The 144,179-nt window shown below is 38.4% G+C and overlaps 1 protein-coding gene across 1 annotated transcript; it reads right to left on the reverse strand.

Moving 5' to 3' along the window:
• Positions 1 to 14,193: 14,193 nt before the first annotated feature.
• SH3BGRL2 (SH3 domain binding glutamate rich protein like 2) lies at positions 14,194 to 94,370 on the reverse strand. Its single transcript, XM_041747384.1, has 5 exons — positions 94,278 to 94,370; positions 76,449 to 76,931; positions 38,493 to 38,678; positions 22,441 to 22,521; positions 14,194 to 19,013 (listed from the first exon to the last, which is right to left on the reverse strand). The coding sequence occupies exons 1-5, from the start codon at positions 94,368 to 94,370 to the stop codon at positions 19,002 to 19,004; spliced, it is 855 nt and encodes a 284-aa protein (XP_041603318.1). The 3' UTR covers positions 14,194 to 19,001.
• Positions 94,371 to 144,179: the final 49,809 nt, after the last annotated feature.

A 144,179-nucleotide genomic window follows, 5' to 3' on the forward strand; every position in this document is an offset into this window, starting at 1 on the left:
TTCATTGAAATAAGCACATTACACACAAATACACATACACATGTGACAATCAAATTGCCGGTTTATGAATTGGAAATTGGAAAATAACTGCTAAGTAATCCAGAATATTGTGTTTTCTGACCTGTACATCTTTTCTTAGAAATTGGACAGTCTACTTGGAAAGCCAAATTATTTCTGGAGGTTGCATAAGGAAAATTAGAATTGGAATGAAGGAATCAGATCATTTTAATATGGTGTCCTCTTCTATGTGGCTTGAAGGAAGCGCCCAACCAAGTGGACAGTTAGATTACTGGTCCCCTGGATAAATCAAATCTGTAGTCTGTCTGGGTACAATCTTTGAGCTCAGATTGAAAGTGCTTTAAAGAAAAACAAAGAAATACACAATAGGGGCCATATATGACCAACAAAACTTAAGATATTTACTACTTGGCCCTTTACAGAAAAAGGATACTGAGCCCTGAGCTAGATAGTGACTTCCTTGACAGAAGGTATTCTCTGTTTTTCCTAGAACAGTGTTTACAAATTGCATGGCACAACCCAATAGAGGACTGTGAAACTAAGTTACTGGGTAGAAACCAGTATGTCATGGGCACGGTTGTGTCCTCTAAAATTCGCTTGTTGAAGTCCTGATCCCCAGTATCTCAGAATGTGATTGTATTTAGAGACAGGACCTTTAGAGAGGTAATTAAGGTAATATGAGGCTATGAGGGTGGGTCCCAATCCAGTAGGTTTGGGGTCCTTTAAGAAAAGGAAATTTGGATACAAACAAATACAGAAGAAAGACCATGTGAAGACACAGGGAGAAGATAGTCATCTATAAGCTAGGGACAAAGGCCTCAGAAGAAACCAAACTTGCTGAAACCTCATTCTGAGACTTTCAGACTTTCAGCCTCAGAATCGTGAGAAAACAAATTTTTGTGGTTCAAGCCACCCAGTCTGCAATACTTTGTTATGGCAGTCCTGGCAAACTAACACAGGAATTTTAGAAATATGCAGTGGACTGAATGGAAAATGTCAGGGAGCACTGTATATTGAAAGAGTAAATATTTTTCATATAGTTGTATTATAATTACATGATATGTACATGTTAGGGGATTGACATGTGATGTATTTCTCGACGTGGCTCAGGGTCAAAAAGCTTGAGAGCTACTGCCTTAGAATGTAGTAGGCGCTCAATGTGTTTGCTAAAGAATAACTTGCATCATCCTGTCAGGATCCCATCTGGGGCTCACTGAGATTTCTGCTCTTTATCTGTCTTTCTCTGTAAGGGCTTCTCTCTCTCTCTTCACTTTATTTCTGGTATCATATTGTGATCAATTAGGGTATGATCTTCTTTTATACTGTCATGTCCCTAACTCTACCTTAAATCAAATTCTGTTATTCACAAAGTCTTACTACTCGATTTGTGTGGCTTCTGATCATTTTCAGAACATTTCCAAACGACTAATTTCACTCATTTTTGGGGGCGTAGCAGATATCTGTTATTTTCATCTGACCACCATGACAAGTGACAATAGCCCCCCCCCAACTTTTCTTTTGGGGAACCACCTCTCCATATTCCATGTGGTTCTGGTAGGCTATTCTGTAGGGTGGATATGTGATCCAGACTGGCCAAGGTCTTCCCTGAAATTTGATATATAGTTATTAGTTTTAAGGACCATGGAGCTGTTTTTCCTTCAGCATGGAAAACACTCTGGGAAATGAAGCCAGACACAGGCTCAAGCAGAGAGCTGGAGAGAAAGAGCCCTGGCAACATGGCTGGAGTCCCAAGATCCAGCTGTGCCTAATGTGTTAACTTCAGTCCTCAAATCAGTATTCTGTTATCACTGCTTGAATTTAACAAGATGGGTTGGTCCTATTTGCTTCACATCCAAATTATCTTTGGGCCGTAGATGGCTACAAGTGCCAGTTATGTGGGCTGATAATAAATACCAGGTTACCCAATGAGGAGCACTGGTGTGATGATAAAGGTAGGTTTAGGAAAAAATGATAGCATCTGGATACAGGACTGGGTGAATTCAATTATTTAGACTGTGCAAGTGGAAAAGAGACGTGTTACCTGGGAAAGGTGACAATAAACAAATGCTGTAAAATGAATGAAGACCCCATATGGGAGGTCCCCCTGTATGGCCAACGACTGAACTAAACCAATTAGCAGGCAATTTAAAAACCTTTCAGATTTATGATGTTTTGTTTGGAGGAAGAAATTATTGTATGTAATGACTGAGTAAAAATAAAGACTCCTACAAAGATAGTAATTACTCTGTCATTTTTAGTTTTACTTTAAAAAAAAAACATAAAAATCATGGAAACAAAAGTACAGCTTCAGAATTAAGTTTTTGTGAATTATGCTAGAATAGAAGGTAAGATTAGATACAGCTAGTAACTTACATGTCTGTGAGGATGTCCCATTCACTTATATGGAAGCCTTCCTGTGGGCTTTGCTTCTTGAGTAGAACAGATCCCCAAAGCATACATCTTTTGAAGACACTAAAAAAATTACATGATAAAAACATCTCTGTAGCTCATGGACTGTGAACATTAAGAAAGTACAATAACGTGAAGCCTACCCAGTTTCTAATGCACTAAAAAAATTACACCTAGAGAAATACAGCTAGGTAACGGCGGGTCTAGTGCATGGAGAACTTCCAACACACTGTGTAGCGAGGACAGCCAGCTGAGAAGTTATTAGTGATGCAAGACAATAGGCAGGGCTAACCCCATACGCTTCACGAGACAGAGCAAAACTGAAGACACTCTTAATGACCATCGTTTAAAATAGAGTCACCCCTGTCTTTATCACTTATTTCCAACTTTCTTCTTTGTTTTCCTTCTGTAAAAATCTCTATAGGACCTCTAATGCCTCTGATCTCCATTTTCTCAATTTTCTTTTTTCTGGGCTCCCTGTGCTTCAGTTGGCTCTTATAAGATTTTGGCTGAAGCATTCTCCTTTTCAAGTGGCTTGCTTGCTGCCATAAGAGTCCTTAAAATCACACCTGCTACTACAAGTCCACACACTCCAACTTGGAATTTTTCTTTAGTGACTTTCTCTATGCATTCATGGTCTTATTCCATTTCTATCCACTCCCTCTCAATTTCTCAGTTCTGTCTCACATTTTGGGGGCCTATAAATTACTAAGGAGCTCACCCCAAAACTAGGATGTCACATCCAAAGGATGTGTTTTAGTGTTTGTTTGACCTTTCTTTGAGACTCTTCTCTCTCTCAGTTTCCCATACAATATTTTCCACTGGTTTTCCTACTTCTCAGGTGGTCATTCATTTTCTGTTCTCCAGGACTTCCTGAACTATCTTAGCCCAGCAACACTGCTGTCCAATGGTGAATTTCACCACCTGGGTGTTTCGCCTGCATCTCAAGCTCAGTGTCCAAAACCAGCCTCGTTATTTCCCCTATTTTAGTTAATTGCACCCATCAGCCAAAACAGAAAATATGGATGTCACTCTTCACTCTTCCCTCTCCTCAACAGCTAATCAGACATCTCTATGGCCATGATCCTTGTTCCAATCCTTATCAACCCTGAATTAACTTTCTAACTGGTCTCTACCTCTATTCTTCCCCAGATCACCATGGTTCACAACCCGTCTTCTCCTCTCACTGCAACTCTGTGATTTTATACAAATGTGAACCTAATTCTTGGACACTCTTGCTTTAAATCTTTCAATATCCTCCATGATCTATAGCATGCTTATCAAACCTCAGTGTGACTCTGAATAAGTAGGGGCTTGTTAAAACGTGATTTTGACCAGGGTTGGGGTGTGGTAGTCTCCATGTGTTGCTCCTGCTCCTTGGACCACATTTTAAATAGTAAGAGTTCCAGACTTATGTCCAAGTCCCATAGCCTATTATAGTCTGCTACCTCCTTAATGTTATAACTGCAATTCCTGATATCGGGGAAACACCTATGATGCCTCAGTCACTCCAAACTTTCATTCCACCTTGATCCACTGACCCTCATGGATTTCTAGCCACATTTCTCACTTCTTTTGTAGGCCAATGCAAGAAGCACCAGCTGGGGATTCGTCTATATTCAAAGGATAAAAATCTAATAAAATTTCCATAATAGCAGGGAAATACATGTTTTACAAGCTCTTTAGTGTGAAATGGTTCAATAATATCACATTTGTTTCACATTTCTTAACAATTCACCTTTGGGTCTTTACCATGGCAATCTTCTCTTCTTAATGAAAATCTCACTAAAATTTTCATGAGGCCAGCGGTAAGAGAACAGAACTATATTAAGAATCTTATGAAAAATATATTATACATCTTTCTCTAGATATTGTCTTTTAATATTTTCATTGGATTATCAATTGCTTATCTTCATTCTAGCTTTATGGCTCCTTTTTCTTTTATTATTAGAAGTGGCTAATAAAAAGGTAGATTAAAATACATTTGGCTGTTTTATCAGAGTTGAACATAATTTCTTATACCACAGACACTGGGAAGTAATGTTTATGTGAGAAAAGATCGGCCTCCTTTTTCTCTGAGCCCAGAACACATATTATTATAGGAAGAACAATCTCTCATAAGGTAGTTGAGTGATTAGGTTCAGCCTCATCTCCTGCCACCTCCAGCAGCACAACCTGACATCTTATTAATCATGGAAACTGCTGAGCTATTTCACACATTTCTGAACTTTTGCATATGCTATTTGCTTTGCTTCAAACTCCCTTTCTCACCCCCATAGCTGACGCTCCCTGATCTTCCAGAGCTAGGTCACATGGCACCTGGATTAGGAAGCCTGAACTGATTGCCTCAGCTGAGCTAAGGCTGTTACCTTCATAACCACTGTTTTTCCTGGTGAAAAATCTTTTTTTTTTTTTTTTCACAATCCCCATCTCCACCCTGTTAAAGGCAGGGACATTATGTCTCCCAGGCCTGGATGGCACAGTGTTCACCTATAAGGTGCTTGTGGTAGACACAATAATGCCCTCCTCCCAAAGATGTCCACATCCTAATCCCTTGAGCCTGTGAATGTGTTGCTTTACAATGGCAAAGGGAATTTGCAGATGGCATTAATGATCTTGAAATGGAGAGTTTATCCCAGATTATTTTGAGTGGGCCCAATGTAATCACATGGATCCTTTTAAGGGAGAAGTGGCTAAATCAAAGGAGATGTCAAATGAAAGCAGAAGCCAAGTGGTGCAGCCCTGAGCTAAGACATGCAGGCAGCTTATAGAAACTGGAAAAGGCAAAGAAATGAATTTTCTCCTAGAACCAGCAGAAAGAAACACATCCCTGCCAACACCTTGATTTTAGCCTGTAAGAATCCATTTTGGACTTCTGACCTCCTGAAGCCCACCATACATTTATGCTATTTTAAGCCACTGAGTTTGGGTAATTTGCAGTAACAGAGCGGTAGGAAACTAATACAGTGCTCAGTTAATGTTCTTCTACATAATGCATGAATTAAAAATGTCTCAGGGTCATCTTCTCTGTTCTTGTGTTTTTTCTCTCTGCTCTTTCTCCCTGAGCTGTGAGAGAAGCTGCAGGCAATGGCTCTAGTTCTGCTGGTCCAGCTGCATCAGGGCTGGCGAGGAGGTCAGAGCCTTCCCACTATATCGCTCCAGCAAAACACAGAGTCACATTTAATATTTTCTATCACCTATTGGTGCGAGACCCCGTGGTTGGTGCTGTAGGAAATCTTATTTGGTCTGTAGTTTACTTTTAAATTCCCTGCCACTCTTTGAGAATGAGCATGGCAATAAGGAAATTCAAACACAACGCGTCTGGCTTGGCGATCAGCTCCTGCGCCCCACCGGCAGCTCCCCAGGCCCCCTGCCTGCCCCAAAGGTGCAGGAACGCCTACCTCCTTTGACAACACCTGTATCCTGACCCACTTGGGTAACTTTCTGAAATACTGCAGTTTCTCCTGCCCCAGATCTTCATTTCCAATTTAACATTCATAAATACATACTGAAAAAGATTTTTGAAAAGGTAAATTTCCTTTTCGCCATTATCCTCACAGGTCTTTTTAATCACTGCGGTGACAAGTGAAATGTGTAACTGGTACTCAGCTGTCCGGCCTCTAGGTGTCGCCACCAGCCAAGTCCTGTTGAAGGGTGCCTGGCCCTGTATATATACATGCTGGGCATGTAGTATTTTTTTTTTTTTTAAAGATTATCCAGCCGGGGGGGATGTGGGGGGGGGGGGGAGTATATATATAGTTTTTCACCTGTTACATATATGTGTATTTATTCCATTCCAGCTCTACTGTTCTTTGCAAAATTCAAACTAAGAGAAGAAATGATATATGTAGCTACTTTTAATTTTATTCTTTTGTTCTATTTTCCACATCAGCACTGCAACAGGGTGGATTTTGTTTGACTCTCAGAATATTCACTAAAGATGCACCCAGGTCCATAAACTTACAAAACAATCATTTTTCTTGCACAACACCATTTTAATGTTTTCCTTTCCTTTAGATTTGCATGCAGTTTTGGAGGGAATTAGGTTGATTTGATTTTCAAAGCAAGTGGAAAAGCAGCAAACATTGGAGAGTGGATGCATTTAGAGTTCTGGAAATACTCCAAAAGTTCACTGATATTTGGTTCTTCCCCATTTGGAAATTTTACAACTTATAAGTATGTGGTATTTTAAAATTTGAAATAAGAATGCTGAGTGGGGGATCCCTGGGTGGCGCAGCGGTTTGGTGCCTGCCTTTGGCCCAGGGCGCGATCCTGGAGACCCGGGATCGAGTCCCACGTCGGGCTCCCTGCATGGAGCCTGCTTCTCCCTCTGCCTGTGTCTCTGCCTCTCTCTCTCTCTCTCTCTCTCTCTCTCTCTGTGTGTGTGTGTGTGACTATCATAAATAAATAAAAAATTAAAAAAAAAAAAGAATGCTGAGTGGGAGAATTCAGAAGGATTCAGAAAGATTGAAACCCTGCCCTCCAGGACTGCTCCTTTCTGATTGTACAGGTTTCTCCATATTGCCAAATCCAGAAGAGTTGTCTGTTTTGACTTCAAAACATAGGACGGACTTCTACAAAAATCATCAGTTCAGTTCTTCCACTTTTTTCCTTTATGCTAGAATTGCCTCCTCTGTGTGTCCCTATTTGTGCCATGGCACTGCCGCCACTTTTGCTATTCAACTTGTCACTCTCTCCCTATGTTTCCTATTTCTGACTTTGTAATTACTGCAGCTTACTTCTGATGGCTGCTATAGGTTAAATTTCATAGGCTAGAGCAAGACTTGAATGGAATAACTGGAAAGAACACTCTGTTTAAAGGTATTTCTTGCCTCTTTTTCCTTTAAGCTAAGATTTAGTAGAACTAAAAATTGAGACAAATCTCCACTAAGATATATATGTATGGATGTGTATACACACACACGTGTGCAGATACGCACACACGTGCACACAAATGTGTGCGTGCAAACACAAACGCAGACGTGTGCACACACCCACAAACACACACGTGTGTGCAGATACATGTGTGCACACACACAAACGCGCACACATACGTGTGCACACGCTCACATGCACACACACACGCACACATATAAAGAAATGAGAGCTTTCCACATCTTGCATTTAACATCTATACATTTTCTGAAAGCTTTGAATATAACCAAAGCTACTGGTAGGCAAAGAACTTTGACTATAATGAAGGTTATTGTAAGACAAGAGAACATGCTGTTTTTATCACCCGCCCACGTGCTCTCCCCAAGAAAAATACCGAACAGCAGTGAGCTCATTTAAGGGCTATATCTAGTTACTGCTAAACTCGCAGAATTGTCAGGCTTCTAAAGGCAACTGGTATTGATTTCTGGCTTTAGGGCTAAAATTGATAAGGAGCCCAGGAAGGCCAGGGTTTTTCCTTGAACAGAGAAACAACCCAGAGGTCACGTTAGGGACTGAATTTGCTGTGCTAGTTAAGGTTTTGTTTTTGTTTTTAAGTACGATATATTAAAAAGTATCAGTCACATTGGAAGAACGGGTAGTTCTATAATGAGTGATTATCAGATTTTGCTCTGTTTTTATTGCAAGCTAGCAGTGACCCTTCCATTTGCCTATTAGAGAAATGGAGTGTTTTGCTAACTAAAACCTCTGTGAGATAGTAGCCTCAAACCTTGCCGGCATGTGTATTGATGGATGACAAACTCTGGGTTTGTGGAGGAAGAGTAATGAATTCCTGGAACCAAGACTAATGTTACTACTGATTTACAGACACCTATAAAATCTGTACCATAGAATTAAAAGGGCGCAGAGTCTGTGAAGGCTCCTTTCCACTGCAGAAGTCCTTTCCCAGGGTGGGCTCGGTGGCAGCACAATCACGTCAACGCTGTAAACTCCAATATGACAGAGCCACACTGGAAGCTACTTTTATTCTCCCAATCAAGTCCAGAACGATGTTGGCACTCTGAATATCTATTTGTTATCTTGATTTAGTAAACATATCTCGATGTCACACAAAACCCTCCAATACTAGTGAGAAAATCAAGACAGAAAACGGGCAAACCAAGCTTCCCAGTAGCAAGGCTAGATAGAGAGAGGCACAGGTAAGGAATGGAGTAGTGTGGATTAGTTGTCTTTTGAAGCCAATGACTTCCTCAGCAAAATTAATTTTTTTCCACTTCAGGCTCACTTAAAAGTTAATAAAGGAAGACTATCTGGCAGGATCATCTATCTCTTCATCTACCCACCCGCTTAATCACTTAGCCACCATGAACTGAGAGTCTGGGAATGCACATAATTATTGGATTTAATTGGATCTGGCACATTCTATTTCCTAATAACCTTCTGTCTTGTCTTCCATTAGAGGTAAGATCTTTTAGGGTGAGTGAGTAGGTCAGACTTTACAGAGAAGTTTTTCAATTTTCTGTTTGCCACAGGAGTAAATTAAAAGCAAAAAGATTCAGAGCCAATAGCTATGTCCTTTGTTCTTGGTATTTATTGTTGAGCAATTTGAGAAATTCTAGTGCAAGGCTAAGAGCAATGCTCTATAAATAGGTTGGTGCATATCCTCTGATAACTGATTATATGACGAGGCATTTCTAGAAGCTTTAAATATTTATTTCAGCATCATATGAGCTTTTTCCTTTAAATATTTCATCTTCAACCTAAGTAAGGATGACTAGAAGTCATGGTTACATCCTAAAATTTCCATCTTTCTGTAACATTGTGTATGTGACATGATGCTCACCAGGTTAGTCAACAAGTGAGTTGCCAACTTCCCACAATAAAGTTTTGGATACCTGACAGCAACACATCGGTATTGCTTTTATTTTTTCATTAATTTTTAAAGATTTTATTTATTTATTCATGAGAGAGAGAGAGAGAAGCAGAGACACAGGCAGAGGGAGAAGCAAGCTCCATGCAGGGAGCCTGATGTGGGACTCGATCCCGGAACTCCAGGATTACGCCCTGGGCCGAAGGCAGGTGCTAAAGTGCTGAGCCACCCAGGGATCCCGCGGTATTGCTTTTAGTGCAAATTTTCACTTGAACTGCCTAAACTTCACAAGACACTGATCATCCTCTTGCTTTTAATGAACATGGCTAATTCCCAATAAGAAGTCATTAAGAGAATTCATTGGCGATACATGCCAGTTATCAGTTTACCATGTCTCAGCTCCAAGTTCACCCTCTGGCACGTGTTCTGTAATCGTGGACGGAATTCCTTTTAGCAAGTCTCCCTCACATGAGTACGATGTCAAGATTTCTCAGTTGGAGGGAGGCTCTCCTGAGTGGCTGCCGCACACTGGGTCAGTGGTATGGATCTAATGGTGCTGCCTTCTCTTGGAGGCCCCGGGCACATGGTCCCCCAGAGACCTGGAGTTCTGGCCTGCCAGTAACCTCCCTGTAGCTTCCTTGACATAGACGCATGCTCTGTGTCTCCCATCTGCACTGGCAACTGGACTCTCTTTGTAGCACACGAGCCTGGCCGTGGCTCACTGGGTCCCAACTGCACTGGAGGTTGCTTCCTGTTGCACCATGACTGGGCAACCTGCGAACCTCTGTGCCATCAAGTGAGCTGCAACTCTAACTTCTCCAAAGAGCTCTGAAGGCCGCTTCCCTTCCAGGTCTGCCCTTCCTTGGGTATTGTCCCTTAGCCCCAGGGTAAAATACAGTTTTCTTACATCTGATAGTCACTCCTTTGTCAGTGTTTGGTAACCCTTTATATTTAACTTCCTGGGTAAATAACCATGTGGTGTTTACCTCGCGTTTGGTTACAGACTGATAAAAAACACATTTCACTTACACAACTAGTAGTTGTCAGCAGAAAGGACAGAAGGAGTAGAAGTTACTAGTGATACAGTAAGAAAAAACTAGACTTCTTAGTTCATGGTCATTTTTTAAATTATTAAGCAGACTGTTGAACACATACTAATAAACCATGTATTTTATTTGACTGTAGGGTCAGCTTTTATACATTGAGTGTACATAAATTAAAAAGACATACAAGTCATTCGACTCTCTTAATATAAAGTGGACCCAGATCAAATGGTAGAAAATAACACCAAGAAAAGCAGCTTCTAAAAAAAAAAAAAAGAAAAAAAAGAAAAGCAGCTTCTGAGCTACTAAGTAGTGAACACTATGCTCACAGGTTAAGTTACAGAGTATTACACTTTCATCAGCATCTTGCAAATGTAAGTATCAATACTGAGTATCAACAAACTCACATACTGGTTTTATTTTATTTTTTTTAAAGATTTTATTTATTTATTCATGAGAGACACAGAGAGGGAGAGAGAGGCAGAGACACAAGGTAGAAGGAGAAGCAGGCACCATGCAGGAAGCCCGACGTGGGACTTGATCCTGGGACTCCAGGGCGGAAGGCAGGTGCTAAACTGGTGAGCCACCCAGGCGTCCCATACATACTGGTTTTAATACAGAAGAGAAAATGGATCTGGTTTTTATAACATCATATTTGGGCTTAACTGGTGATTGGTGGTTATACCCTCACTGAATGGGAAAGTGCTAATCTCTTCTTTCTCAGATGTTTACAAGCTGGGGTACGAAAAAGAAAAAATATATATATATATACGACTTACCCGCACAGAGTTCTTGGGCTTTGGCTGGACAACTTATATGGTGACCCTTAGTTCTACCACAAATCATGCAAAGGATGCTCTTCCAATTAGCAAAAAATGTAAATTATAACTATATTGAAAATACTACTCCATAAAGGGCAATTTGCAATGAAAATGAAATAAAGTTTTCAGTAATGGTGAAAACACTGGGAAAAAAACAGATATTCACCATCATTTGAAATCTTTTCTCTGCTAAAATTACCCATTTTCAGCAAGATGGCCATCTCTTTAGGTAGACACCATTTCCACCCAAATTCCCCCATCACAACTTGTCATTTGCCTCCATGTCCATCTGATTCCAGCAGTACCTCTGTCCCCTCTCGCCGCAGATGTTACAGTTTATGTGTTGGGGTTCTAGAGGTCTGAATCCCTCCGGAATTGCTCAGAGGCAACTTGGTCTCTAAATGAGTCAATGATGGGGAACAGATTTCCTGTTGTCATTCAGAAACCACCCACAAGTCTGAATGCTGTAATCATTTCACTTGCCAGATACCTAACTGCTAAAATTCTATTTCCCCGGTCACCTCATGACTAGGATAGGAAACCTGTCAGGATTCAGTTTCTCATTTATGATTGTGATGGTGTAATAATAAATACTTATTAGGCATGTAAAATAGTGCAGCAAGGGAAGTTACAGGGGGAGGCATTCCTTCTGTCTGCCAATCTGGGGAGTAAAAATATTGCTGTTGTCATCACTTCTGCTACCCATACTAGTTGGTTAGGATGTGGCTAGGAGCAGATTGTTTACGGGTGGTTTGCCACTAAAGATAGGCAGGGGGAGAATAGAGGGTAAGTCTGGTCCAGGATAACAGACTCAATGCCAAATTACTGGTCTTTTGCCCTATCTATTGATCTGAGTCATCGATGAATCTAGTTATGGGCTGTCCCAGAGCCCAGAATCTGTATTTCAACTTAGTGATATATTATTAGTACATGGCATGAAATGGATTGATATGAAGAAAAATACTATCCCAATTTAACAGATTGGGATAATAGTATCAATAAGCTGAATCAAGTTAACCTGAGAAATGTTTATCTATAATTTACCTCAGACAGATTCTGTGGGGTTATTGCATCCATCCTGAAAGTATAAATCCAACAAAGGTGTGGCAGTTCATGAGAATGACAAATGAGCCCCCAAACAACATGCAAAACAGCTACATGAAACACAGATAGTTGGCTTCTGTTGACTTGCAAGGGCTATCATACAATCACTCTCATTTCAGGGAAAGGTTCCAAACAAAATAAACACACCACACACACACACACACACACACACACCAAAAAAACCATTATCCTACCTAAACAACTACTGTCACCATCAATTATTTTTTTAAAATTTTTATTTATTTATGATAGTCACACACAGAGAGGGGGGGGGCAGAGACACAGGCAGAGGGAGAAGCAGGCTCCATACACCGGGAGCCCAACGTGGGATTCGATCCCAGGTCTCCAAGATCACACCCTGGGCCAAAGGCAGGCGCCAAACTGCTGTGCCACCCATGGATCCCCACCATCAATTATTTTAATAACAAAACTAATGTAGCTTTCCCTCCCAGAAACTATTTTGCTAAGTAGTAGCAACAAGAAAATGGTTTAAAACCCTGGGCAAAAAAAGGAAGATATTTTTCCTTAATACTCACATTTTGTTTTAATATTTGGCAATGAGACTAGAAAGAAACTTTCAGAAAGACAATCATCCATATATTCTTATGAGTTCAAATGAGTTTTACAGATACAGACAACATTTTAGGAAATCTAGGATAAAATCCTGATATTGGTCACTGTTTTGCAGGTTTAGATGCATCTGTACGGCTCATTCAATTCTCTCTTTAAAAATAAAGAAAAAAACACAAAAAACTCCCACCATGACTGTTCACAGATGTGGACCAATTCAACAGGAGACATCAACTTTGTAAGACAATAATGGAACAAGAGGTTAGATACACAGAGAGATACCCCATATTATAGGACACACAGATTACTCTTTTTATCCCAGGAAAAAAAATCTCCCTCCTCACTACAAATGTGCTTCAGGCTAAAAGGACAAAAAGCAAAATGAGAAAAACATTTCTCTTGGCAGTTCTATTAGAAAATTATATTCCAAAACATGTTCACATTTCCTTTCATCTTGCAAATGAAAGAAGTATTTTGCCAAAACCCAAAAAAACTTTTAAAGGTTTTGTAAATCTTGTAAATTCTATTGTAAATTCAGGTAAAGAAGCTAGTAGAGAATAGTACCACCCGAGAGAACTGTAACACAAGCCCTATATGTAATTTAATATTTTATTGTGCTACATTTTAAGAAAAGGTGAAATAAGTTTTAATATTTAATCCAATATGTTCAAAATATGATCATTTAAAATGCAATCAATATACTTTACAACCTTTTTTTCATACTAAGTCTTGTAGTATGCCAGGGTCCTTAGTCTATTAAAAATGCTGTCTCCTGGCCCAGGAGCCTCAGAAGATAGGACTGCATTGTAGTTTCCCATTCTTATACCTACTGGTCAGTTTACACACATGAAAACATGCTAGAAGCACAGTACATGGGTTATATTCCCAGGTTACATATCTATCTCATTCAGCTTAAGGATTATTTAATTACAAGTATAGATTTGAAACAATCTTTTAAATGAACTTCTTTGATGTCCTTAATAAGTGTAACATCATTTTGGCCTAATGTAAGTCTATCATGTTGGTAAACTAAGGAAATGTGCATCTATAAACATGTAGTCTACATAAAGATTTCCTTTTGATAAAATTTTGTAGCAGAAAACCAAATATGACATTAATTTCCTACCAAATAACTAGAATTGATGAGCCTTAAAATAGCTTCAAGGAAAGAAACCTCCTAGAGCACAGAGGGGTTTCCTTTTTTTTTTTTTTTAAAGATTTTATTTATTTATTCATGAGAGACACAGAGAGAGAGAGGCAGAGACACAGGCAGAGGGAGAAGCAGGCTCCATGCAGAGCGCTCGATGTGGGACTTGATGCCTGGTATCCAGGATCACGCCCTGGGCTGAAGGCGGGGCTAAACGGCTGAGCCACCTGGGCTGCCCCAGAGAGGGGTTTCCAAAGTACATCTTCTCTTGGCTAATATGCTGACAAGTTGAAAATTAGCACACAAGAACACACAATATATGCATTTAACTTTATTTTCTCCAAATAGAAGAAAATTTCACATGCCTTTCATACTTCTGGAAATTGCTTCAGAAGATTTTTCTATTCTAAATATAGTTTCTCTTTACTTTAATAGTTAAATAAGCATTAACCAATAAAAGGTAAGTATAAAGAACTTATAAAAACTAATAATTAAAAACAAAACACAATAGGAAAAAAGGTAAGAGACATGAAGAAGAATTTCCAAATTCCTACTTAGGAATTATCATAATAAAACATGTTCAACTTATTAGTAATCAAATATGTACAACGTGTAACCACAAAGAGAGATCATTTTACATTTTTCAGCTTGGCAAAAATTCTAGGATTCTACACCAGTGAAAGTGTAGGTTGGTACCACGACTTTGGAAAACAATTTGGCCTTATCTATTAGAGTTGATAATGTGCTTTATTGTATGACATAGCAATTCTATTCAAGGCATACATCCAGTCTTGGGTATGTGCACCAGAAGTCTTAATATAAAAGAATGTTCATAGCAACACTGTCTTTTTCTATTTCAAAGAAAGATGCAGTTCAATATCTAATAACAGGAGAAGGGAAAAACTGTGAGATAGTCATATAATGAAGTGTAGTACTTAGCAGTGAAAATAAAACAGGTTGCTTAAAAATGATAATGCCCAACTGCAAAGAACATCGAGTAAATGACAGAAGATACAGTTTAATGCCATTTATTATTGTTTAAAGATACATATGATAAAGGACAGAAAGGCTATGATCAAGAGAGTTCAGGAGAGGGGCTCCTGCTCTCAAACGGGTGAGACAGGGCCAGAGGACAGCACACAGCGCCTCGGAGGAAAGGCAATGAGCTGGTGACAGGCACACGGGGGTTTATCACTCTTTATATTTTAGTGTGTGTGTGTATGTGTATGTGTGTATGCATATATATTCCACTGCATGAAATAATTTTTAAAATTGGCAGGGTTGTAACAAACAAAGAAGGTTATACATAATGTTTCAGCGAGTGCCACAAACTGACCTCGGCTCCATCATTCACCACTCAGCAGTAACCGCTGCTCCTGATTCTGTTTTGTCCTCCTTCCAGGTGGAGACTACTGTCCTGCTCAGAAAGAACCCACTGCATGCTAGGGGCTCAACACATGCTGATTGAAAGGATGACCAAACCAACCTGACCTACATTTCTAGAAGAACTAAGAAAACTGAAAATCGGGGTTATAAGTGGGCAGTGATTACCTGGCTTATTTGGTTTCACAATTTAGCACATTTCCTCCAAACTTACAGCCTGTTTTCCTCCTTCACCCTCCCTCTGTCTTGGTGTTTAAGGTCTGAAATAGTTCAGTGATGAGATCAGCCTCAGACTGCCTTCAGAAATGTTTCCTCCTGCTTTCAGAGAGGGCTGCATCTAAGGGGGGCCATGCCATTTAACGGTGGCAGCTACACTGTACTTGGTTTTCTACACCCAATTAAGGGAACAAATCCAGCATTCCATGGCTTCAGTGTACTCAGGAAACCACAATTGTTCAACTGTTGGAACCAACCAAGGGAATAAGAGATTTAATGGCATCCTTGATCATGGTCACTGTCTGAGGGGTCTGTGATCACCTCCCAACACACATACACACAGAACCGCATACACGTATGTTTCCTCGAACAGTCAAATGATCTGTCGCAGTTTTAGAACTAATCTGCGGCATTCAGGTATGAGATTCATGGGAGTAGAAGTATGGCATCCCAACTAAACAGGAAGGTTTCAACCAAACACAGAACTAAACTTAGAAAAGGTATAAGAAATGGTAGGGAACAAATACTCCATTTTCAAAATATGTGTTTTCTGGAATGTATTTCTGTTTAATGCTGAATATAAAATCTGAGATTTCACCAGTGCCTGTAGAGACAAACGCATACACACTGATATCTAAAAACAATGATTATGCAGATCAAAGTGGGCACGGACACTTCAGAAACACTGTTAAATGAAAAGCATTTCTAGAAAAAGCAAAACCTTATAGAGCAAAATCAAGTTTAAAAAAAAACAGAAAGAAGCTTTGGTACCTTTCAATAACAGAGACCAAAAACAAGTTTAGCTCATTTTAAAATATATGTAATACAAAAACAGCCAGGTATTTAAAGGAATGTATAAAACAGAAATAAATCTAAAATATGTATAAGAATCTGAGAGAGAGAAAAAAATCTTCCTTTTCTCCTCTTTGATTTTAATAGAACACCAGAATTTGGAAAAATAAGTATTTCCCCAACTAAATTTTCTTTTGGTCTGCATATACCTAACAGGATGGCACTCTATATTTTATCTAATTTTAAAATGGCATAATTTTATTTTTAGCAGCACATATCCTTTGTCCCAGTAAGCCTACTACAGGAAATAAAAATTGTCTTGAAATGCCTTTGATATAACATCTACATCTGCAACTCTCACCTATTACTTTCCTAGGTTTTTAAGACCCTGCATATTCAAATCTAAAGGCATCTAGTTAAAGAAGGGAACAAGAAATCATTACATGTTTGTTTTGGTAAAACATTACACGTAAAGAGACAATATTCTCTGAACACAATGTGGTCCCAGAGGGCAATATGTCAGTACTCTGCAGAACCTGGGTATTGTAGTAAATGCCACATAATGTGCTTCTACCTCACTCATAACAAGTACAGTACTAGCCAGGGCTGGTCTCTCCTATTTCCATGCTGATTTAAAAAAGAAAAAAAAAAGTAAGGTGAGCAATAGACGATGTGTAACTGGTAGCAATTTAGCAATACCATCCATCTAGTATGTTTAGGAGAACCATTCTGGGCCTACTATAACCACAGGAATTCAAAAGTTTTAAGATGAACAAATCTGAGTAGCTATCTTTGTCTAGCAAGTATCATATCAATCCCACAACCCCAGGATTTAAATTGCAAGGCCCCAGTCTTACCAAGTTGGTTCTTGGAGCTCATTGACAAGAGCAGACTAAATATAAGTTAGATCACTGTAGAATTAAAGTTTTTAAAATTGTTGTATCTCAAAACGAAATTCTGAGTCTTATCAGAAGACTCATTTACTCAAACACAATATCCAGTTCAAAAAAAAAAAGTTTCCTGGATAGTCCCTGGGATTTATCAAATGGAATTTGACCTGGATTTCATTTAATGCCAACTGAGCAGTAATACCCATGATTTCACAACAGCTTTCTTTGGAGAGAAAATTGTGGATCATGTCTTTGTTCCAGTCAAGTAGAAATCTGTGACATGCTCTTCTTCTGGTTGTAGTCCTGGGCTGCAAATCTCAGGCTGGGATTTCAACTTTAGCATTTGACAAGTCCTTTAGAGTGGTCCACATTTAGTTGAGGGTGAGAGAACACAGGTGACAGGGCTTTAATTCTTACCTTCTTTCAATTTCTTACATCCTGCTTAGAATCTGAATGATAGGTCCCACATCAGGGTGCTGAGAATAGCAGAATATTCTGGGCAACCCTCTAAGAATTTATCCTGTTCAAGACTGTTTATGTTTGGCAACTAAAAACTCTCAAGACTGTAAGCAGGGATAAGGATGGAGAAAAGTAGCCTCTGCCCTAATGAAGTAGACATATTCAGTATCCACTCCAAAGAGTGGAGATTCTACATGCCAAGTACAATTCAGAGCTATTCTCTGACACCGCCTTTCTCACTAGACTGCTCTGAAAGCTCACTGGTATCCATATATGGAATGAGAACACGTATCTACATTACTCTGAAAAACCTGGGACTGTACATTGGCCAGAAATATGAGCAGTTAGATGTCCAGTGAAAAGCAACAGAGGAAAAAAAATGAAATTGTACCCCATTATTAGTATCTTTTAGTGTGGGTTCAAAAATATATCTAACTAAAGATCTTCCTTTCTCAAAAAAATATAATTCATTCACAAAATAGAACAAGCAGCTGTTAGTTAGGGAAGCTGCATTTAAAAATATGTTACTTGTGCATAAATACGTTGCTAGAGCTGAAAATCCCTTTAGAGAGGAGTTGGATCATCTCCCTATAAATTTGCTATCTAATTAGTACACCTCCTAAAATATACCTTTTAAGCTGTCTTCTACATTTAAATGAAATTTTTCCTTTGCAAGAGATAAAGAAGCCTATATTTTTGAAAATACCACCTATTTTTAATCTTGTAACTTGGTCCTGATCACACATTGTTGCAACAGTGGTTTTTTTTTTTTTTTAAAACATCTGTATGACTTTGGGGGATTTATGGAAAGAAGAGTGTCCTCTGCCAAAGGTGGTTAGAACATCTTTTTCTATAGGTGCTATTACAAAGCACTGGAATAGTAATGTATGTGACTTTTGCAGCAAAAATCTTTAGCCCTTTGTCAACCAGCATTGCTTTTTTTCTTTCTCATCAAAAATTTCTGATAGCCTGGCAAACTAATTTCAAGGATACAATCCAGGCAACTTAAAGAGAGGCAGGTCTGAGCAATACTGGCATCAACCACAACCTAGGGCAGATCCAACATTTTCTCTCCAATGGTGCCACCCACTTATCTTTCAGTCATTAAGGAAGCACACCTGTAACAGGTCAGAGTACCTCCAGGTGAATGAGGCAACTGCAGGCAATTCTGAAAATAAGAAAAAACACACCACAGTCCTGATTTGGTTTAAAGCAATCATGCAATCCCATTATACCCATGTCTTCCAAAAACACCTTTTCCATGGCAAGCAAAGTTACTGTTGATGCATGTGGCTTTAGTCACAGTGATGCATTAGGTAAGCAGGTGTGTGCTGAGTACCAGGGGGCGCTCCAAAATGCATCTCCGTAATCTTCCACTTGTCTTCTCTAAGGTTCTGCCTATTTATTAAAAAAAAAGGGGGGGGGGGGAGTCAGCTGTTGCATTGGATTGACAAGAAAATTTACCCTGGCAATAATATTTTAAATGTCAGGAACGGAGATGTTGGAAATCACAATAAATCACCCCCAGGTGATTGATGAGAGCAAATCTTAGGTTTTAGGATCAGCACAGATTTCAATCATACCTACTCAACTACAAAAGTGAAATATAAAAGTGAAAAAGAAGGCACATGTTTCCAATGACTGTTGAGACTCCTCTCAGAGGCATTGTTCCACTTGTACATAGGTGAGTGGGTTGTGTTTGGGTACTTCACTTGGGGCCTGTGCAGGGCAACCAGAGATGAAGAACAGCACTCATAGGGCCAAAACTCTTGGTAAATAAGCTGCAGGCCGATTCCCTAAGTGCCACCTCTGGCCCTCCCCACCAGGACAGCTCCATGTTTCAACCACAAAAGACACCTGCCATAGGGGGAGCTTCCGAGACATGCTCAAGCTAACTCTCGCTGATCAGTGTCCAGGATTTACCAGTTGTTACATATTTTGAATATCACCCCTGAATGGCAGGGATCCAAAAGCAGAAACTTCTACTCCAGGTCCTGCTTTGAATCTAATTAAACAACAAACTTGATGGTTTTCTACCTAAAAATTATTGGTGAAAAAGGGCTCCTTTTCTCTTAGGTACATACCACGGTGGGTTGGCTTCTACTGGCTCCAACTAGTCAAAGGAGGAAGTGCGCTCCCCCAGGGTTTCCATACCTTCCAATTTCTTCAGAAAAGTCAGAAGTCTGTATTTTAAATATTTGCAACTCATTTAAAATCTTTTCAAAGTTCTGCACGGGACAGATGCATCCAGAGCCAATGTGGCCTATAGGCCACCATTTTGTGACCTCTTACCTTCCTCTGTCCTGTCCATTTTTGAGAACTGCCCAGAGTCTACCTTATATCTGGGCCTGTTGGGTTTGTAAACATTCTTTTCCTACCATCTGTCTGCTCTCTCCCCACTGTGTAAGAGCAATTACAGATGCTAATGGTGTTTTTATATGTTCCTTGGCAGGCTTTCTAACCCTATTGTTTATATGTATGTATACTGCAGAGAGGGTGGCAAAGGAAAGGAGAAAAGGGAGCTTCCACCTTTTAGTACATTGCTCTGCCTAGCCCTTTTTTTTTTTTTTTTAAGATTTTATTTATTTATTCATGAGAGACACAGAGAGAGAGGCAGACATAGGCAGAGGGAGAAGCAGGCTCCATGCAGGGAGCCTGATGTGGGACTCAATCCTGGGACCCCAGGATCATGCCCTGAGCTGAAGGCAGGTGCTAAACTGCTAAGCCACCCAGGGATCCCCTGCCTAGACCTTTGAGTGTGGATGTGAACTGAGTGTATATTCCTCACAAGGTAATTAATTAATTAATTAATTAATAGGAAGGGAGAAAAGGCTAAATTGCTCTTAAACATATTTTAACCTCTCTCTATGCAGACGAAGTGTGAGCTGCTATTAACCCTTAAGGCACTGAATGATTCACAGGAGAGGGTCGCACAAACACTGCACCATGGTCTTCTATTTTGGTTCCATGTACTCCTGCTCATATGACTGATTCAGAAGCCTGAATATGGTGGGCTGAATGGGTGGGGTTGCCCAGAGCCTTTAAGTCCTTTGGAATGGTCTACTAAAATCAAGCCAATGTCAACAGTATCAGAAGACCAACTTTAATACTATGATCACAAGTCATGTGAAAATGTTATCTTATAGATAGCACAGGCTTCCTGAGAAACTTATGAGAGAATTTTTTTTAAAGATTTATTTATTCATTCATTCATTCATTCATTCATGAGAGATACACAGAGAGAGACAGAGAGATAGACGGAAGGAGAAGCAGGCTCCTTTGCAGGGAGCCTGATGCAGAACTTAATCCCAGGACTGTGATCACGGCCTGAGCTGAAGGCAGACACTCAACTGCTGAGCCACTCGGGCATCCCGAGAATAAATATTTTTAAAGAGTAAAAAAGTCAGCCCTCAGAGTCTCTAAGGAATCTGCATCTTCAGGGAAAAATGAGAACAAAGATGGCAAGCACACAGTATTTTTTTTTAAAGGTTTTTGCATAGATAATGATGTCCACTAGATTTATGCATCCTTTAGATTACTCCCACCCAAGTTTTTCCACTTCTTTGAAGATAAATCTGGATTGTTTAATATCTTTGGATGAAATATGTTATAAAAATACTACAATTTTCCTAACAAGCATTCCAATGTTCCATCTTTATAAAAATAGTTTTAAGAACTTTTAAATATTATATGTGTGGGTTTTGCCACTGTTTAAAACATATGCACAGAAACCACCCACAACCATCTGTGGACTTAGCAATGTAAAAACAAAGCAAGATTTCACATCAGCTATGAACTGCGGGTGCTGGTGTATAATTTATATTATTGATAGTCTTTGCTTTCCTCCCATAGGTGTTCCAGAAATGGTACAAATCTTGGGTGGCTTCAAAAGACCTATTACTTATAGACATCAAAGTTCCCAGTAATATACTTTCATTTTAATTCAGTGCTAAGAATAGGCACTTTAGAATTCAGTCTCAATTTGAAATATAGTCAAAACCTCAATTGCTTCGTATATAAAGATCACAAGGAAATGCGTCCAAAAAAGTTAATATGCTTATCTCTGGATGGTGGAATAATAGGTGATTTTTATTTTCAACTCTATACTTTTGTAAATGAAACTAGGCTCCTTTCATAATCAGAATAAAATAGTTATGTTTTAATGGGGGGAATAATCAAAATATTATTTAATAAAAAATGCTATTTTTTATTTTGAAAGTGAATTTACACACTTCACAAAGCTGTCATTATATATATATTTAAATATATATATATATAAAATACAGATTAGACTTCTGGTCTAAATATTAGAAAAGCTTGAGCCTTTTATGTTCCATCAATGACATATGACATAATAAAGTAGCTTCAAAAAACATTTTTGATTAGTTTTGGAATTGTAGTGTTTTTTTTCAAGGTTGACCATTTATTATTATAGGTCATCTCCCAAGTAAAGAAGTTAAATGTGCAAAAAACCTTAAAGATATGGCTTTGATTCTGTTATTTCAAAAAAAATAAAGTAATGTAAATTTGCACTTTAAAATAGAAAGCACTTACTACCTTAAATTCTTCTTGGAAGAAAGGGATATAGACTATAAATAAAATAAATTATAAAAATAAATTCTAATATGCAACAATTGAAAATTTGAGAAAAAAATAAACTGTGCTTCTTTGTGTGTTTTTATACTGGCCAGACCCCTGACTATGCATTTGAGAAAGTGAAATTTAAAAATTTAGGAGACTACACGATTCCTCTAACGCCTTCAAGCTCAATCCCTAGAGACAATTCAAGAAAAATAAATTTTAAAACTAGAAAAGATTTACCTACCTTTGATGCCAACCGTGATTTCAGGCCTAAGAATGAATAGACTGTGTTGCTTTCCTTTGCTTCAAAAAAACTGTCATAATCCTAGAAAAAAGAGGAGGAGAAAATAAACAAAAGCAAAAAATTAGTATTTGGTACTTTTGAAAAATTCTTTATAGAAAGGTAAAAAAAATATCATTGCTCCATCCAGGCCAGGGAAGAGCTACATAAATCTACTGGATTTGCTGTGCTTGAGCATAAAAATTTCTCTGAGTATGACGATGGGTGTAACATGTTTTTAATGCAAGGCCTGTGATAGGATTAAAATGTAAAACACTGACAACACAGGAGAAATCAGAACACATTCCTTTCCCTCCTGTGCGAAACACTAACATTTATTTGTGTGAAATCACTCAGATCTAAGATTTTATTTTATTCTAGTGCTTCAATATGAAAGGCTGACTCCCAATTCCATTCTTGATATTTTGTTATCTAGGGCTTTAAAAAAAAATCACTGGGTAAACAGAAAGCCATAAAGGTCTCCATGTGTCAGTGCAAGTGCTTCCATTCTGCTTTTGAAGTTTTCCACATTCTTTCAGACTGTGTCTTCAGAGAGAATAAAAAGATCAAATAAAACCTAGAGGAAACTATATTCTCTGTAACATTTATCTTTGCCTCAGACACAGAATCATTTTTCTCTTCCTACTTTCACAAGGGAAACCATCAAGGAATTCTGGTCAATACGTTCATCAATTGTTTCTTTCCAAAAGTTGCACATATATATAACTATATGGTTTCTAAGTTGATGTAAAGCTGTCTTAAAATTTGGTAGAAGTCCCTCTGATAACTTTATCTGAAGGATAAATGTAAGCAGACAGTGATCAGAATCATTTTTAGCCATTTGCTCTGTGCCAGGTGCCTTACAATCAGTACTTCATTTAATCCCCACCATAGACCACCTGGTTGGAGACTGGCTCAGAGCAAAGAAATATTTTGCCCAAGTTTGACAGGTAATCCGTGAAAGAGCTGAGATTCAGGGCCAATTCTCATTAACATTGAAATCAATGCTTTTTGTACTCTGATGCTTGTTGCCCAAGAGGAAACCAGGTATGGAGCATCCTGTATACTGGAGTCACTAAGCCCTAATGAATCCACTGCTGAGCTGAGCCAATAGCATCACAAGGACTTTTGAAACCTGTCTAGGAATCTAAATGAGAGTCCATGACTTGTAGAATGGAGATCTGTTTCTTGCAAAGGATGTCTCAATGATGAAAAAAAATCTTTGAATTATTTCACTCTGTATAGATTCTCTTGTTCAAATGCTTTGGCAAGTTGAGTCTCATGTGGTTTTGAAGGTAGCTTGATTTTAATTCATTATCATCTCAGCCTTACAACTTGCTGCTCCTTCCAGATTTCTGGTGGTAGCTCCCTCTGCAATTTGGGGTCAGGCCTAATACAGTTCACCACCAAAGAGAAGCCTTCCTTGATGTGCCAAGAAGGAGCAATCCATCTGAAAAGGAAGACTCAGCAAAAAACCTACTTCAAAAATGGCATTTTAAGCTAAAATCTGAAGGAGGAGAAGAGTTGACCAAGTAAAGGATTGGAACAGGGGCACTCAGGACAGGGAACAGCACTGATGAAGAGTGAAGCTGGCAGGTCTGACAAGGATGAGCACATGCCAGACTATGTAAAATCAAGAAAGAGATTTTGAATTTTATCTTAAGTACAAAAGGAAATCATGTATGGGCTCTGAGCAAGGGAGCTGAATGATCTAGTTTCCTTTCAGAAAATAGCTAAGTTAGGGGCGCCTAGATGGTTCAGTCGGTTAGGCATCCAAATCTTGATTTCAGCTCAGGTTGTGAACTCAAGGTCATCGGATTGAGCCCCATATTGTGCTACACACTCAGCAGGGCAGCAGAGAGTCTTGAGATTCTCTCCCTCAGTCCTTCTCCCCTCTCTCTCTCCAAATAAATGGATAAGGGATCCCTGGGTGGCGCAGCGGTTTGGCGCCTGCCTTTGGCCCAGGGCGCGATCCTGGAAACCCAAGATCGAATCCCACGTCGGGCTCCCGGTGCATGGAGCCTGCTTCTCCCTCTGCCTGTGTCTCTGCCTCTCTCTCTCTCTGTGACTATCATAAATAAATAAAAAAATAAATAAAAATAAAATAAATGGATAAAACCTTAAAGAAAAAAAGAAAGAAAATAGCTAAGTTAACTGTGTGGAGAATAGCTCAGAGTCAGGCCAGCAAGAAGGAAAGCAGGTAGTAAAGTGAGAAGAGTGTTGTTGGTAATCCGGGTAAGATGGTGGCAGCCTGAACCCGACCAATGAGAGTGGAGATAGAGAAAAGTGGACTGGAGATATTATGGAGGAAGAATTGATCATACTCAACCGTGGAATTAGGGGAGAGGGTTAAGGAGAATTAAGACTTAAAGCAGCTCTAAGCTTTGTGACTTGATAGGAAAGACCAGAGAAAAAGCAGATGTGAGAATAAGGCTAAAATGGAGTTTCAAAATGTTCAGTTTGAGCAACTGTATGAGACATTCAAGTGAAGAAGATACCAAATGGGCAGTTGGAGGTTTCTAGTGACTCTAGGATATTACAGATTTCATAGAATTTTATGGAAAATTTTTAATTTTTTATAAGAAAAACTATGTCATAAATAATACAGAACTTAGCAGAACTTAGGCAAAATCCCATGAACTGAAAATGTTGTTAAAATATTCTTTTTAACAAAGTTATTTCCAAACAGTTGAGTACCATTTCACTGATCCAGGTTCAAGAAATAATCCTGTTCAATGCATACTTTCTCTGCTTTTAACATCACTATGGCTGGGGGGCTTCTTATGTGAATATTGAATTAGATCCTACTAACAGTTTAGAAATTGTCACTTAAGGTAATTAACTCCTTTCAAAGTGACAAATAAAAGATTTGGTAATTAATTTTAAAAGTAGAATAATTTAAAGGAAATAATTTTTAAAAGTGAATGTTAGAATAGTACCTGACAAACACCAGGTTACCAATAGTTTTTGTCAAGGATGAACGAGTTGTGTTTGCAAATTAATGACTGATGTGTCATGTTTTAGGTAATCTCATGCTGGTAATATAATCTGAGTAAATCCTCCTCTACTATGGGTTTTTCAAAATTATATAAAAAATTATGTAAAAAATGTTTCCTGATAAAGTCTGATGAATCTCAAAGTGTAAAAGGTAAATTTTTTTTGTCATATTTAGACAAAGAGTAGGTGATTAATAATCTAAAATCTTGGATTTCTTAATAGTTAATACCTCCTTCCAGAGGTAATAAGTTAAATACTATGATTGAGATAATTTAAAATAGTATTAGGAATTTTAAAATCAAGTCCTATAAGGTATAAATTCTTATGGCCATAGACATTCCCCAATAAAAGAGAAAGGTCTGCTTTCTTAACAAATTAATTTCACTTATCAGCCTCTATTTTTAAAAATATATCAAGGTTGGTACTGCAAAAGTTAAAAGCACTGTATTTTAAAAACTCACTATTATAAAGTTTCTAAATAGGTTTGCCGAATTCCTTATAGTCAAAGACATTCTCTCTGAAGTGTCTATAAATACACATCTGCAAATTATACATTTCAGGACAATCAAACCTCTGTAACAATACCAAATAATAATCAGTTAATATTACCTGTGGAGAAGGGCACAAACATACAGAGCATAGTCAAGATAAAATTGCCCAGTTTCAGAAGCTGGTACATTTTTCTGACGTGAAAACAAAAGATGTTTTTGTGCTAACTGCTTATGAAAAGAGAAATTTCTGGACTATACAGGTATCAGTGTAACTGAGCACTATTACTAATGGAATATCTATCTAAATGCTGCAATTTTAAGAAAAATAAAAGAAGCTACACAGCTGTTAAGAAGAAAAAAAAAGCTTCTGTCACCTATACTTGCATTCAAGTGAAAACCAATGTTAGAAAATTTCTAAGCTCATGATAAAACCTACAACAGGTAAAGTGCACAATAGCCTCATTCTTCCACAGAGCTTACTTGCGTACATTACCCATACATACACCATGATTAGACTACTATGGACTAAACGAGCATTTGAGACAAAGACCTTAAAGTTCTTTGCCCTTTTAGTGTTCCCTAGGAGAACAGCAAGGAAAACCCACAGCAGCCACGCTGCAAAGCTGTATCGCTTCCCACACTAAGTCAATGACAATTAAGTGACAGAGCCATATTATTTCTACATGCCAAGGGCATATCCAAACAGGAGGCTATGGGGAATGAAAACAATACATGGCTTATATGGAAATGGTAGCAGCACTGATTTTAAATGAGCCAAAGCAAATTTGGCTTACCCAAAGGAAGAAAAAAAATTTTTTTTAATTCTTTCTACCAGAGTTACTGCTGCTGCAGCTGAAAATGGGCAGAGGCTCCTTCTTAAAAATTTTCAAGCCTGAGGGTAGCCTCTGAGCAGAATATCTTGATTTAGTGGTTAAGGACCATTAATGCTATGTTCTATTTTATAAAATCTTGACATAGAAGGAAAAAATAGTTGACAGTTCCAACCCTGTAGTGTATGTAAGATGTATTTGTCTGAAACAGCTTCATTCAGCAATTTTTATGCCAAACACCAAAAATATGGGCAAGCCCGAAGCTGAGGATTTTAAATTCCTAATTCATGCTTAACATTTCTGACCATGCTGGTTCAAGACAGTAGAGCAAGCAAGTACATCTACCCAAGCACCAACTGAAATTGAATGTAAAAAAATGTTTGTGTTAAACACAGGAAAAAGAACCGGCAATAACATTTTAAGAAATACCCAGAGGAGTTAAGTGAAGAGGCTACAATTAATTAAGAGAATCTCTTGGATATTGACATTTATGTCATTCTCTTTTAAGCTACAGGGATTTAGTAAAATAGGATAATGTACCATCCGCTATGACTGCTCACACAACTAAACAGCTCTATAGAGATTAGCATTTATATATTTATAACAAAATAAATATTAATATGTGTATATATTTTATTTTATAATAGTTATTACAGTTACAGGAGAATGTGACTTATAAACTTTAGCAATGGTGTGTGTGTGTGTGTGTGTGTGTGTGTATGAACATGGGGGAGAAATGAGAGAAACTATTAAAAATGCATATTTCTCTTAATCTTTCCTTCCTTTTTTTTTTTTTTTTAAAGATTTTATTTATTCATGAGAGACAGAGAGAGAGAGAGGCAGAGACACAAGCAAAGAGAGAAGCAGGCTCCATGCAGGGAGCCCAATGTGGGGCTCGATCCTGGATCTGGGATCACGCCCTGAGCCAAAGGCAGATGCTGAACCGCTGAGCCATCCAGGCATCCCTCTCTTCATTTTTCAAAGAAAAACGTGCTGTCTAAAGTTTTAAATCAAAGAATATAGGCACAGAATGGTGGTAATTAAGAAAACTATAAAGCAGAACCTGACAAGAGAGGCTATCTCTTGGGAGTCCAGGGGAGGACGCATAGAAAGCAGGGCAGAGTAAAGGGACCCTCCTTTATTTGACCCTCCTTTATTATCTTAATATTGAAAGTATTAACATGGCTTTAGTGTCTTAACAGTTTTGTTTTCTTTTCATTAACTCTAACTGCATAAGGCTCAGAAGGAGAAACATTTTAACCAAAAGAAAACCTTGAATATGCACCCTATTTAAGCCATACCATTAAACATGCAACTGGGGGAGCCTGAACCTGTCTGGATGAAGGTTTTCAATATTCACAGCACAGGCCATTGTTTTAATGAAAGACACGTCTCAGGGATTCATCACTGTAGAATATTGCTGCAAACATCTCAGTAAGGTGAAAATGGGAGATTAAACATTTATAGACAGAAGAATAAAAACTATGGTTATATAAAAGAGATAAAACTGCAAAGAATATCCAATTAAATTGTTATGCTTCTGGGCATACAGCTGATCAGCAAGCGATAAAGAGGAATTTATATCACCCCCTCCCCACCACCCTACTTTTTTCCTTTCCTTGTATCTGTGAGGATGTCATATAAGATTATTTACAGTAAAACATCTGAAGAAGATTCTCCTTGATTAGATAAGTTATCTTTTAGACAGAAAGCCCTGGAATACAGATCTTCTAATTCAAGTTAAGTTTCTTAAGAAAATTCTACCTGTGGGATAGGTGAACTTCTAGCAGAGGTGATCTTCCAAACAGATTTCATTGTAAAATTTAGAAGGATCAATAAGCTTCCTTTTGAGAAATTTTACTTTGACTTTTATTAATAAAATGGGAATGCAAATGCTCAGAGCTTCAACAAGGCAGGACCCCAAGAAAAGCTTAGCTACCTGGTCAGCTGAAAACATCTGTGTAACTATTTATCCATTCAAACAACTGATTTTTGCTAACTACTTGCTGGGTTTCTAGTATTATATAGATACTAAGATAAATATGCCACAGAGCCTGCTGAAGTGAACACAAGGAACCTCAGAGACTGGCTGAAGGGAAAGATGTGAAAAAAAAATTCTATGAGATCAAGGTCATAATAGGAATGAGGCCACAGGTTTGCTGGTCCTAGGGAAGGGGCAGTGATAACCAGAGCCCTCGTTGGAGAAAGCTCAATAACAAGGCCCGTCTGCCTTGATTTCTGAGATAGAAACAGGGTGGAATTACATAGATAAAAATTACAGGATGTGGTAACCAAGTGGGTATTGAGGTGAAGAAAATGAGTTAGGGTAACTTTTAGGGCTTTGCCTTATGTATCATGTAGATGAGATATAGTCATTAAGCCTACATCAACAACATCAATATTTTAGAAACAGAGCACAATCTCCTGTGAATAACATAAATTTCAACTTTAGCTTTCCTTTTTTTCTTTTCCCTATTGACTCCAACAATCAGAGTTCTAGTAACACAAAATTACTGCCAGTCAGGCTTCATCATAGGTCAAAAGTCTATCATTACATTCTATTCTGTTCTGCCAGAGGATATACTTCGTTTTTATGGCGGAGACTTGGGAAACAGCCAATCCTGTGTATGGTCCAAATGTGATCATAAGGAACCCCAGGAGGTGGAGGAAAAGTGAATGGACAATATATAACAGGAATAAATTATGGAGGGGCCTCTGAGCTAAGCAATGGTTTGACATTTTTAAATGGTCAACAAATAAAAAAAAGACAACCAAACCAAAAAGAAGATGTGGCAGAGAGAGCTGGTGGTCCAAAAAGACTAAAGTATTTACCAGGTAGCCCAACCCCTGATCTAGAACATTAGAAGATATATTTTGAGGCAGCCCCTATAAAAGTGAAATTTCTTTGAAGGCTTATTCAATCTTAAAAACTCATGAAGTCAGGCATCTTTCCCCATAATATATTAGTGTTTATTTTGCTTTTAAAAAATGTGTTTGCAATGTACTCAAAATCTTTAAGCCAAATGCTGCTCTGGGCAAGTGGGCAGTCTTTATGCTATGACTTTGCCCCCCACCCCACCCCAGCCCTAAGAAACTCAACTTTGGTTTTACCAGCAACCACATATAGTAATCAACTTGTTTTAACTTTTACTAGTTCTCATTTCACCAAGTGATTTTTTTCTTCACCTTGAACCCAGATTCTAAGGCCACCAGCCATAACTCTTCATATCTTGGTAACAGTATACCCCAAAATATTTTTGTTATTTGGTAGAAGACTCTTAAGGAAAGAAAGAAAAGTGGCTCCAAGGAAAAGAAAAAGGGTGGAATAGCTTAAATGAGAATGTACTTTATAAAATAACATTCAATTTAATGCATTCTTCAAAACAGCTTGCCAACTGAAAACTATCATTTCAAGTGACTGGAAACAAACTAAATAGCCCACAATGAGGGAATGATTAAATAAATTATAATAATCCACCCAAGGGAATAATATGCAGTGTCTAAAAAATAAGCTTACAATGACATGGAAACTATTTTTGTTAGAGAACAAAGCAGGGCAAAAAATGGTATATATAGTATGATTCAAAAACATGATTTTAAAAATTTAAATCAACTTGTAAGAAAAGAGAGTTTGCAGAGACCAAGTATTTGCAGCTGTATTTGAAAGGTAGTATTTATTGTTCCCCCTTCTCATTCTCATTTTTCAAATATTCTCCACTTCCATATTCATTTTAGTGCTGGGGAAAAAAGAAACAAAAATAATAATGTTGGATAACTAATTCAGTATGAAAATCTCTTTAAATATCTTTAACAACTTATTGAGATACTTTTGGCTGAAAATCATTTCTTATATTTATCTGTGGAAATGTATGTGTGTATACATACATATAGGTGTGTGTGTTCAAATTCAATATATTCAAATTCAAACATATGATTTTTTAAAAATAAAATCATATGTATACATCAGGGATTTGAAAACTGATAATTAAGGGAGTTGGTTCTGCATGCTTCAAAAAGATGCCCAAACACACTTAAAATTTATTGTCCCAAGACAATCTTCTCAAAAGACTTTCATAAATACTGCACTTAGAAACAATACAACTACATATATTTTGGTGTTCTGTGGTGTGCTTCTGAGCCTACACCAAAGGTTAGAAGACACTAACACATCTCCTTGTCTCCTTTGATGGGAAAGAAAGGAGAGGAGATGCCACAGGAAAAATTGCTAGTCAGTCAGCCTTTCTGTATCTCCTTAAGATTAATCTAACCCATCTCTAGACTACTTTTAGGCTCCAATTAACCAAGGTAATATGGGGAAAGGCAGTCAGAGTTGGCCCCCAAATCATTACTTAAATCAAAATAGTCAATAGCTTTAACATAAACTTATTTGACTAGCATTAGACCCAATGCTTAGGTTCAAATTTACCATTCTACAAGTATCACCCGAAAGTACCAAAATAGTAAATTCAACGGTTTTAAAATATAAACAACCTTAAAAGTTGCCCTATAGAAAATGATCAAAATGGTTATTTTTCTATAAAAATATTCTGCCATCTATCTTTCAGCAAGCTGTCCTCTCTTCCTTACAAGACAAGACTTACATGAGTAACTCCAGCCACACATTCTATCTCACCTCATCTATTCTCACAATCATCCAAAACCCAATTCTGAATACAGGCATTCTTAGTCAAACCTGCACCAACTTGTCTTCACTATCTAAATAGTCATACCTTTTCCCGTTTTGATGGTTAATCTACAAATTGGTTAATGTGAACCCAGTCAAATGAAATGAAGTTGCATTCCCATTCCTAACCACCATTTTTTTTTAAAATAAAAGAATTAAATTCAACAAAGTTACAGGACCAAAAAACAGCATATAAAAATCACCTGTGTCTCTATACACTAATGAACAAACAACTGGGAAAGGAAATTTAAAAATAATTCTTTTTACAATACCAAAAGAGTAAGATACTTAAGTACAAACCCTAACTAAGGAGGTTTAAGATTGTAGGTTAAAAACTACAAAACACTGCTGAAAGAAATGAACAGAGACACAAATCAATAGAAAGACATCCCATGTTCATGGATTGAAAGACTTAATATTGTTAAGACCTCAATATTACCCAAAGCTATCTAAAGATTAAACATAATCCCTATCAAAATCCCAAGTGTGTTTTTTGCAAAAATAAAAGAAAAAATATACTAAACTTTACATGGAATCTCAAGGGACCCCAAATAGCCAAAGAAGTTTGAAAAAGGACAAAGTTGGTGGCCTCTCATTTCCTGATTTCCAAACATATTACAAGCCACAGTAATCAAAACAGTGTGGTACTGGCATAAAGACAGACATATCAACCACTGTAGCTGAATAGAGTCCAAAAAAATAAACCCTCATGTATATGATCAAATGATCTTCAATAAATTTGCCTCAAAACTGCTCAATGGAGAGAAGGCTGTTTCTTCAATAAATAGTGCTAGGAAAAACTAGTTTTCCACATAGAAATGAATGAAGTTGAACCCTTATCTTATACCATATACAAAAATTAACTAAAAATGAATTAAAAACTAAATACAAGACCAAAAACTGTAAAATTTCTATAAGAAAACAGAGGGGAAAACTTCATGATACTGTATTTGGCAAGTAATGATTTCTTGGATAGGACTCCAAAAGCACAATCAACAAAAGCAAAAATAGACAAATGGGGCTACATCAAATTTTAAAACTTTGTTCATCAAAGAATATAATCAACAGTGAAAGACAACCTAAGAATGGGAGAAAATTGATTTGACCTTGATTTACAAAGGACTTGAATAGACTTTTCTTCAAAATGATATACAAATGGACATAAGTGTATGAAATGTTCAACGTCACTAATTATCAGAGAAATGCAAGTCAAAATCACAATGAGATACCACCTCACACCTATTAGGATGGCTACTCTCAAAACAAAACAAAACAAAACAAAAAAGAAAAGAACAAGTAGTGGTGGGACGTGGAGAAGTTGGAGTCCTTCTGCACTGCTGATGGGACTGTAAAATGGTAAAACCACTATGGAAAACAGTATGACAGTTCTTCAAAAAATAAAAAATAGAGCTACTTTATGATGCAGCAATCTCACTTCTACATATATATCTCAAACAACTGAAAGTGGAATCTCAAAGACATATTTGCAAACCCATGTTCAAAGCAGTATCATATTCATAATAGCCAAGAGGTGGAAGCAACCCAATCCATCAATGAATGAATGAATGGATTAAAAAATGTAGTACATATGTACAATGGAAGCCTTAAACAGAAATGAAATCTTGTCACATGCTTCAATGCTATAGGCTAAATGTTTGAATCTCCCTAAAATTCATATGTTGAAATCCTGATGCCCAAGGGCCTTTAGGAGGTGATCAGTCCATGAGGGTAGAGCCCTCAAGGACAGGATTAATGCCCTCATAAAAGAGGTCCCTTGTCCCTTTCACATGTAAGGACACTTCAGGAAGTTGGCAGTCAGCAATCCAGAAGAGTGTCTTCATCAGAACCAAACCATGCTGTCACTCTGACCTTAGACTTCCAGCTTCCAGAACTGAGAAATAAATTTCTGTTGTTTGCAAGATACTCAGTCTGTAGCATTTGTTATAGCAGCCTTAACGGACTAAGATATACAACATGGATGAATCTTGAGGACATTATGGGACATTATGCTAAGTGAAATAAGCTAGTCACAAAAGGACAAACATTGTTATGATTTCACCTCTAAGAAATATCTAACATAGTCAAATCCACAGGTAGAAAGCAGAATGGTTGTTATTAAGGTCAGGGGGGCAGGGGTGACAAATGGGAGTTGTTTAATGGGTACAGAGTTTCAGTTCTGCAAGATGAAAAAGTTCTGGATATTTGTTTCACAACAATGAATATACTTAACACTACTAAACTGTACACTTAAAAGTAAGATAGTAACTTTTACAACATATATTTTTATCACAATAAACATTTTTCAATAAAAAATAAGATAAAATAAAAATTTATTTTAAAAATTCAAATCTTTTCTCCTCCCCTGAATAGGAAGGGAGAAAAAAAAATGAAAAGGGTAAATATTTTCCTTTTGTACAGATGTGTGCATTTTCATTTCTGGTGCACTCCACACATGCCAGTTCCACAGAGAAAAGTTTAATCCTTCAACATGAGGATCCTGAGCTTTCCAAAATCTGAATCAGACACTATAAAACCCATGAGAAAAGCCTAGTAATTGGGATGTTCACCTTTAGATTACTCATTTCCAGAGAAGAATCTTGCTCATGTTAGGTAACTCCCAGGAAACTGCAAGAACAACGAGTCTGTGCAATTTGGGTTCTTGACTACAAAAAACTCAAATGGACATTAGCAACTTAACAGGAAAGGAATTTATGGCAGGATAGTGAGAAGCTCTGAATTCACATTAAACCTGGAGAACCAGTTTGTAAGAGGAATTTCTATGTCTGGGTGGCCAAGAACACACGCCAGGATCAGCCCATTAGGACGCCTGCCATGGCTATTCCTGAACCCAAGACCCCTGTCCAACTGATCCTATGTTGTTGCATTATCCCCTCAATGTTCAAATTCTGGAATGAAAAGAACTGATGGGACATGCCAAGGAGCTTCCATTCAGTGGGGAATTTTTCCCAACAGGCAGATTATTCAATACTAAAGGGCAGAGAGAGGGAAATTGTCTACACTGATTACCGAGTAGCTTATCAGCAATTTATGTCTCCCATGGCTAGCTCACCCAGTTTAAAATAAGTAGTAAGTTCCTAGCCACTTTCAGAAAATAGGAGAATCTTCATGCTTACTGGATCCTGTCACCAGCAATGTGACAGATCTCCACAAGTTATCAACCAGATAAGACCACTCAAAAACTATCACTAGGTAAAGCAAGGTACACCTGAGCAGGCAGGATGAATGAGAGACCACGGTTAGTTGCCCTCTAATGCTTCTGCTTTTGTCAAAGTCGAATTTACTTGACCATGATAAGAGCAAACACTGTCTTCAAAACTCCTGCTAGCACAAACTATAAAGACAGAGTGTGTACCGGCGCTTCTGTCACCATCCCCACAGGACTAACATTGCTCACACAGAGAAGATGCTATTTATCCACCATAGTTTAATCAATGCATAAGCCTCTAGCCAGCTCCTAGACAGTCTATCTGAAAAAGTTTCCATAAACTCTGTAGGGCAAAGATTCACAGAGATTTAGAAAGTCATAAAGAAGCAAGGATAAGGAATTAACTAATTCACATTACATTCTTTTATTCATTCAATACATTCCTGTATTCAGAGGGCTCTGAAGACTTCTACTTTTGTGATGATAGAGCAAAGATGTCTTTTCTTCCTTTATCTTGATAAATCAACAAAACAAGAATTAAAAAAAAAAAAACAAACAGAAACACTATTTAAAAAAAATAAAACTTGGAGAAATCTACAGTTCTGAACCACAACATATGCAGGAAGTGGGGAGAGAAATGGTGAAGGGCACTAGAGAGCAGAGGATGGTCAAACCTTGGTGTCTGAACACACTACAGGAGCCCCCAGGAAATGGCAGGATCTAGAGGCATCAGCTATTGTGAAGGTGGGTGGGGTAAGCAGACAAAGGCAGAAAACTGGGAGACTGTTTGAAAATCTACATAAGCAGCAGTTAGATTCCGAGGGTGCCTCACTGGTCAAGGAACTAGAAGGCACACTGTTAATAAATATGGCTTCTGGGAAGCAACAAACTCCTAAACACCAGCATGGAAGCGGGGGGGAGGGGGGTGAAAACAGGGCTATGGAGGGAAAATGTACATGACAGAGAATGAGATCCTCCAGCCCTCTCACCCTATATGTCCAGAACTCCAGGAGCCAGGCTGATATCCCCAAAGCAAGAGACTGCAGAGCCATTCTCTGGAAAAGTTAAACCATCATCTGAGAAAAGGCCTGTAGATTTTATTATCTGTATCTACAATGAGAATTTAACAGGCTACCCAACCAATCTACAGAGAAGTCCAGTGGGAAACAAATCTACACACCTATATTAGGACACACACAGCTTCTAACAAGCTTTCTAATGCCTTATCTCCTAAGCATAAGACAAGGATTACCAGACATCTGAGGAAAGCCCACCACATTTGAGAGAAAAGGCCAAAATAAACAAAGTGAAAAAAAGGGAATTAGTAGAACAGGGACAATATTTTAAGGGAAGAAAACCTCAAAGAAATATTTATTTATTTATTTATTTATTTATTCATTCATTTATTTATTCATTCATTCATTCATTCATTCATGAGAGACACAGAGAGAGAGGCAGAGACATAGGCAGAGGGAGAAGCAGGCTCCATGCAGGGAGCCTGATGTGGGACTCAATCCCAGAACTCCAGGATCATGCCCTGAGCCAAAGGCAGATTCTCAACCACTGAGCCACCCAAGCATCCCAAGAAATCATATTTAATATCTCCACTGAGCTAAGATCTTGTACTCATCTCATAAAAGCACATTATTCAAAAGAAAATATCAGAACATAAGAAAGGAAAATAAAAGGGGACATAATTCAATGAAAGAACTGAGGTTAAAGAAATCTTCCAGAAAGTAAAACAAAAAGTTAAAAAGGACAATACAAGAAAAAAAAGATAATATTAGAAAATTGGTGTAAGAAGTTCACTATCTGGGATGCCTGGGTGGTTCAGCGGTTGAGCGTCTGCCTTCAGCTCAGGGTGTGATCCTGGAGTCCTGGGATCAAGTCCTGCATCGGGCTCTGTGCATGGAGCCTTCTTCTCCCTCTGCATGTGTCTCTGCCTCTGTGTCTCATGAATAAATAAATAAAATCTTAAAAAAAAAAAGTTCACTATCTAAATTAATATATATTCCAGATAAAGAGAACAGGGGGGAAAAGCAGGGAGAAATTTTTCAAAGAAGAGAATATTAAAACATATTTAATAATCACATAATTCTTACATAATAGGGACCTACTGAGCACTCAACACAGTGAATGAAAAATAAATTACAATGGGACATGTGGGTGGCTCAGTAGCTGAGTATCTGCCTTTAGCTTAGGCGTGATCCTGGAGTTCAGAGATCAAGTCCCGCACTGGGCTTCCTGCACTGAGCCTGCTTCTCCTCCCTCTGCCTATGTCTCTGCCTCTCTCTGTGTGTCTCTCATGAATAAATAGATAAAATCTTAAAAAAAATCGATTGCATCATGGTAATTCACTAAAAAATTTTAGGATACACATGAGTAAGAGCTATTAAAAACTTGCAAAGAAGAAGCTGGTCAAAACATACAAAAGATCAAGGAAAACAGCATGACACTTTCTATTGCAAGCCCTAGAAACCAGATGATAATAAAGCAAAACCATCAAAATTCTTTCTAACCTACTAGAATTCTATACCCAGTTGAATTACCCCTTAATTACAAGACCAGAAAAAGGAATTGTCACACTGAAGAAGTCTGAGAGATACAAAACTGTTAGATTTTTAAGTCTTCTAAGCACTATTTGACTAGTAGTTTTGCTTTGTTTTGAAATGTACAGTTTATACAGTTTCAACTATACCTCGTTTTGGTTTTCAGATACAAGAGCACATTTTCTAGGCTTTGTAATCATGAATGGGATACACCTTCAGTTACCACATACTTTCTGTAATAAAATATGAAATCACAATCTAAAAAATTCCACATAAACAATAAGCTTTATGCTTAAAAAGCACCTTACAGTAATCGGGATCACGCCTAAGCTAAGTAAATATCCTGTGAAGTAAAACAGATATTAAAGATGAGAAAATTGATGCTTTAAGAGAAAAATGACTTTGGAAAGGTGTCAAAGCCAACATAAAGTCATACGAGAACTCCAATCTAAATCTAGGCCCATGTTCAAGGTTTTCCTCTTCTGACATGAATACAAGTGTGTGCACAATCTCTATGGGGTAGATGTCACAATATCTTCTTCTCTCTTATGCACATAGAAAATGTTTCCTTTCAAGATATCAAAAGTATTATTATTCCTTTTTTCCATTCCAATACAGCCCACCTATTTATTTCACCTTAAGCACCTCAGCACTATAGCCCTTTCCCCTTCTTCAGGCCATGCTTAAAGAACTATAGTACAGGTCTCAAAACAAACACTTAAACAGGGCATGATGAATGGAAAACCTTAACTACTCATTAGGAAGAAGTTTCTCAATTTTTTTTTCTTAACCCAATAAGAAGGAAAATAGATAATTAGACAAAAATGACTTTATCTTCTCATATGCTACACACAGGAGGAAGGCACCTAAGGTATTTTAGATGTTCATAATGATCCATCTGGCTCATTATCCTAAAAAAAGAAACTCTGGTTTATAATCAGCTACTAGCAGTTTTTTAAACAATAGAGGGGTAAAGATTCAAGGATACTCCCTTCCACTCTACCCCTAAAACATATTAATCAAAAAAAATCTGCTTTAAAATTTAGAACACAATAAACACACACATACACACCCCTTCCCACAACTTTCCTCAATCACAGAGACAGGTAGACCAACAGACACATACACACTCACATTCACACACGGTCTGTGTCCCTGGACTCATATACCTTCTATTAGACTGTGAATCTGAACAGCATAGGGTGCACAGGACACAGTCCTCACTGAAAAAAACCCAACTTCACTCTAGATATTCTGAATCACCCAAAGAAATAGCATGGTAACAATCTGGCTACTTACCCCACAGTATCGGTCACCATTAAATATCTGAGGTGGCAGAGGGTTGCCCTGAGCGGGCTTCTTTTCTGGGGGGATGTTTTTGTACATCCATTGTCTCTGTTCTTCTGACATTGTGATATCCACCTCCTCAAACTCTATCTTGTTGGCTTCCAGAAATCTAACCACATCCTGCTGCTTCTTCTTTATCTAAAGAGAAGACAAACAAATAAGGAGAAATGCTCATCTGAAACAATATGTAGATATTTCCAAATTGAACTAGATTTGGTTTCTCATTGTCAGAGGTCACTGACGAAAAAAAAAAAAAAAGAGGTAATTTTCCTAGGCACCATGCATCATCCCCTCACTGGATATCCAGCAGAAGTCTATGCAAGTCCTCACACGATGATTTCTTTACCTAGATAGACTCCCCAGAACTTTGGGGCACAACCTGGAAGGATGAGATTATGTATGAGGTGAGAACTCAGTTCTCAGTAGGCCATAAGCACTCTCTCTCCTACTTACAGAAGTTGACATTTACAGTTATGAAAGCTCCCTCTGCCAAAACCATTTGAAAACCATGTAGAGTCCATTTGAGATGTCGACATTTCACTGATTCCTGGGAGCAGCAACATTTTTATTCCCTCAGCAGTCTCTTTCAGATATTCCACAGCTGTAGCCACTGTCATGAAAGCATCCTTTCATCAATTCACAAGAGAAAAATGTTCTCCACTTCTAAGGTGAGAGTAAACAACAAGCACCATCTTACTTTGAACTCTATTCCTTAACCCTTTTTGCTCCTCTCAGCTTTATGTTCCCTTCTTTGGTCACTAGGGGTCAGGTATGCTCTTGAAGAGCTGCAAACACATCTGTAGGTTTTCAAAATCTTATGAATCTTCTTACTTAAGGGTACACACTAAATAATTCAGACAGGGTGACAATATTCAATATCTTAAACACAGCAGGTAAAACATTCAACAAACTTGCTTTTTCTAAACAATTCTGGGATGTGTACAGAGAACGAGCTTAAGTGGTGCAGTGAATTTTCTAATGGCCAGAGAAAAGAATCATTCTGAGAGGTCAAGCCACCAGAAAGACCTGTCATCTAGAAAATAAAATGCTTGAAGAACAAACTTTCATATACTGATTGCCTCTATCAATTTCCTCCAACTTCCTCCAAAAAGCCTCAATGACGTGTGCTCCTGAGATGGAAATATGTCGTACGTAGGAGCACAGAGATTTTGATCACTGGGTTGAAATTTATGAATGACTAACATGATTGTACAGTTAATACGGACAAAAAATACAAAGCTAGCAAAATAGGACATCTTAACACTCAGTGATATTAGAAAACAAGAAAACTACTGTATGGTTATAAATCCAAATTGATGCATTATCTCAGTTTCTTGAATTAAGCTATTTCTAATTTCTGAAAAAGTTAACTTTTTTCCCTCACTGGTACACAATTTCAGAAATGTAGTTATATAATTCTGAAACTCTGGCTTGCAAAAAAAGTATTATTCATCCTACTTAATTTCCCTTTATAACCATTTAAGGCAGATAAACAAGGTTGATGATGCTGAGGTAAAAAATGGTCACCTACTTTGATCAAGGTCCTATAATGTGTTCTTGTCAAGACAATCATGCCATTCTCCTACTTAAAATCCTTCTTTAGTGAATCCCCATTGCCCTTGGAAGAACACACAGATTTCTTAGCATAGGACAATGTCCTTCATGATTCAGTTCCTTTGACTATGAAAGCAATGTATTTGCATTTTTAAAAGTCTAGAAATTGTAACACAAGCAAACAAGAAGTTACTTACAATCCTCTCAAAATTGAATTAGAGGAAAATGTTGGCAAATTGAACTCCAATAAAAAAATTTAAAGGGTTTGGATTTAATATCCACATGTAGAGCTTTACATACTCAACACATTTCAAATGTTCATGAGAGTGATCAAAAATGAAACTGACATTGAACCTTAGTTTTCCATATAATGTATATACACATAACATCCATCCCACTTCTTTATCTCCCCCAAAATGTGAATAACCTGAAAACTCATATACTCCCAATACTAGGATAAATCAAAGACATAGCCCCACAGACACACATACACACACACAGAGCACTTATCGCTGGACTATAATCGTTTGTTGCTCAACTGATCCCTTCTTTCATAAGATATTCAACAAAAACAGCTGCATCTTGATCCTTTCACTCAAAAATATACCCCGTGTCCAGTCACTAAAAATTTTTTCAAAAGCATGAATTTTAATATCTGCTTAGCAATCTATCATGTACATATTTTCAGTTAACTACTACTCAATTGTTGGTATTTAGAATACTTGTAAATTTTCACCACTAGAAGTATCATGTAGTAAACACCTTTATTTAGAGATCTTTGACTGTATCTCTCAACACTATTTTAGGACAAAGCCCTATGAATGGAACTCAGATCAAAGGGTAGACACATTTCCCTAGCTCCTGATGGACCCATGCTAAACTGCTTTGCAAAAAGTCCATGTTGGGGTGCCTGGGTGGCCACCTACGCTCCTACGTACGACATATTTCCATCTCAGGAGCACACGTCATTGAGGCTTTTTGGAGGAAGTTGGAGGAAATTGATAGAGGCAATCAGTATATGAAAGTTTGTTCTTCAAGCATTTTATTTTCTAGATGACAGGTCTTTCTGGTGGCACCCAAAGCAGCTGCCTTTGGCTCAGGTCATGATCCCAGGGTCCTGGGAGTCCAATGCAGGCTCCCTGACCAATGGGGAGTATGCTTCTTCTCCCTTTGTCTGCCACTCGCCTGCTTGTGTGCTCAAATAAATAAATAAAATCTTAAAAAAAAAAAAAAGTCCACGTCAATTTACATTCTCATTAGCAATGTGTGAAAATATCCATGTCTCAACACCTCTCCCTCCTTACAGAAAATATTTGAAAGATGTATCACAGAATATTAAAATTCAAATGATGTGAGTGATGGATGTGTTAACTAACCTAACTGTGGTAATCCTTTCACGATATATCAAATCATTGGTTGTACACCTTACACTTAAACAATATTATATGTCAATTATATGTCAATAAAACTGAGGGAGAGAGAAAGTAATAAATTGGTTGCTGTTTTAAAAAATTCAAATGCATCATCACACACTAACAATGCTCAAGAAGCAATGGATAGTTACTAACAAAGAGGATAATTGGCAGTAAAGAGTAAAATGTAAATAATTATATCTGTTTTATTTATTTATTTTTAAGATTTTATTTATTTATTCATGAGAGGCAGAGACAGAGGCAGAGGGAGGAGCAGATTTCCTGCGGGGACCCCAATGCAGGACTCCATCCCAGGACCCTGGGATCACAACCTGAGCTAAAAACGCTCAACCACTGAGCCACCCAGGTGCCCCTATATCTGTTTTAAAAGCAGAAAGCAGGGGAGATAGGACCAGGTTTGTGTTACAAAGAGATAATTTTAAAACCACACAACTTCAAAAGAAAGAAAGGGGAGTTCTGTATGTACTGTTAACATTGCTATGAAAAGATCTCCAAGGTACATTAGTAAGTGGAAAAAAAAAAAAAACAAGGAACAGAACTATGCATAGACTGGGAACATTTTTAAAAGATAGAGAAAAAAAAGGAACATACTTGTACTCGCTTATGTTTATGTTAACAAATGAACTCTTGACGGTTATATAAAAAACTAACAGAAATAGCTGTCTAGGGGCTGCAGGAGTGGGAACTGGGTGACAGAGACAAAGTAGGAGCAAGAGTCTTTACCCTTTGCACATATGAACTTTAATCTTTTTCAAACAGTGTGAATATGTCAATATTCCAAAGATTGAATAGAAGAAAGTTATATTGAGAGAGAGAGCTTCACTTAAAAGAAACAATATATGGTCACAGAGAGGTGGTGTCTATAAATCAGGTTTTCCAACAGGATATGAAGCCCCAGGAGTCAGAGCATATTGTCACATGCTGGCCTCCATATTTATTCAAACTTGTAAGAAAAGCCAGATGATTAAAAAGAAGTTTTTCTTAAAAAGGAGCTAAGGCCACAGAAAATTAACTAATATTATAGCAAATCATTCAAATAAACGAAGGGCAGAAATTTCTATGACCCAACAATTGCACTGCTGGGGATTTACCCCAAAGATACAGATGGAGTGAAACGTCGGGACACCTGCACCCCGATGTTTCTAGCAGCAATGACCACGAGAGCCAAACTGTGGAAGGAGCCTCGGTGTCCCTCGAAAGATGAATGGATAAAGAAGATGTGGTCTATGTATACAATGGAATATTACTCAGCCATTAGAAACGACAAATACCCACCATTTGCTTCGACGTGGATGGAACTGGAGGGTATTACGCTGAGTGAAATAAGTCAATCGGAGAAGGACAAACATTATATGGTCTCATTCATTTGGGGAATATAAAAAATAGTGAAAGGGAATAAAGGGGAAAGGAGAAAAAAATGAGTGGGAAATATCAGAAGGGGAGACAGAACATGAGAGACTCCTAACTCTGGGAAACAAACAAGGGGTGGTAGAAAGGGAGGTGGGCGGGGGGTAGGGGTGACTGGGTGACGGGCACTGAGGGGGGCACTTGACGGGATGAGCCCTGGGTGTTATGCTATATGTTGGCAAATTGAACACCAATAAAAAATAAATTAAAAAAAAAAACAATTAGACAATCTGAAAAAAAAAATAAACAAAGGGCAGAAATTTAACCCAGAGAATCGGAAGTTTTCACGTGGATATCTGTGGCATTAGCATCAGGAAGGAAGACGAGTCACGAGCTGCTACCACTGGCTATTTTTCAGATCTGGTGAGGTGAACGTGGCCTGAACTGTGGGTGCCCACGCTTATGTGGGGAGGAGACAGGTCAGCCCAGGTGGCAGTGGCTGGGAGAAGAGCCAGCTGGCTGGGCAGGGGGGTCCTGGTAATAAAAAAAGATTCTCATGTGGCACAGGAAGCTTCCATGGGCGTGTGGCCATAAACCTAGAGTTCAACTAACAGTAACATCCCATTATTTTCTTGACACAAAGAGCTTCTCCTCCCCATATTTCACCTATCCCGAAACAAAACATACCTTAAAATCAACATCAAAAGACCTGTGAGGAGCAAGTGGAAGAGAATAACAATGTGGTGAGAGATCCTGCCTTCACCCATGTGTATCCAGCCATGATGGAAGGACCTATATAATTCAGGTAGGCTTTTGTTTTTGTAACACACTTAAAAGCCACAGCAGATAATGCTAGTTTTTTGTTTTGTTTTGTTTTTACTCAGTAGCCAATCTTTTTTTCTTAATAACAGAAGGCTGATTTTGCCTGGAAAAGCTGATGTGCTCCCCTACAAATCCCTGTTTTACCAGACTCCTCTGGAGCCAGGGGTCATCACATGACATGGTTTTGGCCAATGAGATAGAAGGCAGACGTTCTCCAGAAGGCTTGACTTAATGAATAAAAACACAAAGCCCATCATGTTCGCGCCCCCCCACCCCCCTACCCCTACCCCCACCCTCTCCCGCCATGAAACCCAGAAGTTGTGCCTGGAGGTGCAGAAACCATTTTGCAAATGTGAAAACAAACACCATACGCTAAGGATGGTCAAGCAGAAAGACAGGAGCTTGGGTCCTTGATGACATTTTACAGCTGCCACATCAGTCTTGTGCAGTCCACTCTAAACCTTTCTGTATTTGACAAATAAACCCTTAATTGCTTAAGCTACCCTCTCAAGTTTTTCTATAGCTCACACTCCAGTGCAGAGCTAACTGAAGAAATTCTTAACTATTTAAAATGTCTTCAGAAATACTGTAGTATGATGGATTGAAAAATAAAAGTATTACTGCATAGCAGCACCTAGAAATAAAGGCTGTAAGACATAAATTTAAGTGAAATGAATACTTGTCACTGAATAAACAGATGAATTTTCATTATTTTCTTCATAAAACGACCACAAAACAAGAAAAAGAAAAAAAAAAGTTGTTGGACCCAAAACAGGAAGATATCTACAAAAGGATGAGAGTTAGATTTTATTATTCAAACAAACATCATTACACATCACCCAAAGCAATTAAAAGGAACAGTTATTCCAAAATCTCTTAGGTTAGATCATGGGAAGGCAAACTATAGCCCACAGGCTAAATCTAGCTCATTAACAGTTTTTGTATGGCCCACAGACAAAAATGGGATATTTTTAAATGAGGATGGAAAAAAATAGTATTTCATGACATGTAAAAATCATATGAAATACAAATTTCAGTGTCCATAAAATTGCATTGGAAGATAGCTCCACCCACCTATTTCCATACAAGCCCTGGCTGCTCTGGCCCTATGATGGATGGCAGAGCTGAGGGCTGCAACAGAGGCACAGAGCTCCCAAAGCCTGAAGAAAGTCTGTCGTTTACAAAGTTTGTTAGCCCTGGGCTAGACCAAAGATCTCCATTTCTGGTTCAAAGTTCAATTTCTTAACGAGGCCTTCCTTGACAACCAGATTTTGCATTTTTACAGCCCCCCCCCCCCAATCCTTACTTCCCTTCAAGCCTTCATTTTTCACCACAGCACTTAAATCTGACATACTGTATGTTTTCCGCATTTATTTCTCTATCTCCCGATTATAAATTCCATAGGGCCAGGGATTTTGTTCTCTGCTCTCTGGGGAGTATCCCCAGAGCCTAGAAGCGTGTCTGGCATGTGGCAAACACTCACGACACAGTGTTAACTGATAGGATTTTCACACATGGAAGGGCTAGAAAGGCTTCCTCCTGACTCTCAGCAGTGTTGGTTCTCTCATCATTTAGGACAATCTACCTCGGAGAGTACTCTCTAACCACCTTAGCTGAAGTTCTATTATCTAAATTTATTAAAATTTTCTTTATCTGTGTACTTGACTTTATGCTCATCTCTCTCTAAAGTGTCAGTTCTGTAAGCACAGAGACTGGCAATGCAGGAGGCCCTCAGTAAATATTAACTGAATGGATGATTGAAGAATGATCACTTCAGCCCTGAACATCAAAGATTTCCAGGTGATGTTCTAGAGATCAAACTGAGTTAGTAATTTAATTTAGGAACAAATGTAATTGAAGTTCAGCCAAAAAGGATTGTAGATCAAATGCCAATATTTCTCAATTAATGCCAAAGCTGTATGATTTTAAAAAGCAGTATGTCTAGGACGCTACATGTAACTGTAAATTGCCTAAATAATTCAGAACAATCTATAGACCCTGAATGTGAAAAAGGCTTTGCTTCTAACATTGGCAATGATATGGAAGAAGAAAATTGTATGTAGCATTAATGAAATAGCATTAAATGAATGTTACTGTCAGTTAATTTTAAAAATTACAAGTGCATAATGTAGTTTTTTGTTTGGACCAAATGTTTTAATTAAATTGTTGATATATTTCCAAGTGGAAGACAACTGAGAACAAAGCAAATATACCAGTATTTCCCTGACTCTGCTTCCAATTGCTACCACAGCTTTCTGTCACCCCCACCCACTTCCCCCCATATCTCCAGAAGCTCTGAAGCAAGCTTTGGAGTAGCTGTCTTGGCCCTACACCAAATTCATATGTTGAAACCTATCCCCCCAAGGTGATGGTATGACAAGGTGGGGGCCTATGGAAGGGGATTAGTTTATGAGGACAGAGCCCTCGTGAATGGGATTAGTGTCCTTATGAAGGAGATCTGAGAGCTTCTCTGCCCCTTTCCACCATATGAGGGCATAGCAAGGAGTCTGCAGTCTGCAACCAGAGGGGGGCTTTTACCAGAACCTAACCATGCTGGCACTCTCATTTTAGACATCCAGCCTTCAAAACTAAGAAATAAATTTATCTTGTTTATAAGTTACTCAGTCAATTTTGTGGTATAGCAGCCCAAAGACCATGAGTATTTACCCTTTCAACTCCAAATGCCTGCAAGACCCAGCCCTGCCGAGGACCCCAATGCTTGCACCCAAGCCTGGTGACCCACCCCCACAGGCGCCCGGGCGATAAACTGTCTGTGCTGGTACTGCTGAATCGGCTGACCTGGCATGAACACTCAATGACCCATGAAAAACTTAGTGAAGATGTCTGTAGAGCTCTTTCACTGGCAACCTCCTGGCTCCAAGAGTCCCTAGGGATCGGAACAGAGGCCAGGCTAGATAAATGACACTGTACTTGAGTTAGATTTACCCCTAACTCTGTGGCACTTTTAAGTAAACTTGCACTCCTTCAGTCTCTCTTCTCCTAGGATTAGTTCTTTCCCAGAAGGCTGACAATTTATGTAATTAAGTAGCCCCTGTCAGAATCCTTCCATAGACTTCTAGACATGTCTAGTCATGTTTGAATTCCGGAGTATACACAGCTGATGCTGTACCTTTGGACCTTGGAAGTCATTAGCAAATAAAGAGAAATACTCAATTTGAAGACTTTTTTAAAATTGAGATTTAGTGTGCACAATTGTGGGAAAGCAAGTTTAAAGACATATGAAGTACAAATGGAAGACAACAGGGAAAATTAGGGGGAGGAAGGGGACTGTGTATTTTTCAGACAGACTCTCCAGAGTTTAACCCTGGCCCTGTCAGTTGGGTAGCCCTGAAGAAATTAGAAAGCTTCTCTCTCAACATTAGTTGCCAAATCTGTGAAATAGACCAAATATTTTTTTTTCTTAGATTCATTGAGAGGATTAAATACAAAAAGAACTAAGCAATAACAGGCACTTGCTCAATTGTTTCATTCATTTGAACATGAGCTTTTCTTTCTTTGCCCTAGATGGGATTCTCTGCAAAAAAAAATATAACATGACTTCTGGGTAGTACTTTCAAAGGCGTTAGGGATTCAATGGAACACTTCATTTCACTTACTTTCACACTTCAAGTACACAGTTTTCTTTTTTCCGACTTGAGGTAGATGTAGGACTCACTAGGACCTTTTATGAATCTCACATGGAGAAAGTCAAAGGCAGAGGAAAGAAAACAAAGTAAAAATTTTCTTATAACTTGACAAAACTTACAATGCAGGGGCTGGACTGAAGCATGAAGTAAAGGGCTCTAAGACAACTCCTTTCCACCACAAAAACAGGAAAGGCTCATGATCTTTACCTTGTCAAAGACCCTAGGAACTTCTTAGCAATTAAGCAGAATATCTCAAAGATGCATAATTTCACGGCAAATTCTTTACCTAACACCTCACTGTTAGACTCACCAGGCATTAGGCATCCCTGCAGCTTAGGCAGCCCTGAGACCCAGACCTGGCCCCTGAGGCATGAGCCCATGTCTGCTAAGTGGAGATTCTGGATGAGCCTTTGCTCTCCTGGTCAAGCAGATGTGGAGTCTGAAGCTAGGCCCTTTGTCCCAGCCCTTTGTCCCCCTTCCTGCTTGGAACCTCAGTGTGAGGGCTAGAGGTGTAGAGGCAGCTTTTCCGCGATGAGCCAGTAAGCATCAGGAAAAGGCCAAGAGAACCCTGGAAACACAGGCCCTGAACAAATCAGCCTGCAGACTTACTGAGAGACCAAAACGGCTGTTCTTTTAAGCTCATGTGTGCCAGGTTCTCCCTTTTCTGCAGGTGAACACATTCCCAACTAGAACATTCACCAATGTTTCATGGTTGGGGAGTATGGCAGGGTGGAGAATAAACCCCAACAAGCCATCTGCTAACTGTCAATGTTCTGATACTGGTTAACTAAACATGAGGTTACACGTAAAGTACTGTGTGTCTGGTGTCTACTGCACGTTATCTTACTAGAAAGCAAATACCAGGTTACCAAGCCAAAGATAACAATGAGAGAAGCTGTCTAGCAAGAGATTGAAACTTGAGTTTTAAGGAATCAGAGTGTCAGAAAGAGATGGATTATGAAATACAGAACAACTTTTGAAACAACCAGTATTACATGGTATAAGTTAAAGCAATACAATTTTAATGATGGAAGAAATCGTGCTTTTTCATCTGTGTATCATTAGCACAGTCCCTGCTACTTAACAGGCATGCAATATGTTTATATTAACCATATAAACACTACTGAGTTTGAATAAATACTTTTAACACATTTTCTTTTGAATCAGTCCAAATTTTTGGTCCTGTTTTCTTAACCAATTTGCATTGGTTTCTGTTTTCAATTTTTTAAGTCATCTTTGCAATTTAAGATTTATTTATTTATTTATTAAAGATTTTATTTATTTATTCATGAAAGACACAGAGAGAGACAGGCAGAGACACAGGCAGAGGGAGAAGCAGGCGCCACACAGGTTGCTCAACACGGAACTCGATCCCGGGACCCCAAGATCATGCCCTGAGCTAAAGTCAGATGCTCAACTGCTGAGCCACCCAGGTGTCTCAAGAATTTTTTATTTAAAAGAAAAACAAAAACACCCATGACCTCGTCATCCTGAGGCGATTACTTCTTATTTTATATTCCAAGGATACAACATTTAGAAACATACTTATGTAGTTGCCATAACATATACATTTGGGGTAGGATATTTTGGTTGAATTATAAATATTCTGTTTTTATAATCTTCAGAGTTATTGCATGCATAAATTCTTAAGTACTTAGAACATGATCCTACCACTGGAAATTTAAATATGTTCTAAAGATTTTTTTTTTTTAATTAAAAAAGAAAACTATTCCAAATGTGCTTTTGTCATGATGAGAAGTATATAAATAGTAGGCTACCTAACATACTAACATACACAGACTCTCTCACACACATACAGATATACACTCTCTTTTTTCGTAACTTATCCATTCAAGGTAAATATGATATTTTCTCAAATAACTTTTTACAGAATGGATTTTAGGAAATGTTTGATATTGTAACTGAAAACAATGCTTGTCATCTATAAAAACTGTCACTATGAAAACCTACAAATATAACTTTCTAATCTAAAAGCCTTTCAAATAGAAAATTTCAGAGTTTTTAAAATTTTCAGTGTAAAAATGTAAGATCCTTCAACTGGTTTTTAGGAATAACTCACTGACATCAGGAAGACAGTATAATTTTAACTATCAAAATTTAATAACTTTAGCATGACGAATAGGATCAGAGAAATTATTACCATTGTTCTTTAATTATAATGATTCTCACCCTCCATCTGCATCTATGCATTCTTGGGGAGTTACCTTTTCAACAATGAAAACTGTTAAAGCAGACCTGCAAATTGTAGTATTGATTGTTAGCTCACACTGTTTTCACTAAGAAAAACTGTTTTTGATGAGAAAGTTTTATCATTGAAAAATAAAATTAACAATACTGTTTGAACTGTATCCCATGACTTTTATTGCTATTTTGTGGACATTTTATGATGTACATCTTTCATTAGTATAGTAGTATATATATACACTATTTATTTAAAATATACACATATTGGGGATATATGCTCAAATAATTTTTTTAAAGACTTTATTTATTCATGAGAGAGAGAGAGAGAGAAGAGAAAGAGAGAGAGAGAGAGGCAGAGACACAGGGAGAAGCAGGCTCCATGCAGGGAGCTTGACGTGGACTTGATCCCGGATCTCCAGGATCAGGCCCTGGGCTGAAGGCGGCGCTAAACTACTGAACCACCCGGGCTGCAGTCAAAGAATTTTTAAATTATTATTAGGGCATGTAATCAAAAAACTCCATAGACTACTGCACTAAAAAACCTGTAGTGACCAGAAGAAACATGCATATGCATGCACATGAGACTAAAATGTTTAAGTCTTTATAATGCTTAAGTCTAAATGATTTCCAAACAAGAAGGCAAATCTCTGCTCCAAACATTTGAGAAATATTAGATTCTATTATTCTAATTTTTCAGTGCCCTTTTTCTTATACTAGGTTTTAAAAGGAAATTTGCAAATTCCTATCTTGCAAAACCAGCAAAAATGGAGGGAATAAAATCCCACCATATTTTCTAAAAGTATAGCTTAAATCTTGATATTCTTTGCCTGGAAGTATTCTAGCATGCTTGGGAGTAGAAAAGTTACCAGACGGATAAGGAAATCCTAAAAATCTAATCTGAGCTTCACTGTAAATATAGTAGCATATTAAATTGCTAATATATTTTCTATAAATTAACATAAATGAGACATGGTACTAAATGTAGAGTCAGAAAAGACAGGAACATTAGCATATACTTATAGCACTTGAATAAGGCAAATAGAGACATCTTAACATCTGGGCGATATCCTTTATAATCTGTTTTCTCTTCATATTGATACTTTTGCCCTTGAAGACATCACACACTTCTACAACTTCAACTATCACCTCTATGAAAATATATCTAAAAATTGCATTTCAAAATTGGCCTCTTTCACAAGGATCAATCCCATGGTTCCAAAGCCTTTCTGGAAACTTATGCTTAAATGTCCCAACATCACCTCAAACATCAACCAACGGCTAAAACAAAACAACAAAAACAATTTCACAAAGTCACGCCACCAATCTACCTCCTTCCCTTAACTTTCCTGTTCCTATTAACAAAACACCACTTTGTTGATGACTCAGTATGACAAGAGAACTGCCTACAAGTCCAAAACTTCATACTGTTACAAAAATAACCTACCTAAATGAAAAACCACACACTCTGTTATCAAACTAGATGAAGGGAGCCTCTCTGAGCTCAGTTTGGTAGCACTAAAAACAGGGACAGTGTAAAGAATAAAGGCAGTGGGGAAGAAGTCTGGCCACAGCAAGCTTGGCTCTGAGGTCTGTGAGGGTCACTGGTTCATCTGGCACTTTGTTCATGATGTTTGCAACATTGTGATAATGATGCCAATAACAGTGGCCTGATCCTCTTTTGGACCTCTTAGCTCTGAGTCATGTTCCAGTCCTGGGCAGGCAGAAAGGAATGGATTAATTTCACCGCAGATAAGTTCCTTTTTCTATCAAAGCCTCAGTTTCCCCATCTGTGAAGTATAGGTCATAATTCAGCTCAGAGGGCTAAGCTGAAAATTAAATGACATAATGCTCCCCAAGTTGTACCTGGTCCACTGAAAGAACTCCATACACGTTTTAGTTACTGTTATAATTTTTGTTCAAAGGCCACAAACCTCATCCTCTATTCTGTTCTTTTATTTATTTATTTATTTATTTATTTATTTATTTTATTTTTTTATTCTGTCATTCCTTGACTTACTCATTTGTTCATGCCACAAGGATATTTTGAAGGTCTGGCAAGTATCAGGCACTCTACCAGGCAAAAGGATAGACACTTGCTTCTGCCTTACTTCAGCTCATTTCCCAAATGAGCGGTGAGTTACAGGGGGTCAATATTCAAGCACTGACAGTGTCTGAACTATAAAACTTGATTTAAACACGGGATCCACTCTTTGGGACTGTACGTTTTAGTAATGGGTTTCCCTTTATTTATTTTTTTATTTTTATTTATTTATTCAGAGAGAGAGACACACACACACACAGGCAGAGGGAGAAGCAGGCTCCATGCAGGGAGCCTGATGTGGGACTCGATCTGGGGACTCCAGGATCACGCCCTGGGCCAAAGGCAGATGCTTAACCACTGAGCAACCCAGGCATCCCTGGGTTTCCCTTTAAATATGAACATAACACTTTCTCACTAGTAGAACATGTCCTGAGTATTTATCTCGCACGCAGGCTCATGCTCATGCCATGTTCCCATCCTGGCCTGGGCAGCGAGCTAAAGCGGAGCGAGAGGGAGGAGGAGGTAGACCTTTGTGCAGGGGCTCGTGGAACCGAAGGGGGCACAACAGGCAGGCCATGGGCGCTATTCACTGTTGGGTGTTCACAGGAATAACCTTTTTGACCTTCCCATCTCTGCTGCATACAGGAACTGAGAAAAGGAATGCCAAAGTTAAAACTACAAAGTGGCACAGGGAGAACAAGAGATTTCAGTCAAGGAAGGAGGAATTAACAAATGTCCCCACGGTATACCCTCAGACTTAAAGTCAGTACTGGTGTATTTATTTTAACACTGAGAGCCAATGTCAATTTAAACACCTTTTTTTTTTTTTTTTTAAATTGTGAGTTATAGTTGTCTCTCTTTTGGAATTACAGATCAAGAAGTTTGGATGTAATTAAATCTAATAATTTCATTTAGTTCCCTAACTGAAACTTAGGCAGGTGTCAGAGTCTACGGTCTATTGTTCTTGAGTTTAAAGAAATAATTCAGAACAGAGAGAGATTGCCACTGGCAGAACAATTCTTCCCATGAACTCAAATCTAACCACCACTAATGAAAACATTACCTGTACATATTTCTTGACTGGGAATAAATATTTTTCGAATAGCTTAGTCAACCCGTTTCACATTCCAGATCATAGGTTATTGAGACATTATTTGCTTCTAATTCTTGGCATAATTTTAAAAGATAGCTAAGTAGGACAATAGCAGAACTGAATTAAAAATTCAGTTAAAATTTAAAAAGTTAAAGGAGTCTATAAAATCTGCTATCTCAAGTTTAGTGACTTTATTTTTCAAAACCACGCTTACATGTTTAATCCCACATAATTATTTGTTCGTGTTAAAAACTAAACCAGTGTCTTTTCCAGCAGCCCCCTCTCTCCACAACTGCTCCATCAGGAGTCCAACAGCCAGATCTTCCTCCAGTTTCCCAGTAATCATGAAGTAATCTCCTCCTTTCTTTCCTTCAGCCACCAACTCCTGCAACTTCTACCCTTCCTATCTTGCCCATTTCTCCCCATTTCTGAAGTCTCTATTCTCTGCTGGTCACACAACCCAAAAATTTACTGTCCTACTCACTCCCTTCTAAAGGCAGACAAGAATGTCCTTCTCAAGCACATATCACTACCTTTTCAGAATTTTATAATTCCTCTTTGACTCTGAATAAACATTGTAGAAAGACAGCTACACAATCTTATGCTCTCACCTCTAGAGTCATGGAATCCTGGGGCACACTGGATCTCACATACCGCCATCCAGCCAGAGTACCTCAGCTCACATCCTAGGCCTGTTGAGAACTGAATGCAGCCTGATATCTCCTCTCTTCTCAACAAAACACTCCGTCATCTCTTTTCTCTAAATTACGCAAATTTACCTTCCTTGGCAAGACTTCTACACACCCCTGAGTCCAAACACCTTGTTACATCTTTGTTTTCCATCTTCTCAAACATCTTATACTTTTTGGAGAGGCACACACATATTAGTATACATACCAATGTTGGTTAGGGTTCTAGATGTTGTGGCACATCTCCCAAGAGAATTTTCTATATAGTATATAACTCAAATGTCATCCTATGTTGTCTCTGGGGCTTGTCAAAAAGGGGGAGGAATGGATGCTTAAGCTTTACTCATATATGGGGGGGAGGGGGCAGGGTGGCTCAGTCAGTTAAGTGTCTGCCTTCAGCTTAGGTCATGATCCCAGGATCCTGTGATTGAGACCCACATGGGGCTCCCTGCTCAGTGGGGAACCTGCTTCCCTCTCTCCCTCTGCTTGCTGCTGCTCCCCTGCTTATGTACGCTCTCTGTCAAAAACATAAATAAAATCTTTTTAAAAAAATTTACTCACATATTTGAAAACCAGAAAATTCAGAAGATCTTAGTAATGGTACCACCATCCAGTTACCTGTCCAATCCATAAACCTGAACTTCATTTTTGACTCTCTGATGATGCAATTAATCAAGCCATGTCCTTTCTGCTTTCAAAATTTTTCTTGAACCTACCCATGTTTCTCCATTTTCACTCCCACTAATGCATGCCAAGCCACAGTCTCTCATCTACAGCTTCCTGCGTCTTCTTCTAACCAGATTCCCCCAAACTGCTTTTCACAATGAAGCTAAAATAACTGTTTTATTAAACCACAAACCTAATGGCTTCATATCTCTGTTTAAAAACCTCTCAGTAACTTCCCACTATCCTTGAGATGAAAGAAAAAAATCCATGCCTGGGCCCACAAGGTCCACCTCTCCAGCCTCATGCCCTCCCCTACTCACCCTGCAGCAATGGCTCTCCACCCACAGGTATATCTGGATTACCTGGAGAGCTTATCAGACCAGACTATGGAAACAAGGTCAACCCCAAAGTTTCTCAGTAAGGCTTGGGTGGGGCTCAAGAATTTGCATTATACATCCATAGATTTGAGTATTATCTGGCCATAAAAATAAATGAAGTACTGATACATACCATGACATGGATAAACCTTAAAAACATGCTCAGTGAAAGAAGCTAGTCATAAAGGACCACATACTATATGATTCTCTTTATAAAAATGTCCAGAATAGGCCAATCTAGAGACAGAAAGTACAATAGTGGTTGCCTAGTGCTGGAGAGAAGAGGATGGGTACTGTTGGGGAATGGCTAAGGTGTGTGGGATTGGCATTTGAGGTCCCAACTTCTCAATGCCATCTCCTACCTCTCCTTTCCCTACATGTACTTCCTCCCCACAGAGACCTCTCCTTGTTTCCCTTGCCAGGAGTGCCCTTTTGCCTTCTTAATATTTAAGTCCTACTTTTCCTGCAATGCCCAATTTATTAGAACCCACATCTCATAGTTTCATCCTATGTCCAGAATATTCTCCACTTCCTCTGAACTTGCAGAGAATGTGCTACTCAAATTCATTTTGTATCTGAGAGCTAGTGGGTTTTGTCAAGTAGACAAGAATTTTAGACAGAATTTTAAATTCTGGAGGGCAGGGGACATACGCTATACCTTTTTGACTTTAAACGGCTTTGCATACTACATCAGCAAATGACGAAGCTGCAGAAACAATGAATGTGAAATTGCTGATGCCTGGACCATAGTCCTGACATCAATCATTTGTCCTACAATAATTATTCAATGGCCTGTCAATCTAGTCTTTTGACAAAATGGTAAAGCTGAGACACAGAGAGGTCATAAGTTACCCAAAATAATTCACTATGTAAATAGCAAGAGTCAGAGCTAGAACCCAGATCTCCCAACGAGCAGCCCAGCACCCACTTCTCCATTTCACCAAATGATTTACACTTAGGAGATAGAAAACCAAGAACTCTGGCCCCATTACATCATCCCAAGTGAAATTTATAAAGCCTTAAATGCCACATATTATTTTAAGCAATTACTTTCAAGATATTAGCAAGGAAACAGCCAATACTCAAGAATTAAGCATACCAAGAACCACACAACACATCATGAGCCACAGCCACAGAAAGAGAAGGGAGGAAAAAAAAAAAACCACAAACACTTCAGATATTGAAATTGTCAGATATAAAATATTTAGTAAGTCCAATGAAAGAAAAGTTAAGTGGCAGAGGGAATCTAAGCAAACTAACACTCTCCAAAGCTTCTAGAGAAGACATGAGCACAGGCCTATGGCCACTAGCTGAGCAGTCAGCCTCCATAATCTCTCATCAATGCCATCCATGGTCCAAATAAGACTCCATATTACAGGCAGAGGCACAGGCCATCGACACCATCATAAAACCACAAAGGGCACAGCTTTTCCACTCAACAGAAAATACAAAGGGGCCAAAATGTACCCTCCTTCATTTCTTTCAGGTATAGGTACAGGCACCACCAGATAATCACAAAAGTTACTTTGTGCCAAAGATAGGGGAGTGTTTATAAATCCCAAAAGGAAAGGATACCCATAATCTGACATGCAAGGTTTAAAATGTACAAATTAAAGTTTCAAGTGGCAATTAACCAGTTAAAATTATGATTCAAGGGCAAGTCATTAGAAAAGGTTTCTAACTGGAGACAGGCAGAAAACTGAAAGACAAAAACCACAGAGATAGGTTAAATGACATTAATATCCCCTTCTAAAAGTTACTCCCACCTCAAAAATACCACTGGATCTCCTCTCCCGACTCATAGGTCCATTCTTTTGTTTTTTTTTTTTTTTAAGATTTTATTTATTTATTGATGAGAGATACGGAGAGAGAAAGAGACAAAGACATACACAGAAGGAGAAGTAGGCTCCCCGTGGGTAGCCTGATGCAGGACTTGATTCCAGGACCCTGGGATCATGCCCTGAGCCAAAGCCAGATGCTCAACCATCGAGCCACCCAGGTGTCCCTCCTAGGTCAATTCTGCTCTAGTTGGAAGCTTTCCAGGCATTCATTCATTCATCCTGAAAAGATCTGAGAATGAGGCCTAAGATGTGTCAGGTACCCTGACTTCAATGTCCCATCTGAACCATACCTAGCCCATTGTACTTCCCCACCACGCACACTAAATTCAGTCCAGACACAGCCTTGATACTCCTCCAAGTATTAGTGGTAAAGGATTAGTTGCTGTTGTTCTCATTTTAATGTTCCAATCTGTCACAGACTGATACTTTCGGAAAATAAATTTCTAGAAAAACAAAATAATAAAGACATAAAAAAGAGAAGCCTAGGGGAGTCTGGCTGGCCCAGTCAGTGAAGCATGTGAATTGTAATCTCGGGGTTATGAGTTCAAGCCCCACGTTGGGCAGAGTTTACTTAAAAAAAAAGAAAAAGAAAAAAGAGAGAAGCCTAAAGCTTATTATTATCACATTTAAAAAAAAAAAAAACCCTCCAAACTTATAAAATTACTCTCAACTTGCAATAAAAGTTTCTAAATGTTTCCCTTCAATTGCAAGGCTAGTATCAGCAACACAGTTTGCTCCACAAGTCATACTCTGAGTAGCCCTACTCCAAGACTGACATGTAGAAACTGAGTTTTTACTTAAATGCTTTCTCCCAGCTGAAATCATCCCCATACTATCCACACTTCCTATACAGGTTCTATTTACTCTTCACGGCTTAGCCCCAAATCCACACTGTGCTCTACTATGCCTACCCAGTGGTTCTTAACTGGGAACAATTCTGTCCCCCCACCAGGGATATTTGTTAATGTCTGTAGGCAGTTTTGATTTGTACAGGTAGACAGTACTACTGGCATTCAAGTGGCCAGAGATGCTGCTAAACATCCTACGATGCACAGGAAAGCCATCCACAAAGTCAATAGTACCAGGGCTGAGAAACTCTAACTTATACCAACCGCTCCCTTCCCAAATCATCCCCTTTACCAAATTCCCATTATACTCAAAGTAACCACCAACCCAGCACAGAATGACACACAGCCTGGCACAGTTTCATATCTGCGACATTCCCCAGCTCAACCATAAATTCCTCTGAAAGATGAAGACCATGAGAGCATCACATCTGCATCCCCAATGGTATTCAGTAGATAGCTTCGGATGAGCTGCTCATCACATACCTGTCAGCTAATTTGTCTCCTTTCCCACCTGTTTGATGCAATGTAAATAGTTCTAACTAATTTCTCCATCAACACATCCATTAAACTACTTTTAGTTTGCATTTAAAAAAAAAAAAACTTGTTTGCATTAAAAAAAAAACAACAACAGGAGCACCTGACTGGTTCAATAAACACAACATGTAATTCTTGATCTCAGGGTCATGAGCCCAAGTCCCATATTGAGCACAGAGTACACTTAAAAAATAAATAAATTAATTAAATTAAACTTAAAAACAACAACTTGTATTACTTAGCAATGTGAGGCCATAATAAATCTTTAGCAAATGGATTGAAAGATGTGGTCAGCTTGATTTTATTGTTTTTACATTTTTTGTCAAGATCACGTTTTACTTCCTTAAAGAAAAAAGTCAGCCAAGTATAAAATATGCATTTAGGATGCTGCTATCTTACGAGACTATGAAAATTATACACAATTGCTTGTACATGAGCCTTCTGTTAATTAGAGAATACTTTACAGAAGAGCTGGTCTAGCAAAACTTGCCATAATAATCAAAATCCTCTGCAGTAAGGAGGAAATCCTGCTGAGGACAGTATTTTCTACAGGCAAGAATTATCAGCCTTCAGCCAAAGGCCATGCCTTTATCAATGGCCTGAGATGCTACTCTGTACATTGTGTTTTTGAATGTGTTGTTCCCACTTCTACAACAGCTAATCCTCAATTGGGTGGAAAGTGATCCCAAGAGATGATCTGGAAACTACTTCTACTTACATTGAAAAGTAATGTGAGGAACACCAGATAATTTTTGCAATTACATTCTATAAGGTATCATATAATTAATTCACGTTTCCTTTGTAGGCACAAACTGATACCTCTGAGACAAAGTCTGGATGCTCTTGCCTGCATTCTATGGAACCACCCTGTCTTGGATTGGCCATGTCATCAGCTTAGCCTTCCCTCTTTGGGCTACTGCGCAATGTTATGAGCCTTGTCTGCTAAGAACTGCAATCATCTAGCTTCAGCTAGACACTTGGTTCTGTTTGAATCCCACACAACTGCCACTGGAAGCTTTCATAGCTTTTTCAAATCTCCACAGGCACTCACCCTTCCCACAGATGACCCTAACTCCTGCATTTCAGATAAGGTGAAGTCTTGAAGAGTACCTCCAAATTCTGGTGTTTCCACCTCAAATTTCTCTATATCTTCTTCCATGGAATTCTCCCTTCCATCTCCACTCAAGAAAGTAAGTGGAGTAATTAAAAGAAGGAAGAGGAGAGAGAGAGAACAGAGAGCCAGTACAAAGAAAAATCAAAGTATCTTTAAAAGGTCAAGGAGTCATTGTTTTTATTCAGGTTTTTATGAGATCTTGTGGAGACCTTGCAATGTGCTAGGCTGTCCTGGGAACTAAAGAAACAGAGGTGACAAAACAAGGCCTCTAAATTGATGCAGTGCATAGTCTAGTGGGGGGGAGGGGGTGGAGGGAGATGGGGCTGGCCAAAAATGAACTTCCATATGAAAATGGCAGTCAGAATGGTGCCTCCAGGCCAGGACAGTACTCTGTGGAGAAGGGGTGGGAGGGGAGTAGGGGGCACTGTGAAGTTTGGCAACATGTAAGCAAAAAACAAATGCACAGTATCAGAAATATAAAAAGAAGGAATATAAATTAAACAGCCCCTAGGATGATGGGGGAAAGGAGCTTACAGGTAGGTATTATATGAGAAGGTAGAGAGAAAGGAAGATGGAAGGCAAAAGAGGAGTTGCAACGAGGGGGACAGAGGTAGGAGCAAGTAAGTTACTTTCTCCTGAAATTGGAGATTGTGGTCTTCTGTATAACTGAAGTTCATCCCTTTAAACAAAAATTTATTTTGACATTTTATAAAAAATAATTTTAGTTTAGAAATCTTTCTAAAATGCACCATGTGCTCCTGCATTGTTTAACCGAGTACATCAAAGGAAAACATGCCAAACCTGATTTAATCTGTTCTGGATGAAGAATCATCATTATAATCCATCTTTGTACTTTGATGTGGTGCACTGACATTCTCAGAGTCCACTTATGTGTAAAAGTCTGCTATTTTACTCTCTACCAACTAAAGCCTGAAACTGTGCTTCTGGAATTCTCCAAGTCTGCCTTCAGGAGTCAGTTGTCACTTCTCAGTGCTTCCCTTTGTGGCTCCTTCATTGGAGCTGAAAATGGCTGTGGACTATTCCATTCAGCTGTCTTGAGGAGAGGCTCTGAAGGGCGGTCCCCTAGCCTCCCAGCCCCCCAGCCCAATCCCACAGTATGTGGAGTCACCAACTGCCTCTCAGAGACCCCTCTGGTTCCGTCCACGTCTCCAGTTCATCCACACAGAGGTTTGAGAAATCTGATAGATCTGCATAAGAGAAGTAATACTACAATAAAATTATCTCTAATAACATAGATTCTTCATGCCACTTATTTAAGAAGCGGTAAAATACAGGTGTCTTTGCTTTTTGAAAGTTCACAGTACACCACTTCACTTTTCTGAAAGGCCTACATTAGTACCTATTTCCACTAGCTGAAAGAAATCCAAAGAGGATTTTCACCTTCATGAAAAAGGTGAAAAGCGAAAATAGTATTGTTTGTCTTGCAGCAAGCCTTTGTAGAAGCAGAGTGCACCCCGGCAGCAAGAGTGGCACCCCCAAGCTCCTTCCCCAGAACTCTACTCAGCAGCTCAGCATCAAGCTGCCATAGGTTTTAACCGTATCTATGAGCATCTATGCATTATCTCCATTTATTTTATGCATCTGTTAGCAAGATGTGTCTTAAGGTATCAAAAAAGCCTAAGAGAGGTTATATTTTAGTTTGGGAACACTCAAAAATCTTTTTATATAAATTAGTGGTAATTGCCTTTTGGCTTTATCCCATTTCAGCTTATGAAGTTTCACAGGAATGTTCTACTTTGGATAGCCAGGGAAACCTGTAAATCATGTCCCTCACAGCCTTTTGTTTTCCAAAGCAGACTTCTGTGTACATGTTCCATGCTGGTCCCACTCTGGCATGGTTCTGAACTCTAGATAAGCTTGATATTTTTGATGTGGAAGCTACAGAAACAATATTTCTTTTTCATTCATTCAGCAAATGCTACATGCCAAGTTCTTTAATAGGAAAGAGGTATATAGAAGTATGAAGGTATAGAAAGATGAATGGAACAGCCCTGACCTCAAAGAACTTAGAACTTGTAGTTCAAACAGCCTGAGTACAAAATAATTATAACCAAGGGTGGAATGTGTTGAGGCCCCAGGATAGCAGTTCCATAGGCTGCACCATGGAGGCTAGAGAAGCAGAGCCTCCCCGTTTGGAGGGAGGATGAGAAAGGGAGGGGTGTGGGGAAGACTTCACTGGTAGATGGTATAGGCTTCAAAGAGAGGAGGGAAATCTGGTCACAATGCAGGGTGAGCACAGGCTGAGGGGATGTTATGAGAAAAGGCATAGAAGGCAGAAGTTAAAAAAGACTGGTGTATTTTTATAGTAGTCAAAGGAATGGAAAGAGAAAATGCTGCAAAGGTAGGTCAGAATCAGATCACCGAGGCCCCAAAATGCCAGGGCAAAAAGTTAGGCCTTGAAGCTGTAAGCTGTCAGGAGTCAATAAGGTTTGTCTAAGTTCTCTGAACCTAACACACAGACTTAATCTTGTTAAAAGGATAAAGCCTTTTTCTCTCCTTTAATGGAAAAGGAATTCAAAAAGTGAATTATTAATCATCTCATCCCTGTTAATAATCTCTTAAAACCAAGTCTGCTATGAAAACAGAACTGTGGAACTAACCTTAGAGCCTCCATTTGTCTTGTTCTCACTACAGGAAACACCTATCAGTGGAAAAGGAGTCATCTAGTCTAAAACAAAGGGCAGCACTGATACACAATTCAAATTCATTCTTCTCACAAAAAACAAAAACAAAACAAAACAAAAAAAAACCAGGGAGGATGACATCTATTTCAGTTCACACGCTCATACAAAATATTTTTTTTGGGGGGGGGGGGAACCTCTTCATTTTCCACTGGCCACTTTTATTTAAGTGAAATTTTCTAGAATCTTAAAAACAGCCACCTTCCCAACTCAAAAGGATGCTATTTTTCTGTCCAGCTCTGATACGACTTTCTTTGTCCTCGTCCAAATAAACATACCTGCCCTTGAGACTAACCTACAAGCCAGATAATTTTAACATTACATTCCATATGACTCTGTTACCCTCTGTTTTCCATGTTCATTTATTCTCCTCAGATTAGGAGTTATGTGGGAGGGGAAAGGATCATGTCATGTATCTATTCTGCATCCTGAATATGGCTAAACACTGTGCAATAAAAGGTACTAATACATATATGGGAACTGATTAACCCAATTAATTTCCAAAATAGATATCCCTAAGGACTCAATTCTGTATTATTCATATTGGTTCATATGTAGAATAGAAGAAAAAACTTTAAAATTCAAAGCTAGAAGAACTCTTCAAAAGAAGGTTCTAAACCAGTTCTGAAAAAGCATCATTAGGGATCCCTGGGTGGCGCAGCGGTTTGGCGCCTGCCTTTGGCCCAGGGCGCGATCCTGGAGACCCAGGATCGAATCCCACGTCGGGCTTCCGGTGCATGGAGCCTGCTTCTCCCTCTGCCTGTGTCTCTGCCTCTCTCTCTCACTGTGTGCCTATCATAAATAAATAAAAATTTTAAAAAAAAAAAAATTGAAAAAGCATCATTATTGTGAGATGCAAATCAAAACCAAACTGAGATACCACTACACATCCACTAAAATGACTATAATTGAAAAAACAAATAATGAGTGTTGGTGAAGATGCAGAGAAACTGGAACCCTCAGACCTTGCTAACAGGAATATAAAATAAAACAGCCACTTTGGGAAAACAGCTTGGCAATTCCTCACAAAGTTAAATGTAGAGTTAGTTACCATATGAAACACCAATTCTTCTCCTAGGTATATGTCCCAGAGAATTGAAAACATATGATCACACAAATGTTCACAGCAGCATTATTCATAATAGACCAAAAGTGGGAACAATCCAAATGTCCATCAACTGATGAATGAATAAACAAAATGTCGTCTATTAATACAATGGAGTATTAGCCATAAAAAGAAATGAAGTACTGATACCTACTACAACACACATGGACTTTGAAAACATTATGCTAGGTAAAAGAAGCCAGACACAAAAGGCAACATACAGTGGGATTTCATTTATGTGAAACAGCCAGAAGAAGTAAATCCAAAGAGAGATAAAGAAGATCAGTGGTTGCCAGGGGCAGGGAACAGGAGGGAATGGAGAATGACTGCTAATGGTCATGCATTTCTTTTTGGGGTGAGGAAAGGTTCTGGAATTAGATAGTGGTAATAACATAGGGAATAAACTAAAACCATTGAAATATACAGTTGAAAAGGGTGAATTTTCTGGTATGTGAATTATATCTCAATTAAAAATAACAATAACAAACAAAAACAACAACAACAACAACAACAACAACAGCCTGATGAGAAATCTGAAGCCCAGAGAAGCTAAATTTCTTGTCTAAAAACAGAAAGCTGAATAAATGGCAGCAAAAAGGGGAGGGTGGAGGAGCACCTGGCTGGGTCAGTTGGTAGAGCATGTGACTCTTGATCTCAGAGTTGTGAGTTCCAGCCCCATGTTGAGCACAGAGTTTGCAAAAAAAGAAAAAAAAAAAAAAATGTCATCACCAGAACCAGACTGTTTCCCAACTCCCAATGCAATATTCTAGGTCTACAATGCACTGTTCTAGGACTGTCAGGACAAGCAGTGTAGACTTGAACTACTAATTTAACAGTTCACACCTCATCAGAAGAGACAGATGAATTAAATGATCTCTTCAGTTCCTTTTGGTTTTAAAGCAATCTGAGTCTTCTCTTTATGAGCATTTCCTCTCTGCTACTATACAGTAGAGCAGGGCTTCTCAACCAGCTGCGATTTTCCCCCCAGGAGACATCTGGGAATATGTGGGGACATTTTTCATGGTCACAACTGCAGGCAGGGGGTAGTAATAGCTACCACTTAGTGAGTAGAGACCAGGCATGCCACTCAGGGTCTGCAATGCACAGGACAATCCCACAATAAAGAATTATCTACACCAAAATGACAACAGTAATGCTGGTGATACAACCTGGCTTAGGGTATGACCAATTTCATTTTTAAGCTTTTCCAGGAAGTTCTGTTCTAGAGTATAACGACTTCAAGCAGCAGTTCTATGATTAGAGGACTGAGAGGCCAGCACCAAGCACAGATAGGAAATAGACACTTGTTGGGCAGCCCGGGTGGCTCAGCAGTTTAGCGCTGCCTTCAGTCCGGGGTGTGATCCTGGAGACCTGGAATCGAGTCTCACGTTGGGCTCCCTGCATGGAGCCTGCTTCTCCCTCTGCCTGTGTCTGTGCCTCTCTCTCTCTGTCTCTCTCTCTGTGTCTCTCTGTCTCTCATGAATAAATAAATAAAATCTTAAAAAAAAAAAAAAGAAATAGACACTTGTTACCTCCCATAATAATTCCACAGAGTCATTCAAATATCCAAAGGGATCAGGTAGTTAACAAAAAGGCATGAAGCCACAAGCACCTAATAATAATTTAAGACTATTATTTCCATCTTTCAACAACAACAAAAAAACTTCTGCTGACTTCCATTCTTCATGAAACATATAGAACCCTCTCAATATAATCTTGTAATTTCCACTTTTCATAAATATACATGCCAAGAAATACTTCATATTATAGGAAAAAGAACAGCACAAGCTCAATAACAAATGGCTCAGAGTTGGGAAGACAGTAGAAATGGTGGTACAGAGACCCCCAAAGGCACATGCCCCGATGCAGAGGTCACCATTAATCAACTTTGATGTATCCATGTCATGATGGAGTAAGGCCCTGGAGTCAAGAGATCTTCAGATGTCTGAAGAAGAGTAGGAATTCTAGACATCTCATATTTAAAATCTTTGCTCATTTTAAACACATTTTAAAACACTATATTAAATAAAAAAAAAGAAGGGGTTCTAGCCTCTGCAACTAGACTGTGACCTCTAGCCTGTACTAACCCTAATACACAATGTCAACCCTAATAAACAATATCAGTCTCAGGTCTTCCTACAGATGTGTTCCAATCTAACTCAGGACCTATTGCCTGACTGGAACAATAATTTGTTTTTCGTTAATTAAATATGAATAGCTCATTTAGAGTTGAAAATTCATAAAAGACCAGAGAATTATTATAGACTTAAATGTAAATGAAATCCACAGTATTATTAGTGGCGACCTTATCATTAAGCTCTGACAACTTTGAAAATGGTGATCCTGAGATCCAGAGAAGTTAAAAGACTTGCTATGCCACCCTGCCACTTAGGGCACCAGAGCCATAATTTGAACCTAGGTCCTTCTACTCCTAAAATTCACATTCTTTCCATTTATCATCTTGTTTGTATCACACAAATTTCTTCTATCAACCATGCTTATGAGGCTCTTTTAGTAAATTACATATAAAGCATTTGATCTTAGAGAGAGAGATGGCTAACAATAAGGAAAGCACAAAAATTACAATTATGCAAGTGGGCAGATAAGGTATATAAATGCAGGCTCCTTCTGCCTTCCTGCACGTGCCAACTGTATCTTTCCCTCTGCTCTCCCACAGGCCTTCCTTCCCTCTCCTACAACCACCAACAGCCCTGCCTCTGGCCTCTCAGTTTCTACCCACTCTTGCATCAAACTTCCATAGTAGGCTGCTATATACTGATAAACTCTTTCCACCCAAAAGGACACATTATTTACAGGGTAGAAAACAAGGAATGATCTGCCTGTGGAGAAAAAGTCTCCCAAGAACAGAGGATCCAAGATGGAAAGAATGAGAACACATGCTTCTACTACCACCATTTGTCCCAGGAGATCTCATGTTGCCCAAAACGTCCCAAGAGATTAAAACATCTCTACCCTGGACCTCATCCCAGCCAATCTCTCCTTCTCCCGTATTACCCTATTACTTTCTCAACCCATGCTGCTCCCTCCAGCTCAACACATCAAGTCAGTTCTACTCTGTCACACAAAGCAAGAGAATTGCATTTGAAGTAAATCATACATTTGGTTTCAGGACATCCAACAAAACATTCAACAGTGTCTTCAAAGACTGACTATTCCAACTTCTCTTTAACCTCTGGCTCCTTCCTCTGTGACATGGTTATTAGGAAAATGGATGACACAGATCTAGTGTCTATACCTTCTGGATTCTATGACAAGGCAAGTTATTTGAAATTTCTGAGCTTCAGTTTCCCATTCTACTAGAGAGTGAAGGAAGCCAGGTAATGAATACAAATGGCTACCAAGCCAAGTTACTTTGAGGAATACAAATAACAAACATAAAGCCTTGGGTACTTCCTGCACATGGTATGAATGATAGTTGTTCTTGTTACTATTATAATTATTATGAAATACTAGCTTTCCATTTCAACCATTTCCATCCATTCCATAAATGAAATATCTTTCCATTTCCATTCCAAGTATCAGTCTCTACAGAAGCAAAGTCATTGCTTTCATGCCAAGGATACTGTGGCTACAATTATCGGCCAAATAGCCAGTGCGTGGGGACCCTGGAGCTGCTCTTTAGCAGTCCTGCCCCTCCCCCTTTCTCTAACTTGAGTTCACACACTATTATCCTAGGCTGTTTCTGGGTCTGCAAGACTCAGGATCTCACTCGCCTCCGAGCAGGGGCTTTTCTCACTAGTAATGTGGGATAAAAGCACTAGACACAAAATCTTAAGACAGGGAGGGGTTCAAATCTGGATTCATTGAATTGAATGATCCTAGGCATGTTACTTAGTCACCCTGTACCTCAATATTCTCATCTGAAAAAGGAGTATAATAAATACAGTTTGTAGGGGAATTATGAGGATTGAATAACCTGTAGGAAAAATCCTACCACATCTGGGCACAGGTAAACATTAACTGTTCACCTGACCTTCTAGTGCTCTAAGGCTCAGCAAGGTAGTTAGGCATATTTGATAGTCCACCTATTCCAGTGTCTTTCTCCCTGTTTCTACCAATTTCTCCCACAAAGCCCCCAACTTCTTTTACCACCATCTGCCTGACCATCTACCTCATAGGCAAGCTCCCCACGAATGTTTTGCAAGCATCAGAATTCAGGTTTCACAGTCATGATAATCAGTTTCTTCACTCACCTTCATTAAACAGAGATATCCCTTCTCTACCACCTCCCCCTAGATTTGGGGTGAGACGTTTGCAGAAGATATTGTCTATCCATCAGTTCAACATGGTGTCTCACATTTCTTTTCCCTTTTACTCATACACTCAAAATACTCTACATTCAGTTATGCAAATCTCAAAGAATCTAAGACAGGGCTGGCATAAGCCCTGGTCCTTTCTCCTCTGGTGCCAGTTAAGAGGATTATAAAAATATTTATAATTATAAAATTTTATTATATAAGAATTAAACATATATAAAATTTTTTAACATATAAATAATTAATTATATAAATATAATGCAAATATAAATATAATTTACATCAACAACCAATCACAGTAGTTTTCCAGCTGATCTCAGACAAAGCTCCAAAACTTCTCTCCCACTCTACAGGCAGCCACCATCCAACAACCAAAGCTGTTATCTGGGATGAAATCTACTTGCTAGGTATAGGAAGGCTTAAATCAAACCAGGAATTCTAAATTCATGTACTAGATACAGCAAAGAATAGTGATCAATTGCAAATAGTAAGCACTTTGTAGGTAATGAGTCAATATGGTTTAGTGACTCATGTTTGACATGCTGTGTACCTATAAAGTGTTAAAAAATTACAGAATTCTAATTAAGTGATTTATTTGGGGAATGACCTCAAATATTAATTATTTAATTCAAACTTCAAATTTCAGTAAAAAAAATTCCTTATAAGTTTACCAGAAACTATAATACCAGCATGCAACCTTGGCTTAGTAAGTTCTATGTACTATATATAATTTTTTTGATGATTAAAGATCTTACATGACCCAAGTTTTTAACTTTTTTAATTGTTTTATTACTGCTATTACTAGTATGCTACTGTTGATGAGAATATAACAGAAATCATAGATAATACACACTGAGTACTTACTATGTACCTGACACTCCAGCTAAATACCTCCTGTGGAAGACTGCTCAAAGCAGTTATATACAGAAGGACCCATTCCTATCCCATTTTTACAAATAAAGAGTCTGAGATTACTGGCATAAGGCCATGCCCTTCATCAATGGCAGAGCTAGGATTTGGATAGCCCCTGCCTTAACCATGAGATTATTATATTGCCTCCCAGTGATAATCTGTGGATGGAGCAGAAGGAGGTGCTGGACTTGAGTATAAGCTAACTCCAGAATTAAATAAATCAATTTAACCCAAATACTTACTTGGGCTAGTAAGTAGTTTATCATAAAAGGTCAGTGCAGCCTGAAACTGTCGGATGGGGACCCGTGCTTACAGAAGTGGCCAACTCCCATTCAAAGAGCTATCCTAATGAATATAATTACTAAAGCAGAAAACTAGTATGCTTCAAATCAGATGGGAATGTCATGAATGAAGACCATACTCCCACTCTTTGTGTTAATACCAAAAGGAAAACAAACTAACTCAAAAGCTATGTTGGTTGTGTTGTTTTGGGTTTTCTGTTTTGCTTCGTTTTATTTTGAATAGAGGATTGGTATGCAGTAACAGCTGCTGACTTTAACTATACTCCCATTTACCAAATAGCACCGACTGACCTGTCAAGCAAGTCAGTTAATTGGGTCTCTCTTCTTCTCAGCCCTCTACTCCCAAATCCACTAGGCCCAAGCTGACAAAGAGCCAATTCCAGGTCTGAGCCATCATTGGTAGGAAATGGAAAGCACATCCTGAAGTACCTAAAACCCTTCGCCCTCAATCACAGCCAACATTCCATTTCCGGTTTCAGGAGCTCTGAGCAACATTGGCAGAGAGCCCACAGAGGTCTCACAACAAGGAGGACACACCCTGATGTACAACACGCCCTGCCCTTCCACCTTCAGGGGTCAGTTCCAGGAAACCCCCTTTAGTACGAGCCAGCCCAAAAGAGTTAGGTCCCTCCAAGAATGAGAAAGCTGTCAATGGTTAACAAAGGACACCAGATCTAGGGGACCAGCTGCATTGTTCTAGGCTCCAGGGGTTGTACCAGCCTTAAAGTACCTGGGTTTGTTGGCAGGGGTCCCCTATCTGCCAGCATCTCATTCAGCTTTCAGTGCTACATCAAAGCTGTCCTGAGCCAGAAGGTGCTTTTCCTAGGTTGATTTATGCTTTAGAGTTTGGAAAAAAAATAATCAAACATAAAAGAAATAACAACACTTCTAGTTACCATAGTACAGTTCCTGAGTAATTAGTCAGTGCTGGCAGATAAACTCAGATAAGCCTATTTTTAAAAGAGGACAGACAGAAGGGAGGCTGCACTGCCTCAAACTACATTGCTGGGTTGTGGCTGCTTGTCGCCCTCCAACCTCCAACCCCCACCTCTCCTGGCCTCTGCAACTGCCCCCCCACCCCCACCATTTTGGAAAATACTGATCACTACTGGTCTCAACAATCATTCAACAGGAAGGCTCAAAGATATGTCTTCATTTTTTAAAATGATTTTATTTATTTATTCAAGAGAGACACAGAGAGCATGTGCACATGCACTAGCAGGAGGGAAGGAAAGAGGGGGAGAGAGAATCTCAAACATTAAACATTTTCCCTGCTGAGCACAGAGCTCAGGGCAGGGCTTGATCTCAGGACCTAAGCTGAAATCAAGAGTCTGACCCTTAACCAACTGAACCACCATGCACCCCTCAATAACGTGTTTTTAAACTATGACTAGAAAAAGGACCTGAAAAAAATTGAGCATAATCAGAAGTGGGAAATTTCCCTCAAATCTCAAATATTAATAAGCATTTGCCATTTTACAGGGGAAAAAAGTTGTTTTCACTACAGTACTAATTTGGAAAGCCAGGGTCCTTTTTCACATAATGAATAGACAGTATAACAAAACTTATCACAGAAAAATAATGTATATAGGAATGTAATTTGAATCACAGTAACTTCTGTTTCTACCTAACTCTGCAGCTACAGCAGCACCCATTTATAGCAGTTCCTACTGAAAGTTTGCTGAAACTTGGAAGAGCCTCCTTTTGAGGTTAGAGTTTGGAGGGTGACTTTTAAAACACTTGACATTTAGCAATTAAAGCAATAATGTCTTGATCCCATTTTTTAAATCTGCATTTCAAAATAAAGAATTTGGGGTTTTTTTGTTTTTTTTTTTCAAAATAAAGAATTTTAAACTTTCATATATAATATCCATATGTCACACTAATTTTTATTTTTAAAAATGAAACATTCTCTAAGAATCTAGACTTTTTCTATCCTATCATCCACTTCTAACTTTACTGGGAAAGGAAAATCATTTCAGGATTTTTTATAAATTAAACAAGAAGGGGCTCCTGGGTGGCTCAGTTGGTTACGTGTCTGCCTTTGGCTCAGGTCATGATCTCAGGGTCCTGGGATGGAGACCCAAGTGGGGCTCCCTGCTCAGTGGGGAATCTGCTCTCTCTCCCTCTAACCCTCCTCCTGCTCGTGCTCTCTCTCAAATAAATAAAACATTAAATAAATAAATAAATCATGAAAACATCTAAAGAAGAAATATTATTTAATTTGGTATCTCACACTGCTTTTTGCCTGCTTTTTATCACTACATTTGTTTTCCTTTTCTGTTCTGACCAAAAAAAGAAAAGAAAAGAAAAGAAAAGAAAAGAAAAGAAAAGAAAAGAAAAGAAGAAAAGAAAAGAAAAGAAAAACACAGAAAAAACAAGATTCAAATAGTCTTAAATTCCCGCACTATGGAAACCACATTATATTCCATATTATATTTGTCAAAATTTCATTTTCTCAAATAGAAATGTTTATTAAAAGTATCCCAATACAAATGGATAAAAAGCCCCTAATTTTCTAAGAGTCCATGCCCTTGATTATATTTATATTTTCAAGTTTAAAACTTTGGGAAATAGAAAAATGAACTAGAAAAACTGAGGTCAGGCCTTCAGTTGGGATATTGCTAAATCTCCCTTTCTATAACAGACCTTATATATTCACTACAATTCCATATAACTCCATAGCCAGCTGCTAACTTTAAGATTCAAGAAATGTGCCTATGGTCTTTCCAATTAAAGGGGAAAATTCCATTTATTAGCCTATTTGATCCCTCATATTCCATGTTGTTATGGGTTGAATTGTGCTCCCCCCCAAAATGCTGAAATCCTAACCCTCAGTCCCTATGAATGTGACTTTATTTGAAAAGAGGATCTTAGCGGATGATCAATTTAAGGTGAAGTCATTAGAGTAGGCTCTATCCAAAAGGACTGTGTCCTTATTAAAAGGAGAAATTTGGATACTGTGACAGACACACAAGGAGAACGCCTTGCAAATATGAGGCAGATCTCAAAATGATTTATCTACATGTCAAGGAATGTCAGATTGTCAACAAACCATCAAAAGCTAGGAGAGAGGCATGAGCGCACAGTCTCCCTCACAGCCCTAAGAAGGAGGCAATCCTGCCAACACCTTGATCTAGCTTCCAGAACCCTGAAAAATGTCTGTTGTGTAAGACCCTGATTTTGGTACTTTGTTAATGGCAGCCCTTAGGAAATCAATGCACTTGCCTTCCCTTACAATCACATCCTTGTCCTTGCCTGCACTCCCAACTTACTCTTGCTTCTCCTGGCCACTTCTTACTAATACGCTCCCACTTCCCTAATCTCACTCTACATCGTCACTTGCCAATGCTCTTTGGCTCTGTTTCTCATGAAGGATACTTCCGGCATTTTGCAAGGGCAGTTCTTCTGGGGAACCATCCAGCACACGATAGGATGTCAAGCATCCCTGGAACTCTCATTCCCCCAGGGTGCGGCAGTGCCCAAAGAAGAGAACTGTTCTGGAAACTTGAGAGCCACCTGCTAGCTAGAATATGACTCAGGATCTCACCATCTACTATGTCTGATCTCATCAGGGCAGTTAACTTCAGCTTCTTCATCTGCAAAATGGGAATAAATAATCACCTTGCCCTGCGACTCTGAAGGTTCAATGAGTTAAATGGACTAATGCAGGGTGCCCAGATGCCTTAGTGGGTTAAGTATGGGCTCAGGTAACGATCTCAGTGTCCTGGGATGGAGCCCCACATCAGGATCTGCGCTCACTGGGGAGTCTGCTTGTCCTGCTCCCTGCTCCCGCTCCCTCTCTCTCCCTCTCCCTCTGCCCCTCCCCCTGCTCGTGCTTGCTGGCTCATGCCCATATGTGCGCAGTCTTTCTCTCAAATAAATAAATAAAATCTTTAGAAATAAAGAAAGAGGTTGATGAACCAGGCTCACTCTCACTAGTTTCTGGCATTAGAATCACTTAGGAATTACTGCCCAGTCTTAGTCTATTCTACATGGTCATATCCTGACTTGAACTGCCTTGTAACTCTTTTCCGGGGCCTTCTCACACAGTGAAGCTTCACTGAATACATTCTGTGGTGACGCAACAGCATCCTGGTTAAAATATCCTGCATGTTTAAAATAGCTATATGTCATGCAAACCAGTAGAGTATGCCTTCTACAGTTACAAAGATCTAGACAACTCTGAGCACAACTTCCATGAGTTCCCTGGCTACTCTCATCTCCACTTGAAAGTATAGCAGCAGCCCTGGACAAAGCTCTGTTTTTTAACTTTGCATCCAATTTCTTTGTATCTTTTCTTCCCCATGATGGTCTCTCTCCAATATCCAAGGGTATACAGCTCCTTTCACCCTCCTCCACAGAAACCCATTGGCCCTGCATTCTCCCTGTTTAAATGGTCTGTATCCCAAGCCTTTGAGCTACAGAGAGCACTGATTTGTGTCATACGGGCCAGAGTTTAAGTCCGTTCTCCTGACCCTCACAGACACCTAGCACCTAACAGCACATAACGCAGACCCTGGTACTTTGCAGGTTTTCAATGACTGATGACTGCAAGAGTCAATCAATGCATGAATGAATGCACTGCAGAATGAACAGAGGAATGAATACATTTAGGAGTCAGGAGACCTGGTGTCCATTTAACCCTTTCTTAGCTCTACAGTGAGTGACATAAATGACCTCAGGGTAAGCCACTTAACTTTCTATGCCCAAATTTCCTTCTCTGTGATTTTAGGTGGTTGGACTTCACAAGAAAATCTCTTTAGGTTTCTTCCAGCTCAACCGAGCCCAGAAACTTTTAAAAAGATTGAAAGATTTTCTTTTTCTGACATTTTAGTCAAGGCAAGCACAGGGGTAAAGATTTTTCTAAAATCACATACCAGGGGTCTCTCCCTGCCAGTATCCCTTGTTAACTGGGGACAAAGGGTTCCAGACAGCAGGCAAGCTGCAGAAACTGAAGCCATCACTGAGATGCTGCGCACTACAGAGTTTGTTATGGGCTTCTTGCAAGAACTTTATGTCTACCCTTTTCTCAAATGAGGTCCACAGGGACATCTGCCACCTGCCCTCTTCTACACAAAGCTCCTCCCTTTCCAGCCTGAACAAGGTGGACTCTGCACTCTCCCAGGCTCCAAATCTAACCCAACTCCTCTCCCTGCCATCTGCCTAAGGCTCCCACATGCATATTTTATGATTTCTGGCACATTTCCCTCCTTATCTGACATTCTGCAATGTATCCCTCTGCCCCTATATTATTTCTCTCTGATAATGTGTTCTGAAAGAGCCAAGTGTCCTTGGGCTGTACTTTATTACTGGTGGTTTTAGCTTTCCTATCTTATCTCCCCACTCGGTCCCCACCTAAATTCCTTGAGGGCAGAGACCACATCCTCTATTCTCCTCCAGTTCCCCACAAGAACAAGAACAGAGCTGGGCAAGCAGCAGACCCTTAGAAGATACCTGTTGAATAAATAAAATAATGAATGAATGAAACAATTGACTGATCTTCATGTTTTTAAATTAAAAAGTCACATTAATCTATTTCCTGAATAAAGTTCCCAGGACAATCCCTTTCAGGTATACAACCAGATAAATTAAATTTTAAAATGGCACTTTGGGAATAAACTATTTTCTGAGGACTCAAATAAATGTTATTTACTACAATATGAATGACAGCAACATTATAAGTTGCATAAGAAATCTGCTTTTTAGGTATCCATAGCATAATAATGTGGCATCTCTTATTTCCTTATAAAAGCAGATTTTACCTGGAGCTGGGGAGGACAAAAGGGCAACCATGCCTTGGTGTTAATTATTTCATATATTACTGTTAGTGTTATGTGTTGAAGCTGGAGAATTCAGCCAAGTCAGACAAGATATGAGGATTTTCTCTAAACAGATTGTTTAAATCTATCGCTGATTGGGGCAGAGCACCTTTTTGGAAATACGGGAGATTCACTTAGCAAAGTCCATTTCTAGTTACATTCCTTCCTTGTGGTTTAAGAAACTTCGGCTAGAACCAAACTGCCTTGGAATCAAATTATTTGTTCTCTCATGCACTTGCTAATCACAGGTGGTCACCAAATAAAACAGCGCCAATGACCAACACAACACTGCCGGGGGCGGGGGCTTTGCCTTCAAAGCTTAATATAGCTTAATGCTATAAGCCCTATTAACCTCCCCAGGCCCAGGCTGACAGTTAACCTAAACAACTTCACGATCTCTTAGAAATCATTATTCTTGCATATAAGCATATATTTTCTTATCACCAAAAGTATCAATATTACATAATTATAGAAAAACTGTGTATTAATATAACAGATAATATAACTGGAGGGACTTACTGAGGATTATCTGAGACCTAAAAAAGTTAGGCCCATTAAAATAGATAATTACTGTTTATGGGCTGTACATATGTGATAACAGATTATGTTTTCGAGTTCAAATCAAACCATGTGAAAACACATATTACCAGGCAGGGCAGTCAAGGGACCTGAGACACCACAGTAAAACACCAAAGGAAAATAATACAGTCACTTTGAGGTTAATATGTATAAATTTAAAGTTAAAAAAAAAAATGCTGCTAGAAGGATTTATCCACTTTTACCCAACTGATGAAATCAGAGCAGTTTAAAGCTAGAATGTAATTCTGAGTTTACATTACAATCCGTTCTACCTCAGGCAGAGATAGAGCAGCTTATCCAAGCTTACACCACCAGCCAGAGCCTGTATTAAAACTTAGGTCTCTTAAGTCCAGCTTCATGTGCAAAACACATAACAGTAAACTTAAAAATTAAAAAAGGACATAGGTAGACAATAAATACTTATTAATGGATTTGAGGAAATAGAGATGCACAATTCAGAACTATCTTCCCCCTTTGTAAATTACCTGCTGACAGGATAAGCCAAGTAATTCCCTGAAGTTCTGACTTTGACTTGTCCAACATAACCGAGGCTTCTTAATGCAGCAGATCAGCCCTTTCATAATCAATAAGATGCTATTGCAACAATTATTGAAGGATACAACTTGGTGGTGAAACCAAAAGCTTTGTAGCATTCTTATGAAGAAGTTCATTTGAAAAAAACCTATCCACAAAATATGGGTTTCCTGACAGAAGTGCAGTTCAGTAGAGAAATCTATAAAAGACAGGTATGACTAAGCAACCACAAATAACTAGAAATACAAAAACTGTCAGGAGTCTGGGGACCACCACATGCCTGCATATAAAGATAAGTTGGAGTTTCCCCTCTATTGTTCCTAATGAAAAAGAGGTCTTTTTTGTACTAGTATTTCCTTTTAAATAAAAAGTCTCCATGGTGTATAAGGCTTTATAAACAATATTTTATTCCATACTCTGTCGCACCTGCTTCAAAAACAAATTTTGAAACACTCTGGTTGTTGCTGGGCAGGCAACTGACCAGATCAAATTTTAAGCAATCAATATTGCATTTTTGATTAGTTTGATTGTGTATCTCCTCAAGGAACCACTTAAATCTATAGCTTAACTCTTACTAAGGAAACTAAGTCTTAATAATCATGTAAAACATACTGCTAATGTCCTACGCAGTATCAAGTATACTACCGAATTGTTCCTTACAGTCTGACACCTTGCTATTTAACTTTTCTTCCTAAAAGAAAAAAAAAAAACAACAACAACAACAACAAGAATCTCGACCCAACAAAACAGCTTAAAATAATTAGAGGCCACAATTTATACATCAAGATGAAACTGACCATGGCACTACAAGGGGAAAGAAACCAAACACCCATGTTTACATCACGATGTAAAAATATTCATAGCATCCCAGGCAGGAAAAAAAAAAAAAAAGAAAGAAAGAAAGAGAAAAGACAAAACAAACAAGGAAATCCTGGCACGACAGGACAAGCCTAGTTTACAGTTCTCCTTGCGCAGGTATAAGACTAAAGAAATGTACTGGGTGGGGAGGGAAGGGAGAGTAGAGAGCAATTCCCCGCTCGAACTTGTTTCATTCAGGAGCTAGGGAACTAGGCAGCCTAGAAAAAGGCTGGTCATACAGAACAGAACCAGGCTGAATGTCCCAAATCGGGAGGAACTAACCCCAAGGGAAGCGGGACCCCTTCCCCAAATTCCCGAGCCACACCGCCGGAGCTGGGGGCTTCCCGCAGACTCCATTTCCCGCAGCGCTGTCCGGGTCCCCGACCGCGGAGAGCCGGCCTGCGGGGCGCTGGGGCGCTGGGGCCCCCCACCCACCTCGGCTCCCCGCCCTTTCCATTGTTGTGCAAGTGCGATGGGTCACCTGCCCGCGCGGGCTCCCGCGTCCGCACGCGCCGCGCACCGGGGCGCGCCCCCCGCAGGACCGCGCGCGGCGCCCCGGCCCCCGGGGACCCCGCCCGGCCCGTCGCGGGTGCCCGCAGTGCTCACCGCCACGAAACCCGAGGAGGAGGCGATGAACACGCGGATCACCATCCTCTCGCACGCCGGGACGGACCGTCTGCCCCAGCGGGCTCGGGGCTGGCGGGGACGCGGAGGCAAAACTCGGCTTCGAGCCGCCGCCGCCGCCGCCGCCGCCGCCGCCAGGCAGAGGCACTCGGGTCGGGGAAGACCGCCCGGACCTGACGCCCTCCCGCCGGTCCGCAGATAAAAGCGCGGAGCCTCCCGGCCGCTGGCCGCGGGAGGAGGGGGGAGGGGAGGAGGAGGGCGCGGGCCGCGGGGCGTGATGGGAGTTGTAGTTTCGGTCTCTCCCTGGAGCGCCCAGTGGACTGAGCTCTTTCCAGCCCCTCCTTGCTGCGTGACAATCGCGCACACACGCAGGTGGCTGGAGGGAGAGGCTGGGAGACGCTGTGGCAAGGGGTCGCGAGGGCAAGGGGCGTGCGGGGGGCGGGGGGAGGAAACGAGGCGAGAAGGCTTGGTTCAGAGTCTCAGCGTGGCTTCTCTGGTTTGGAGCATCCCCACGCGGAACGCCGACGGCCGGGACCGAGCGGCGCCCACCTGCGGTCTTCAGGCCGCGAGCGCGCGGGGCAAGCCCTGACGACCTGCGGCCGCGGGCGGGGCGGGGCGGGGCGCGCCGGGCTCTCCCTCGGGGGGGGGGGGCGGGGGGGGCGTGGTAAGGGCGGCGGGGCTGGGCGCCCTTCCGTGTGCTCCGCGGCTCCGGGGTTGCAGAAAGGTGATTCTTTTAGTTAAATGAGACGTTTTCTTCCTCTGTAGATGCTGAAAATTAGAAGCCAGATGAGAGCACAACCGATATTTTATTTTTCTTTGCAAAACTGTAATTGTAGTCGAAAAAATAAAATACCAAGCGAAATTAGAATCCTTCTATCAACCTTGGGCATCAGGACCCCACCCGCCCCACCCTCTCCTCTACACAATGGCTTCGCCTCTGTGCACCTCATATTTACAAATGAGCCAAATCTGTGCCTTTTTCAGACCTGATGCACATTCCAAGCACAGTCTCCCAGGAGGATGCTGTTAAAATAAAAAGCTTTTATGTAGTTGCTAATAGTTTAGGAATAGTTATTTAGCAAGTGTTTTCTGTTTCACAAAAGCTTAAGCCTCTCACCGTTTGGTGGAATGAACCAGTTTTCCCAACTGTATTTACTTTCTGCCTTTCAGCGGGGGAATTTAGCTGAGTTCTGGGAACAATGTTAATTAATAGTTCTAGAAAGAAAGAAATGAGATGATGAAGTCTCTAGCTCTTTGGTACATTTCTTGCACAGATACTAATCATTTTGGAGCTTTGCTTTTTAGAGCATTTTTTAATATTTCAAGTTTCTAACCTTTCCTATTAAGTCATTTCTGTAGTATTTCTTTTGAATTTAGTACATTAACAGAAGATTCAATCCTAATGGGATGTAATTTCTTATAAACAATAACTAAATATAACTTTTGCTGTAATTAATATCTCTCTGCATATACACTTTAATTTGGCTACCCCACATGTGGAAATGAATATTTTATAAAATTTAAAATAATTTCTTAGTGTTTCCTATGTAACTGCCACTGTTAAAAGTCAATATTTTCTTCAGTTTGGAATTATTCAGCTGTGAAGATATGGTTAAACTAACTCAACAGGGATCCCTGGGTGGCGCAGCGGTTTGGCACCTGCCTTTGGCCCAGGGCGCGATCCTGAAGACCCAGGATCGAATCCCACATCGGGCTCCCGGTGCATGGAGCCTGCTTCTTCCTCTGCCTGTGTCTCTGCCTCTCTCTCTCTCTCTCTCTCTCTCTCTCTCTCTGGCTATCATAAATAAATAAAAATTAAAAAAAAAAAAACTAACTCAACAAATAGAAACTCAGAGCCTATTCTCTGAAAGGTACCAAAGTGGATGAAAAGTTGAATAAGTCATTTCCTCAGTCAGCAGAGAACCTATTGTCTGCAAAACAAAAAGACAGGTACAGAAATAGCAACAGAACAAGACACACTGTACCAATAGACTGCTGTGTGGATATAGAGGAGAGCGTGGCTTTTTAGAAGAGATTTTGAAGATGAATAGAATATCTGCTGGCAGATAGGGGGAATGCAGGATGAGAATATGCAGTTTATGAGATCAACAAGGAGTTGGTTGTGCTTCAGAAAAGGATATCTGGGGGTTAATAGGAACAATGTGGAAAATGCAGGTTTGAGTGAATGCAACAGGAGACTCCCACTGGGTTGTCTGCCCAGCTCCTTGCTCTTTTGTGAAATCTGTTTCTCACATCTGATCTAAGAGGTTGTACGGGTGTGCCCCAAAGACCTGTTCACATAGCAAGACCCAAGCCAATTGGTCTAGAGGTGAACACCTGACCCAAGGTAGACCAGGCAATATCCCTACCCTAAGATTTGGAATTAGCACTGGTAAAGAAAGAGAGAGCTTAAACTTTAACTTGTGATCTGGAAGCTGAGAGCTTTCAGAAGCCGTTTCAACATGAGAGCGGGAGAAGCTGAAGAAGCCAGTCAATAGGAAGAAAGCAACAAAGCAGATGCCTGGAGAGTGATGGAGATGAGTTTCAGAGAATACTGATAATGTTTTTGTCCAGAGATCCTAAAATTATGACCTGAGTGGCAAATTGTATGTTTTATGGTTAAAGTTTTATTGGAACACATTTCTTTTCATATTGTCTATGGCAAAGTGACAGAAACCATATGGCCTGTGAAACCTAATACATTTACTATTTGGCCCATTACAGATAAAGTTTGCCAATCCATGTTTATGGCTCAACCTGTTCCTACATCCCTGTTTTTAAGACCTACATAATATCCCTGTATCCATATCATAAATTCCTCATCTTATGCCACCTCAAATAGGTTTCTGGTTTTTGCAACCAAAACACCCTCACTGAGAATTTTAAAGTGAATTTGTAAGCATTCCAAGGAAGCAAAGGATATGATCAGAACTATACTTTAAGATCATTCTGGTTATACTTCTTTTTATTCCATGCTGGTGAAAAAGTTTAGAACTTGTATCCAGGACAAAGTGTTAACAGTCCAGGAACCCACAACAGCTAGTGTGGAGTTGAGACCCAGAGTTAGTAAACAACATGGAAGAGTGCGTGAGAGTAGAAAACAATCTGGGATATAAACTAGAGGTCCAAGATCAACACCAGGGTATCATACCACAGGGAGGATTAGGTGCCCATCTGATAGGTAAAGTCTGCAGATAAAGCAGACAAACCAAAACTTAAAGACAGAACTCAGAAAATTGAGTAGGTCATTAAGGCTTTAGGTAATGCTTCTGCATTACCTAAGACTTGAGCCCCTTTATAAGTCAGGATAGACCTGGCTAGTGTGAGTTTTTTCTTCCTTTAATTGAGATATAAGTGATATGTAATGTTGTGTAAACTACTTATTTCACCCATCCCCCCCCCCCCGCCCACCTCCCTTCTGGTAACCATTAGTTTATTCTCAGTAATTAAGGGTGTATTTCTTGGCTTGTCTCTGTCTCTTTTTCCCTCTTACTCATTTGTTTCTTAAATTCCACATATGAATGGAATCATATGGTATTTGTCTTTCTCTGACTTGTTTCACTTAACATTACACTTTCTAGCTCCATCTATGTTGTTACAAATGGCAATATTTCATTATTTTTATGGCTGAATAATATTCATATATATATATATATATATATATATATATATATATCCCACATCCTTTTTATCCATTCATATATCAATGGAGACCTGGCTGCTTCCATAATTTGGCTATTGTAAATAATACTGCTGTAACAATAGGGGTACACATGCCTTTGAATTAGTGCTTTTGTTTTTTGGGGGTAAATATCTAGGAGTTCTATTGTTGACATTTTGAGGAGCCTCCAGACTGTTTTCCACAGTGGCTGCACCAATTTTCATTTCCACCAATAGTGAAAGGCAATTATTTTTTCTCCACATCCTTGCCAGCACTTGCTGTTTCTTGTGGTTTTTGTATTTTAGCCATTCTGGCAGGGGTGAAGTAAGCTACAATGATTTTAAAGTATAATGGGAAAAAATAAAGTAAGATATTTGCAATGGTTGGAAAATATTAAAATACCTATGATTTGTATTGGAAACAAAATCACAGATGTTTGCTGCTATTACAGTAACTTGTCTACATTCATAATTGAAGGAATTAGTATGTGTTTAAAAAGATTTTTATTTATTGTATAGAGCAAGAGAGAGAGAGCACTCGGGTGCAGGTGCATGGGGGTGGGGGTGGGGCCAGAGGGGGAAGGAGAAAGAATCTCAAGCAGACCACCACCACCCAACCACCACTGAATACAGAGCCCAACACTAGGCTGGATCTCACGACCCTGAGATCATGACATAGGCCAAAATCAAGAGTCAGATACTTACCTGAGCCAGACAGGTGCTCTGGAATTAATAAATTTCTGTTAGAGTTCAATGAAAATATAAATATGTTCATTTGTTTCTCATTCAAGTTCATGAACTCCCTAAATTCTATCTACAAATCTCTTGGGTAGACTGGGAGGGCATGTGTGCCCAAAGACACCAATTTAAGAAACCATAGTATCTGACTGTATCCAAATATGTAAAAGTATACGAATTTGCCTAAACAGAAAGTATAGAAAGAAACAAAAAAGAGCCATGAAGAGTTCCTTGGAGAAAGCTTCCATTTAAAAATTGGAAAGAGAACAAAGAACTAAAAGGAATGGAGGAGCCATCAGAAAAAATACAAAACCCAAAGGGTACAGTATCACAAAATGCATCAGAGGAGTTCTAAGCTTCAGGAAGCAGAGAATATCAAGAACATTACTCAGCCTAGAAGTCAAGAAAGATAATAGAAATGGAGGCCTGGAGTTCGTTAGTCAGCAGCCTGTGTTCACATTCCAGCTTTACCACTTAATTTCTTGGACAAATTTTGTCACCTCCCTAAGCCTCAGTTTTCATGTTTATAAAGTGAGTCTAAATAATAATTATCATTCACGACTGTTATTAGTGTGAATTATGCTTTGGATGTTCTCCGAATTATGCCTTAGAGTATCTGTTTGGAGGCTATTCCCACTCCAACTGGGTGCAGATGTTTGGTCCCTATCTGTGTACTTAGTGTGACCTACTGCAGCCTGAAAGCAACTTATGACCTTCATGACCAGACTTGAAAATACATGTCAGTCCTCTTTCAGGAATTCACAGTTGGAAAATCTAAAGACTAAGGTAATCAGTAGTAGGAGCATAAAGGAAGATGCTACAAGGGTTGAGAAGCTTTGGGCCAAGTTAAGGAATGAGGAACTGAAATGAATTAAGAGGGAGTCAGTGTGTGATGGGAGAACGAAGCCCCCGTGGAGTGAAAAGTAGAAGTGCCAGTGAAGAGGCTGACAGCTGTCTTAGTTCCAGTCTTAGTTTCCATGAATCCAGGTGTGCCACGGTTCCTGTTTTGGGTTGCTGTTTAATAACATCCACCTTTTATCCTGGGCTAATTTAAGAGGGTTCTTTTCCTGACAACTCCCAAATCCTACCAGAATACCCATGTAAACTGTGGGTAGTAAATCATGTGCCTGTCGGGGCCAAGCAAGTGACATAAATGAGAGAGGTGAGGAAGGTCCAGGTACAGGGGCTTCACCGTGTGGTCTGTCACTAACAGGACAGTACATCTAAAAAAATTGAGATTTTTGCTGAAATATTCTGAAATTTCAGTGTCAACTTAATTTTTTAAAAACTGACTCAACTATGACAAAACCTCTGCAACCCTGTACCATCCTGTGGTTCTCCAAGTTCCTCCCTCCAGTGTAAATAAAACTCTGATCCCAGTGTTAGGAGCCCAATAAATCCACAAGAAGCACTAGGTGTTATTACAATGATGATGGTTTGTTATCATTGCTGACCTTTGTGAGAGCACTTCCAGCAGAGGCTGGAAGCATTAGCCTGCTGGCAGTGGCTTCAGGGCTGACGAGGCACAAGAAACAACTGCATCAGTCTTTTCTAATTAGGATTTGATTTGAAAAGTGATGAGAGGGGACAAGGGAGGACAGAATATGAAGCGGAATCAGGGAGCATAAACATTCTTCAGTAAGGTTTATCTACACATTAAAGAGCTCTTTTAAGCGATCTGGAATCTCAACTCTCCAGATTTTATTTTTAGAATGGAATTGAATCTGATTGATAATTCTGTTCAGGTCAGGGCTGCCCTCTTTAAACAGGACTCGAGCCAATAGTATCTAGCTCCCCAAGGATTTAACTTAAGGCACTTCTGTCACTACATCTATGCCCATCACAAATCCCTGCCCTGCTCCAGACAGTTGCTCCTCTGAAAGCTGATTTGGCACATTTGGCTGTTAGTAGGTGACAGATGTGTGGGAGAAGAGGTTATAAGTTTATAAGAGGGCAGGGGTAGGTCAGAGTGGTTATGGAACTGGTCTCTGAGCCAGACTTAAATTAATGTCACAGCTTTATGAACCTTCCTTACATGGGAACCTAACATGGGATACCTCACCTTCCTCATCATTGTTGGGGGCTTAATGAAGAAGATGCATGTAAGGTGCTTTTATACACAGTGCTTTGGACCTAGTTAGGACTCAATAAGTATTAGCAATTACTAATCATGTAAAGTAAATTCAGAGAATGGCCTTCATTTGCCTAAAGAATATAAATTTTGGGGCATCTGGGTGGCACAATTGGTTAAGCATCTGCTTTTGGCTCAGGTCATGATCTCAGGGTCCTGGGATCCAACCCTGTATCAAGCTCCCTGCTTAGTGGAGAGCCTGCTTCTCCCTCTCCCTCTGCCTGTCCCCTTGCTTGTGCTCTCTCTCTGTCAAATAAATAAATAGAATCTTTAAAAATATATATATAATTTTCACAAATTTTAAAATTATTTTAGGGAAAGTGCGAGCAGGGAAGGGAGGGAAGAGCAGAGGGAGAAGGACAAGCACTCTGTACTGAGCGTGGAGCCTGATATGGAGCTTGATCTCACAACTATGAGATCATGACCTGAGCCAAAATCAAGAGTCAGACACTCAACAGACTGAGCCACCCAGGTGCCCTTAAATTTCACAAATATTTCTGTTTTATGTCTATGAGTTTCATTTTCTAAATAGCAAAGATCTGGTTTGTATGGGCCTCTTTGTACAGTGCCATGTTCAGTTTAAGTACTTAAAATCTTTTTGATGTTAATGAATTTTAGAGGAAACCATACTTAAGATAAAAGGAATATTGGTAAAATGAAGCAGTAATAAAGTCAAATAATGGCAGCTTGAATTCCATAAGAGAATGGAAACAGGCTCATTCTGTGTATTTTTAATGAAATAAAGTCTTAGTTAACAGGAACACACTAACCAGTCCCTGAATTGGATGGAACTTTGATCACTCATGTTTAAGGAATGAAGAAAAATCATAAAGTAAGGAACAAGCCTCGAAACCAACATTCAGGACATATTTGAATCTGCACATATTTGACCTACCCCAGAGGGTTCCCTAACCTGTCTGACAGGAGAAAACACTTTCATTTCTTCAATGCCTTGATTCCTCTAGGAACTGGAAAAAGGTATGAGAAGAAAAGCGAACTGTAACTAGAAGGCTTTGAGATCTGCTGGTCACCACAGGAAGAACTAAAAACCTTGTGTGCGGTTGATTTCTTTCAGCTATATTCATTCAGTATGTGCCAGATGCTTTGCTAGGTGCTGGGAATTCAGTGGTAAATCAAACACAGTCCCTACCCTTATAGAGGTTATGGCTAATCCGGAAGATGAAAGCTGAACAAGAATATACTTGAAGGAAATGACAACACAAAAATTGTGTTGCTTTTTTTTGTTTTCTTATCTTAAAGGACTCTTCTAATCAACTATTTTTGGAGAGAGATATCTATAAAATTCTCTTCCCATTCCAAGATTACATTCCACGTCAGAAGATGATATCACCATGACAAAATAAAGATTAAAAGTTTATACTATTTAGATAGTTGTAGGCAACACAAGTTAGGAGAACTTTCAGTACTCTACAATATTTTGGTTAGTTCACTGCCTTTATAAATGATTACCATATTATAATAAACAAAAATTTACATTTAGGTTATTGTTGAATTCTGAAATTATTTTGATTCCTCATGAATATATTGCTAATGAGTTTTCAGTTCATTATAATTTCTTATTATGCTAGGCATAAAGGCCATTTAGAATAATTGCAGCAGAGAAAGTCTAAGAAAATGTTTATATATAGCTACAATTAAAGAAAATGGAATAGTGTGGTTAAACAAAGTGTTATTATTGTTATAGCAATTATTTTTATTATTTGTTTCCTGTAATTTTGAAGGGCTTGCTGAATGAAAATTATGAACATTTGCTTTTAGTACCTTTTAATGCCTTGAGCAATAATGATTTCAAAAAGAACAATGAGGTCTGATTACCTTTAAATTTCTTGACTCTTTCCTTAAAAGTAGAACCAAAAGATGAGAAAAATATATATAGAACACTCTAACACTAGGTTGCCACTTCTTTTCCTCAGTTCTTTGTATCTATCCTTATCCAATTCATTCAGGGACAAGTTTAATTATGGATATCATTCTACTTTGGTCTCACCTGCAGTAAGAGCCTGTGGGTTTCAATACAATCTTTCCAGAAGGAAGGCATTTTTGCATTAAGCAAAATTCCATTTAACACTGATGTCAGGGAGTGAGACTTCCCTATAAATTCAACTCACTGTACTCAGAAGCCATGATCTGGACAGACATCCTAAGTTTATGACAACATGAAGCACTTAACAATAGAATTCTACTCCTTCCTTGCTCCCTAGTTGTAAACCAGACATATTTTAAAAATTCATTAAATTTTTCTTGTTACAAGAACAATGTAGTGAAAAATCTTATTTTACTTTAACCATAGTTACATTTGCCCCAAACATATGGCTTTTTAAAAAGCCAAATCCATTCGGTTTGATTTATCTGTTGAACACCTGCTCTCTATGAGCAACTTCTTAAACTTTATCTCTTCAGCAATTTGCATTTCTTTAAAATTTAATAATTATTAAGAAATCATATCTCAAAATCAGAAAAATATTAACATGTCCTCATAATTCCTGAGAAGCTTAAAACTTTGATAGCAATTCAATAGGAGGGGTATTAAGCAATTTTAATTCCATACCATGACCATTTATCAAGGTCCTACTAGGCACTAGGCACTCTACTGGATGCTGAGAATACAAAGATTCATAAAATAGAGAGAGTATGTTGGGGGGTGGGGTGAAATGTTTTTGTACAAACTAAAGTCCTGGGTAGAAGCACAAACAAAGGTCAGTGAGTGATTGTGTGAGAACAATGCAGAGACATGGAATATGGGTCCTTTGAAAAGAATCTTTGTAGTGTGATCTAAAACTCACTTGCAATATGTATCATTGTTCCTGTTTCAGATAGTAGAGTGATATTTTGGATAGTTGAAATCTCGTAAGTTTCTATTTTCCTGTGATTTGCTATATTTTACCCTTGTTCCTGGGTGAAGAGTAACAACTGTATACTCAATCAAAGTTGGAAGATGCTCAAGGACACAACTCTGCAGTCCTGAATAGAGGCCTGTGAGCCTAAAGCAGAGATGGGCTTCCTGTCTCCAAAATCTACTTCTGTTCTCATATCAGTTGCTATACATGCAGCTGCATGCTGGGCTAAACCCTAGAAATTTTCAGGGGCCTTAGTGACATCATTTCACATAACAAGAGAGTACAAGGAGGTGAACCTAGGTTTATTGTAGCAGTCCAACAATGTCCTCAAAGTCCAGGACACTTTCTGGTTTCCATTTTGCCATCCTTAGCATAATGACATTCTTCCTTGGGCTTGTGGCTTCGTGGTGGCCACAGCCTCAAGTAGAGAATCTTCATACCATCATCAAGTAGTAAGAAGGAAGAAGGCAGGCAGAAAATATGCTTTCCTCTTGTCACAGAGGGAAAGCTTTCCCAGAAGTCCCCTAGTGAACTTCTTCAATCTCATTCATTAGAACTTGGTCCCATAGTCACCGGCGGAGGAAGCTAGGAAAATGTGTATCAGTAAGGAGAATGTGAGAGCCAAGATGGGCTTAGGTCTGTTATCATTGATCCAGTGGGGGTAGGATGAAGGATGGGCATATTAGTAACCCAAACTACTGAGGTTCTGCTAGCAAGGCAGATAATGCTGGGGGTGGGGTGGCTGAGTGCAACAAATAGTGACTACTACAGTCATTTGCTTAGTGGGACCTTGAGTACATAATTTAGCATCCGTGCCTCAGTTTCCACATCAGTAAAATGGAGATCATAATAAAACCTAATTCCTAGCCTTGGGATGAGGATGAAATGACATAATCCATGCCAAGTGCTTAAATAAGTGCCAGACATGGTAAACACTCATAAATATTGCTTACTAACAAAAAGAGGCACTGTATTTTCCAAGGTGTTTGATTTACAACCAAATTCCTCAAATCCCCTGGACAGCACTGTTTGCAGAAGATATAGAACTGGAGAACATGAATGTTTCAACCCTCCAAGGAGAGTTCTTTCCCCAAGACCTATGTCTGTGGTACAGTTTGGACCCTCTCTCTACTTTCCCTGTAATATCCCCTCATTCTTCTTCTTTTCTTCCCTTCCCTCCTCTCCCTTTCTCCTCTTTTTCTCACATTTACTTTTCCATCTCCTCTTCCCATGCATATTCCTTTTCTCTTTTATGATTTCCCCCCCTTCCTTTCAGACCAGGAAATGATCACTGCTTCACTCTACTCCTGACTTCAAGGCTAAAAAAGAATGCTGACTCTCATATAGGACTCTTCCAAGTCCTGAGACAGTTATCTTCCAAAGTTATAATAGGTGATATATTCAGAGCTAGGTTAATTTATTCTGCATGTGCTAAAGCATAAGTAACTCACAAGCCAGTTGATAGTCATGCACCTGGCATGGATGGATTTGGTGCAAAACACACATCATCACTGCATGAGTTTCTTTTTTGCCCTATCACATTTCTAAAGGCCAGAAGAAAATCATTTTAGGAAAAGGCAAAATCTTTTTAATTTAATCAAATTTGTCTACCCACCTTTTCCTAAAAGAGTAAGGCAGAAATTAGACAAATAACTTAAGAAGTGAACTTTGAGGGGCACCTGTGTGGCTCAGTCCGTTAAGCATCTGCCTTGAACTCAGGTCATGATCCAGGGGTCCTGGGATCCAGTCCCATATCCGGGTCCTTTCTGTGGGGTGGGTGGGGGTCTACTTCTCCCTCTCCATCCTCCCCTCCCCCATTCATGCTCTCTCTCTCAAATGGATACATAAAATCTTAAAAAAAAAAAAGTGATCTTTGAAAGAATAGATTTGCAGAAGAATTATCCAGCAAGAAAAAATTTTGTTCCTCATTTAAAAACAAAACCAAAATAGAACCAGATTCCTGTGAGACTGATGGGAGAATGCGAGATAAATGTGCATGCTATGAGCTTTGGAGGTGATCAGGAGAAAAAGTCAGCATAAAGCTGTCTATTTAGGGATCCCTGGGTGGCGCAGCGGTTTGGCGCCTGCCTTTGGCCCAGGGCGCGATCCTGGAGACCCGGGATTGAATCCCACATTGGGCTGCCTGGTGCATGGAGCCTGCTTCTCCCTCTGCCTGTGTTACTGCTTCTCTCTCTCTCTCTGTGACTATAATAAATAAATAAAAGTTGAAAAAAAAAAGCTGTCTATTTAAGGCTACTCTGAGAAATCGGAAACATTCATTTTTGAAAATGGAAGTTCCAGCTTCAGCATGCAATATGATCTTTCTTCAATTGAATGATATGACTTCTGAACATTAGTAAAGTCCTGTGTTTCTCTGTTTTTTTTTTTAATTGCCTTGAAATTAGCACAAGAGGCAGATGATTCCCATTTGTGCTTTCGAGAGAAGAGAAAGGGAATAGATGCAGAAGAATAGATGCAAACTGTGTTAGAGCCACTCCCTCTTCTCACTCATCCCTAGCTCTCCATCCAAACAGGAAGAAGCCCCGGTGCCTGCGGCAGGATCTGTGAGAAAACAGCAGCGCTTCACTTCCTATTTCCCCTCATCTCCACCAAAGGCCAGTGGACTGAGGTGTTGAGTCTCCTAGGAATCTGTGGTACCTGGCATTCTCTGCATCCACCCAGCTGGAAAGCCTTAGCAGAGGTTAAAACCTCAAATGAAAAGGAGGACCGAAGGGTATAAACTAAGGCAAAAAAGAGCCAAAAGTAAGATAATGTAAGCTAAACTGCTTGCTTTGGACTACATGGCAACAATAACAGCATAGGACTGCTGAAAAAGGTATGCAGTAATACAAAAAGAATGAGGATGATATGTACATACTTACATGGATTCCCCTGGATATATGTTAATATTTTGAGGGAAGAAAAAAACAAGGCACCGAGCAGTGAATATCATTTACTTTCTTTTAAGAAGTGGAGGAAATTACAGAGGCATAAAATATCATATCCACAGAAATAAAATAATCGGTTGCCGAAAGAGGCCAAGCAGTAGGGAGGAGAGCAGGGTGGAGGGGATATAGTTAGATATGGTTGATTTCTCTATGTTTTTATGTGATTTTGATGTTGAGACACATAAGTCTTTTTTTTTTTTTTTTGAGACACATAAGTCTTCAACCATGTTTTAACTGTTCAAAAATAAAATTGAATGACAGAGAAAAATAAAAGCAAACTCAATTTGAAATCAAACTGAAACAAATTGACTATATATCATATAGGTGACATACACAGAAAATTTGTTCAAGTGACTTTGGAACACAATATTGTCTTGCTTTCCATATTTAATTGAATATATCCTAAGGACAAATAAGAAATTCCCCTCCAAAAAATATCTAAAATTCACTTCATAATTTTCTGGTATTTCTACTTTAAAAAAAAAAAGATTCTATTTGTTTATTCATGAGAGATACACAGAGAGAGGCAGAGGAAGAAGCAGGCTCCATGCAGGGAGTCCAGTGTGGGACTCAGTCCCGGGCCAGAATCATGCCCTGAGCCAAAGGCAGATGCTCAATCATTGACCCACTCAGGCGTCCCTGGTTTTTCTACTTTAAAACTACTTTATATATATTGAGGACTATGGCAAATAAGTAAATATGTTGGGTTATTAGGAACTGAGATTTTCTATGTAAAAGAAAAGAGGCACAAATAAAAAATAAAAACCATTAATATTAAATTTGAATTGGAAATATCGATATGAACTCATGATTTAAATAAATATATTTCTTAGTTTTAGCCACTGAAACAGTTTAGAAGCAATGACCCTACAATGGTAATGAGCTTATCAAGTACAGAAATCTTCTTTTTTAAATACTATTCTCACCAAAAGTTTCCAGGGCTCCTTGAAGAAATGGTGGATTCTGGATCTGAAGCGTGGAAAATACAAGGTGAGTCCAGGGTATTTTCTTGTGCCAAAAAGGCAAGGAAGTGCCCAGAGAATGATGGGGACATCTCAAAGGACAAAGGAGCCAGCCAGCTTGAAAGAGCTCCCTCTGTCCAAATTTGAGGCAATTTGAGAACCCAAAATGACTGCAATTGACTATAAAAGTTGAATAAATAAAAAGCCACAAGTCCATAGACCTGTTCAAAGAAGAGGAAAAAACTAATTTGCCACCATTGAAAGCAACTTGTAGCAATTCCTTACTCTGAAAGTTAGCACTAAGAGAGAAAGAGATACCCGGCCTTTTTAAAGGAACGATAATTCATCTCAATAGGTAAAGAAAAGCTGTTGCTTACAAAAGTATGCCTGCAAGTAAGTGAAGAAATGATAATTTAGAAAATCACCATTTTGCAACCAATTAAATAATATATACAATTAAATAAATATCAATGATGTTAATGCCTTAAGTATAAGGAAGGATATGTGGAACAGATTATCCATACCTCGTAACATAAATTTTTAAGGAATTCCTGCACCTTTGCAATGGAAGTGATGTAGGAAAGATATTAGGGTTTGAAGCCCACCGCCAAGAAAGAATTCTTGAGACATCTTTGGTATAGAAAGGTGGTTTTATTAAAGCACGGGGGCAAAAAGAGCTGCCCTGGGGTCATGAGGAGTGACTCCTTATATACTTTCAAGTTTATATACAAGGGACAAGGTAAAAGATAGTGTAAGTCTCTAAGGAATTGTGGAAGAACAGTTTCCAGGACTTTGAGACGGCTAGCTATTGTTGGGAAACGGTCATTTATTACTGTCTAATAAAACCTTAGTCATGAGACCCTTCAGATGTATATCAGTAGGTCATATGCTTGGGAGATGATTGCCAACATATATCTTGAGGGGTACAGATAAAGGGGGTTTCCAAAGGAATTTCTGTATGTTAAAGTTGATTTACAGGATCCTGGGGATTGGGCTAAGATTGCCTCTTACCCTCAGCAAAGTACTAACATCAAGGCAGCTGAGTTCCTAGAGGAAGTTCACTCTACCTGTTTTAAGAACTTATGAGTGGGCTCTAAGTAGTAAGGAAATGTAATTTTTCTTTTGCCTTTCTTTCCCACATCAAAAGGACTTGTGGATTGTCACTTTCGCCAAGTGATAATATTTGGTATCACTATTGTTGGATAACCCGGCATTCTGGATCTCCTGATTGAAGTGATGTGAAATACAAATCACCTGTGAAGTACTCGGGACAAAAATGTTTCACCTAATTCCAATCAAGCCTTTAGACCCAACTTCTAGTTTACAGGAAAAATGGGGGAGAGGGATTACATTAACAGCACAAGGAAAACAATCAGACAAATCCAGAATATGAGTTATTCCACCAAACTTTGGTCTGGACTCCTCTTAAAGTCAATGTCATGAAACAAAACAAATATACCAAAGTTCAAGGGATTTTTTTTTTGTTTGTTTACCTTACTTAGTCAAATCCAACAAGTGAAATTTGACCCGATCTTGATTCCAAAAAAACAAAAACAAATAACAAACAATAAAATTATAAAAGCTTTAGGAGGGAAAGAAATTTTGATCTGGATTGGCTCTTAAACTAGAATATGTGGTTTTTCCCAGTAGGAGAATGTGCTCTGGAATGAGGAAGACATGTATGCAAAGCCCCTGTGTGATCTCAGATACGTCACGTATTGCTGCAATGCATCTTCTCCCTATATTCACCTAACAGGATAATAAGCCACCTTTCACATAGTTACTATGAGGATGTATGAGAAAATATGCATGTAGAGCCTAAAGCAGAGCTGCCATATAGCCGAGAATTCCAGTAAATGTTAGTTCTTATTACTCCTGTCGACAGCTCTTCACACTCCAGTTTTCTGCTTCCCCCAGCTTTCCCTACAGTTCCCTCCTTTAGTGGCCATCTTGCTTGGGCTTCCCCAAAACAGGCTGGGTGCAGGATCATAGTGCAAATAAGCTCCTGCTTCTCCTTGTGGATGTTCCAGCCTGGCCATCTGATGTGAGCTCTGCTGTGTCATTGTGCTGAGGAAAGTCCTTCACAGCTAGCTGTTCAGGGCCTTCTGCTTTGCCAGCATGACAAATGAAGGTGGCTTCAGCCCACATTCCTACAAAATAAAACCCTTAAGAAATCAGGGATGGTTTAAAGCAGATTTTTAAGGAAAAATACAAAATATTAATAAAAATATAACCCCGGAAATCATTGACATTTAGAGTGGTAACAGTTTATTGTGTTTACAACTCATATACAGGAGGGGCTAATGGCTCCTGAAAGATAAATAACCATTACTGGGGAGTGTCCAATAATATCAGGTACTGCATTAGGTACTCTATAGGTGTGATCACACTGAATCCTCACAGCAATGCTTCAAGGGAGATATTTCACCCCTTTTACAGAAGATGATGCGAAGCCTCAGAGAGATGAAGGGATTTGTCTATTAAGCAGCAGAGCCATATTTGCATCTGGCACCCACTCTAAAGTTTGCACATTTATTAACCCAAAAGGTGCACCATGGTGTAGAGCTACCTGCACAGAAGTGGCCTCACAGAGTCACTTGGTAGTGAGGGTTCATTCAGCTTGACTCTAACTGATATTTTTCCAACCATATCAGCCAAGAAGTACAGTCAAGGTGTCAACTCATGATATAGCCTGCTGACTGGCTGAAACCCAAGCTCCATTTAAGCCCCTGCCTTTCATTCCAGCCACTTGCAATCCCTGTAGTGGGATTTCCAAATTTAAAGCAAACATGCGTTCTCCTGGATTCCCTTGTAGGATGGTCCCTAACCAATGCAAGAGCATCTGAGTGCTGGTGCTTTAGGCTACTGTCCACTGTAGATGTTAACAGTGAGTCCTCTGGGCTGCCTCTGGCAGTGTCTAAATCAGTCCTTTGTGGAAGTAACCTATGGATTGAGTCCTGAGAAGGGAGCCAGGAGTGGCTTACTTGGAGCAGAATCCTCTCCCAAGCCACCTTCAGTCACTCTAATGGTTCTTTCTGTTTCCGCTCCCAGAAATCAGAATGTGGCTTTCAGCTCTCTTCTCTATGTACCTGGGCTGCTGTCTATCCTGGGTTACAGTTCCAGTCCTTCCTAAAACTACTCTTTCCTCTCCTGTGGCCACTGACCTCCACGATCCACAAAATCATACTTTGTTTCCACCAAAAGATCTGATTCAGGATTAGTCTGTTTGAATCAGACTAGTCACACATTTCTACACAGTGTGCCAAATACATACTCATAAGCTTCCTTGAATATTTCCTGGAACTAGTTGGGTAAGTAAATAAGTGGGTGCAATAGTAGCCAAGCTTGCAAAGCTTTGTTCTAGGTTGAGAAAGGGATGCCTAAAATCCCACAGAGGGCAAGACAAAGGCAGAGGTGGTTGCAGTATGAGGCCCAAAGCAAATGTTGTAAGAGCAATAGCAAACAAGATGCTATTTGAGTTTTAAAGAGAAAAAAACAGAGAAGAAAAAGGAAGAAGAGGAGGAGGAGAAGAGGAGGAAGGGGAGGGGAGGAGAAAAAATGGAGAGAGGGAAACAAGCCATGAGAGATTATTAATGATAGAGGAAAAAACTGAGGGATGATAGAGGGAGGGGGTGGGGGATGGGCTAGATGGGTGGCACTTGTTACGATGAGCACTGGGTATTGCGTGTAAGTGATAAATCACTGAATTCTACTTTAGAAACCAATATTGCACTGTATATTAACTGTATATTAACTAACTAGAATTTAAATTTTTAAAAATTAATGGAAAAATAATAAATAAAAATTTAAAAATAAGGAAAATCTCTGGTTGTCAGGTAACGAAAGATTTCAAGAGGTCATGGCATTTCACAGCATTTTTGAGCCCTAAATATTATGTCAGGGGAAAAGGATGAATAAAATTCCTATCTTGTGCACCTTATCCCTTGCCATCCCTACAGATGCATTCTAGATTCCAACCAGGCTAAATCATTAGTTCTACCCATAATATTCCCCACTATTTGCTTCCAACTTGGTTCTTTCTAGCTGAATCACTTCCTTTTAACCCACCATCTCCAATTGGCTAAATCTACCTCCCAAGACTCATGGTCATCCTCTCCAGAATGCTTTCTATTTGGGAGCCCCTAATGGACTCTCATAGCAACATGTGTTTGTCTTTATCTTTGATGGAATAGGGTGGCTATTAGCAAGGCTTCTGAAACCAGAATGTCCAGCTGTGAATCTTGGCTCCGACATCTATCAGCTAAATTACCTTCACTTGTTAAGAGGACTGAGTTAATCCCCACAAAGTACCTAGAATAGTGTTTGGTTATAGAAAGCATCAAAAAGCTACTATTAGCGCCACCACCAGCAACATAGCTTATATCATTCTGGATTGTAATTCTTTGTTTCATAACCTGACAAGATCTTCTTGAGCACAAGAACTGTGTGTTATAGAATTTGGTATCTTTTACTCTTCATACATTTCCCAGCACATAGTAGCATTTAATACTTACCTGGTAGAACTGGGGGGTGGGTGAGTAGAGGAGTGCAATGAATATGGGCATGTCCACAGGATAAGACCAGAGGACGGCTTTCAGCGCTGACATGGTCTAAGGCATGGCCTTGTGTCAAGTGATGAAGGGAGAATGGAGGTCATCAGAAGCAAGGAAGCCTAGATCTATGAATCCTGACGTTAGAGGGATTATTCAGATGGGTTTTTAGATCAGCAAGGTTGAAATCAGGAAGTACAGGGATATCCTGGGAAAACAGGAAATCCAGAGACGTGATGCTTGCATCAGATGGGAATGTGTGCAAGAATTGGAAGATGTTGCTGCAAAGGAGGAGAGGAAGTATGGCACTGAGAAAAGGAGAGATTGCTTCTCTCCTGTTCTCTACCCCCGTTATATGCTTTATGTTTGAAAACAAATGCTGTTCGTTAGCTGATTATTTGAAATCCGTCCCTGGCTTCCCTAGCTTGTAATTTGTGTGAACATGAGTGTGTGTATATGTTGGCACAAAGGCTTCCTGTTTTGGCCCTGCTGATCTCACTACCTTCCACTCCCCAACCTCCACCCTTCTGCACTGTATCCTATTTCCATCCTCCTTGCCTTGGAATGCTAGTCTATGTAAGTTTTTGCTATGTGACCTTGGACAAGTCACTTTCTTTTTCTGGACTTTTGCATTTTCTGATACCACATGGAAAAGTAGAACTTTAATCTCTATGCTAGTATTTTTCAAACTTCAAGCCAAAACTCATTAATGGATCAAGGAACTAATTTAATGAGCCAAATATTAAAATAGAAAATAGAACAAATAATAAACAATAATATGTAATACAATAGAATATATATTAGATAGAATGTGCATGTGTGTATATGTATACTGGGTCATATGTAAATATATTTCCTACTCCAGATCATGGCCAAGAAAGATTGAAAACACTTCTCTTTAGATCCCTTCTGGCTTTAAAATTCAAGATGTGTAGAATAGTTCCAACTTTTGTTTGCAACTTTGAGGGTGGAAATGAGCAGGAAAAAAATTTATTTTTAAGGAAAAATTATTCGTGCCAACAGCCAGAAACTTCAGGTTGTGCTGACAAGGCAGTTATCCTATGTTTCTTCAATTTGAGAAATTATTCATGATAGCGCAATGACAGGTATCAGATTTCTGGGGTAACACAGTATCTAGCTCAAAATTTCACATTGAGGGGTGGGAGTGGGAGGAAACCCTCTGGGACCTTCAGAGTCAGGCTTACCTTTGGCTGCAGTTCCACATTGAACACAGTGTATCTGCCAAAAGATGAGGGGGAGAAGGAAGAGCCAAGAGGAGGAGAAAGCAGAAAGGGAGAAGAGGAAGTTAATACTTCCTTCTCCCAAATCATAGGACAATTATGTAGTGTTTCCCTCCCCAATGCATAAATTGCCACCATTACCAATCTAGTGCTATGTGTTAATCACAATTCCTTCTAAAGATTCTGAGGGGACTTCACCCTAATAATGTAACATAGGAGAGTGAGTTTTATGGTGGAGTATTAGAGCCTAGAATTTTGTTGAGGTCCTGAGTTCGAATCACAGAAAACACAAGTTCAAGTCCCAGCTCTGAAGTTTAAAGTCTGGGTCAGCTCTCAATGGGAGTTTTTTGAGTACCTACAAATTTAACCTAAAAATCTGCTTTTCCTTTTCTATTGCAAAGATGATTAATTAGAACTTCTTTGAGTTTCTTATACATTGCTCAAGTGAGTGGATTCCACTGTATGCCATTATAAACCTTACTTTTTTCTCCCAAAAGCCTCATGACAGAATTAATTTTATTCCTAGTTTTGGACATGGTGTGGAGAGCTAAGTGACAGGTCCCAGATCACATGACTAGAAGCCACCTATGGTCTCTGCCTCTGAAGCCTTTTATAAACTAGTGGTTTTTAAACATTGGTCCTCTTAGGCCTGCTTGGGAGGGAGGGGTAGGGCAGTGGCCCTGGCCTCACCCAGACTTACTGACTCATAAGAAGGTGGATAGCTTCTCAGGTGATTCTGTTTAGTAGTCCCAAAGCTAGAGGACCACAACATTCAACAAAGATGAATAAAAGAGCTTAGGACACACCCCCATCCTTGCCACACTTGAGTCAGGATGAGTTGATGAGATGACTTTCCTGAGTGACTACAGTAGCACTGAATGTTCACAGCACACCTTCTAATAGCAGGCACTGGGCTAGATTCCTTATGTGAACTCTAATTTAATTGGAGTCACATTATGAAGTGAGTACTATCCACACTTAAAAGTGAGAAGTCTGGGGGTACCTGGGTGGCTCAGTCAGTTAAACGTCTACCTTCAGCTCAGGTCATGATTCTAGGGGCCTGGGATGGAGTCCCATGTCTGTCTCCCTGCTTAGAAGGGAGCCTGCTTCTCCCTCTGCGCTCCGCCTCATGCTCACTGTCTTTCAAATAAACAAATAAATTTTTTTTTTTAAAGTGAGAAGCCTGAGTTTAATAACTCGATGTGGTCACCCAGTTACTGAGTGGCAGAGCCATTGCAACCAGGCAACGTGGTTGCCACTTCCCCACCTGGAAGAAGTACATCAATCTGTCTCTAGGGCAATAAAAAAAAAGCTAAAGCAGCACAAGAGAACAGGGAAGTCTTAAGACTGGACAAAGAGCAAGAAACGAATGGAGAAGAAAAGCCTGGAGACACTGAATACAAATATTCTTCATTTTAGTGCTTTCTATCATGAGCTTTAGAGAGAGAGTGAGAAGAACCAGACACATCATGTGGTATCTAGTATGAAGCAAAATGAGGAAAAGAACACTTACGTTTTTCATTTCTTGTTAAAAAATGTGACTTTGTCATCAAGGAAAGAGTCAGGACTCAGAGTATGAAGATAAAATCTGCTCTCTGCCAACCCGGGAACATCTCAGACTTTGATGGAGCTTCTGCCATTCAACAGGTAATGAGCTTTTTCCAGTGCATGGTCTCTCCGCTTTTGTTGAATATTAGTTGACCATAGAGTTGAGGGCCCATTTCTGGATTCTCCATTCTGTTCCATTGATCTATGTGTCTGTTTTTGTGCCAGTACCACACTGTCTTGATGATCACAGCTTTGTAGTACAGCTTGAAATCTGGCATTGTGATGCCCCCAGCTATGGTTTTCTTTTTCAATATTTGGGGTCTTTTATGATTCCACACAAATTTTAAGAAGTGGAGGTGGGCGGGGGGACAGGGTGACTGGGTGATGGGCACTGATGGGGGCACTTGACGGGATGAGCCCTGGGTGTTATACTATATGTTGGAAAATCGAACTCCAATTAAAAAAATATATAAAAATAGGTAATAAGCTGCACACCTTCACCTTGACCTTTTACCTTAGTTCTCTGGGTTTCTTTATCTGCAAAAGAGACATTACAATATCTGCTTCACAGAATTGCTAAAAGTAGCAAATCATATTAAATATTTGGACCTGCCTTGTGAACCATAAAACAGTTGACATATGTCCAGAGACATCATTATCCACCTGCAGTTTCTTCATCATCATTTGTTTGCCAAGTACCCACTGTTCACCCAGCATTGCCTAGACACAGGTAAAAACCCTAATTCACAGGTCACACAACTATGGAGACCAAAAGTGGACCAGCCAGGGACTGACTATCCATACTCTGTTTTGTGCACAGCTCTTGTCAATTCAATAAGTGCCTTCTGGATATTGCAGATGAAACTGCAGGTTAGGGAGGTCAAATGAACTACCTGACCTCATATGTATTTTGAAAGGCAGAACAAAAAGCAGGAAAGCAGTCCCTTTGGTGCCAAGAGCACTGGCTCCAGATGAATGTGACTTAAATTTTTTTTTTTTTTTATAAAATACAAAAGATAGGGAAGAGTCCTGTTTATTATTACTTATGATCAGTGAATCGTCTGATAGGTAGGAGTTCCAAAGTTCATCCATTGTCTGTAACATTTACATAGAGCTTTATCTCTAAGTACAAATGCTATCAGGTGTTGAGAAAGAATATAACTCCTCTACATTATTTTCCCAGAAACTATAGATTATAATATCATATACGATAAACTGCAATAAAATGTTCAAAAATTAGTCTACTTCACCCAAGTGAATGTCACTCTTTCCTTCCCTAGGTTACAGATTGCTTTCATTTCTGACTTTTTTTTTTCTTAAAGATTTTATTTATTTATTCATGAGAGACACAAAGAGAGGCAGAGACATAGACAGAGGGAGAAGCAGGCTCCCCGTGAGGAGCCCGATGTGGGACTCGAACCCAGAACCCCAGGACCACACCCTGAGCCAAGGCAGACACTCAACCACTGAGCCACTCAGGCATCCCTCATTTCTGAACAGGACAGGCAGGTTGATTTTTTTTTTAAAGCCATGTTCTGAACAGAGCGCTGTTTGCCTTTGTGGTTAACAGGGCCCTGCAGAGGTATCTCCACGCCTGCCCCTCAGGTAATACAAGTCCCAGTAAGTCTCAGGAAATAAAAGTAAGACTGGCCTTCCTCAGGGGGAAGCCTGAGGTCCCCCAGACAAAGCTACTGGAAGCAGGGTCAGCAGTCGGATGTCTCCATCCGCCACCCCCAGGCCCTTAGATATCTGGCTAGGAAGGACACAGATGCATGTGAGTGGGACTGGCCTGTGCTGGCTAAATTCATAGAATCAATTCACATTTCCAACCTGATGAGTAGGCAATGTTTGATTCTATGGATTTTGTGGATTGCTAGAGGATTTCTGTAGCAACTGCTTAACATTGAGCAAGTTGGGCTTCTTTGAAACCAAGGAGGTTTTTGAGCTGCCTCTTCCTGCTTTCCATTGATGTAAGCTCAGGAAATGGGAATTGATTTTATCCTAGGTAGAACTTAATTAGACAGGACATTTGTTACTGCAACACCCCAAGCTTCATTTCAAAGTCAAATCAAAATTATTTTTGTATTATTCAGTGGCTCGGATTACTTAGATATGCCAAGCATCTATTTTAGCAGCACTGTAACAGAGAGTAGGTTGCAGTTTTGAAACCAGTTAAATTTTTTTCACTCACTTTATATCAGATACTTGATAATAATCTGGAAGTTCCTAGAAAAGGTGGGGTTAGGGGAACAAAACAATCATGGGGAATGCTAGCAGAAATCATTATAGGCTGCCACTGGGGGAATGGAATTTGTAATAGACTACACATACCTGTTCTCTTCTGTGAATGGTGAAGTTACAAAAAACCCAAAGCCAGCCTTGCTTAATATCATGGACTTGCTTATAGCTGGTATTTGGGGAATAATTCTCATGCCATACTTTAAAAAAAATTTATTTATTTATTTGAGAGATATATATAGAGAGAGCATGAGTAGGGGAGCAGGGTGAGGTACAGGCAGATTCCCTGCTGAGCAGGGAGCTCCATGCAGGGCTCAATTCCAGGACTCTGGGACTGACCTGAGCCAAAGGCAGACACTTAACCAACTAAGACACTCAGGTGTACTCCCATGCCAGATTCTTTTCAAACAATTAATCCTCCCTAAAAATCAGCAAAAGAAACATAATGATTTATATTTTACAGATGAAGAGACTAAAGTTATGAGTGGTTGAGTGACTTGCCTGAGGTTTCACAGCTAGTAACTGGCTCAGCTGTTAGAATCTGAATTTGCCCAATACCAGAGCCCATGACTGAATATTTTCAAACTAGAGACTTGACTTATATACTGTAGTTAATTTAAGGCCAAGAGATTTAGCAAAGCTCTATTAGCTAAAAGAGAAAAAGCTGCTATTTGATAATAAAAATAGCAACAACTATTGGGCACCTTTTTATTTATTATTATTATTTTTATTAGTTTCAGAGGTATAGTTTAGTGTTTCATCAGTTGCACATAACACCCAGTGCTCATTACATTAAGTGCCCTCCTTAATGCCCATCACCAATCATCACCAATTATCCCTACCCCCATTCACCTCCCCTCCAGTAACCCTCAGTTTGTTTCTGAGAGTTCAGCAATTCTTATGGTTTGCCTCTCTCTCTCTCTAAATTTTCCTCTTATTTTATTTTTCCTTCCCTTCCCCTATGTTAGTTTGTTTTGTTTCTTAACTTCCACATATGAGTGAAATCATATGATATTTGTCTTCCTCTGACTTATTTCGCTTAGCATAATATTCTCTAGTTCCATCCACATTGTTGCAAGTGGCAAGATTTCATTCTTTTTGATGGCTGAATAATATTCCATCTATATCTATACATAGATATGTCTGTGTATCTATATCACATCTTCTTTATCCATTCATCATAGAGAACTCAGAAATGGTCCCTCAACCCTATGGTCAACTAGTCTTCAACAAAGTAGGGAATAATATCCAATGGAAAAAAAAGAGTCTCTTCAATAAATGGTGCCGGGAAAATTGGACAGCCACATGTAAAAGAATGAAACCAGACCACTTTCTTACACCATACACAAAAATAAACTCAAAATGATTGTTGAGCACCATTCTATGTCTCAAGAATGTTTCCAGGCATCTCATATCCTTTATTTTATTTAAGCCATAACATAGCCTTAGGATTGTTGCCCATCTTTGTAGATGAGGACAGTGACACTCAGAGAGGTTACCTAGAAAGCTTTTGAGGATCAGTTCAGGGTCTCTCAGGCTCCATACTGGAGGATTAGGTTATGGATCCAAGCTGTGGGTAAAGCTAGGATACAAAATTATAAAATCATAGGACCTTGGAGCTGAAAGGGATAGTCAAGGTGGTCTAGTCTAACTCCTTCATTTTACATGTGGGAAAACCTAGGTTTAGAACCTTACCAAAAAAAAAAATCAGACATCATCCTGTTAGTTGTAAATCTAAGACTAGACTCAGACTCAATTCAATCAATTAATTTTAACTTGAATGCCTCTTCTGTGCCTCTCATGATCAGGTTTCCTATCTCTTGGACCAAGGACTTTTTCTGTCAGACTTTGTGTAGAAGGCAGGATAGGGCCCAAGATCATGCAGCTCACCCCTAATTCTGCAGGGGATGGGCCTGGGGCCTGAAGAGTAAAGAAAACAGGTGTGACAGGGTTTGAAGAGAGAGTTGTGTCCATTCCTGTGCTCACTGCCCATTCATACAATACACCTCTATTGACAGTCTACTTGTGTGCCAGGCACGACTCTTCTCTTAAACTGTGAAATATGACAGATAATGCATGAAATTCCTGGGCATTATCAGACCTTGTGTAGAAGGCAGGACGTGTCAGACCTTGTGGAGAAGGTCATGAGTCCAAGACATGAAATCTAAGTCATGGGATTGACAGCAATTAGTGAGAAACATTTTTTTTTTTTTTTAAGTGAAAAACATTTTCAACCTACCCTGAAGCCAGAGGAGAGGGCTCAGAGCTGGAGCATCAGTTACAACTTGATCCTAAATGTAAAAGCCAAAAAATATTATTCTGAATTACTTTCAGAACAATTTGTCTTGCATAAAATAAAGTCCAAGCCTTTTGAGGAGATCCTCACTGGATGATTTCTTTTAATACAGTTAATAAGACTCATGAATAACATGTTTCTGTAACAAAGGCCCATATTCATCAAGTTCACTTGAGAACTGTGGGGCATTTATGAAGATAAGAGTGGCTCTACTATGCACAAGGCAATGCAGAGTTCACCTTCCTCATTGGCTTCAAGGGCATGAAAGCTGAAAGCATGAACTCCTGGCTCTCTAAGCCGAAAACATCAACTCCTGAAGCACTTTATATGTATGAGACTCTTGGCTCTAAATATTTACATATAATTAAAGAAATGTATCTTGAATGAAAAAGATATGTGACTGAGAAAAGTGAGCTCAGTGAATTAAGTGACAATCCAAGGTTATATAACTAATTAGCAATCTTAGACTTGAAGCCTCCATATAATTTGTATTTCACTCTCCCAATTTGCTTCTTTGGAATCTTTCAGCACTATTAAAAACAAAAAAGAAAGAATGGTAATATTGTGTTTTCCTTTGCTCCAGAATAAGAATGTCAGCAAAATGTCTTGCAATCTTTCAACAAGCAAGAGTAAAGTCAATATATGGGAAGGCAGACATTATAGACATTATCTCCAGCAGCATATCTCTAAAACCTGTAACAGATTACCTAATGACATTTCTAAAATGCTCTAATTTGACACTGGAAATGTGCCTTCCATGGGCATAAATGTAGTAATAATTCCATTTGCTGGGTTACATGATAAATGAGACTTGAATGGTTTTCCTTCTTTGGTCAGATGAATTAATGAGAAGATTCTAGCCAGTCTCTTCTAACTTTATGTTCACAGGCATATTTGCCACATTAGTGGAAAATAAGACCATCTTTATAATGAAGGCAGCCAGGCTGAAACATGACTGATTCAGTGTTTTGGAATCCTGAAAATTAATGGAAATATAGTTATGTGACTGCTTGGATCAATATGGCTATTAGATCAACTGCATAAGAATGAACTCTTACTAATTGCCACAGAAAAAAAGGATTATGCCAACTTACATGGCTCTGCTTACTTAACCATGTGGTAGGCCTGGGAATGGATGAGGCTGGATAGAAACATGAAAAATGAAAAGAAGAAGACTCTTCCAAATGGGAAAGCTGTCTATCAGTGGGGGAAGGCAGGGGTGGTGCAGGTGGAACCCTGAACCTAGAAAGGCAGGGCACATTCTTGAATCAAAGCCAGTATCGAGTATGGCCATTCCTTCTCAACCAGTCAAACTTGTCTGGATATGTCTAAACAATGTCCTTGGTAGGCAAACAAATTTTTCAAATAGTACACACTTTCCGCTCTTTATATACATTTTCCCCTTATAAAACTTTCATTTGGCACCCAGTGTTACCTCCTTACTGTCAGCACACCAGCCTCAAATACATAACCCAATGTCCAATGTCATAAATGGAAAAGGAGCTCATCACACAAGAAGAAATCCTATTGTATGCCAATAAGAACGCACCTCTCATGCCAACAATGAATGTATGTGTTAGCGTAAATGATCAACTTGACTCTCCACCCCTCCCTGTTCCAACCCTGATAGGAAGCAGATTGTTAGCTCCATGGAGTGCTACACCCTCAGTCTTCCCAGCAATTTTGCAGGGTGTGGAAGATTAGCCTCTTAACGGAGGACTCTGCATTTCAGCATTCCCTGGGGGATGTGTACCCAAACCTTGCTAGGCATCAGACAATCACCTAGGCAACTTAAAACAAATGCATATTTTCCAATTGTATTCCATATCTAATGAATCAAAATTGGTGGTGAGGTGAGTGGGGGTGGGGGTAGGACAGTTGTAGTTTCAACAAGCACTCCAAGTAGCTCTGATCTACAGATCTCTGATCTGAGATAGGAAGCTAGATTTGTACATTGAATTTGAGGCTGGGGGACAGATTTTGTAGGTCATGGGGAGAATTTTGTCACTCAATATGCTCAGTTATGCTGAGACGCTCTTGGAACCTTTATAAAACCACTGTCATAGTACCCCACATTACTATGTTAATACCCTTGGTTTGAACTGTAATCTTTTTGAAGGAGGGTCTGGATCCTATTAAGTCAGAGCTTCTTGAGCAGTCACCATGTGCCAAAACCTTTGGGCAACAAAATGGGTTAAACATGTTTCCTATCTATAGGGAGCTAACAATGAATCTAGACGGGAGAATAAGCCTCTCATACATGAATAATCAGTTGATAATCTAGAGACTAAAAGAGTAAGAGGTACTGAAGGTATGAGTCTGTAGCTTGATCCAGGTGATGTTGGTAACTGTCCTCCTAGGAGGCCATGGGGAGCCCATTTCCAGTCTCTTGTTACTTGTGATTGATGAAACACCCCACATTGCGATGTATCTGTGCTGGGTATGGCTGTCCCTGTAGGGTTAGCATCAGGCAGTAGAGAAACACCTCCCAGTCTCTGAGGGAAGAATTGAAGAAAGGCTGGGATCTCCAATAAGGCTGTAGATCTGTAGGGTAAGTACTCAACAGAGCTATGGATTCAAGGAAGTGGGGGCAGGGATGATGATTAATGAGACAAGAAAAGAAGATATAGGAAGAACCAGGAATGCTTCCTTCTGCCCAGTACACTGGGAGCCCAGCCTGTGTTTTTTCGTCCAGCTGTGCATTCTGAGCCTAATATTCCAGTGCTCTGCCCTCCATCTCCGAATCTGTTCCCCAGACTTCAGGCTTTCTCCTTTATACATGCTTTCTTGCAAGGCTAAAGTCACCCTGCTGTGGTTTGAAAGCTACAGGGAATCAGCTGGGGGTAGGAAGCTCTATACTGCAGAAAATTTTAAGACCAGCTGAATGAAGCAAACAGCATCAACAGAGATCCCATTGAGCCTGGGAGCAATCAAGGCCTATGTGTGTAAGGGTATGTTGTGAAACAAGGTTATTTACGTTCTTATAAAAAGAGTGCTGGCGGCTAAGGTGGATAGAGTTCTGGTAGTAAAGTCGTCAGTGAAGTCCCTTTTAAAGGTCTGAAGAATTCTAAAAATGTACTGTAGAGGGGTGTCTCTTCTATTCTGGCAAAGAAGCAAAGTGTGTTCAACTTTTAAACAACTAGTAAAAAATTTTCTATGTCTATCTCAAAACTGGAGGCCAAAGTTGAATTCTGAAAGTTATGAACATCCAAAACCAAAATAGTTCTCTTAAAAAAAAAAAAAAAGTGTGGTAGTAGGAAACAATGGCATTACAATGTGTACTACTGACAGAACTTTCCATCCAGAATTGTGTAAATAAATGACATTGTTAATTTATATAAACTCATCTGAATAAGGAAATTGTCCTGAGTTCGAAAATGTATGTATATGGTAGTTAGTAAAAAAGGAAGGTAGGTTTCCGATTTCTAAAAAGCCAAAGATCCAGGGGTCCCTGGGTGGCGCAGCGGTTTAGCACCTGCCTTTGGCCCAGGGCGCGATCCTGGAGACCCGGGATCGAATCCCACGTCGGGCTCCCGGTGCATGGAGCCTGCTTCTCCCTCTGCCTATGTCTCTGCCTCTCTCTCTCTCTCTCTCTCTCTGTGACTATCATAAATAAATAAAAATTAAAAAAAAATAAAGTAAAAAGCCAAAGATCCAGTTTCCTTGACACAGTAACCTGTGACATTTTAACCAAAAAGCTTATGGTTTCTAAGGGGTCTGCTAGCCAGCCAGCACTAAGGGCCAGACTGTTTCTGTGATGCACCGGTGTCGGTTCCAGTCATAACTACGCATCAGTGCTCAGCATGGAGGGAAAAATGCAATGTAACCATAATTGTGAGAGCAGAAACTTCTGAACTCTATTAGCAAAGGTATCTAATGCCCGACGTGAAAAAAGTTTTAAGAGGCCTATGAATATAAACGTAGCTGTGGATGGGTATATGTCTAGAAAGAGGAAGAACAAAATATGTGCCCCACCACCCAACACCTAAACACTTTGTGTAAGGATGCATACCCTTTCAGCAGAAAGGATGCTTTGCAAGCCCCACCTGGGGATCAATGGTACCACAGGTGGCTTGTGAGCTTCCTGCAGCTACCCAATCGATCATCAATCAGCTCTGGAAAGGCCCTTTCCAGCCCTCAGGATCAGTTTCCGAATTTGCAAAGTTAGGTTTGGAAGACTAACCTAACAGCACTCTAAAGTTTCATTACATTATTTTTTCTTTTACATTAGGAGCCTCAGGATTCTTCCACTGGCAATTAATATGATTAAATCAGTAACCTAATGTCCAGGAGAACTAACCAAGGAAACATTTTCTCACCACTATTCTATTTCCAAATGAAATTTGCTTCCTAGTGACCGACTCTACCATAATGCTTTCAGACACTGTTTTCATTTTCTGATTCACTCAGCAGGAAAGATTTTTCTTTTGAATGTGTTTAAACAAACTGTAATGACCACACGTTTTCCAAGTTTTCTTCGCAAAACTTGGCGTTTCAACTCTCAAGTGCTGCATACTCTACCAGCAGTTGATGGATAATAACAATGCTTGTTCAGCTTCTTGAATTCCTGTGCTACACATTTCATGTTGGCACTTAACATTTGAATTGGGGCACTCATTGAATTAATTTCCTACATCTTAAAATTGACTGAATATTATAGCTTTACCACAACATTGAAAATTCAAGGTGATTTGTGAAGAAAGTTGTGATCTTAATATTTGTCTAAAGAATTCCTCATGCTACTTCAAGGGTAAAGAGTAGGAAATTGAAGGGTAATAGGAGATTGGAAGAGCATCATGAAGGTATTCATTCATATGATTACAGGTTCAACAATTTATTTTTTTCCTACAATTCTGTGGATTGCCTGACTGTTCTGCTGATCTCTCCTGGGATCATTCATGTGGCTGCACCCATGTGGCAGATTAGGTAGGGGTGGGCCCAGCCAAGGGTTTTGGCCACTGTACATTGATCTGACCACATGTAGGCTCTCCATTATAGCCATCTTGATCTTACAGTGTGGTGGTCTCAAGGCAGAGTTCTTGGAGGGAACATTCCAAGAGTGTGAAGAGAGAGCTAGAAAAACTTTTAAACAGAAGCCATAATACTTGCATAACTTCTGCCACATTTTGTTGTTCGAAACAAGTCACAAACCAGCCCCAATCCAAGAGAACAGAAAATAGGCTCCACCTCTTGAGGAGAGAAGTGTCAAAGCCACATTGCACAAAGCTTGTAGGGTGGGACATATTGATGATCCATTTTTGCAAACCCTTTACTACAGCCCACCTAAGTAAATCAATGCACATCCCTTCTGCATGCAGAGAATGCTGATCACTACCCCCCCCCCCCCATGGCTCATCCCATTATGGCACCTGCTTCAAGTTTGGGATTTAATTATCTCAATCAGGTTTAAATACTGAAGGATGAGTTCCCTGAGCCCTCATGTGTAGCTGCTCAGATGTGCTTCTCTCCAACTGGAAACCAGTGAACAAAAAGGCAAGTTTCTGCTCCCCATACACCCAGCACACAATGATGACACAAGGACAGGAAAACCGCAATAGACAAATGATTATTTGTGGTGCACCATGGGGATCCTAAAGGGAGCAGAGAGTGAGTGTGGAAAAAAGTGGGAAGGTACTGCCCTGAGAAAGATGAGTTAGGAGCCCATGCAGTTTTCTGGTGACGGATAATCATGGAACCACCTTCATTTCTTGAGCATTTACTAGGCCAGGCGCTGTTCTGAGCATTCCCCACACACTTTCTCATTTAACCTTCTTTAATAACTTGAGAAGAATGGAATCCATTTGGCAATTGAGGAAAACCCAGGTTCAGACCTAATAAGTAAACTAACTCATCTAAGCCCCCGTAGCTACTATGGTCAGAGGTGAGAAGGTTAAAGGTAGCTTTGAACTTTCTAGCTTGGACATTAACTGGGATAGGGGAAGCAGAACAAGTGATAGGAAGTAGAAAAGTTGAATTAATCTTTGGATGTGGATTTTCAGGTGCCTGCAGGATAGCTATGAGTAAGAGCTAAGGTCAGGATATACATCCTTAGGAGTGATTGGCCTTCTTTAGAGATTTTTTTCAACTCTAAATTATTCAAACCTTCAATACAAGTTTGAATTATAATGTTTCCATAATAAAACTGCATTTCTTATTTGTCTCTCCTTTATTTAACTAAGAGGTATGGAAGGGAAAGCAATTTGGGGATGCAGTTATGAGATGAAACTGGCAAAATCCAACCGCTCTCAATTCTAGCTTGTCATGATTAAAAGTGCCTTAACTGTGCCTGGCATTCTCCTAAATCATGCTGTGGGCATGGGTAGGTGGGATGGCTCAGGGCTGTTTTTTCTGCCAGTTGTGACATAATTCTCACCACAGTTCCCTTGAACTTGCACAAGAAAGCTCTATTTCTAGTGAGAGATGAATTTAGAATATTCATTTCCCTGTGCTGAGGAGAGTATATTCTTTGCATATCCCACATTTGAGGAGAATTGGATTTTTGGTCAATGGAGAGTCTCGTTTCCTTATAGAGAATACTTCTTGTGTTTTAGTCTACTTTTGGTTTATTTGTAAATCAACTGCAATTGAAAACACAAATGTATCAACTGCTGAGACTGCCTAATTATAAATTTAGTAAGGGGCACCTGGGTGGCTCAATTGGTTAAGTGCCCGACTCTTGATCTCAGCTTATGTCTTGATTTCAGGGCTGTGAGTTCAAGCCCTGCATTGGGCTCCACGTGGAGCCTACTTTAAAAAAATTAATAAGAACAATGGCCTCTCAAGGATTGAAAATCAGGGCTATTGCAGTACTTCAGATATTTCTTGATGCCCTCAAAAGGAATTGTACTAGCATTCTAGAGTGTTTCATGTGGCAGTAGACATAAAGAGCAGTTGTGTAATGTTGCAATTTCATTTTGAATCACCCTTTTAAAAAATGACAAAAATAACTGGTGTCACTTTTAGGTCCATTTTAATATTTAGCTGGCTACCAGGTTATATAACCCTTTGGTGTATGGGAGGCAAGAACACAGATGGTCCAGTAACCATAGCAACAACACTTCGGCTTGTTTTCTGCCTGTCAGCCTTTTTCAACATCATATTTCTATTACAGCAGAGGCTCTCTCTTACACTCACGCTCACTTCCTCTGTCTCTCTCACTCTCTTCCCATTTCTTTCTCCTCTTCCCTGCTCTCCTTGCACTCTCCTTTGACCACTCACTCTCAGCAGACTGAAAAAGAAAAAAGTTTCATATAACTTCCTCCTGTTTTTCCAATCTCTAAATTATTCAACCTCAAATATGAGTCTGAATTATAATGTTTCTATCATAAACTGCATTCCTTACTCATCTCTCTTCTACTTAGTAAGAGCTATGGAAAAGAAAGCAATGATATGGCCACAAGTTAGCAAAATAAGGCCTTTGAGTTTTTAATCCCTTGAGTTTAGGCAAAATCACATACGCCCAAGTGGTAAGCAGGCACCCTTAAGGACTCTTGGAAGCAGATTTTGCTACCTCTTTAGGGAAATCTTAATTTCCTCTTTTAATACCTTCATATTAAAAGTCTTGCTTGAGGGGCATCTGGGTGGCTCAGTGGTTGAGCATCTGCCTTTGGTTCAGTATGTGACCCTGGAGTGCTAGGATTGAGTCCTACATTGGGCTTCCCACAGGGAGCCTGCTTCTCCCTCTGCCTGTGTCTCTGCCTCTCTGTGTCTCTTATGAATGAATAAATAAAAATCTTAAAAAAAAAAAAAAAGTCTTGCTCAATTCTATCCCAAGGGCCTCATTCTTAGGCACCTTAATAAAAAATCTGGCCCCTGTGTTCCAGGGCCACATTTCCCCTCTGTAACATTGCTAAGCAGGATATCTGACAAATATACTTCAACTTTCTGCACCTCAAAAATCAAGTCTTCTATAGGATTATTTTAGGGCACTGAACTTCCCTGAAACATCTTTGGGCAGAAATTACGTTTCATCTCTTTGTTTCTTAAATATCACCGCCTCAGGGAGGCCTTCCTGAATTTTAGTTTATTTTCCTAGTCCCCTTGCACTTCTTCAATTGTGATTTATATGTATTTGTTATTTATTATTTGTCTCTCTCTATGAGAGCAGAGACCATTCATGAAATGTTTAACATTGTATTCCCAGTGGATTATACAGCATTTAGTTCCTTGTAAGTTCTAAATAATTTTCAAAAATAAACAAACATATAAATAATATAATAAACATATAAATAATATAAATTATAGTGAAAGGGAATAGAAGGGAAGGGAGAAGAAATGGGTAGGAAGTATCAGAAAGGGAGACAGAACATAAAGACTCCTAACTCTGGGAAACGAACTAGGGGTGGTGGAAGGGGGAGGAGGGTGGGGGGTGGGGGTGAATGGGTGACGGGCACTGAGGGGGGCACTTGACGGGATGAGCACTGAGTGTTATTCTGTATGTTGGCAAGTTGAACACCAATAAAAAATAAATTTATTAAAAAATTATAAATAAATAAATAAATAAATAAATAAATAATTTTTGAATGAATGTTTCTTTTTGGATAAATTCCTTTTAGATTTGGTTACAGAGCAAAACCAAACGTGTTTTTTCTTTTTTTAAAATTTGAAGTATTGGGGGGAGAAAAAAAATTTGAAGTATTGGCATGGCTTCTGTTTCCACTTTTGGTTTCTAGGAAGTTTGGGCTAATGCTCAGCCACTATAGCTTTATTTTCTCATGAGCTGAGAGTATTTGCTTTCTTTCTTTTGCAGAGCTTTTATTTTCTATTACAGTTGTATTATTTTTGTTTTTTATGATGAGCCACCTCAAATACTTCTTGAAAGCAATAACCATATAATAACAATAAAGTAAATATAAGAGACTTCACAATAAAATGATTTTTCAAGAATCTCCTGGAAAGAATGATGTGTATTATGAATAGTTAACTCTATTAAATGATGACATGAATAATAACCAAAGAAACGTTATTTATTTTTAAAGATTTACTTGTTTATTTTAGAGGGGGGGGGGCAGAGGGAGAGGGAGAGAGAGAATCTCAAGCAGACTCCCTGCTGAGCACTGAGCCAGACCCAAGGCTCAATCTCATGACCCTGGGATCATAACCTGAGCCAAAATCAAGGGTCAGTGGCTTAACTGAGTCACCAGGAGCCCATAACTAAAGACACTTTAAATAGTAAAAGATTGAAAACACCTTTTTACTCCTGAGTTATGTTACTAGGTATTGGTGAAAATAAACAAACATTATATATAAAACTTGTATCAGCAAAATAGCTGAACTTTTAAGAGGTAAAATCCACTTGAATTGCTGAAACATTACCACATTATTTATGCATATTGTATATATATTTTATGTATATAAAATATACATATATATGTATATGTTCTTGCAGACCCACTTAAAACTCTTTCCTTCTGTGGCCTACGAGATTTCCTGCTGCCTTTTTATAAAGAGAACCTGTCTAAAAATCATAGTTCACAGGTTTTACCACCTTAGGTAAATGGTGTTGACAGATGATCCTGGTTTGCAGATTTAGGGCATGAAATCCTTCAACTGACACTGAGATTTGTTTACCACTGGTAGAAGGGGAGGAGAGGAAGCCTTAGGAGGCACTCCTGAGCTGCTTTTAAGAACCTGTGGCCAGGGGATCCCTGGGTGGTGCAGCGGTTTGGTGCCTGCCTTTGGCCCAGGGCGCGATCCTGGAGTTTGGTTTCTCCCTTGCCCCCAGTGTGAGGGTGGAGAGTGGAAGAATGGTTAATGTGGGTAATGCAGATATTGAACCAGCTTGGGAATGGCGGGTCCACTGGCTTCTTCTGTCCCTGTTCCTGATTCTCTGGGGCAGGGGGATATGGTTAGGGGGCAAACAGAGAGTAGTTTGCCTTCTGCCTACTGTTACTTTTCTTCTGTTCATAGCTAGAGACAGTGTCTCTCCCCCCAGGGTCCCATCTTGCACCTTGGAAAACACTTAGTTGCCAAGCCCTCATTTTCTCAACTCTCCTATCATCTCTTTCTAGATTCTACACTCATACTGGGCTAACAATAAGGTGCATTGCTTTTCAGGAGTTTGAGGGAGTTAATAGGTAACCACACCCATATTCCCTGTGGGCTCTGAACAAATTGTAAAAGGGAAAAAAACCCATCTGGGGTGTAGAGAGTATTTGTTTTGTGATGATGGTTGTTGTTTTTGGCTATTCCCCTCTCCTAATAGCCCAATTTCCACTTACAAAATGTCCTTTCCTCTGTTGTAGGTGGCTTCCATGGGACAATTGATAAAGTGCCTGTCCTGGCCTGGCCAACAGAATCCATCCCACAGCTGCACATTTGGGTTGCACCAATCTTTTGCTTTCACAATATAAGCTGCTATAAACAGTGTTCCTGTCTCCTGATGTTTGCATGAAAAGAATGGGTTTGCTAGGTCTTATGGTGTATACAAGTTATTGCCGAAGCATTTCCCAAAGTGGTGCTTCTAATTTGTGCTCCCATAAGCAGCAGATGACAGTTCTCACTGTTCTGTTACCATGTTAACACTTGACATTTTCCAAAATTTAAGTTTTCCCACTTGTTCTTAATAAAACAATGTATCACTGTGGTTTTAATTTGCATCTATCTGATATTGAATGAGGTCGAGCACTTTTTAAGTTTTATAACAACTTCATTGAAATGTAATTCACATACCTTACAATTTGCTCATTTAAAGTATACAATTCAAAACTTTTTAGTCCATTTACAGAGTTATACAGCCATCACTGCAAGCAATTTTAGAAGATTTTCATCATCTCCCAAAGAAATGCAGCATCCACTAACAGTCATTTCCCATTCCCCACCAAATCCAACCCCCCAGTAACTTTTTGTCTCTATTGGTTTACCTACCCTGGGCATTTCCCATAAGTGAAATCATAGAACATCTGTTTCTTTGTGAGCAGCTTCTTCCACTTAGCATAATGCTTTCAAGTTTCGTCCATGTTGTAGTGCATGCCATTATCAGTACTTCATTCCTTTTATTGCCAAATAATAGTCCATTATATAGATATACAACATTTTATTTATCTGTTCATCTGTTGAATGGTGTATAGAAATACAATATGTGACTTGCTCCCACCTTTGAACACTGCATGCAAATTTTAAAAAAGATTTTATTTATTTATTTGAGAGAGCATGAGAGAAAGAGAGAGCACCAGCAAGAGGGTGGGGTAGAGGAAGAAGCAGATTTCCCACTGAGCAGGGAGCCCATTGCGGAGCTCCATCCTAGGACCCTGGGATCATGACTTGAGCTGAAGGCAGATGCTTAACCTACTGAGCTGCCCAGGTGCCCTATGTACAGATTTTTGTGTGGATATATATTTTTATTTCTTTTAGATATATACTTAGGAGTGGAATTGCTGGGTCATATGGTTAAATTTAAGTTTAACCTTTTGAGGAACTGCCAGTGGCTGCAGTTCTAGAGTGGCTGCACCATTTTGCATTCCCACCAGTAGTGTATGAGAGTTTCCAATTTCTCCGTATCCTCACCAATATATTATCTGTCTTGATTATAATCATCCTAGTGGATATCAGGTGGAATCTCAGTTTGGTTTTGATTTACATTTCCTGATAGCTAGTGATGTTGAACATCTTTTCAGACCATTTGTATATGCATCTTCTTTGGAGAAATGTCTATTCCGATCATTTGCCTATTTTAAAAATTGGCTTAACTGTCTTTTTATTGTTGGGCAGTAAGAGTTTGTTACACGTTCTATCAAAAAGTCCCTTATCAGATATAGAATTAGCAAAAAACTTTTACCATTTGTTAGGTTGTCTTTTCACTTTCTTCATGGTATACTTTGAAACATAAAATTGTTCCATTTTAATGAGGTCTATTTTATCATTTTTTTTCTATTGTTGCTTTTGCTTTGGTATCATAGCTAAGAAACCATTGATTGACTAATCTGAGGTTATAAAGATTCCTGTACTTTCCTCTAGAGTTTTGTCATTTGAGCTCTCAATATTTAGATTGATCCATTTTGAGTTAAATTTTGTATATGGTATAAAGTATGGGTCCAATTTCATTGTTTTGCATGTGGATATCCAGTTGTCCCAGCACCATTTCTTGAAAAGCTTTCCTGCCCCAATTTATTGTGTTGGCATCCTCACTGAAAATCAGTTGGCCCTAAATGGGAAGGTTAAAAAAAAAAAAACTATTCTAATGAGTTCTATTTACTTTCTTATGCCAATACCACATTTTCTCAACTACTGCAGCACCACAGTAAATTCTGTAATTGAGAAATGTAAGCCCTCCAAATCTGTTCTTTTTTCAAGATTATTTCAAGATAATCTGGGATCCTGGGATTTCCATGTGAATTTTAGGTTCATCTTGTTGATTTCTTCAAAGAAGCTAGCTATGATTTTAATAGGGATTGCATTGTTTGTAAAGATCAGTTTGGAGAGTATTGCCATCTTTATGGTACTAACTCATCCAGTCTATGAACACTGAATGGCTTTCCATTTATTTTAGATCTTTAATTGCTTTCAACAATATGTTATACTTTTCAGAGTATAAATTTTGTACTTCTGTGAAGTTTATTCTTGGGGATGCCTGGGTGGCTCAGCGGTTGAGCACCTGCCTTTGGCACAGGGTGTAATTCTGGAGGCCCAGGATCAAGTCCCACATTGGGCTCCCTGCACGAGGTCTGCCTCTCTCTCTGCCTATGTCTCTACCTCTCTCTCTCTCTCTCTCTCTCTGTGTGTGTGTGTGTGTGTGTGTGTGTGTCTCATGAATAAATAAATAAAATCTTTAAAAAAATTTTATTCTTAAGTATTTTATGCTTTTTGATGCTATTGTAAATGAAATTGTTTTCTTAATTTCACTTATGGTTTGTTCATTGCTACCGTATAGAAACACAATTTATTTGTGTATATAGGTATTGTGTCCTACAACCTAGCTGAACTTATTTGTTAGTTTGAATAGTTTTTTAATAGAATCTTTAGGATTTTCTATATATAAGAAAGATGATGTAATCTGCAAGTAGAGAGAATTTTACTTCTTTTCTAATCTGGATGCCTTTTATTTATTTTTCTTACCAAAATGCCCTGGCTAAAACAGCCAGTGCAATGTTGAATAGAAATGGCAGGAATGACATCTTAATTTTTTTTTTTTTTTAAAGACTCTGGAGATCAGAATTTTCTCATACATTTGCTTTTTTTTTTTAATTTTTATCCATTTATGATAGTCACAGAGAGAGAGGCAGAGACACAGGCAGAGGGAGAAGCAGGCTCCATGCACCGGGAGCCCGATGTGGGATTCGATCCCGGGTCTCCAGGATCGCGCCCTGGGCCAAAGGCAGGCGCCAAACCGCTGCGCCACCCAGGGATCCCTATCTTAATTTTATTCTTGATCTTAAACAAATGCATCTAGTATTTCATCATTAAGTATGATGTAAGCTGTCAGTTTTTCATAGACACCCTTAATCAGATTAAGGAATTTCCCTTGTAGTTTTAGTTATTGAGTGAGTTATTGAGTTATTCATTTTTATCATGAAGGATGCTGAACTTTGTTAAATGCTTTTTCTGTGTCAATTGAGATGATCATATGATTTTTGTCCTATATCCTACTGTAAAATACATTATAGTAATTGTTTTTAGATGTTAGGTTTGACCATTTTAAAATATATTCCTAGGCTATTTGTGCTCTTCTGTTAAACACTGTTCATATTGTTTGCCCTTTTCTACTGGATTGTTTATCTTTTTATTACTGATTTATAATAATTTTATGTAGATTAAATATATTTATCAGTTATATGCATAGCAAATATTTTCTCCATATTTGTGGTTTGTCTCACAAAAACCTTTCATTATGAGGTCTTTTGATGAGCACTAGATCCTTACCTCAATGTTATAAAATTTTTAAATCTTTATGGTTTGTATTTTTGGAGACCTAAGAAGATTCTCTCTTCTGGTAAGTGTATTCTCCTTAATTTTCTTGCCATTCACAGTTAGATCTCTATTCCACGTGGAATTGACTTCTTTCAAAATGTGAGGTAGGATCAGATGTCTTATTTTCCCATATGATTATCCAATTGTTTTGGACACAGCTAATGAAGCTCCTTAATTCACTCAGATTCACTTTGCCTGGGGTCCTCAGCTGATTGCTCCTGGCGAGCTCCTGATGGCTCTATGCTCTATGGTTGTGGGTGTCTACCAGCACCACCATTTGTGTTGAGCTTTCCCACACAGAGTGCCAATGGCAGCATTGCCTCCATCATGTCCCTTGCTGTGGGAGTACCAGTGGATCTGGCACCCAGGCGCAACCCAAATGGATTCATAGAGTCTCTGGCTCCTCCTGCTAGTGCCCCTGCTAGATAAAACCCAACACTATAAGGAATAAGATCTTGGCATAAGTGTCCTAGAGGCGACCCAAAGGGACCAAATGAGACAGCCTGGAATTGTGGTGAGGTTGATGCTTTCTGACACAAATTTTGGCCAGGGACGGATAGAAGATAAGTGAAAACCAGCAGATTAATTCTCCTCTCATCCTTCTTCTGATAGACTGTTGTGAAGCGTGATGCTTCTGAACACCCTGTCTTAAAATGTTCAGCATGACTGAGCAGTGAGAACCAGCTGTGCCTCTTTGGAAAGCTCAGATGTGTATTTGTTTCACCGTCCTTCCCAGCTTCACTGTCCTTCACTCTTTCTGCCCTGGGATTAGATCTCCCAGTAAAGAAATAGCCCTTAAGCTTTGCTCCAGACTCTAGTTTCCAAAAAAACAGACTAACATAATTATGTTATTTTTTCCTTTACTCACTTATTATAGCACAAATGAAGTTTCCCCAAATGTGTCTGTTTTAAAAGTGTATATTTTGTTCCACTGATCTATTTGGGTAGCCTTGCCACTACCACACATTTTTTTAAAATTATGATTATAGTTTATCAAAACATATTCATCTTCAGGTGATTTAGGGTCATAATACATTATAAATTTATATATAATATATATGTCATATATTTTATGATAATAATATATATTATCTGGCTTCAGGTCATTATGAGCAGAAGAGTTTGTGTAAAGATGGGATAAAATTTTCTTTAGATGTTTGATAGAATTTGTCTGAGAACTTTATGGGGCTTGGAGTTTTTTTCTGGGAAAATTTTTGAATTACTGTTTCAATTTCTTTAATAGTTAAAGATTATTTCTTATATGCTCATACTTAAAAAAATTATTTATTTACTCATGAGAGACACAGAGAGAGGCAGAGACACAGGCAGAGGGAGAAGCAGACTCCCTCTAGGAAGCCTGATTCAAGACTCGATCCCAGAACCCTGGGATCACAACATGAGCCAAAGGCAGATGCTCAACTACTGAGCCACTCAGGTTCCATATATGGTCATACTTGAGTTAATTTTGCTAAGTTATATTTTTCAATTTTGATAAGCTATATTTTTCAAGCTTATTGGTAATAAGTTCACAATTTCCTTTTATTTTCTTTCCAGTATCTGAAGTATTTGGTACTCTTACCTTTTTCATTCTTAATTGTCCTTACTTTGAATGCTCTCCTTTTTTTGATCAAGCTTGAAAGAATTTTGCCAATTTCATTAGCATTTTCAAGGAACCAACTTTTCACATTCTTACTCTCATTTATTGTATATTTTTTCTATTTTAATAATATCTTATAATTATTTTCTTGTTTCTTAGTTGATTTTTAAAATTTTTTCTGCTATTTATATTTTAAACCTCTTAAGTTTGATTCTTAGCTCATTAATTAGAGCTTTTATTCTTTCTCATTTGCAAGCATGTAATGCTATAGATTTCTAAGAAATGTCTTTGCTGCATCTCCTTATTATTTAAATCTAAGTATTTCCTAATTTCCATAAAAATATTCAGTTAAGCAGTACTTGTTTATACGTGTATTTATATTTTTTATTGATATCTAACTCAATTGTAACAGAGATTGTTGTTGTATGATACCAAGCCTTTAAAACTCATTAAGGTTGGTTTTATGGCTTAAAACACAGTCTATTTTCATAAATATTCCTCATCTGTTTAAAAAGACTGTACAACTGTGGTCCAATGAACATATGGAGAACATTGCAACTAACAATCACAATGTTCTCCATTTTTATTAGCTCAGGCTTGCAAATTTTGTTCAAATTTCTAACATTCTCATTCATTTTTGCTTGTTTTCTGTGTTTCAAGTTTAGAATGTCATATTTTCCAGATAAACTAAAACTTTTATCTTCATGTAATGAATCTTACTACCCCTCACAGTAATTTTTGCTTTAAAGTATACTTTGCACGCTATTGCTATAGCTAGACCACTTTTATTTGGTTACTATTTTCCTGGTATATACTTTTCCAATTTGACTTTCAATCTTTCTATGTCCTTACATTTTATTTTATTTTATTTTTTAAGATTTATTTATTATTCATTCAGAGAGAGTGAGAGAGAGGCAGAGACACAGGCAGAGAGAGAAGCATGCCCCATGCAGGAAGGCCAATGTGGGACTCGATCCCGGGTCTCCAGGATCACACCCCAGGCTGCAGGCGGCACTAAACCACTGTGCCACCGGGGTTGCCCCTATGTCCTTACATTTTAAATGTGCCTTTTATAAACAAAAAATAGCTGAATTTTAAAAATCCAATTTGACAATCTTTGGTTCCTAACTAGAGATGTGAGAACTTCAAAAATACTTTTGCTTGATTATTTATATATTTGGTTTTAAAAAATTAGTAAAATAGTGAAATAAAAACTATTTTATTTCATGTTTACTATTTTTCTGTTTTTATCTTGTTTCCTCTTTCTCTTCTTTTTTCCTTCCTTTTTCTTATTCAGTTTCCTTCCCTGTACTGTTTTGGAAATGTTATACACTCAATATCTAGTTCTTAAATTATTATTCTTGCCACTTTACATGCATATTTAAAGTCTAAAAATCAATATAGTTATTACTCTTCCTAATAATATAAAGATATTAGAACTATTTAGTTGCCCTCAGCCACTTATCATATGCTTTATGTTTAGTATTTTGGCTTTATTCTGGTTACCTTTCAGAAATTAGACATTATTGTTATTATTAACCTACATTTACATTAATATCTTTGCTCACTATTCCTTCTTATACAATCCATTTGGGATCACTTTCTGTCTGGATTATATCTTTTATCATTTCTTATAATGAGAAACTGTTAGTTCTAACTTTCAGGTTCGCAATTGCATAAATAATGTCTTTATTTCACTCTCATTCTTGAAAGAAAATTGTAAATATATATTGATATACTTTAAAAGAGACCTACTAATATACCATGTATGTGGACACAAAGACTTAGAACATAAGGATACCAATTTTACTCCAAATTCAGCACAATTCTCAATTTTACCAAGTTTTGTGTTGTTGTTTTGTTTGGTTTTATAGACCTTAACAAGCTGATCCTAAAATGAAGCATTAATTAAAATCCTTCCAATGAAATGGAAGGGCAAAAGGCAAAGAAAAGCCAAGTCATTCCTTTTTTTTTTTTTTTTTAAGATTTATTTATTCACGAGAGACACAGAGATGGAGAGGCAGAGACATAGGAAGGGAAAGAGAAGCAGGCTCCATGTAGGGAACCTGATGTGGGACTCAGTTCCGGGAACTCTGAGATCACGCCCTGAGCCAAAGGCAGAAGCTCAACCACTGAGCCACCCAAGCTAAGTTATTCTTAAAGAAAAACTATGAAATGGAGCCTCCTCCACATACTAAGACTTAAGGATTTATAATTAAGATGGTATGGCATTAGCAAAATTACAGAGAAAAAAGAGAACAATGAAGAGAACAGTGCCCAGAAATAGAGCCACGCACATATAGTAACTTGATATTTAATATTCGTGGCATTGCAGATCACTGGGAAAAGATAAATCATTCATTAAATGCTGCTGTGATAAAGGATATCTATTTGTGGAAAATGAACCTGGATTCCTACCTCACACCATACAAAAAATCTGCATCAATAAAAAAAAAAAAAAAATCTGCATCAAGAGGAGGAAAGACCGGGGATCCCTGGGTGGCGCAGCGGTTTGGCGCCTGCCTTTGGCCCAGGGCGCGATCCTGGAGACCCTGGATCGAATCCCACATCGGGCTCCCGGTGCATGGAGCCTGCTTCTCCCTCCGCCTGTGTCTCTGCCTCTCTCTCTCTCTCTCTGTGACTATCATAAATAAATAAAAATTAAAAATTAAAAAAAAAAGAGGAGGAAAGACCAAATGTACAAAGCAAAATTTTCGAACTTATAAAATAAAATATAAGAGAATATTTTTGTGCTTTCAGAGTTGGGAAAGATTGTGTTATCAAGAAAAAGAAATTCAAACCTTTAGGGAAAGACTATGAATTAATTAGATCATATTAACATTTAAAATGTCTGGGCACCTGAAGACATTTTTTTAAAAAGTGAGAGTAGACAAGCCACTATCAAGAGAAGATATTTTCAATACCTATTGTCAACCAAGATTTAGTAGAGTATATGTGTCTTTATAAATAAATGTCTAAAAATCAATACAAAAAAATTAAAAAGCAATGGATATGAACAGGCACTTTATAAAACAGAAAACATAGAAAATGCTCAATCTTGCTAGTAATAAAGGAAATATAAATTAAAATGAATGTTATTTCATGCCCATAAAATTAGTAAAAATGTAATCTGACAATATGAAAATTTGGAAGGAATTTGGAGCATTGGGAACGCCTCATTTATTTGTGAGATTGTATGAAAGTATAACATATATGTTATATATGTGTGCACAAGCATATCATATATGTATACAAAGATATCATCAGTTGTACTAATGAAAACTGGAAACAACCCAAATGTCTGTCAATATAAGAATGGAGAAATGGAGAAATAAATTTCTGTATAATCATACAGTAGGAAAAAAAATGAATGAATACTAAATGCAATGTGGTATCCCAGATTAGATTCTGGAGCAGGAAAAAGGATGTTCGTGGAAAAACCGGTAATACCCAAATAAAGTCTGAGTTTAGTTATTTGTAATGTACCAATGTTAATTTCTTAGTTTGAACAAAAGTACCATTGCTATGTGGGATGTTAACACCAGAGAAAATTGGGAGAATGGCACCCAGGAGCTCTCCATATTCTGCAAGTTCTCTGGAGCCTAAAACTATTTCAAAATAAAAAATCTATTTAAAAAATTAGAGCTACTAGTATCGTTATGGATAAATCTTTCAAGTGCAATATTGAGAAGATTGCAAGTTGCAGAAGGCACATGTAGTTTATAACCAACCATATAAACTTAGAAGCATTCAATATAATAGTTTTATTTAATGGTACAAATCTGTGTAATATCATTTTAAACATATATACATGAATGATAAACACCAATTGTAAGTATTAATTACTTTTTGGGGGTGAAGAACTCGCATATGATCAGGAAGGTTAATGGCAGAATTTAAATTTTATTTGTAGTGTTTGCTTTTTTAAGTTGGGTGATGTGTACATAAACGGATTTGGTTATAAAACTCTCCCCTTAAATTTTCTGAAATATATGATTAAAAAATCAGTTTCCCTAAAAGGAAGAAAGGAAGGGAGAGAGAGAGAGAAAGTCGAAGGAAGAGAAGGGTAGGAGGGAAGAAAAAAGAAGAAAGGAAGGCAGTATTAAATACAAGGCGGTTGGGCAGCCCTGGTGGCTCAGCGGTTTAGTGCTGCCTTCAGCCCAGGGTGTGGTCCTGGAGACCGGGGATCAAGTCCCACGTTGGGCTCCCTGCATGGAGCCTGCTTCTCCCTCTGCCTGTGTCTCTGCCTGTGTGTGTGTGTGTCTCTCTCATGAATTAATAAATAAAATCTTTAAAAAAATAAATAAATGCAAGGAGGTTGCAAAAATACTGCTTTCTGAATGATTCAAAGTCTCACTGAGAACAGATTTTAACAACCTCTTGTAGAAGTTTTTAAGGATTAGAGTGAAGAACTTTCAGGACAACAACCATCTGAATCAGAATCTCAGAGAAGCTGGCATAAAAGTTTAATTCCTAGGCCTAAGATTCCCAAGAGACTTGAGTTCAAGTTGGACCCAGGAACTTGAATTTTTATCAAACTCTCGGTGTTTTCATGCCATTTAAAGTACATCTGTATAGGTAAACTGATTTGGTTTATTTCAGCCATGCACTGATTCCAAAAATTTCATATATATTTGAATATATTTCATATATACTAGAATATATGAATATATATATTAGACTATATAATACACATTATGTGAGTATGAATATATGTATATATGAGTTAAAGTTTACTTAAATTAATGAGTAGTCTCAGCTCAGAGATGATCTGACCAAGAGATTAACTAGATTGTTAGTTATCCCATAAAAGTTTTTAACCATTTGTGTGCTATGGACCCTTTGACAGTCTGGTAACGTTGTGAGTCCTTTTTCAGGATAGTCCATTTGAATGAATAAAATAAATTGTGTAAGACTATAAAAGAAACTCATTATATTGAAATATAGTAACAAAAAGTAAATTAAGTAATTAAATGAATTTGTGGCATATTAGTGTCTGCTTCTTTATTAAGGCATTAATAAGATATATAATACCACATATATGGTACCAACATGATGCATGTACCACAGATATAACTTATAATTGGAAAGTAGTGTCATCAAAGTCACAAATAATGCTTATATTATTATGGTTTGTTGCCCAAGTTAAAGGAAATGCTAAGTTTCAATTAGAAGTTTGTGAAAATATTAATAGTCTATGGATTAGGGTCAGGACTACAATGAGGTGAGTGAAGCAAACACAGTTGGATACAGAATTTAACAAGCACCAAATCCCTCAACTATCAAGACATATTAAAGCAGTATTTTAAAAATTCAAAATTAAGTCCGAAAGATCAAAATAAACAAAATAACAAGATTTTTTTTTGCACTGTTGGGGATTTACCCCAAAGATACAGATGCAATGAAACGCGGGGACACCTGCACCCCGATGTTTCTAGCAGCAATGTCCACAATAGCCAAACTGTGGAAGGAGCCTCGGTGTCCATCGAAAGATGAATGGATAAAGAAGATGTGGTTTATGTATACAATGGAATATTACTCAGCAATTAGAAACGACAAATACCCACCATTTGCTTCGACGTGGATGGAACTGGAGGGTATTACGCTGAGTGAAGTAAGTCAATCGGAGAAGGACAAACATTATATGTTCTCATTCATTTGGGGAATATAAATAATAGTGAAAGGGAATATAAGGGAAGGGAGAAGAAATGTGTGGGAAATATCAGAAAGGGAGACAGAACATCAAGACCCCGAACTCTGGGAAATGAACTAGAGGTGGTGGAAGGGGAGGAGGGCAGGGAGTGGGGGTGAATGGGTGACGGACACTGAGGGGGGGCACTTGACGGGATGAGCACTGGGTGTTATTTTGTATGTTGGCAAATTGAACACCAATAAAAAATAAATTTATTATTATAAAAAAAAATAAAATAAAAAAATATTGGAGGACCCATTAAAAAAATAAAAATAAAAAAATAAAAAGGTCAGTATAGATGGTATGAATTCTATCCACAGAGCCAAAATATTCTACCCAAGAACTCCCTCCCCATGTTAAGAATTCCTGCATTTTAGACAGGTATTCTCACGTTTTCCACTTTTTTACTGCTTTCTGATATTGTTTGGGGTGATCCATCAAAATCTTCCAAATCTCACTTTTGCATCACTAATCTTTACACGTGACAATGAACACAAATTAGTTTTTCTGTTTATGTGCTACATAAATTCCTTATGATAAAATTAAGTTTCAAAATCTAAAAAGTCTGTCTTGATTCTTTAGCAATGGTGACAAAGATTTAAAAAAAAAAACCCAGAAAAAAATAATTTTGACATCTTATGGTTTCTGTTTTTAATCTAATAAAGGCAAATCGTTTAAAAAATAATTCTGATTCTTTCTCTTATAATGTGATATTTTGTATCATAAAAATAAATAAGTCAGTGGTGGCGTCTCTATAAGGAGCAAGGAGAGATGGTCAGGAGAGTGTGCTAACAGGTTAGAGACACTTCTCCCCCAGCACCCCCTGTCGAAACCCCCGCAGAGAGAACACTGGCGTCCTGTTCTTTCATTCTTTATTGGGGAATGTGCTCTTTTGAGAGTTATTCTTAAACAGAACACACATTTCTATATTCAACTGTTTCCTATGCTAGAAGAATAACAACATTAGCATACGCTATTAAATGCTCTCATTCCTTCTGGTATACGTCGGGAGGACTTTGATTTATTTTATTTTCAATTGTTATCCCATTTGTCGCCACCAGTACTGAGGCTCCACCTAGGGCCCTTTTTCTATAATTACATTCATATTCATTAAAACTAATCTCTTTTTATGACGGCAATATGGAAACCAGTTATGCAAATCAGGAAGAGTGGTTGAGGCTTTGTTTTATTCTGAGCATGTGTCTAACACACGCTGATTATATTTGGTCCCTCGCAGGAACAGGTCGCTAACGCGGCGAACCAGCACGCGCCCCTGGCCCGGGAAGGACGCGGGGATCGTCTCATCTCCGGCCTTGGAACGCTGCGCTCCAGGAATGCGGCCGCTCAGCTTTGTGACAGGTGATCCCAGCCCAAGCTCCGCACCGGCGGTCAAGTGGAGAAACAACAACCTCCCTGTGCATCACCGGGCCAGGGAGCTAGGAAAGATGGGAGAGGCTTAAGTCAGATGAAGGCGGAGAAAGATCAACAAATTTGGCTTTGAAGTTACAAAACAACACCTAAAACCGCCTCCTCCACCTTTTATATTTCCATTAGTTGGGTTTTCAGCATTTTACTCCTCGTCCAGTGGGCGATTTGTTTTTTGATTCCCTCTCTCTCCAGCAGTGAGTAATACAGAGTGATTTGAGCTAGCTAGCACCCCAGAGTGTTTTGACTCACACCTGCCATCCTGTCTGCTTAGTCACTGTGCAACCATCCTTCCCCTAAGTGATGATTTCTATTTGATATAAGAACTGGCAAGCACCAGTGGTTGTGTTAGGAGATTGCTGAAGTCCCAGTTTTCTTTATTCTTGTGATGATAGCAGCACAGCGCATTAATGTTTCAGATATTCATTTGGCTTTTTTGGGGGAACTACCATATGTTCCTAAAGATACTTAGTGTGGGGGGAGTTATAAAAATGGAGGGGGAGAGGGAATTATTTTTGGGAATGTTATTTTAAAATTGTAGACATATAGACCATTACCATTAGCACAGGGCAAGAAATCTCCCAATTTATTCTTATACAGGGCTAATATAAATACCCACAGCCTTCAATATCAGCCAAATTACCCTGATTTTCTGCATGTTCCCACTGAAAGTCTCACTCTGTAGAGTTTGGGTGTAAATTCTCTACGAAGGAAAATAGAGTTATAAAGAGTGAGTTCTGTCTATATACAGCCATACATACAAAGAAGAAATTATGCTTAAAGTGACCATTGTAGGTATACATCCAGACTATTTAGATAAATAAATCCCCATTAGAATAACACAACCAGAAGCACAGTTATTTAGCTGAACACCTGTTACATGGTAACCAAAAATTCATTTTGAATTATTTCCATATATACAAAGAATATGCTATACATATGTATAATATGAACAAGAAAAATAAAATAAATATGCCCACCACTCAACATAAGAAAGAAAACTGTAACCCTGCCTAGCATTACCATCCCTCTCAACTTATTCAACAACTTGCTTCCTAGGTAACCATTATCTTGAATTATGGGTTATCATTTCTTTATTTTTCTTTGTAGTTTAAAAAACACCATGTATCCTTAAATAGCATGTTTGTTCAGTTGGGTGCATGTGTTTGAATTTTATATAAGTGGAACTGCAATCTATGTATTCTTATCACTTTCTCTTTCATTAGCATTATGTTTCTTTCATTCAGGTGCATTAAACTACAGCCCATTTGTCTTCACTGCTCTATATTCAGTATTCTATTATACATACCTACCACGACTCACTTATCCAGCCTCTTGTCATCTGTCCTTTCTGTGGGTTCTAGTTGTTTTTTTGTTTTTGTTTTTGTTTTTGTTTTTGTTTTTTGCTGGTCAAAACAAGTGCTGCAATGAATATTTTAGTACCTTCACCCTTTTGCACATACATGAGTTTCCTTAGACTAGGATAGATATCTAGAGCCGAATTGCTGTGTATGAGGTAGATGCAGCTTCAACTTTACTAGATAATGTCAAATCATTCTCAAAGAGAGTTCAACAAATTCACTCTCATTAGCAATATATAAGAGTTCCTGTTGTCCCTCATCTGCATGAACACGTTGATTGCTCAGGCTTTACAATTTTTGCCAATATTTTGGGTGAAGGTATTTCAGCATTTTCTTGATTATGAGTGAAACTGGACATAGAAGGATGTTTACAAATCATCGGTTTTTCCTCTTCTGTAAAATTGGCGTCTTACTTTATTTTTGGCCCATTTTTCTATTAGTTTGAATGTAGGTTTTTGGAGAATATATATATATATATTTATATATAAATTATATGTAAAATATCGTTAATTTTATATATTTCATATATAATATATATATCTTTATATATAATATTTATATATGTATAAAGAATACTAACACTTTGTTCTAATATATGTTGGAAATATAGTCCCCTTACATATATATTGTCTTTTCACATTTTTAAAATAGTATCTCTCAATAAACAGTAGTTCTCATTTTTTTTTTTAGTAGTTCTCATTTTAATAGACTTTTAGTTAGCTTTTTCTTTATAGACTCTGCCCCTTTTTTGGTCTTAAATCCTTTTTGTAACACAAGTTTGCAAAGGTAATCTATATTTTCTTCAGGAAGTTAAAAATTTCATATATATTTAGTCCATCAGGAATTTATTCTTTGATTATTATGTAGGCCCATATAGAAGAAGATTGTCCAGACATTATTATTCACTACTCTAAAATTGCAGCTCTGACTTCTTTTATATATGTGAGGATCTGCCTCGGAGGTTCCGATTTTTGTTTTATTGGTATATTTGTCTATTTCTGCACTAGTAACACAGTAGTGAAACTTTAAATAATCCTGGAAATCTGGTGAGCAAATTCTCTCCATCCCCATATGCACATTTTTTTTCTCCAATGGTGTATTGACTATTCTTCTTCCTGGTTGGCTCTTCTTGCTCTGTTTATAAATTTTGCCATTAGCTTATCAGATTTCACAAAAACAATTCAATAAACTTTTCGCAGGCTTACTTTCTTTCCTTATAATTTTTCCATAACAGGCTGAATCTGTACAAATTAGTGTTAAACCATTTCATAGGAAAACATTAACTCAGTAGCATCAATCCTGACATTTAAATAGCGAGATTTCATTTTGTTTAGAAAATGTGGAATAGGGCAGCCCCTGTGGCTCAGCAGTTTAGTGCCGCCTTCAGCCCAGGGCCTGATCCTGGAGACCTGGGATCGAGTCCAACGTCGGGCTCCCTGCGTGGAGCTTGCTTCTCTCTCTCTCTGTCTCTAATAAATAAATATAATCTTTAAAAAAAAAAAAGAAAACATGGAATATTATAACCTATAGGAAACCAGCCATGATCAATGAATAGAGATATATATTCTATCCCAGCTAGTTCATTTTTTAATTAGGTCCATCTTGGGAGAATCTGTTTTCAATAAATCAGTGAACAAGTATTTATTCATAAGCAGTTATAATGTACCCAGCCCTATTCTAGATACTGTAGAAAACATGAAAATGATTTAGGTCTTCTAGGATTAATAATTTATTGTGGAAACAATTGATAAAAAATAAAATTCCAAACTTTAGTTCTGACTATGAGCTATAATGGAGTAAGTTCAGGGAAAGGAGAGAACAGTGCATATTGAAGTAATCAGGATAAGTTTCATAGTAAGTAGGATTTTTTTTAAATAAGGAAAAGAAGAGTGAGTTTGGGCACATAGTAGACATCCAATAAATAATTTGTAAAATGAGTGACATCAAGGATTATTTGGCCAAATAGGTACAGAAGGCATATATGGCATGCCACTGGAATATCCATTTGACAGGTTAGATAGAGAGCAGAGTGAATAGAGGAGAAACTGAACCACAAGGTAGTGGATTAATCCAGTTTAAAGGCAATAAAATTTTGAAAGGCATATCTGGCAAAGTGAAGAAAACATAACTTGGCAAATTAAGAACTGTTTATCAAATAATCAATGCAATTGGTGACATATTAGGTTACTAAAAAGGAATTATTAAAATAATTAGTATCTAATAAGAGAAGGAAGAGTCAAAGATTACCTCAAATATTCTCACCTAGGATACATAAGTGTCATTAAACTGCTGATTTCCTCTCCCTTCCCCCACAAATCAAGAAGTTAGAAAGACTTTCTAGCAGAGTTGAGGGAATGATAATACTTTTGTTCTGGACATACCAAGTTTAAAATGACAGAAAAATAGAAGCAATTAGAAGTGTGAGATGAGAACATAGTTGAGATGTCAGCTAAGTTTTTAAAAACTAAAATTATCCGGGGATCTCTTAGCCTGAAGATTTAAATAGGGTTCAGTTTGGATGGGGCACTTCTGAATGTACCTAGAGATTGGTAGAGGCTGCTGCTCAGTTCCAGAGGTTTAATGGATAGATTCAATATGATTCCAAGCCTCAAATATTTGAGCACCAGCAATAAGCTGGATATTGTTCCTCAGAAGTCCCTGCTGTCATGGAATCCAAAATCTGGTAGGCAAATGAGATGCTTTTGCAGCGTTAACTCATTCTGAGGGATGGGAGTGTTGAACACAATTTCTGGAATGAAAGGAGAGGCAACTCCACTGCTCCTCTACCTTCCTCCTCACCCCCAAACTCACCATGGTATACCCATGGTATACCACTCATCTGACTTAATACTAACTATAGGAATGTAAAGGAACCATGAAAGTTCTGAGAAGCAAGTTATACCAAAGTCTATCTGGAAAGAGCTAGAGCAGGAAAAATCACCAGCAATGATGAACTGGACATCACTGCAAAAAGTTGAAGCAGGAAGGAGGAAATTAGCTGCTGCCATGAGGGAGTAAAGATAACTATTTTGTGAGTACAGGTAAGATGTCCCTAGAGATTCCATAATCAGTTGGGAGAAATTTAGAGGGGAGAAGGAGAAGGTTTTGGCTTTCTTAAGTTTGCCTATACCAATGAATCTCACTCAATTAGGGACAATAACATACCCCCAGAGTATTTGTAAATGCATATAGGCATTTTTGCTTATCACAATGACTCTGGGGCCCCACAGGCACTTACTGTGTTGGGACCAAGGGCAGCAAGCTAATGCAATGCTTAGAACAATATCACACAAGGAATTATTTTTCTGCCCCAAATGCCAATAAATAGTGCCTCTATTGAGAAATCATGCATTGTAATGATACCAAATACGGTAAACTATGAGGTTGTATTCTAATTCTCTTTGTTCCACAATATTTAAAATATTTGATAAATGACAAAGCATCAGCCACATTTAATTAAGATTAGTTTTTAAATAGAACAACATGGCACCAGTAGTAAAAAACATAATTTGCGAACTCAAGGAAAATACAAACTAATGTTGAATTTAAGAAATTTAATATGGAATAAAATACAGTGCAGTTTTATATTTTTAAAGTTTCTTCTGCCAAGCATAATGGTCATTGTAGGAGTCCTAATTATCATGTGTTCATGTTTTAAATAGAGAATTTTTTCTTTTCCAAATTTCAAGAGAATGATTATGATGAAATTCAGCGAATGAGGGCTTAAGGAAATTTATCACCTGTGTTCTCTAATTCCACGAAAAGTAACATATAAATTGTTCCAATAATAGAGTTCTCTTTCCTTTGTGGAAGGGGAAAACAAAGAGCAATTATCCTAACTGAATGTATTCTTCCCTTCCTAAGTAGGTTTAATATTATATCCCCCTGTTGTTGAAAATTCATTTCTTCCTTGTTCTCCTGCCAAGGAAAATTCCATTTCATTAATCTAAATGGGAATTTTCCAAATAAAAAGGGAGAAAAAGCTTATCCAGAAAAAGAGGAAGATGTTAAGCCAGAAGCAGCAGGAGATATACCGGGAGAGCATTACGGGTCACATATCAAAGAGAGTCCACCTTCCACAGCACAAACTGCTGGGATACCATAATTTCCTTCTATTATAACTACAAAAGTGGAAAGCATATTCTATCCTTCATACATAATGTATCATTCTATCACCCATCTTGAATATTAAAAGGATTCACTTTTGTGAAACTTGTGTATTTTTTGAGAATCCTTATAAATGAAAATATAGTGTACATTTTAAGTACCATACACTGGAAGGTTCTCCTTTTTGAAAAAATATTGGAAAACAGGGAAGAAGAAAAGGTGTTCTGAAAAGAATACTAATTTGGGATCCAGATAGCTCGAGATCAGATCTCAGTCTTACTACTTGCTGTGCAATTGGGCAAATTTCTCAGCTCCCAGTACCTCATCTGCAGTCTCAGAGATTCACATTTCTAACAAAACATTATGGCAGAATTAGTAAAAAAACAGAAGTTGCAAACTTAAGAAAAGTACAAATTAATGTTGGATTTAAAGAATTTAAAAAGCTGAGGGATGCCTGGCTGGTTCAGTCAGAGGGGCATTGGCTCTTGACCTCAGGGTCATGAGTTGGAGCTCCATGTTTGGTATAGAGATTACTTAAAAATAAAATCTTTAAAAAAAATCTAAAAATGAATAAACTATAGTTTTATACTCGATGGTCTTAAGGTCATTATCTCCTGAATTCTATTTATGAACAGTTCCTACTTGAACTCATCTCCCTCTGATATACAACAACCACAAACCTGTTGGCACTGCTTAGAAATCTCTTTAGTCACATCCACAGGTTTCTCAGATGTATTTTCTATCTTCCAAGGTACCACAGGTGACAGCAGTAAAAATTGTTTCACTAATATATCACATGGGTCACCATTTTTTTCAGCCTGCCATAGCTGTTTACTTAATGTTGTTTCAGCCTTTACTCAGAGTCAGCTCGACATTTTTCCAGCCTCTGCTACCACTTTTCTCACTACTATTCCTGTCTTTCCTAACAACACTGGTCCACAGCTTTCCTAGCTTCCACTTGCTACGACTGTGACACATTTTAGAAATTTGTTCTGGCAACACCCCACTTAGAGGTACCAATTCTTACATCAGTTAATCTTTGCTTTTAACAAGCCACCCCCCCCCAATAGTCCTTTAATAGCATAATTATTTATTAGCTCACAAATCTGTAGATTAGTAATTTTGGCTGGATACATCTAGATATTCATGTCTGATAGATAGTCTCTACTAGATTCACTCATGCATCTACATTCACCTGGCATGTCACTGGGATCTAGTTGTTTATGAATGGCCACTCATATATATGGTAGGTGCTTGAAGCAACAGGGGCAACAGCCATGTGTCTCCAGCATGAAGTGAGCTAGCCTAGGCTTTTTTACATTGTTTCTGAGCTCCAAAACCAGCAAGACAAAGTAAGTTTCAATGTGCAATCATTTTTTAAGTCTCAGTTTGTGTCACATTTATTATTTTCTCATTGGACAAGCACATCACATGGCCAAGTCAAAAGTCAGTGGTCAATGTGGGACTTCTTTTCCAAGGTCATGGGTGTATGGTCATGGCCATGCTGGAAATTTTAAAAACAATATATAACATGTAGTGATGCCTGAGTTTGGATTTAAAGGATATATAGGATTTTACAGATAGTCAAGTGGGAAGGAAACTCATTGCAAGAAGAGGGCAAATTATATTGAAAGCCACGGAGTAATAAACATCATAACCTTTTCTGAAAATTTGTTTATGCCCACCCTTCATTTTGTCACCATTTAACGTTGCATATTTCAAACTTCAACAAAAGAACCTAGACTATTTTTAATATAAAATTTGAATTCTGACCCCAAGTTTGCTCACCTCAATAGAAGAAATCTTGAAACTCATGAAGAAAACAGTTTAAAAAAATGCAATTTGTATTGTTGTACCAACTTACCTATCAAACTTCAAATTGTCGCCATTTTCTAAATATGATAACATTTCAAGTCAGCTCACTAACAACAATTAATGAGTCATTAGTATTTCTTCCATTCAAGATCAGGTCAAATTGGGAGTAGTGGTGGGCAGTGTATGAAAACAATAAGCATACCAGAGGAATTCCTTGAAAATATAGACTGTTGGCTATGATGGATTTTACAGCTATATCTAGATGGAAGGGATGACTAAGTAAAGTTTACTAGCGGTGCCCAGTTTTATGCAGAAAATAATTTAGCCAGTTATAATAGTTAACCTTTTGTGTCACATACCCTACCATATACTTAAGTGACATTATGCAACTCTCCATATTCTGATATTCTGAATTGAAAGAAATATCTGCAATAAGGTACATTTCACCTTTAGCTTCAGGAGCCAGATTATTTTGCTACCAAATCTCTTTTATGCCATTGCCAAAGTGTTTGTTTTTTTAACATTTCACTTCTGTGATCTAGATGTTGGAAATTGTTGCCCAGAGCACTTGTAACCCAAATTTATGTCTTGATTCCCTTATGATCTATGTGATATAGTGAGAGTTTTCAGATGAATGTCATGCATTCATGCACTAATTTTTTTTGGCAAGGGTATTAATCTTAGAGTATTAGAGTATAATCTTAGAGTATTAAAACTGAACTGGAGATTTGAAATATGGTTCAACCTTTCATTTTGGCACTGCCTAGAGAACTGAAGGGTATTATCCAAAGCTACATAGCTAATTAATTGCAGAATTGAGATCCTAACCCAGACCACTCATCTTGGTCCAGGGCTCTTTCCTACCACATCAGGCTGCCTCTGATCAAAATTAAAGTTTTGGTCCAAATAAATCATATCTCATAAATATTTCAAACAAATTACTTAACTATTGATATGAGACCAAGCTCTGGTACTTAAGATAGAGTGGTGAACAAAACATAGTACTTACTTACAATACTTAGCTTATAGCCTGGTTAAAATAATCATACAGCTGATGATGATGACATCTTATAATTGTTTTCTCCTGCATTCATTCATTTGACAAATATTTCATAGGCACCTAATATTATGTCATCACTTTTCTAGGCACTGGGAAAGTGTCAGTGGATCAGAAAAAAATTCCTGTTCCCATGGGACTTATAAATATGCATTTAAAAGTGTATTTATTTTTTATAAATAAATATAATATAAATATAAAATACTCTAAATATAAAACATTAAAATAAACTAAATGTAAAACAGAATATTAGTAAATAAAATAAATATTATATACATAAATATATACATTATAAGTAATATGACATAGAGTAAAAGAAGTAATCAGAAGATGAAAGGTTTTGTGTGTGTGTGTTTTTTCTTTTTTAAGAGAGCACATGAGTGGGTGAGGTGGGGTATGGGCAGAGGGAGGGAGAGAATCCCAAACTGAGCGTGGAGCCAATGTGGGGCTCAATCTCATGACTGGAGATCATGACCTGAGCCGAAATCAAGAGTCTGACTGAGCTCCAGGTTCCCCAGATGATGTGAACTTTAATTTTGATTTTTGCCTCTAAACTATGTGTCTTTAGCAAGGTTGCATAACTTTCCTGGGTCCTGGGAAACAAAGCGGAATAAATTAACCCCACACTATCTAATATGGTAGCCACATGCCAGTCCCGGGAATCCACCAATCCTTTGGGAAGCCTTGGTTCCTTTCAGCACAGCATGACATTAGACACCAACATCTGGGCACTGGATGTACTTCTGCTTACTGGAACTTTGTGATTCCAGGGTTTTTCACTAGACAGAGCTCCTCCTGTTTATTTCCCTTCAGTGTTTCTGTCTTCTCCTTTCATCTCAGTTATCCCTAGCTGTTTCTGCATCTTTCAGCTTAGTTGCCTTCTTTTTGCACCTGCAATATACTGTTATTCTACCAATCGATCCTCATTCCTGATTTGCCCTTCTTTTACAGATCCAAATAGGTATATATTGACTTATTTCTTTTCTTCTTTTGATCTGTGCCCTCGAAATTCAATCAACCTACCTTTTTGTATATGTTTGAGTGTAGGGTTGGATTGTGATTTTTATTTCACACTTTGGTTTTAACAATTCTTACATCAAATTGGTCTACCAGTTAGAGTACAATATTCTTCTAGCAGCTTCCTTTGTCCTTTTCTCCTATTACAACTTTCTGGACTAAATCCTTTAATTTTCTTGTAGTATGAACTTTGTTCATAAAATCATTCATCGACATATGTGTCTTGACTGTGCTTGGTATTTTAGATAATAAGATGAAAGAGACAGACATCCTCTGCAGTAAGGATTTATTTTTACTTTTTAAGATTTTATTTATTTATTCATGAGAGACACACACACACACACATACAGAGGCAGAGACACAGGCAGAGGGAGAAGCAGGCTCCATGCAGGGAGCCGGATGTGGGACTCGATTCAGGTCTCCAGGGATCACGCCTTGAGCTGAAGGCAGTGCTAAACTGCTGAGTCACCCGGCTGCCCTGCAGTAGTAATTCTAATCAAAGTCTGTGCCACCAAAATGTTTTTACTTGTTGATAACTACATAGAGATTCATTAATCTATTTTTGCATGTGTGAACATTTTTACAATAACGAGTTAAATTAAAAAACACCCAGAGTACCAAGAGTGTATCTTATAGGTTCACCTCAGTTTCTTACCACAATCTTTTGCTGTGCAACAGCTGTCTCATCATTAGTCAGAAGGTCAACTAGGGATGTTCCTTATTTCATGGAAAACTTATATAGAGTTTTTATTTAAGTAAACATATCACTATATTTAGTTAATAGATTCTGTGGTTTAAATGCCTTCAAATAGAGGGGAAGGGAAAAGAAATGGGTAGGAAATCAGAAAGGGAGACAGAACATGGAAGACTCCTAACTCTGGGAAACGAACTAGAGGTGGTGGAAGGGGAGGAGGGCGGGAGGGTGGGGGTGACTGGGTGGCGGGCACTGAGGGGGGCACTTGACGGGATGAGCACTGGGTGTTATTCTGTATGTTGGCAAATTGAACACCAATAAAAAATAAATTTATTATTAAAAAAAATAAAAAAATAAAACCCTTAAAAAAATAAATGCCTTCAAATAAATTGCTTCCTCCTTTCAAAAAGAATTCTATTTAATCACGTTTACATTACGTGCTTATGCAATTACAGAAAATGGGTCCTGACACCAGGCTGTAGTGCTATCCTTATGTGTGCAAAGCCCGAAACCATTGCCTATTTTACAGCGGTTGACCCTTCTGTATAGATGGCCTGTGCCCAAACTTCTGATCTATCTCTGGAGCCGAGCTATCTACAGGAGCTACAGCAGCAAGCTCTAGCACATCCTCTCACCAGTTTGTTTCCCATGACTGTGTACCTCCTCCCTTGCATGACACATGCAAGGGAAGAGGTGAAACTGGTTTGACGCTCAGCAAAACAACGTGCTGATATGTTTAAATTAGTTTTCTCTCTTAGAAGATTCTCATTTATGATATTAATTTGCATCACAAATATTTTCTTTCTTGATGATTCCAAGAAAAACAAGACCCCAGTCAGATCTGAAAGATCGCAAGTCCTAAATCACTGAGGTCCAAAACAATAAACTATAATATACATAATAGTCTTTCCATTCCAGCCTGATTAATTCCAAATTCCTCGCAAGCAGGGTAACTTCTTCCCTGGAAGCATTTTGGGAAAAGTTTTGCATGCGAAATGAGACATATACCTGAATAATTGTCTCATAAAATATTAAAATTTACTTAAAAAAAGATATTGTCTGGACATCTAATGTTTGCTGGCTGAAGCAAGGTTGTACCCTAGCAAGCTAATCTGCTACTAATTACAATGCTCTTTCCTCCAGTGCGCATTTAGTCCAAATGTAAATATTCCAAACATAATTACTTTTGGAAGCCCATCACATGGTAATGGTAATGGTTGTGACAATCTGGCAACATTCCCAGTGGAATAGTTCCAGTTTTCTCATATATCTATTAATAGTTCCACACAATTTTTTCATGTACAGATGTTCTTTGAAAATCTATGCTAGATGGTTTTTGTTGCTCAATAAGAATTTGAATCTTTAGTATTTTGATAATTTGGATAATTCAGTACCTTCTCCTTAGTCACAAATTTTAATTTTTCTTGTCACGAGCCACTAAAATAATCATGACTTTAACAGGCAAAAAAATTATAGGTAGGTATTAATTTTAATAGAAATTAAAATATGATCCATAGTTTTAATTCTGTATTCCTTCTTCTTTCCCCAATCATCTTATTTATCAAGTTAGTTTTGAAATGATCTATAAGGTATTATAAAGAATATTAATTGTGATACTCTTTATATCTATTGATTAAAACTAAAAAAAAATCATTTTTTAATCAAAGTTTGTTGAAATGTATATATCCTTCTAGAAACTCAGACACTTAGGAGTCTATAATTATGCATGTGGTTAGGAAGAAATATAAATTGACCACCACTATTTTGTATATTTCTCACATAAGCAGAAGTACATAAATTATTATAAAGTAAATATGTTACTTTCAGTTTTCAAAAGTACTTTATTTTTTTAATCATAAAAGTTAAATATGTTCATGATAGACAAATCAGTAAAAAATAAGTAAAAAATAAGTAAAACAAATTATTGTAGTTCCATTATCCAAAGACAAAGGTAACATTTTTGCACCTTTATTATACTTTTGTATGGAAGTTCATTTCTTTAGAAAAAAATATTGTATTTTCTCTCATTGTTATAAATTTTATAAACATTTTAAATGTTTTCCAAAGTTTAATAGTATATGTTACTATTTATGGTATGTTCAATTTTCCTTTATAAATGAATTTGTGATCATTGTGTCCATATGACAATTTTTGTGTTTAGGAATTTCCTCAAGGAGAGTAATTTTAAAAGTGAAATTATTAGGTTAAGAAATACAGTCATTTTAGGACTTTTTATATATTACTAACAGAAAGGTTTAAGCCCATTTGTATTTCCACCTAATATGAGTGTGCCTTTTAAATTATTATTATTCAAGTATAATCAGCATACAATATTGTATCAGTTTCATGTGTACAATATAATAATTAAATAATTCTTTACATTTCTCAGTGCTCATCATGATGACAAGTGTACTCTTAATTTCTTTTATCTATTTCACTCATCGCCCACATTCTCTCCTCTAGCAACCACCAGCTTATTTTATTTAAGAGTCTGGCTTTTTTTTTTGTTTCTTTTTTTTATTTTGTTTGTTCATTTGTTTTGTTTCTTAAATTCCACATATGATTGAAATCATATGGCATTTGTCTTTCTCTGACTTATTTCACGTAGTATTAAATCCTCTCGGTCCACCTATGGTGTTGCAAATGGCAGGAGTTCATTCTTCTTTTATAAATTACATTATATGACACAACATCTTCTTTATCTATTCATCTATGGATGGATAAGTTTGCTTCCATATCTTGGCTATTGTAAATAATGCTGCAATAAATACAGAGGTGTATTTATCTTTTTGGATTACTATTTTCATTTTCTTTGGGTAAAAACCCAGTAATGGAATTACTGAATCATATGGTAATTCTATTTTTAATTTCTTGAGGAACCTTCATAGTGTTTTCGAGTGGCTACAACAATTTGCATTCCTACCAACAGGGCACGAGGGCTCCTTTTCTCCATATCCTTGCCAACACTTCTTATTTCTTGTGTTTTTCATTTTAGCCATTATGATGAGTATAAAGTGATATCTCATTGTGTTTTTAAGTTGCATTTTCTTGATAATTAGTGATATTGGGCATCTTTTTATGTATCTGTTGGCCGTCTGTACGTATTCTTTGGAAGAATGTCTACTTAGGTCCTTTGTCCATTTGTTAATTGGATTATTGGTATTTTTGGTGTTGAGTTGCATAATTTTTTTATATATCTTGGGTATTAACTTTTTATCAAATACTTCATTTGCTAATTTCTCCTCCCACTCAGCAAGTCGCCTTGTTGGTTTATTTATGGTCTTCTTCACTATGCAAAAACCTTTTATTTTGTGTAGTCCCAGTAGTTTAACTTTGCTCTTGGCATCCTTTGCCAGAGGAAGTATATCTAGAAAAATGTTTCCGTGACCAGTGTCAAAAAAATTACTGCCAATGTTTTCTTTTAGGAATCTTATGCTTTCAGGTTTAACATTTAGTTCTTTAATCCATTTTGAGTTTATTTTTGTGTATGGTGTAAGATAGTGGTTTAGTTTCATTCGTATGCATGCAGCTGTCTAATTTTCCCAACATCATTTGTTAAAGAGACTGTTTTTTTTCCCATTGTATATTTTTGTCTCTTTTGTCATAGATTAATTGATCATAAAAGCATGGGTTTATTTCTGAACTCTCTATTATGTTCCAATGATCTAGGTTTCTATTTTTGTGCCAGTACCATACTGTTTTAATTACTACACATTTGTAGTGTATCTTGAAATTTGAGATTTTGATAACTCCAGCTTTGTTCTGAGCATGCCTTTTTAATTAACTCCTTATAGGCCATCAGCATTTTTATTTTTGAAATATGAAATAAGTGGAGAAATGAAAATGGATCTACTTGGATCTAACTATTTTAAATCTTCTGATGATGTTAGGCTATTCCACATTTGTTAATATGCATTAATTTTTCTTTAGGCAATTATCTATAAATCATATATCCTTTGTTGAGTTTTTCTTTTCTTTTCTTTTTTTTTTTTTTTTTTTTTTTTTTTTTTTTTGGCTTAGTGGAGACTTTTTCCCCTATTTTTATTCTTAGGAACTTTTCTCTTTGCAGAAATCTGATAAACGTTTACTTAATTTTATGCTTGCTTTTTATATTTTGAATTTTAAATTTAATTCTTAAATTCAGTTGGTATATATTTAATGAACTGGTATAAAGTCCCAATTATAAATAAAGATCTCTAAGCCCAGGACTTCTCCCAGGATCACTTAATGAATAATTTTTTTTTCTTTGACTTGGGACTTTTACTTTATCATATATTTTAATAGTGTGTCAGTACTGTTTTAATGTCTGGACATTTTCTCTCCTCATAATTATCATTTTCCAGTTTTAAAGCTCACTTTGGGTGTTTATTCATCTTAGAAAAATTAAGATTATTTTGAATAACTTAAAGAAAAGGTTTTTGAAATGTCAGTGAGCCTATAATTCAATTTGGGATGATTCAACACCTTTAAATTATTCAGTTTTCTTTTCCAGGTACAAGGTATATTTTTAGTGTTTTCTTTATGTAGGTCACAGAATATGACTACCGTGAATGAAATATCTTGTCTTTTACATTATCTAGCCAGATATTGGCAGATATATAATGACAATATCTGTAAAAGTCATACTTGTCTATATAATAATCTCTATCTCATTGTCTACCTTGATATTGCCAGGTATACACTAATGATATAATAATACCTACATTCATTAGCCTTGAATTTTACCAATCAATTATCTTATTTAACTTTCAAGACAATCTGAGGAAGTGGGCATTATGATTTCCATTTTACAGACAAGGAAGTAAAAGAGAGAATTGAGTAACTTGCCTCAAATTGCAACTTCTGAATGACAAAGCCAAGTCTCCCTGACCTCTGATTTCATAGTCTGTGCTCTTAACCACACCACTTTACAATATGAAAGCTATTAAATTTTATATTTTTCACTTATATTCTGACTGACTGAATTTCAGGATCGAGAGGTACATTTGAATTACAAATTTCAAGTCAGCATCCTTTATTCCCTGTTGTAGACTCCTCAATAAATCCTCTATTGAATTTCAAAGAATACTCCAGAAACAAGAACTCTCAAATGACTGTCAGTAGAATGTCAAATGAAGATTAGAAAGGCTCTCTTAATATTTTTGCATATATTATATCCTAAGTACAAACTTTATAACTTAAAAATTACGTCTTACTCCCACCCTGGAATTTCTTAAATAAAAAAGCTACTGGACACTTCTAGAAACTCCTATTTATTTTTTTTTTATACATCAGAAAACCATTATAATGACATAGTGTTAATACAACTACTGTAGTTACAACAGGAGAAATAAGAGGGAGAGATAGGTCTTTTCTTCTCCAAAGGTCACTGAGAATTGTATTCATGAGCTAGAGTTTCTCAGCGCACTCAACTGACCACCTAACAAAAATGACCATTAAAAAATAGGTGATGACATATCAAATAATAGTTTGTGAACAACAACTATAGTATTTCTTCAGAATGGAAAAAAAACTAAAAATGGGACCAGACCATATTAATTTTCTCAGAAAGCTATACATTATCAAAGATACATAGGGCACATGGTGGCTCAACATCTGCCTTTGGCTGAGGTCATGATCCCGGGGACCTGGAATCAAGTCCTGCAATCAGGCTTCCCATAGGGAGCCTGCTTCTTCCTTTTCCTATGTCTCTGCCTCTCTCTCTGTGTCTCATGAATAAATAAATTAAATCTTTAAAAAAAGATATATAGTGGAAAAGGAAGAAAATGGCTCAATCTTATGAGATTAAGTCACCCAGGATCTTCAGTATACTAATGGTTTCTGTCCATCATGGCTACAAGCATCACCCTTCTTGTTTTGATACATCATGTTTCATGCCCATCCAAGTGGTAAAAAAAAAACAAAGAAACAAATCAAAGCCAAAACACACATTAAATTTTTGGGTCCCTCTTATTCACTGGGGCCACAAGCATGGATTATTTTCACTGAGAAGATAAATTCATTCTTCATAGAGTTCATTTGAACATGTGAGTATCTTATCTAAAACTGAGGTTCTGTTGTGATTTTGCAGAGGTTCATTAGAATTCAGACTTGCAAAGTATTTCCATGTGTAAGAAAACATACAAACACCATTCTCCTTCTTTGTATTTTGGATCAGAGTAACATCAGAACTAGCACGTATAAACTCAGAGACCATGACAGATAAGATGCTGAAACTAATTTGTTCCTTGACTTGCTTCAGCTGTGAACTCTTTTCTTTCTTCATTTGGCTGTGCAGAACATGTAAATACTCCTCAAAGGAAAATTCCAGCAATTACTGAAGACCAGCTTCCTTATGAAAAACTCTTCGGGAGATGGAATCCTCTCTGGTCTATTGCTTTCACAATTAAAAGGGTCTGAATTTCCAAGACAGTGAAAGGGTTGATTCTACACCCTTGGGCATAGCATCCAATGCTTAGAGTAACTGCTATCTGAAATACTGCAAGCATTATGAGAAGTATCTAACCTATCTAGAATATCAAGTAATTGTTACAGCATGCTCAGAAGTTAATTGTGAAATTTATAAAATATAAAGTCTCTGTTTTGACAGCTGAGAATATTCCTAAAGCAACCATGAATTTTCCCAAGCCAGTACTTTTCAAACTTTATTGTGCAGACAAATCATCTGTGATGAAGATTCTTATTCTGTAGGTCTGGGTAGGGGCCTGAGATTCTGATGGATTCTTGACAATGCTGGCATTGTTTGTTCATGGACCCCACCTTGAGAAGCAAGACTGTGGCCAAAATAGATCCCAGCTGACTTTTAGATAGCCCCCTGGGAAGACAGTCATGGCTCCCTTAATATTTCGATAGCCTCTACTGCTCCATTATATAGTAAAGAATTGAGGATGAGGCTTTGTTATTCCAAAGAACTTGTACATAGTTTAAGTAAGTATGGCCTGCAATGAAAAAAATCCACCAGAGGGATCAGTGAAAAAAAAAAAAGGTGCTTCAAAAAATAAAAATCCTTCAAATTTCAGAAACATAGCACAAAAATTCTCAAATGACCTTTATCAGTGCTCCTTTAAATGTGGATATTTCTTTTTTTCCTTTTTTAAAAAAAAGATTTTATTTATTCATGAGAGACACACAGAGAGAGGCAGAGACATAGGCGGAGGGAGAAGCAGGCTTTCCCTGGGAGCCTGATGTGGGATTTGATCCCAGGATCACAGCTTGAGCCAAAGGCAGACACTGAACCACTGAGTCACCCAGGTACCCCGAAATGTGGATATTTCTGAAGGGATTCTTTCTCTGTAATAAACTGTCATGCTACCCTTTCGATGTTCAATTAAGACTGCATCCTTGACACTGACTTTTGTAGCAAATCTTTGCTGACTGTTGCATTAAGGAATATGCTCTTCTGAGACATTGGCAGAAAAAGTATTAAAAGAAAGGCACAGAGACAGATGCCATGGTCATGACATTGAAGTACAAGTAATGGAGGTTTGCTGAAGGCCCTAATAGTTGTGCCAGCATGGAGGCTGCTCTGCAGATGCACCTTCTACAGTAACCAGTTACTTTCTGATCATATTCTGCATTAACCACACCATATGTGACGGGTTCTTCTTACAGAAGAACTCAACAGCCTTCATGGCCCTGACTCCTTGACCAAGTAAGAACAGCATAAAATCATGTCTGATTTTTTTTTTCATGTCTGATTTTTAGGGACATGATCAGCAAGTGCAAAATCAGGAAGGAAGAGCTTCAGGTAGAGTATGTACTAATGGGAAAAATCTCATTTGTGATTTCTGCAGTGGTCAGATTTTTATCTGGTTGCAATAAATACTAGAGGAAAAATGGATATGTGTGCTCCTCATCATACAGAAAAATCTAGATATACAGGATCCTAGTGGGGCAAAATTTAGGAGTGGCTCAGTAAACTCTGTGGCTGGTCAAACTTTTCATTCTGGTGTACATTCAGAATGTATTCCTTTCTGAAAGTGGTACCAGCTTCGTTTCTTCAGTTCCAACTTTTGCTTCTTCCAAATACCAGTGATTGTAAAGTCCAGCCTTCCTTCTTGGCCTCTTTGATTCTCCTTTTTTCAGCCAAATATTGTTTTAAATTCTCTATTTGTATATGTAATACTTTACAGCAAACCCATGGTCATGACATCTTTTAATACTTTTTTCTACTATAGAAATAATGGAGATAGGAAACTTGGAAAATGAGGAATTGTAGAATCCACCTTCCCCATTGTCCCTAATTCTTATCATTCAAAAACAACCACTATTGACACTTGAATATAACATTTTACACTTTCCACTAACTTCCATTTAAAAATTAGTTTGTTTTTATTAAAGCAATATCAAAACATAGAAGCCCTTTAAAAGAATACAAATGTGTCTGTGAGGGACACCTACTTAGCCCCTCCACCTATTTCCTGTGCCAAGTCTCAGTCCCCAGACATAATCATTTTCATCAGATAATCATGCTCATTGAATATTTTTAAGGGACTTTTGTTTGTTCATTTGTTTGTGGTAGTTATTATTTACTTTTAAAAAAGATTTTATTTATTTATTCATGAGAGACACGGAAAGAGAGGCAGAGACATAGGCAGAGGGAGAAGCAGGATCCCATGGGAAGCCTGATGCAGGACTCCATCCCAGGACCCCAGGATCATGACCTGAGCCAAAGGCAGATGCTCAACCACTGAGCCACCCAGGTGCCCCAGTGGTTATTCTTTAAAATAATACATTTTACTTCTGTTTCTTGACTTAATGATTTTAGACAGTATTCATTAACTTGTTATGAAAGATGAAGAAATTAGGACAATTCCACCTCTGTTCTTCCCTATTTTTGTTATACTTTAAAATTGTTGATGTTTATGTTTATATTGTCTCATTGTTTTCATTTTGAAAACTAGCTCTTCTATGCTGTGTTTATAGATTCGGTTGGGAAATGTAAACCAAGGGGAAAGAGAGAAAGAGAGGGACAGGGGAGCAGGGAGGACCCAATTATCTCAGCACTTCTTTAAATAATTGTGCTGATGATATTCCCATGCTGAACATACTCTTGTAAATGCTGCCTCTGAACTTGGAATTTCTCTGGGCCTCCCCTAGAAAGGAGTTTTGGGCTGTAGTGTTTCACTCCTCTGTGTGTCCCTTCAGTCTGATCCTGTTTAAGTTCTATTTTCTAGGATTTCCTCAAACATGTGGTCAGTTGCTATCTCCATTCTATGCACCCTCCCTTAATGGTATGTTCTTGATCTTTAAATTAAAAAAACAAAAATTTATTTAATGGATCTTCCATTATTTTACTGAGACTCCGAAAGGCTGGGGCTTAGACAGCTATGTGCAATTCACCACTTGGCAACACTAGGAATAATTTCCCCCCTATATCCATTGCTTGGTTTCAGGCATCTTATTATGAGCCTGATGTCTTACTGATTGGATTAATCAATTTAGATCTTTTTTTAAATATTTTTTTATTTATTTATTTTTATTTATTTATGATAGTCAGAGAGAGAGAGAGAGAGAGAGAGAGAGAGAGAGAGAGGCAGAGACACAGGCAGAGGGAGAAGCAGGCTCCATGCACCGGGAGCCCAACGTGGAATTCGAACCCGGGTCTCCAGGATCACGCCCTGGGCCAAAGGCAGGCTGCTGCGCCACCCAGGGATCCCATCAGTTTAGATCTTAATGAAAATGAAACCATAGGATTGCATCAATATTTATTCAGATACCAGGGATCCAGAGCTCCCCCTTCCTCTTGTCTCTATCTTCTGCTATATGCCCTGAACCCTCTAATTATTTCTTCTGTTAGATCCATTCTTGCCCTAACCACCTACTTATGTGAGTCCAATAAACTCACTCTGCAAAAACGAAAGAGAAATTGAG

This window comes from Vulpes lagopus, chromosome 1 (genome assembly GCF_018345385.1).
Source record: "Vulpes lagopus strain Blue_001 chromosome 1, ASM1834538v1, whole genome shotgun sequence".
NCBI lineage: Eukaryota > Metazoa > Chordata > Mammalia > Carnivora > Canidae > Vulpes > Vulpes lagopus.

Coding starts and splice junctions, on each gene's coding strand:
- SH3BGRL2 (XM_041747384.1), bottom strand. CDS start 94,370: ATGTCAGCGCTGAAAGCCGTCCTCTGGTCTTATCCTGTGGACATGCCC. Junction 76,932..94,277: donor CCACCCCCCAGTTCTACCAG/GTAAGTATTAAA, acceptor CTCTGAACCAAG/CCTTCTCGCCTCGTTTCCTC. Junction 38,679..76,448: donor CCTCCTCGGGTTTCGTGGCG/GTGAGCACTGCG, acceptor TCTTCTCTTTAG/ATAAAGAAGAAGCAGCAGGA.